At 41.8% G+C, this 144,179-nt stretch overlaps 8 protein-coding genes and 1 long non-coding RNA gene across 16 annotated transcripts; 6 read left to right on the top strand and 3 right to left on the bottom strand.

Annotated features, from left to right (window-relative positions):
* The first annotated feature begins 26,384 nt into the window (after positions 1 to 26,384).
* Positions 26,385 to 31,517, top strand: rtn4rl2a (reticulon 4 receptor-like 2 a). The gene is made up of 4 exons (XM_086120463.1): positions 26,385 to 26,525; positions 27,102 to 27,328; positions 27,417 to 27,650; positions 29,691 to 31,517. The coding sequence occupies exons 1-4, from the start codon at positions 26,465 to 26,467 to the stop codon at positions 30,543 to 30,545; spliced, it is 1,377 nt and encodes a 458-aa protein (XP_085976589.1). The 5' UTR covers positions 26,385 to 26,464; the 3' UTR covers positions 30,546 to 31,517.
* Positions 31,518 to 42,743: 11,226 nt separating this feature from the next.
* On the top strand, positions 42,744 to 55,300 carry LOC147200641 (uncharacterized). The gene is made up of 7 exons (XM_086120335.1): positions 42,744 to 42,956; positions 43,083 to 43,248; positions 46,501 to 46,599; positions 46,698 to 47,492; positions 48,806 to 48,948; positions 49,965 to 50,074; positions 52,358 to 55,300. Exons 2-7 carry the CDS (start codon positions 43,143 to 43,145, stop codon positions 52,491 to 52,493), a joined length of 1,389 nt encoding a protein of 462 aa, XP_085976461.1. The 5' UTR covers positions 42,744 to 42,956; positions 43,083 to 43,142; the 3' UTR covers positions 52,494 to 55,300.
* A 3,203-nt stretch (positions 55,301 to 58,503) lies between these two features.
* On the bottom strand, positions 58,504 to 78,032 carry cabp2a (calcium binding protein 2a). Of its 3 annotated transcripts, XM_086120473.1 has the most exons (8): positions 77,900 to 78,032; positions 77,449 to 77,631; positions 67,918 to 68,139; positions 63,709 to 63,739; positions 63,088 to 63,222; positions 62,093 to 62,202; positions 61,833 to 61,980; positions 58,504 to 59,517 (listed from the first exon to the last, which is right to left on the bottom strand). In XM_086120473.1, the coding sequence occupies exons 1-8, from the start codon at positions 77,957 to 77,959 to the stop codon at positions 59,492 to 59,494; spliced, it is 915 nt and encodes a 304-aa protein (XP_085976599.1). In that variant the 5' UTR covers positions 77,960 to 78,032; the 3' UTR covers positions 58,504 to 59,491. The 3 variants fall into 3 exon arrangements, with proteins under 3 accessions (XP_085976599.1, XP_085976598.1, XP_085976597.1); XM_086120472.1 differs by lacking the exon at positions 67,918 to 68,139; XM_086120471.1 differs by lacking the exons at positions 77,449 to 77,631; positions 77,900 to 78,032 and adding an exon at positions 68,416 to 68,967.
* Positions 78,033 to 82,366: 4,334 nt separating this feature from the next.
* LOC147200639 (prostaglandin D2 receptor 2) lies at positions 82,367 to 88,089 on the bottom strand. Of its 5 annotated transcripts, none has more exons than XM_086120789.1 (4): positions 87,983 to 88,073; positions 85,948 to 86,030; positions 85,164 to 85,232; positions 82,367 to 83,890 (listed from the first exon to the last, which is right to left on the bottom strand). In XM_086120789.1, the coding sequence occupies exons 3-4, from the start codon at positions 85,202 to 85,204 to the stop codon at positions 82,540 to 82,542; spliced, it is 1,392 nt and encodes a 463-aa protein (XP_085976915.1). In that variant the 5' UTR covers positions 85,205 to 85,232; positions 85,948 to 86,030; positions 87,983 to 88,073; the 3' UTR covers positions 82,367 to 82,539. The 5 variants fall into 5 exon arrangements, with proteins under 5 accessions (XP_085976915.1, XP_085976912.1, XP_085976916.1 ...); XM_086120786.1 differs by having other exon boundaries at positions 85,960 to 86,030; XM_086120790.1 differs by having other exon boundaries at positions 85,948 to 87,148; positions 87,983 to 88,048.
* Positions 88,090 to 90,614: 2,525 nt separating this feature from the next.
* Positions 90,615 to 101,550, top strand: vwa11 (von Willebrand factor A domain containing 11). Its single transcript, XM_086119481.1, has 18 exons — positions 90,615 to 90,672; positions 91,079 to 91,268; positions 91,689 to 91,825; positions 91,928 to 92,072; positions 92,224 to 92,317; positions 93,520 to 93,648; positions 94,202 to 94,388; positions 94,572 to 94,741; positions 94,893 to 95,005; positions 95,123 to 95,239; positions 95,328 to 95,501; positions 95,618 to 95,750; positions 95,936 to 96,088; positions 96,888 to 96,980; positions 97,854 to 98,122; positions 98,938 to 99,071; positions 100,687 to 100,846; positions 100,959 to 101,550. Exons 2-18 carry the CDS (start codon positions 91,086 to 91,088, stop codon positions 101,337 to 101,339), a joined length of 2,772 nt encoding a protein of 923 aa, XP_085975607.1. The 5' UTR covers positions 90,615 to 90,672; positions 91,079 to 91,085; the 3' UTR covers positions 101,340 to 101,550.
* A 1,842-nt stretch (positions 101,551 to 103,392) lies between these two features.
* LOC147200637 (uncharacterized) lies at positions 103,393 to 109,055 on the bottom strand. The gene is made up of 3 exons (XM_086119482.1): positions 108,577 to 109,055; positions 105,680 to 105,816; positions 103,393 to 105,321 (listed from the first exon to the last, which is right to left on the bottom strand). The coding sequence occupies exons 1-3, from the start codon at positions 108,824 to 108,826 to the stop codon at positions 103,681 to 103,683; spliced, it is 2,028 nt and encodes a 675-aa protein (XP_085975608.1). The 5' UTR covers positions 108,827 to 109,055; the 3' UTR covers positions 103,393 to 103,680.
* Positions 109,056 to 109,201: 146 nt separating this feature from the next.
* Positions 109,202 to 111,310, top strand: LOC147200636 (uncharacterized). The gene is made up of 2 exons (XR_015101784.1): positions 109,202 to 109,625; positions 109,817 to 111,310. It is a non-coding gene; the product is annotated as an uncharacterized LOC147200636 (long non-coding RNA).
* A 1,288-nt stretch (positions 111,311 to 112,598) lies between these two features.
* Positions 112,599 to 113,514, top strand: LOC147200635 (zinc finger X-chromosomal protein). The gene is given in 4 exon segments (XM_086119485.1): positions 112,599 to 112,845; positions 112,848 to 113,062; positions 113,064 to 113,262; positions 113,265 to 113,514. Coding segments are annotated over 4 exon segments (729 nt in total). The 5' UTR covers positions 112,599 to 112,754; the 3' UTR covers positions 113,489 to 113,514.
* A 148-nt stretch (positions 113,515 to 113,662) lies between these two features.
* Positions 113,663 to 118,884, top strand: LOC147200634 (uncharacterized). 2 transcript variants are annotated; one of them, XM_086119484.1, is made up of 5 exons: positions 113,663 to 114,941; positions 115,019 to 115,143; positions 116,133 to 116,184; positions 117,555 to 117,632; positions 117,702 to 118,884. In XM_086119484.1, the coding sequence occupies exons 1-5, from the start codon at positions 114,647 to 114,649 to the stop codon at positions 118,667 to 118,669; spliced, it is 1,518 nt and encodes a 505-aa protein (XP_085975610.1). In that variant the 5' UTR covers positions 113,663 to 114,646; the 3' UTR covers positions 118,670 to 118,884. The 2 variants fall into 2 exon arrangements, with proteins under 2 accessions (XP_085975610.1, XP_085975609.1); XM_086119483.1 differs by having other exon boundaries at positions 117,555 to 118,884.
* Positions 118,885 to 144,179: the final 25,295 nt, after the last annotated feature.

Below are 144,179 nucleotides of genomic sequence, written 5' to 3'. Positions count from 1 at the left end.
TGCTAAAATCTGTCTCGAAATGTCAAATTGTCATGTGTAATAAATCACGTTGAGATTGTGCAATAATTTTGTTACTCTGTTACACTCACTTGAACAAACTATTAGAATGGACTTGACTGATTTCAAAACTAGCAATCTATTAATTCAGGTGTGTCAAACAGATTGTTGTCTCGGGCCACTTCGGTAACGCCTTCCCTTGGAGGTCCATGCTATGACAGTTGAAACCACAAACACATTTTTAATCGTCTCATCACATTATTATTTGTACACAACAAATTATTGGATTACTAGTTTTGAAATCAGTCAACTATAATAGTTTGTTCAATGATTGTTCAAGTGAGTGTAAACAGGATAACAAAATTATTGCAAAATCTCCTTTCTTATTACACATGACATTTTAGCAAGAATCATGCAAGTTGACTGACATGATTTGCTTTCGCGGGCCGCATACAATTACGTGGCGGCCAGATCTGGCCCCCGGGCCTTGCGTTTGATACCTGCGTATTTGTTGTATAAAGTAATAATTTTGTGGTTTCACTGTCGCAATTGCCTTCCAATGGAAGTCGTAACCTCAAATTGGCCCGCGACTTAAATGAATTTGATATCGCTGCTTTAAAGTTATACACATTGCTGTATTTGACAAAGGACGGATGACATCAAATTTATCCGGACACATCTTATGTGTAACAACTCAATTTCTGTTGAAACCCACCTTCATAGTTATGTAACGTGTCCAAAGTTCACCTCTTTCTGGACTTTATCGTTATGTCTGCGGTCACAGGGATTGTGGTGAAACCGGACCCACTACTCATTGTTCTGGGGGTATGTAAAGCCCATAAGATTTTGTGCAAAGCCCAACAGTGCTTTGTCTCACATGGGCTCAGTCATCATAGCCATGAAACTGATTCATATATTATGAAAGAGTACAAAGGTGCCACCGGTGAAGATGTGGCAATGGATTACTGTGTCCTGTAACTGACACCCTGCATTTAGCGACAATGAGCTATACAATGAAAGGCACAAATCAAACAATGTGGAAAAATATGTCTGATTTGATGCTGACTGATCTTGTCTGTGCCTTTCCAATCTGAAAATCCTGATGCACAAAAGGGGTGACTTGTCTCTATTTTTCCTCCCCAAATGTTGCACAGAATTATCTGTGGGTTGGTCAACTCATGCAAAGAATGTAAAGTGACGGACAATGAAATCAACAAATTCGGACCCCCCCCACAACTCAATTCTGATCGGCCCTTGATGACTGTTGGCCCCTGAGCCCCAGCCCAGCCCGTCGATAAAGGTGGGCCTGACTATCGCCAAACAGCAAAGTTAAAAGGACCAAATAATGAAGCGAGTCAAGGTTTGGGCCAAGTGTCCTTATTTATGCATTTGCTCACCTTACAGTGTCTGTCCATTAGTTTATTTGATTCTAGTCAAACTCAGACTTTGAATGAGTGCGTCCTCAATTTGCGATCGTCCCAATTTACAACCTTCCATAATTACAATGTCAGACTTTTTATTCATTTGCCTTTAGATCCCCCGTTTTGCCCCTATAGAGGCAACTGGGCCAGGTGTCCATCTCTGGTTAGGTTGGCAGCATCGCAGAGTTAGGTCCTACCTTTTAAGATTCTCACTGTCTTTGTCTGGACATTAACTTCACTTCCTCTGGGGGCCATACCATGCTGATTACCAAGGATCCCTGAAATTGACAATATGTCTTGATTCAGGGACTGTATTTCCCCTGTCTATGTAAAGGTGCGAAAAAGGGGGGGGGGGCTCTTCCGTTCTGTCTCGACCATCCAGTCACGACCAGCATAATCCCCCCCCCCCCATCATATTTTTAAAACCACTGCTCTTCCACAATTTACATTTTATGTGGGTGTGCATAGTAATGGCATCATTATGTGCTCAGAGACTTACTTTTAGGTCGTTTCCCCTCACAATTCTCACCGACATGTATATACACTACATCCAGTTTAGAATGTTTCTCATTCCGGTCACTGGGACATTAATAAGGGGACATAAACACGTGACATGCTCGGACACATTCCAGTCCTATTATTGGATTAGGCTTTATTGATGGACAACTAGAAAGAGGTGAATGGGGTGATCAGTGGGTGTTTTTTCAGTGAGGTGCTTTAAAAGCCTCTGGTTCATCCTCTGACAGCTCTCGAGGAGGCGACGAGAGATGAAAGCACACAGTAACAGAGGCAAAACGTTGCCATCTTTGTTCTATCCGGTCTTACTGCCACCTCTAACGTCATGGTTGCTGTGTGTTTAACTTGTGTATTTTAATACACTGCAAAACTAAATGGATCACTTCAACAGCATGTGCTGGACCACATGAAATAAATTGGTTGAAAATATAATGAGAAACAAATAAGTTTGATTTAAAAAAATGGGACAAATTGGAAATCAAATTCATTAAGACATAGAGCTCTGGATTGAGACTCTTGTCCAAAAATGAGATCAGACAATCAAAAAACAGAGACAATGCTAAACATGCCTTAGGTTCCTATGCCATGACAATATTATCATATAATGGAAGTCTGTCCCCTGAATTAGGGTAAGGAGTCTAACTTTTTTAGTTCTTCCTATTTAACACATCAGGTTCAAAATGAACCGAATAATGTTTTTGGATTCCAAAAAGGCAGGCTCAGACAAAGTGCAATGACAAAAGTATTTATAACAGAGAAAAAAAAAATTCACCACCAAAGTATAAACTGAAATCGCAGATCACAAGGAGCCAGGAAAAACAAGGCATGCTTGCAAAGGCTCGGTACAATTTAACACAGATAATAAACAAATGAAATATCAAAAGCCCAAGAACACAAAAAAAACAATTACCGGTACCTCAAGCAAGAACAAAAATGACAAAATACAAATCAGGAGCTATGAGCAAAACGAGAGTGACTATGGGGCATATCGAGAGGTCTAGAAAACCACACTTGAAGCACAACAGTGAGCAAGGCAGCTTGGCAGTCCTGAAATCCAAAGCAAGGCGTGATGGGGAAACGTGGCACAGGTGCGCGCGCTGGAGGGAACCGCCTTTCACTCCAGCTGGAGCTGAAACCCAATCAAGGCAAACCATGACAGAACGTGTACATTTAGTTGAAGGAAATCTACTGCTGCTTTTCTTTTATTGAATAAACAAGCTCGGTGGAGCCACAAATCCCAAAACTGAGTTGATTTGTTTAAAAAATGTTCAATAAAGACATCAAAAAAAATGAAACTCAGTTGTGAACGGTGTCTCAACATGCCTATGAACAGTAGTGGTTGTTGTTGACTGTCGTCAACTCCCGACAATGTCTGGTCATGCTCCTGATGAGACAACAAATGTTCTCCTCGAGGGATCTGGATCAGGGCGCTAGTCAACTCCTACACAGTGTGGCACTAGGTGGCGTAGGTGAATGGAACCATGAGTCCCAAACCGAGTCCCAAATGATTATTTTTTTTTAAATCCCCAGCAGCACACTAGTTGATTAAAGTTCGAAAAAGTATATGCTCATCTCTGTGTGCCCTGAGATTGGCTTGCACCAGTTGAGTGTGTCCCCCACCAGCAAGCCCCACGACCCTTGTGAGGATAAAGTGGTTCAGAAACTGGATGAATCGATAACGATTACATTACATTTACCAACACAAAATAGCAAGAAAAAATAGCATATTACCAGGATATGTGCTATTTTTGGTAGAGTCATTCGATTACTGGGCATAAGCATCGGCGTGTTAAGATACTGTAAGCACTGCAGAAAAGCTTGTTAAATTGCAGTTTAGTGTCAAGAGAAATCAAATCAAATGAACAGTTTAATGCAGTGGTCTCACACTTGCGCCCAATATGAAATGTTTAAGACAGGTGGTTCCAGAATCAAAAATAATTCGATTTTTGTGGTTTGATTGTAGCTATTTAAACTGTGATTGTTTTCCAATTTTTCCATCCTTCATTTATTCTGCCAAGCATTTTGAGTTGTTCTTTTAAAATGTTGTCCTTTCATTATTTGTGAGTGAAAGTCCTGAGTAGAGAACAAAAACATTGTGACAAGATTTATTTTTTCTCACACTTCCCCTTGTTCTTTGCCTCTTCCCCTTTTGGGTTCATTCATGTGACTGACTGCCTGCTAAGGAAGTTTAGCAAACACTTGGGGTGGGGTTGGGGGTAGATGTAAGCAGAGAAGAGATCCAGTCGCACATGTCCAAGTCTCAAGTGAGTCTCAAGTCTTATCCCACAAGTCCCAAGTCATTTTGTCTTAGGCAAGTCGAGCCAGATGGTGAATTGCTTCCCTCCCAAGGCTTGTTTGTGGGCTTCAAGCGGGTGAAGCTCTGCGGAGATATGCTTATTCTTGAGAGAGGCGAGTATCCACGCTGGGATTCATGGAGCAACAATCAGAAGAAAGACGACTTCCTGTCCATTAAGGCCCATTCGACTGGACAGTAGTCGGCACTCTTTCACTGGGCAATAAGATATGGAGAAACTCCAAAGCATTTCGTAACCGACCACAATTCAACCATGACACCCAAAACTGAGATGACAACAGTTGCAACATTCATGGCGGGAAGTGAAAGCCTTCCTGCAGAATTATTTCAGCTGGGAATGCAATAGTCGATTTGAGCACGATTGAAGAAGTCTAGTAGCGAACAATGACAGTCAAAAATAATAAAATACGCTTTTTTGTTTGTTTTAACCCTTTCAGGGACAGCAGTTACGACAGTGGACAGTTTATCATGTTATCAGGTTACAGGGTGCATGAAAGGGTTAAATTGTTGAAGGCGAGTTCTGTTTTCTTACATACTATCTCGCATGACATGACACATGACCTGACATTTGCAAATAATCCAAAGCAGATTTGTTGCCTTCCAAGTGTGTTCTTGAATGAGTGTCTCCTGGCCTCTTTCCTGCATGTAATGCCCTCCCAGACAAACATTCACCCACACCAGAAAAAGACCGACGGACTTCATTTAACCGCTGCCTTCCACCGTCATAATGAGAAGATGGTTGCCGCAAACAACGTGAACCTCCAGAGGTTGAGGAACCACATTATTGCATCTCATCTCTTATTGCTTTCCACGTTAATGTTTGTCTTGGCACCTGCGAAACTACATCGCTGAAATGTGTGAAACAATTACAAGAGAAGCTTTTTATATGTGAGGCTGAGAGTAATTATTTTAAATTGCAACGGCGGGAGAAGCTTTGAAAATAATTTGCACGGCATGAGCTCACTGCATACGTAATCTCATTCGATACACTGACTGATCACAACATGATGACCCCTTAACAACCCAGCAGAAGACGTTTGTTATATTTAGACCCTCTTGTGTAGCAAAATGAGCTAAACAAAGCATGAGGAAAAAAAAAATAATGACGGAGTTCCGGTTTAGCAAAAGTGAGCCGAAAAGGTGGTTAAACATGTAGATTTTTGTGCAACAAGTCAAATACCTGTCATTAAAACGTGTACTGCTCTCTTACATTCAACACAACTATTTATGAGGGGATTGTTTAGATCGCGATCGTGTAATGGGTAGTACCCAGCGTTGTGGCTGCAGCAACCCTGGTTCGAATCCTGGTCGCGGAATGTGCAAAAACTTGTCTTCTGGGTGGCCTGGTGGCCTGGTGGTCCAGTGGTTAGTGCGTTGACCTCACAGTGCAGAGGTACATGCTCCGGTCTCCCTGTGTGAGTTTGCATGTTCTCCCCGGGCCTGCATGGGTTTTCTCCAGGTACTCCGGTTTCCTTCCACATTCCAAAAACATGGATGGCAGGCTGATTGGACACTCTAAATCAGTGGTTCTTAACCTTGTTGGAGGTACCGAACCCAACCAGTTCAAATGCACATTCACCGAACCCTTCATTAAGAATTAAAATATGATTCAAGAAGTGTTCCTTCAGTTTTGAGTTGCTCAACTCATGCAGATAGGATGCTGAGTCCCATCACGTTACGTGATGCATGTGAATCGATGTTGTACATATTCGTCTAACCACTTTCTTTATTTTTGCTCGACATAACATGTATTAAAAATATATATATAAAAAAAAAAATCCCGACGCACTATCAAGACAGTCACACATTGACGACTGAACGAACAAATTTTTTTTTCAGCAGCACTGATTGGACAAGCAATGTAATGTGATCATCTGCAGCCAGTGCTGGCCAAGCGGGCCCTGCAATTGGCTGGCAACCGGTTCAGGGTGTCCCCCGCCTACTGCCCGAAGACGGCTGGGATAGGCTCCAGCACCCCCCGCGACCCTTGTGAGGATAAGCGTATCAGAAAATGGATGAATAGATGGATGTTTAGAAAGGTAAATCAATTTATGTCTATTTAAAAACACTGCGTAATACATTGGACTTCCTTATCCATTCTCAGGTCCAAGGGTTTAAAATGATGTACAGTAATTGACATGCCACTTGTAATACTGTATGCATATGTGCAAATAATAAGTTAGGTGAGGATTCAGGTGGTGATGTCACAGCTTTGAGAGTTGGAGTGCAGAGAGACAGGAAGTAGGAGGCGGGAATAATGACTTCCCCAAAAAGATTCTGTCCATGGGATGTCGGTCTGAACGCTTAACATCCTGTGTGGTTTGCAAACTTGAGTTGACACAAAATAAGGATGTCACAGAATAAGTACAGTATGGGTTTTTATTCCAACAACTGAGTGAAATTTTGTCCACATCTCCTTGCAGCAACATGTTGATGTAAATGCTACATTTTAAAAAGATATCAATCACATGTATTGCTTTATCTTCAGATCATGATAGATCTTTGAAGGTACAGGGCAAATACATGCGCAAGCAAATCAAAACAAAAACGTCAAGGAATATGTTGCCTAGTAAAGTGTGAAGCATTTGGTCTCTCGCCACATTCGTGTACCCTCTGTCCTGATGTCTATGTTATCCAACATGCTAATCCTTATTGCTCACTGAAAGGGCCAGCCGTCAACGGCCAGGCTTCATGAATGGCTGCCGTTTGTTTGTGACTGTGGAGAAAACGAAACGATATCTCACAGTCACACCTGTCAGATATTTCCTTTTTTTATTTTTATTTTTTAAATATATTTCTACTCCTCCCGCCCATCAAGCTGTGTGTGTAGCAACAGGAGGACATCGATGGCCACTGCACTCACCGGCTAGTGTTTAGACACGATGCATGTGAATTGACAAAGTGCGCTCCCTGAGAGTTGTCAAGAGACGGTGAGTTGCAAATCAAATGGACTCACGTACACCCCCCCCCCCCCCCAACACACACACACAGACGAGCATGCATTGTAAGTAACACTTTGTGAATGTGAAACAAACATCACACTTACATTCCTCCTCACAGTTCTGAGCATTTGAATTTGGTCTCTAGCCTTTTTGTGTGGAGTTTGCATGTTCACCCAGTGCCTGTGTGGGTTTTCTGCGGGTACTCCGGTTTCCTCCCACATTCCCAAAACATGCATGCTCGGTTAATGGAACACTCAAAATCAGGGGTTCCCACCCCTTTTTGACCAAAGATCTATTTTTCGATCAACCACCCTCCCGGAATCGACCCGTTACCGCACCCGCGGGCATACGCGCGCACTTACACTCGCATTCCATGATGAGCAACAGCCATAATGGCCCCTAAGATGAACGAAACAAAAAAATAAAGTAGACACAACGAGTTTGTGGGTCTGTGGAAAGGAATTCACCACCAACCTTTGTCGAGACCTGACACGGAAGCGTGGGACGCACTTTTACAGTGTTAACTATCGTAGCTCACGTGTACCATTTTAAAATGCTTCTCTCAGCCCTCCAGATTCCCATTCTTTGCCAGAGCCAGTGGTTTTAGTGTTAAATGAAAACACCTTGCTTGGATGGGATCCTGTTCTCACTTATGTGACATCATTCTCAAAGTGCTGCAGAAATCTCTCACATGAAGTGTTAGGGGTGTAAGAGGTGGAATGAACGTCAGCATCCTGGTGTGTCGGTGCCGCGAAGTGCTGCAGGCATTATTTCATTTGTGGCGCAGGCTGCATCGCGGTTGGCTGCTCTGATGGCAAAAATCACGAGAACTCAGGTTGTTGCTATTGAGTTAAAGTGCAAACCTTGTTCCAATGAGGTAGGGACTTTGTAAAACATTAATACATGTAGAATATAATGATGTGAAAATTATTTTCAACCTGGATTCAATTCCAGACAAAATATTTAATGTTCAAGCTGATATATTTGATCATTTTCTTGGAAATATTCACCCATTTTGAATTTGATTCCCTCAACACAATTCAAGAAAAAAAAGAAAAAAAGCTGGGACACATCCGCTTTCCTTTTAACAACACTCAATAAGTATTTGGGACCTGAGGACACCAATTGTTGAAGCTCTCTTGCGCAGGGCAATTTGAAAGCTTCTGAATGATGGAAGGGAGGGCTGAGTTGGAGCTAGTCAAAAGAAGGAGTCATGCCAGTTCACCTCCCGAAATTATTTTCAACTCTGCAATTCCTTGTATTTGAAGCAATCTTTTTTCTTCCACTAACATTTCTAAACGTCAATGCACTTGCGGGCCTTTCCCAATTTTTCCAGGATGAAAACCAGCAGAGCAACCTCAAGCTCCGCCTTATCTTAAATGTGGTGGTCTTTCCTAAATTTTACACTTTGATTTGACACTAAGATTTGGAATCTTAATAGATCATGTCCATTGTATTTTCAGTCGATGCAGAAATTTAGCTACAACGCCCAGATTAATCTATTTTTTTTTCTTTGACAATCGCACCATTTTCTTTCTGGTTCATGAAACTCTAGGTGGTCCTTCAAAGTGCTGCTTTTGAATAGTTTAAAGACCAAATCCATTCAACGGTTTGTTTGTTCAAATTTTCCAACCTCTTCAGTCCCCACTTGCCTCATATTCAGATCGGTGGGATATCAATTTCCGGCGAGTGTGGCAGTCATTACCTGCTGAAGAATTGTGGCTTCAAGTATTAGATTATTTTGGTACGTGGTCCCCACAGACACAGTCCATCAGGCAGATCTGTGGATTGCAGTGGTGCCCACAAGACTGCTCTAATGTGAACTCCAATTCAGTGAGGATGAGGAAGAGAGGAATGAGAAGAAAGAAGGAGGTCAAGGGTTAGCACAGAAGAAAGCAGAAGCGTAAGCTTGAATAAGCAGAGGAAGACCAAAGTGATGTGATTTCTCCTCACTCACCTTAGGTTGTTCTCTTTGGCTGCCTAAGTGTTCCAGCTCAATAAGCTCCGACATGTCGTGGAAAAATAAAGAAGTCGTCATTTGTTGTCAAACATGTATTTTTTTTTTTCCTCACCATCTCTATACTCACTCGTAAGAAGTGAATCGCGAGTACACATTCTCCCTCTTGCTCCAGTGTCAGTTCTAGGTTCTAATTGAGTGGGGTACCATATAAGATGAGCCAAGGACCGGGGACTTTCAAGAATAGAACACTTTACTTGAAGTAAACAAAAAATAAAACACACCTGATCGCAATCGACCGGTAGTTCGCGGACTACTCCCAAGTCGATTGCGGGGGGAAAAAAAATAAAACAAACACTTGTGTGTCTCTCGGCATGTTATTTTATTTTTTGTGTTAATGCACACTGCACCCTAATCATTCTATCAGTTTCACTTTCACAAAAGCCTTGAAAAATAAATAAATAAATAAAATAAAGCACGTCACCTTGAAGCAACGATCGCCTGCATCACCGGAAGTTGTTAGCGCTCAGCAGTTTGCAATTGCAGCTTGTGATATCTTTTACTCTTCTTCTTCTTCTTAATATTATTATTATTATTATTATTCCTATCAATCTGAGTCTTGGACTGCTAGGCAGGAAGCAGAGAGGAAGAGCAAAGAGGAAGTTTATGGATGTAGTGAAAGAGGACATGAAGGTAGCTGGTGTGAGAGAAGAGGATGCACAAAACAGGGTTGGATGGAGGCAACTGATTCGCTGTGGAGAAACCTGAAGTGAAAAGCTGAAAGGAAAAGAAGAAGAAGAAGCAAGAGGTGAATTAGATCACTCAATACTGAAGGCCTCGGTCCAAAAATCACCGCCCGCCACTGTCCAAACCTCAAGAAACACAATTTGCTCTTTGAAAAGATTCTACAATATAGATCATCAAACACCTTCATGCTTCCATGTAGGTATTGATTATGTGGAACTTCACCTGTCAGATTCTCACCTTGCTCACTTCAGTCTAGAAATAGGTCTCAATGACTCCTACAAGGTGCTATGAGACCTCCCCAATGCTGTTAAATCAGGGATGGAGGAGTATTGACGTCAGCACCAAGCACGCATGCACACACAAAAACAGAGCACACTCACTTTCATATGGATGAAACATGAGTGGACTACAGCCAAAGCCACCGCGCACATGGCTACTCTTATTTTGAGCCTTCCTTCTGATGTCACTGAGAATTGGGTAAGTCTCAAGTGTTAAACAATTTGGGATAGCTCGAGGCCTCTTGACGTTTCATGCTACTAAATGAGTGGAGAGAAGGAGAGCCAAATCAATGACTGAGTGTGCGTGCGCACATACACGCACACACACACACACACACACACGCACACACACACACACACACACACACACACACACACACACACACACACACACACACACACACACACACACACACACACACACACACACACACACACACCACAGCCAATGTCCACTGCGTAACTTCCAATTCCCTTGCCACAGTGTTCCATCCATCTGGTGATATCTCTTCTCTGGCTGCATATTCGGCAGGTGGTCATTCGCCGGTGCCGGTAAAGATTTCTCAATAATATAGTGAAGAGTTATCAACATATCTTTCCTCACTCTTATTTTCTTTTCCCTGAGGGATTAGGTCACCGGAGTATTGCTTTGAGCATGGATGAAGACAAAAAAAAACAATTATCGATAATTGCTCAAGAGTGGCTCAAGAAGGAGGAGCTCAAGTCCGCAAACGGTCCGCGAGAAGCTGCAAAACAACAGCGAGTCACATAGCGCAACATATACAGTACTGTACTCCATGTACTGTATATGTAAAAAAAAAAAATATATATATATATATATATATATATATATATATATATATAAATATATATTTTAAATGTTTGAAAAAATCTGCGATGCACTGAACCCGTGATAAACAAACCGCGAAGTAGCGAGGGATATCACTGTACAATACAATACAATACCTGTATGTCTTTATAGAGCGCTTTCACAACAGCGGCAGATGTAACAAAGCGCTTTACAGAACAGTTAACATAAAATAACAATATAACACAATACATACCATAAAACACGGACAGTCATGCACAGACAGTGATTTTTGAAAGAAGTAGTTGCGGAATTTACATACATAAATAAATGTATAGCACCGACGCACCAATCGAGTTACAACCACACATACACACACACACACACAGGGCAGCCCGGTGGACGACTGGTTAGCGTGTTGGCCTCACAGTGCAGAGGTGCAGGGCTTCCTGTGTGGAGTTAGCATGTTCTCCCCGTGCCTGCGTGGGTTATCTTATCTTGTGTTAAATTGCTCCATGTACAGCACTTTGTATGCAGCGATGGCTGTTTGAAAGTGCTCTATAAATACTCTTGACTTGACTTGACTTATCTCCAGGTTCTCCGGTTTTCTCCCACATCCCATAAACATGCATGGCAGGTTAATGGAACACTTCAAATTGTCCCTAGGTGTGAGTGTGAGCGGTTGTTTGTCTGTGTGTACCCTGCGATTGGCTGGCAACCAGTTCAGGGTGTGTTGCCCGAAGACAGCTGGAATACGCTCCAGCACGCCCCTTGACCCTTGTGAGGATAATTGGATCAAAAAAAAAATGGATGGGGATGGATATATATGTCTATCTATCTATCTATCTATCTATCTATCTATCTATCTATCTATCTATCTATCTATCTATCTATCTATCTATCTATCTATCTATCTATCTATAGTCCATGTTCACCAATGTTTAAATGTCTTTTCAATATTTTGCATTCTTTTCCCATGTACTCTAATGCGTCAGTGTCTATGTTCATTTCGTGCATCTATGAAAAGTCAGAGACTGACTGATGAATGATGTAAGATTGATGTGTGTACCGCCTCGTCTCTCTGGTCACATTAGAGAGTGGGTGTGAGCATTCAGGATGATAGATTGGTTCGAGATAAAGGACGAAGACATCATATCTCATAACAAAGCAAGGGAGAACAACGGAGGCTGGCAGGTATTTGGTTGCTGTCTGACAGGTGACATTTCATGAAACGAAACATGTTTTATGTTTTATTAAGTTCACTGTCTTGCCTGCCTCTCGGATGTTTAGTTTCTTTGCTTTCTGTGTTTTCACATTACGTATTCATGTGCGTCAGTCAGGCATGAGGCATGGCTGTGGGTTAAAAATAAATGGGGGACAGAGGGCTGCAAGCAGAGGAAATGGTGATTGAGGGGTGGGAGTTTGGGGATATAGACAGCAGAGGAGGGAGGGAGAGAGCATGAGCAGGAAATATCAGCTATAGAAGTGCCTATGACATAAACATTAAAACCATCCGTAGAAAAAGGCACACACTGCACTGTGTGTAATTGTAATGGCATTATCAAAAACATTAAAGTTAGTTGTAGCAGCGATAATTCCAGGTTTTAATTTCGGAGTATTGAGTTCTACTACGGTGGTCGACGAGTGAGCGCGTCGACCTCACAGCGCAGAGGTGCAGGGTTCGATTCCTGCCCCAAGTGGTGGAGTTCAAGTTTCTCAGGGTCTTGTTCACGAGTGAGGGGAGGATCAAGTTGGAGATCGGTGCACTGTCTGCTGTGATGCATATTTTGGATCAGTCTGTGGTGGTGAGGAAGGAGCTAAGCCAAAGGGCCAAACTCTCATTTTACTGGTCAATCGACCACACCTATGGTCACAAGCAGTGAGTTGTGACTGAATGAACAAAATCTCGGATAGAAGCAGCCTCCAGAGGGTGTCCAGGCTCCCCCTTAAGAGATAGGGGTGAGAAGGTCAGTCACCTGGGCGATATTCAGAGCTCAGCAGGTGCTCCTCCACGTTGAGAGGAGCCAGATCAGGTGGTTCGGATATCTCAACTGTATTTATAGAGCTCTTTAAAACAAGCACAGTTTTTCATCAGTGCTACTGGGGAGCCACCACGTACAGTCAAAGTTTGCATTTTACAATTGATAGTTTTGCACTATTAACGCAATTTTCCCTGATTCGCCTTCAGTTTATACGGTGATCAAAAACATACACCCACTCTGACCAGAAAAGAAACTGCTTTGTCGCACCGCAGAGTCCATATAGAGACCTGAAACATATGCAGAAGTTTTAAAACATAGCTCATTAAAAACAACGTCACTCGAGCAAGCATTGTTTTGTCGACTCAGAGTCTCCATTTGCAGCATGCGGAAGTGATGACGCAAGGAGGATGACAATTGAAAGACATAAGGTGGGGGGCTTTCGAAAAACAAAGACAACATTGAGAGGAGGCGAGCAAGAAGACTGGCACGGGTGTCTTTTGTTGTTGACAATGTGACAGATGCTAAAAAGATGCTGCCATAGTGGATGTAGCAGTGTGACAGAGAGATTGCGCCAGAGTGAATTGTGCATGACTTACAGTACCTACACAAAGGGCATCACTATGCTTTAGGAACAGGGGGAGGTTTGGTGTTTGACTAATATTTTCAGTCAATGATGGAAGAATAATATGATGGTACTTTTAAATTAAATGTGACAGTATGAAAATATTGGCTCAGATTTATTGGCTCCCTCCACTTTCTAGTCACTACTCACACAATTTAACCCTGGAGAACCCAAGAACCCTTTTCCTGTTTGGAAAATGATGAATTATACATTAAATGACTGCTATATGTTCACTGAGCATAACACTGAACATTTTAATATCCATGTGTGCTGTCCGGAAAAAACGCTAGCAAAGGACTTCTTAAGACTTATTGACTCTTTTAATTTCGTGCAGTATGTGACCAGCCCGACACATGAACAAGGTCATATTTTAGACCTTGTCCTTGCTTATGGTCTACCGGTGTCAAATCTGGAAGTCCTTGAAAATGGGATTTCTGATCACATGGCAGTTTTATTTGACGTAGTCTTATCGCATGCTGCTGTGAAATCTGCCGCTCCTAGTTTTAAACGCCGAATTTTTAACCCTCGCACTGCTAGTCGTTTCTCTGATGCCTTTAATAACCTTTGCGTACCCTCGTCTAACACAGAGGAACTCACCTCTTGGTTCAACTCATCATGCCGTGCCATCCTGGATTTGGTGGCTCCTTCAAAAACTGTGCTCCCAAAACCTAAACCCGAGCCATGGTTTAACGACATTACCCGCGCAGCTAGGCAGGGGTGTCGCAAAGCCGAACGCAAGTGGAAAAATGACAAATTGCATGTCTCTTATCAAATTTGGAAAGACTGCTGGCGTAACTACCAGCTCACAGTAAAAGAGGCCAAAAGAGCATATCTGTCGGACCTTCCATCCATCCATCCATCCATCTTCTACCGCTTATCCGGGGCCGGGTCGCGGGGGCAACAGCTTTAGCAGGGAAGCCCAGACTTCCCTCTCCCTAGCTACTTCTTCCAGCTCTCCCCGGGGGATCCCGAGGCGTTCCCAGGCCAGCTGGGTGACATAGTCATTCCAGCGTGTCCTGGGTCTTCCTCGGGGTCTCCTCCCGGTGGGACATGCCCGGAACACCTCACCAGGGAGGCGTTCAGGAGGCATCCGAATCAGATGCCCAAGCCACCTCATCTGGCTCCTCTCGATGTGGAGGAGAAGCGGCTCGACTCTGAGCCCCTCCCGGATGACCGAGCTTCTCACCTTATCTCTAAGGGAGAGCCCGGACACCCTGCGGAGAAAAATCATTTCGGCCGCTTGTATCCGGGATCGCGTTCTTTCGGTCACGACCCATAGCTCGTGACCATAGATGAGGGTTGGAACGTAGATCGACCGGTAAATTGAGAGCTTCGCCCTTTGGCTCAGCTCCTTCTTCACCACGACAGACCGATACAACGTCCGCATCACAGCAGACGCCGCACCGATCCGCCTGTCGATCTCTCGCTCCCTCCTGCCCTCACTCGTGAACAAGACCCCAAGATACTTAAACTCCTCCACTTGGGACAAGATCTCTCCCCCGACCCGGAGGGGGCACTCCACCCTTTTCCGACTGAGGACCATGGTTTCAGATTTGGAGGTGCTGATTTTCATCCCAACCGCTTCACACTCGGCTGCGAAACGCTCCAGTGAGAGTTGGAGAGCCCCGTTTGAAGGAGCCAACAGCACCACATCATCTGCAAAAAGCAGGGATGCAATACTGAGGCCACCAAAACGGACGCCCTCAACGCTTCGGCTGCGCCTAGAAATTCTGTCCATAAAGATTATGAACAGAATCGGCGACAAAGGGCAGCCTTGGCGGAGTCCTACCCTCACTGGAAACGATTCCGACTTACTGCCGGCAATGCGAACCAAACTCTGACATCGGTGGTATAGTGACCGAATAGCCCGTATCAGGGGGTTCGGTACCCCATACCCACGAAGCACCCCCCACAGAACTCCCGGAGGGACACGGTCAAACGCCTTCTCCAAGTCCACAAAACACATGTAGACTGGTTGGGCGAATTCCCACATACCCTCGAGGACCCTGCTAAGGGTGTAGAGCTGGTCCACTGTTCCACGGCCGGGACGAAAACCACACTGCTCCTCCTCAATCTGAGGCTCGACTTCCTGACGGACCCTCCTCTCCAGCACCCCTGAATAGACCTTACCAGGGAGGCTGAGGAGTGTGATCCCTCTGTAGTTGGAACACACCCTCCGGTCCCCCTGTTTAAAAAGAGGGACTACCACCCCGGTCTGCCAATCCAGAGGCACTCTCCCCGTTGACCACGCGATGTTGCAGAGGCGTGTCAACCAGGACAGCCCCACAACATCCAGAGCCTTGAGGAACTCCGGGCGGATCTCATCCACCCCTGGGGCCCTGCCACCGAGGAGCTTTTTAACCACATCGGTGACTTCAACCACAGAGATAGGAGAGCCCACCTCAGGGTCCTCAGACTCTGCTTCCTCCAAGGAAGACGTGTTGGTGGAGTTGAGGAGGTCTTCGAAGTACTCTGCCCACCGGTTCACAACGTCCCGAGTCGAAGTCAGCAGTGCCCCATCCCCACTGTACACAGTGTTAGTGGTGCACTGCTTCCCCCTCCTGAGACGTCGGATGGTGGACCAGAATTTCCTCGAAGCCGTCTGGAAGTCGGCTTCCATGGCCTCACCGAACTCTTCCCACGCTCGGGTTTTTGCCTCGGCGACCACCGAAGCTGCGTTCCGCTTGGCCAGTCGATACCCGTCAGCTGCCTCTGGGGTCCCACAGGCCATAAAGGCTCGATAGGACTCCTTCTTCAGCTTGACGGCATCCCTTACTGCTGGTGTCCACCAGCGAGTATGAGGGTTGCCGCCACGACAGGCACCAACCACCTTACGGCCACAACTCAGATTGGCCGCCTCAACAATAGAGGCACGGAACATGGTCCACTCGGACTCAATGTCCCCCGTCTCCCCCGGAACATGTGAAAAGCTCTGTCGGAGGTGGGAGTTGAAACTCCTTCTGACAGGGGATTCCGCCAGACGCTCCCAACAAACCCTCACAATACGTTTGGGTCTGCCAGGACGGACCGGCATCTTCCCCCACCATCGGAGCCTACTCACCACCAGGTGGTGATCAGTTGACAGCTCCGCCCCTCTCTTCACCCGAGTGTCCAAAACATGCGGCCGCAAATCCGATGATACAACCACAAGGTCGATCATCGAACTACGGCCCAGGGTGTCCTGGTGCCAAGTGCACATATGGACACCCTTATGTTTGAACAAGGTGTTCGTTATGGACAGTCCGTGACGAGCACAGAAGTCCAATAACAAAACACCACTCGAGTTCTGATCGGGGGGGCCGTTCCTCCCAATCACGCCCCTCCAGGTCTCACTGTCATTGCCCACGTGAGCATTGAAGTCCCCCAGCAGAACAAGGGAGTCCCCAGCAGGAGTACTCTCCAGCACACGCTCCAAGGACTCCAAAAAGGGTGGGTATGCTGAGCTGCCGTTTGGTGCATATGCACAAACAACAGTCAGGACCCGTCCCCCCACCCGAAGGCGGAGGGAAGCAACCCTCTCGTCTACCGGTGTGAACCCCAATGTACAGGCACTGAGCCGGGGGGCAATGAATATGCCCACACCTGCTCTGCGCCTCTCACCATGAGCAACTCCAGAGTGGAAGAGAGTCCAACCCCTCTCGAGAGAACTAGTACCAGAACCCAGGCTGTGTGTGGAGGCAAGTCCGACTATATCCAGTCGGAACTTCTCTACCTCACACACCAGCTCGGGCTCCTTCCCTGCCAGAGAGGTGACATTCCATGTCCCAAGAGCTAGCTTCTGCAGCCGAGGATCGGACCGCCAGGGTCCCCGCCTTTGGCTGCCGCCCAGCTCGCATTGCACCCGACCCCTTTGACCCCTCCCACGGGTGGTGAGACCATGAGAAGGGGGACCCACGTTGCCTCTTCGGGCTGAGCCCGGCCGGGCCCCATGGGTGTAGGCCCGGCCACCAGGCGCTCGCCAACGAGCCCCACCTCCAGGCCTGGCTCCAGAGGGGGGCCCCGGTGACCCGCGTCCGGGCAAGGGAAACTGAGTGCCATCGATTTTATCTATCATAAGGGGCTTTGTGAGCCGTGCTTTGTCTGGTCCCTCACCTAGGACCTGTTTGCCATGGGTGACCCTGCCAGGGGCATAAAGCCCCAGACAACTTAGCTCCTAGGATCATTGGGACACACAAACCCCTCCACCACGGTAAGGTGACGGCTCACGGAGAGGTCTGTCGGACCTTATTCAAGCTAACCGTCACAACCCACGCGCACTATTTAAAACGATAGATTCTGTACTCAAACCCCCTCTGCCTACTTGCTCGGATTCTTCACCCGAGATGTGCAACAGATTCCTTCAGTTTTTCATTGATAAGGTCTCTACAGCTAGGCTCATACAGCACTTTGTATGCAGCGATGCAGAACAGTTAACATAAAATAACAAAACAATATAGTGTATTCGTGTGCATGAGGGTAAAGGGAACATTTATTGCAAGAGACTGGAAATTTTCTTTTTTAGTGTAATTTGCTGAAGGGCTAGCTTCACAAAAAATTTAATTATAAATAACAACCAAAAAAACTAAATTTGAAAATTGAACATTGGACAGTCTTCCGTAGGGAAGACTGCGCATGTGGTGCTGTAAATATGACAGAGTTGTTTTCCCCTGAGATTCCTGGCTTTTCCTCATCCACATCACAATAAAAAATCTTCACTTGTGATGAGCTATTGAACAGAAAAAAAAAGTTCATGAGTGAGTTGATAATGCTTCACTTATTTCTCTCTGTTGGAGAAAGTCAAGATTCACCTGGAATAACAAGTCTAATGGAAGAAGATAAAAATATGCCTGACATATAAATGAAAAACCTTTCCACCATTTTGCATGAAAAGACGATTAAATAATGTTGATATTCTGTGGTCGACCCCGATTTCCGATCATGGGATTTTCAGATGATTCAGTATCTGGTGAAAAATATGTTTTTCTTATTTTCAGAACATTTAAAGGTCACACGGCTACAAAACAATCACATTTTGCAAATATTTTGCCAAATAGAACATGAGTAGCTTTGTTTTATATTTCACAATTTTTTTTTCTAGCGATGCAGTTAGTGTGACAGGCAATCCACCTCCAGACACTTTGTCTTCAGCACTTGTTTGGAGGGAGAAGCAAACCAAAAGATGCTCCTAAATAAGTCTGCCTTGCCTGATATAAAGAGGTCTCCTCGCTAAACGTCATCGTCAACGTTAAAAGAGCTCAGAGTGCGACAGACACGTTTGTGGTTGTGCCACGTACCAAAGACTTCACTTCAAATAGAAGTTGAGCAAGTGTAAATTATTTGGCGATGGGGGAGCTTCTTCCCCACTGGGTTGCATTTAACAAGGTCATAAATCACTCGTGTTGTCTTTTAGATGAGAAAAGTTAAGCACATAGCCAACAATGACGTAGCTGTGTGGACTTGCCTGCACAAACCTAAAAATAAATTTGTATGTGTCGTGTTTCCAGTTGGATAAATCAAATGTCTCAAAGAAAGGGATCCTTCATTCGATGGTTGTCATGTTCTGCTCTTCCTTCTTTTGTTTTGTTTTTTTATTTCAGCACCAGCTGGAGAGTTGGGAGTAACCCTTCAGCAGTGCACTCGTCTCTCGTCATGCACTCGAGCGTCTGTATATTTGAGGACTGCCGAGATCAAGCCTCCTTGTCGGATTGTTGCTCTTGATCGCTGTGATTGCCCAAGTGCCGTTTTCTAGACTCCCTGCTCATAGTTGTTTTCTTCGTTCGAGCTTTTGTTTTTGTATTTAATCTGTCTGAGTATTGCTTACCTTTTGTTTTCTTGTTCGTGAAATTGAACTGATTTCATTTCGTTTTGTGGAATACAGTGCGTCGTCTTACTTTGCCTTTTGCAAGCGCTTTTTGTTCCTCATTTAGTTTCTCTTGGTTTTTGCTGCCAGCGATTTCTGTTGACTACTTTGTTGGCGTCTCGCTTTTATTTCAATAATTTTTTTTTGTTATCGTTCTTTACCTGAGTCTGCGTTTTTGGGATCCCATTTCCAACTAGGTCTGTGTTCAGACCATATCACTGGTAACGCTTATAGGTGCCATTCAACCAAATTGGTGCCATCTGCGTCCTCAGGCAATTATATGAAAATACTTTTTTTCAAAGCCTTCAGCACATTGATATGTATTGTGTTTAAAGTTAACATTCAATTCAATGTGCCTGTATTTGCTAGTTTTCAGGACAAAAAAAATCATGACACAATTGAGATGAACTAATGTTCAAAATGTGTATGATCAAATTTAGAATAAAATATAGAACTTTCAGTTTATTTTGAAAGTCTTACAAATAGCAATTGGCACTGATTGGGTGGAAAGGTCCATATAATATAAATATCGGATCGGTGAAGGCCCTCGTTATCGAGGAATGCGGCCCCCAGGACAAGGCGACGGCTCCTGGTGCTTGTGTCTCCGATGACTGTAGAGGCCCAGTCTTCCCCGAAAGCCCCGCCCGCAGGATTGACAGAAGTGGGTTGGGGGGCCGGGCGGTTGCCGGGCCCTCTCCTTCCGCCGCGCTCGCCGGTCCTCCTCCGCAGCGACGCGTCGAGTCTCGAGGACCTGGACCCCGCCCCGCACAGCCCCACGCCAGGCCGCCCGATCCGCGGCCAGGTCAGCCCACTGTGCCGGGGGAATCCGGCACCGCTGAAGATGACCCTTTAGCTGGTCTTTGAATCGTCTTTTCGGGCCACCGCGGGGACGGGTGCCCTCCAGCAACTCCGCGTAGAGGAGCTGCTTCGGGAGACGGTCGTCGCTCATCCGCTGCACGTGGCCGGCCCACCGCAGTTGGGCCAGGGTGATCATGGCCTCGATACTCGTGAGGCCAGCCCGGGTGAGGATCTCATTATTAGTCACTCTCTCCTCCCAGGAAACGTTGAGGAGAGATCGGAGTCGTCCTTGGTGGAACCTCTCGAGCCTCTTGATGCTGCTCCGATAGAGGGTCCAACATTCGGCGCCATAGAGAAGGGTCGGGAGGACGACAGACTTATACACCATGATCTTCGTGTTGGTGGAAATGGCGTGATTCCTGAAGACCCGACGACCGAGGCGTCCAAAGGCTGTGTGGGCTGCCTGGATACGGTAAGTGAGGTCCTCCGTGAGGCCGGCGTCCTCCTGGATAATGCTGCCCAGGTAAGGGAACGCCGAGACCTGCTCGATGGGTTCGTCGTCTATGGAGATTTGGGGTGGACGATGGTTCAGGTGGAGGGTCTTTGTCTTTTTGGTGTTGACGGAGAGGCCAAAGGTCCTGTACGCCGCGGCGAAGCCGTCCGCGATGAGCTGGAGGCCCCCGGAGGAGTTGGAGACCGCAGCATTGTCATCAGCGTACTGGAGTTCGCTGACGGTCGTGACCATGGTCCCCCGCCTGCTCCTCAAACGGCTGAAGTTGAAGAGCGACCCTTCAGTTTGGTAGCGTAGAGTGATTCCGTGCTCCTGGACAGGGGTGACGTGGTGGATGAGCGCGGCGATGTAGAGGCAGAACAACGTCGGCGCCACCGTGCAGCCCTGTTTGACTCCGGTCCGAACCGGGAATGGGGGAGTCATTTCGCCCTGAGTCAGGACGCAACCCTTCATGCCGTCGTGAAACATCCGGATGAGGGATATGAATTTGGGGGGGCAGCCTTGACGTTCCAGCACTTTCCAGAGTGCTGCTCGGGGCACAGAATCAAACGCTTTGGCCAGATCATAAATATATATATATATATATTATATATATTGCTTTATATATATTATATATATATATATATATAATATATATAAATATATATAACACCATATAACATATACACACCGCTGTATTTATATTCCTATTTTAAATTGACTTTTTTTTTTCCTGAATGCATAACAGCAGATACTCAAAACCAAAGACTCGGGTGCCAAAAAAGTGTGATCGGGCCATCCCTAAAATGATGTGAGGATTGAACAAATCACTTTGACAATTTTGACAGTTCTGATCTGAGAAATGTACCAAAGCGACTGAGGAATAAAATGTAATGATATTATGATATTTCTGAAAAGATTTTAACCAAAAAAACTCCATTTGATTCTTAAGTCGAATGCAAATCTGGGATTTATCGCAGTTTGCCGAGGCATTTTTTGTGGCACAAATAAAGTAGATGCACAGAATGGAAATAACCAGTGTGTGAAGCTGTACCAGATGAATGAGGAAAACAATAAATGAATGAGTTGCAATGGTTAATCAACTTGCCACTACTGTATCTAACACCACTTAAAGCAAGCTGCTGGAGAACGGTGTTTAATTTGTGCTGCAGGTGAAATCAAAGGATGTGTGCCGTTACCACGGTAGCGGCCCCACCTCGACTTCAATATCCCATTAGCGATATCCACCGCAACGTGCAAGCAGTGTGACCGAGCTGACGTCATTCAGAACAGCGATCCAGTGAACCCCGGGAAGCCAAATCAAAAAGTTGAAGTTGAAAGTGTGATTAATTGTGTCTCTGTCTGTCACCGCAGGGAGCAAGAGAATAACAAGCTGTTGCTTTGAGCTTCCTATGACGCACTCCTCCCTCTGACCGACAGTGGTTCAAAGCAGAACAGTGCATGCGTGCATGCGTGCGAGGGGAAGGGACAAGAACAAACAGATGGACTCGGACCAGCTGGTAGATGTGCTTGAAGGGAAAACCTCATTTCAATTCTGTGTGGGACTGACACCAACATGATGTAGCATACGACGCACTTACTGGAGGAGATGGCGCCTGCAGAGCGACTGCGTGCGTGCGTGTGTGTGTGACATGCAACCACACTGTAAGACTGACACTGTGGTGGTGGCATTTTGACAAAGTTCTTCCACAAAAGGAAGAAATTATTTTCGCAAGAAACACTTGACACACACTCGTGCAGCTGGCCATGTAGGTGTGTGTGAAGGGGATGCCTATGTCCCCGGACAGTCAGTGGGCACTAAAGGACAACACATGCTGAATTACTCATGTGTTGTTGGTCACTCAGTTTGGTTTTTATATGTCTGGTATGCTGATCTGTTAGCTGTCTGTGTGCATTTATGAATGGCAAGGCTTTTATATTACCTCAAAACAGCTCTCATCCCTCTGTATTCATTTTCAAGGCCAAACAATAAAAAAAAAAAAGCAAAAAAGCTGTATTGCCATTTTGCTCCTCTGGACAAAAAAGAGCTTGATCACATTGCAAGCTTTTCCAATGGTCAGAGGTGGAAGTAACTCACATGCAAGTCACAAGTAACTCTCAAGTCGTAACCTTCAAGTCTCAAGCAAGTCCCAAATACTGTGGAAAAACAAAACAAAACAAAACAAAACAATAAAGCACGTCAACTCGTCGCCACTGAATGTCAAGCAATCCAAGTCAAGTCATTGCTTGGTTAAAGCAAGTTGAAAGGCAAGTGAGAAAAGCTTGCTCAGACTCAACATGTATTTGAAGGATATTTTTCTCACTGATGATACGACAAATAGTACCTTATGTCTAAACAGTCAATGAACATATCCATCTCGAAGAAATTTAAGATAAGAGTATGAAATGAATGCACACACTTAAATTGTTTCGGAAAAAAATGCATGTTATTTTACCAACATTTATATAAGTGTCACACTGTTAATGTGATAATAAATATTGAAATATGCTGAATGCAGGAATAAATATGTATAATGATCAGAGTTTAAAATGACATATGTTGTTTCTGGTCCGAAACTGTTTCCCAAATCTAGTGCATGTAAATGGGTGAATGACAGTCATTTACTTTTTGCACTTTGTATATTGTCACATTTAGAAGTTACGTGAAGTTGACGTGCATTGGTTTGGGCAGCCCAGCCACATCAAATATGGTGGACACACTCGCGACAAGAAAAGTACTCCAAGTGAAGTCTGTAAATAGATGTCTCTGCTTAAATAAAGACCACTTTTGTAAATGGTATAGTTTAAAGATTACAGTCTCCATGATGTCTAGTCAATCGCCTGATTGGCCTCTCAATTAAATGCACAACCGACATGAAGCAAATATTTCACCTGCGATTTGTGAGCTAAACTGCCGAGGTAACCTAGCTAGCTTAGCTTCATAGTTTACACAGCTATCTTACCTGACAGATTAAAGTCAACATCGCAGATGATGTATCTCTCAAATTCAAGTTTCAGCAGTTGGTGCTTATGTTAAGGTGCATAGTCACTACTTTTAAAGTCCGCATTGATCCACCTCCGAAACCAGTGGCCTTTAACAACCATCCCAATGCTCGTTACATTACTTTGCCATTCTTATATGTTGACAATCACAGTTTTTACTGGTCCCATACCAATCTTTGTTTTGCTTGCACAACTGTGACGTTATCTTACTTGTCTTCTTGCATTTTGTGACCAATGTTATCGACAGAGCAATCACTTAATTCGAAGTAATGATTTTCGGAGCTGCTCCTATCGCTGTTGGTGTTTAGTTGGTGTGAACCAACAATGACATCAGCCACAAGTGACGCTGAGTGTGTTGGTGCGAGTGAAACAACCCACCCCACCCCACCAGCCCCCACCCACTGCTCTCCATTGTTATTTTGTTTCTTCCATTCATCTCGAAAAAAGGCAAACTGTTAAAATTCAGGTTTCTAGCTACAAACAAGATCACTGGTGAAGTCATGTAGTTCAAGTCTAAGCCAAGTTGAGTCTTTCTCAAATTTTTGGCAAACAAGTCTCAAGTTGTAAAAATGGCAACACGAGTCTGACTTGAATCAAGTCATACGACTGAAGTCCGCAATCTCCGCCAATGGTCCCTTGCTGTTAACCGCCACCGACAGGAACACTCTCTAATTTACTTCAACATGTTTTCCCACATATGCTCCATATCATTCTTCATTTTCTAAACAGATGCATCAGATTACCCAAAACATAAGTACATTCTGTTCGCACTTACTGCAATATGTTGAGTTCATGCCAATAGAGTCAGCAGCCCACAACAAAATAAGTGAATGTAATCTTTTTTTTCTATTGAATCAGAGATGAGATAGATATAGTCACTATGAAATTGATTTGGATCAATTCAAAACATTCATGCAAATTAAGACAAGGTCGAGGGAGGGCAGGCACACCTATTAGGTAATACAAGTATAGTACTGTACAGCGCTAAGGGCTTCGGAGGGCGGGGGAGCACTAAAGCTGGAAAAAAAATGTCAGCACCTCCAATGTACTGTAATTAAATTGAAACAGTTGACTGTATTTCTATCAAAAGCCTAAAATAGAATCAGAGAAAACTGCTCAATAAATTTTACCACAAGTAATTTTCAAGAGTGTTTGACTTTTATTTTAGAAAGAAGTACATTATAAATCAGTGCATGTCGGAAATTTGCCAACCTCGGCCACGAGTAGCCTATGCTATCATGCGTCATGAAGCAAGTATCATCGAGGGAGATCCCAAGATGTCCCAAGATGATTACATTTGAATTCAAGGTGGATGGGGTTTTTTTTGTCTTTTTGTTTGTTTTCTTTCTTTTTTTTTAAATTTTAGTCAGGAAAAATACAAATTCAAAATGTAATTCAAGGATAAGACACAACAACAAGATTCATTTCATCTGTCACCATGCAACTATTGGGACAGGTACACTCAACTGGCTTCACAGTTTAGCTCACCCATGTCTTATCTTCATGTCAGTTATGTGCTGAATTGATAAAGCATTAAAATTACATACAGACAGTAGAGTGACTGATGCTAGAAAGTATTCAAGTATGATTGTGAACGTGCCAGCAGAGCATTGGGATTTGAGGAAGGTTTTTTTTTTTTTAAGCTTTCATGGAGCTCCATTGCTTAGTTCCAATTTAACATGTGTGGCTTTTCGCGAAGTTGTCGCACCATTTATGAAAAATCAGCTACAACTTGTTACTGGTAAGGCAAAACTGTGTGGATCCCATTGGCCTCCACCCTCTGCACACCCCTACAGTTTAGCCTCACTAGTCATGTGTAATTTGTCTTACCAGTATGCCAACCTTCTCTATTGTTCATAAATATCACACAGTCGTGAAAAAAGACACAGTCGTTCTTCTCTGTCTACTCCGCTCACGTGTCTTAATGGTGAGGACCGAGGGGATACAGCCGTCCATGGACCTGAAGCCGGGTGGCAAAAGATTTCAAAATAAGTGCTTCAATTGCCTTCCACTGTGCCCTGTGAATGGAGGGTAAACTACTAAGCTAACTAAATATGAATTTGTGTTCAGTGATATGTGCCCTATGATTAACCGAGGACCAGCCCAGAATTGGCCACTTCAGACACCAAATAACCACAATTGTTTGGAGTGATTCTCTTCTGGCTTGAAGTTTTCCCTCGTGGCTGAATCATAATTCGGGGGCATCCTCCTTTCCTTGCTCACAGCCATCTGAGCTTTGTGTTACAGCTTTTGTCTGGCTTGCATTGCGCCGGAAACAGACCAAAAGAGTCTAGAAAGCCGCTGCCAGGAAACGACTTGTGTGCTTTTCTCCTCCCCGTCCTTCGCTCCTCCACAAAGCTCAGTCATCAACGTGCCTCGGCTCCCTCCCTCCTCTATTCACAATTTTTCAATTGCGCTCGCTCCCGCCTCTTCCTTTTTTCCTCCTCCCCGATCATCCAACCAGTCTTCACGCGCGTAAAGTTCCCCACGAGAGTCCCCGCCGCTGGGCCCCGCCCTTTTCCGCTTCTTCCCGCCCTCACTCAATGATGACCCCCATCGTCTGTGACGTAGGCGAGTGCACGGTGATCACCTCAGTAGGCAATAGCGGGATGCTGGGAGTATATATGGGACACGGGTGCCCAGCAGCCGGCACTCTCTCAGTCGCTCCGACTCGGGAACCAGGTCATCAGCGGAGATAGCAGGCAATACTTCGCCTCACTAGGCTAACTCGCTTTGGGCTTTGGTTAAGGATGGGAACCTTCTCGATTTCTCGGAGCCGACGATGCTCCTCCATCGTGCGCAACTGCAAAAGTAAGTGTCCTCTTTTCGGGCTCAGAATAATGCGTCCCATTGATGTGTGACGGTAAATGGTTTTGGATGTTCTGGAATGCTTATACAACGATGGATTTCAACAAAGATTGGGTAATAACCCCGCAGAATGCATTTAAAATAGCAGTAATACTGTGCGTAAAAGTCGGGTTAGCCGCAGTGTGGAGATGAAAATTTCTACTGACAAATTCTTCTCGAACAAACCTGTGATCTCATGTTCATTTAGAGTTATCTCCTTGTAATACAGAACACCTGTCTCAATAAAATGACAAGGCAGATAGATAACTCTCTTCATCCCATCAGAGCAACATTCACAAATATTACTACAACCGAAAAGGAAAACCACATGCAAGAGCAGCATTCAATATGAAAAATACATTTTATAATTTAAGTCAGAAGAAGGGGAAAAAGAGTAGATTAAAATGTTGATAGGTAGTCAGTTATTAAACAAAAGAGGGTAAATTGAAGTCAATGGTAGTAATTTGTTTCAGCACCACTGAGAGAGAACTCCCGACTCACCTCCTCCTCCTCTTTCTCCTCTCGCTCTCCACCATGCAGTCAGCATCTCCCTGTGTCTGGTGGTTTGGATGGTCCTTGGCAAGCTAAGTCTGGCATCGGGGTGCCCGCACCTGTGCGTGTGTTACCCGACTCCCATGACTGTCAGCTGCCAAGCGCAGAATTTCACCGCCGTCCCGGTCGGAGTGCCATATGAGTCGCAGCGCGTTTTCCTCCAGAACAACAGGATCGCGGAGCTCAGAGTTGGCTCTTTTGGCTTTGGGACTCAGGTTGGAAGAAGTAGTATGCAATGAGCCTAAACTTTTCACTAGCCTTAAATACCGTAACGACTTATTTGGTATTTATTTTGTCTGACAGGTTCTGTGGCTTTTTTCCAACAACATTACATGGATCGAAGCAGGGGCTTTCAGTGAGCTGAGGGACTTGGAGGAGTTGGACCTAGGGGACAACCCTAACCTTCACCGGCTGGAAGGAGGAGCCTTCCGTGGCCTAGAGAAGCTCCAGAGCCTCCATATGCACCGCTGTAAACTCACAGCCCTGCCTCACGACATCTTCCGCAAGCTTTACAGCCTGCACTATCTCTACTTACAGGTAGGGAGCACTGGAATGAAATGAACATACATGCCCTAGTAAAACATACAAATGATGGAAATAAATGCACTAAGTTAAATGGTATTGCAGGGTCATACAGTATGCAAAGCCGTTGAAGCATTTGTTCAATATGCTTTATATCTGAGCTCAGGTATTGTACTCGTCTACTCTTTGTCATCACAAGTAGGGCAATTCAGTGCCACTGCAGCATATCGCATAAATGCTCAAATGGCTTCCAAAAAAAGCATTTGAGCATTTTAAAAAATGTCTTTCTAGTGTCCTGAAATATGAAAACTAATTTGCTGTGGAAAAAATGCTGAAAGGGATTTATGGCTGGATGATTAATATAATTTTATAGCATTTCACTCGGGGCACGTAGTCTTCAACCGGTGCACAGCTTTGCCTCTCTAGTATCATGCAGTTGTCACACCAATACGCCAAAGTGATCCTACTTGTGAGTAAAGAGAGCGTAATGTATGCACCTTAAACTGGATATCAAAGGCCTTGCCATGTTAGTTTGTCACGAGTTGTAATTCATAATTCAGCCATTCAAACAACTGGAGCATTTATTCGATATTCTAAGAGCAAATAGCATACTAGTACCGTATTTTCACGACCATTCGGCGCACCGTATTGTTGGGCGCAGTCTCAGTAAGGGGTGCTATTTCTGTATTTGACACATACACAAAACGCACTGTATTATTGGGCGCAGCCAGGCATGGTAAAACATACGCCAGCTTAAACATACGGCATGCATGCACACATGCTAAAAACAGGTTTTTAAAAAGGCAATGGAAGCAAAACTGAGTTCGGTTGTACTTTATTTCGCCATTTTACAATGTACTCACGTGACTGGTACCTGCTAGGGGCGTGCCTTTAGCGTCCTCTTACACGTCCAACCTTCACTCATTGGCGACCGGTACCTGCTAGGGGCGTGCCTTTAGCGACCTCTTACGCGCCCACCCTTCACTCATTGGCAACTGGTACCTGCTAGGGACGTGCCTTTAGCATCCTCTTACACGCCCACCCTTCACTCATTGGCGGACTTCCGCATGCCTGTCGTCACTCACTCCACCTTTTCTCTATATAAACAGCGTGTCGGCCAGAGGTGCTCTCAGTCAGGCTTTGGAACTCGGCGCATACACTAGACGCTCCGCATTATAAGGCGTCCTGTCCATTTTGGAGAAAATTTAAGACTTTTAATGGCGCCTTATAGTCGTGAAAATACGGTACATGTACATCCATCTTCTACCGCTTATACGGGCCGGGTGGCGGGGGCAGCAGCTTTAGCAGGGAAGCCCAGACTTCCCTCTCCCCAGCTACTTCTTCCAGCTCTCCCCGGGGGATCCCGAGGCGTTCCCAGGCCAGCTGGGTGACATAGTCTCTCCAGCATGTCCTGGGTCGTCCTCGGGGTCTCCTCCCGGTGGGACATGCCCGGAACACCTCACCAGGGAGGCGTTCAGGAGGCATCCGAATCAGTTGCCCAAGCCACCTCATCTGGCTCCTCTCGATGTGGAGGAGAAGTGGCTCGACTCTGAGCCCCTCCCGGATGACCGAGCTTCTCACCTTATGTGCGGGATCTCATTCTTAGTACATGTACAGCCATGTACTAATGCATTACATTGAATATCAAGTATATCGAATTGCTCAAACAGCTCTCCAAAGTGTCATCTAAACACTGACTGTATGTAAAATTTGTACTGTATCTTGCAGGTAGCTGTTCACCTATCAAAGAAAGACATAGTTACAAATATACTTGTATCCCGATGGCAAGTATTTGATTCACAGTAATTTGAGACTTTTGTGTTTGTGTGTGCAGAACGCAGGTCACGGCTTAATATGGAGTCTCAACATTGGGCCCCCCCAAAAAATCTTTTTATTTGTCAAATTTGTCACAAATTGATGACACATATTAGAATGCATGAGAAAATCCAGAGGATGCCAGATGGGATACATTCTGGTCCTCTATTTAGAGTACACTGAATGAAATTACATCTAATGGCAATCAATATATTTTGCTTTTGATATTTTGCCCTGCAGGAAAACAATCTACACTTCCTACAGGATGACATCTTTTCCGACCTCATCAACCTGAGTCAGCTTTTCCTGCACGGAAACCGTATACGCACGATCTCAGATAATGTATTTCGTGGCTTGGTGAACCTTGACCGCTTGCTCCTTCACGACAACCGCATCAGGCAGGTGAACCGTCGGGCCTTTCGCGACCTTGGTCGTCTGACCATGCTATTCCTCTTCAACAATTCTATGCCCGAGCTGCCCAGTCAGACTCTGAGGGACACTCAGGGCATAGAGTTCCTCCGCCTCAATGCCAACCCCTGGTCGTGCGGCTGCGAAGCCCGCGCCCTGTGGGAGTGGTTCCGCGAGGCCCGCGTCTCTTCATCTGAGGTGATCTGCGCGTCTCCTTCCATTCGTCGCGGTCAAGACCTTCGCTTTCTTCGAGAAATGGACTTTGCCCTCTGCCCACTGCCTGATCCAGGCTCCATCGCCGGGTCCACCACCACCACCTTCAGTACCAAAACCAGATGGTGGTTCCACAAAAACAAGCCTCAGTCCTCAACGAAAGGTCTCTTTAAGAAATCTTCAGAGACCGTCAAAGCCGGCTTGTATGGGAAAGGCCCATCTACAACCACATCACTGGTCAAGTATGAGCTGGGGGAGGAAGAACTGGCGCTGCCTAAACTTGACCAGGAAGAGTACTGGGCAAACTATGGCAACGAGGACTCTGGGGTCACGATGCGATGCTTTGAGCTCGAATGCCCTCCTGAGTTTGACCTGCCTCCATTTTCCTCCTCGACCTCACTATCCTTGCCCTCTTCCCTCTCGGCACTAGCCGTCTCCGTGTTCACACTCAATCTCCACTTGCTATTTGGCTGAATCCAACTTCAAGTGCCCCGCCCCGTACCTTACAGCCTGTTTTAAAGGCTGCGAGGATCCGTCTTTAAGACTCTCTATATCCCCTATGGCAGCTCTGTTGTATGCTAATCCTCAAGGCACACCGACCGAGATAGGGAGATTGTACCACCTTACAGGGCTAACCACTTTTCAAGGCTGCTAGGAGGTCTTGAGATACAGCAGACTACAGGCAAGGTATCATGCTTGACGCCTGAATGATGTCATGATTTTCCTGAAATCAGGGCTGTGAGGGCTAAGTCCATCATTAACTTCAGCAAGATTTGAAAGCAGTTGTCAATGATGTCATTCTTTTCCTCAACTCAACTGAGTCAAAACTAATAGTGCTATTATTGCACGCAGGTAACTGACTTGTACTAATTACTGTTAGAACACAGTGCGTAGTAACAACAGTATTGTAACCACTTACAGTGTCATGTAAATACCAATGTACCGTATGCTTGTTGTGGGTGCTCAAATTGGTGTCGTCCAGCTCGTCATGATCCAGGGAAACTGAAGGCCACCAGGCAGTGAGGAGACATGAGATGAGACAAACATAGAATCAGAAAGGAGAGAGAGTAAGAGTGAGAAAAGTGAACGACAGCGAGAAAGCGAGAGTGAGAGGGTTGTTGGGTTGACAGCTCCCTCACAGAAAGAGGAGAAGACAGCATTGTACCACATATTGGCAGCCACATGGTGGTGGTGGTGGTGGGGGGAGGGGGGAATCCGCTCTTTAGCAGCTATACTTATTTGTATCTCAATGTTTTTGCATTTTATTCCCATTTGAATATTTTCTGTAAACATGGTGTCGTTTTCGACAAACACAGGGAAAGAATTCTTCCTTTCGGGAAGCCTGAGATTGGATGTTGGATGTCTTTCTGTGACATATTGATACTCTGTAAAAAGGCTTGACTGGATGCAGATGAACGTCTTTATAAAGAGAGAAGGTGAATATTTCTTGGGTTGTACTTGTGCTTTTCTTTCAAAAGATGGAAAACCTTTAATTGAGGATGCTGAGCATGAAAGTTTTTGAGACCCCCCCAAAAAAGAGCTCATTTTAAAAACAACAACAACAACTAAAAACTAATATCCAGTACAAAGTAGCAGGTTGTTGTCGTGTGACTAAATCTTGAGTACATCTGAGTCAAGTGTCCCAAAAGGGCACACCAATCATTCATACAGTATTAGTCTGGTCTGGAATGGCTCTGACTGTGAACGACATCTGCCACAGTGTGGACAAATAAGGTTGAATGGATTCACAAGCTGGTGGCGCTGCGAAAGGCAATTACGTCAGTAAGTTTCTCACTCCTGTGAGTCATCGGCTTCAGATGCCAGATGGACCGAGGAGGTGCAAATTGGCCGATTTGCAAAGAAACTAAGAGAGCAATGAGAGTCAAATGATTGGCTAAGTGCAGCGAGCATAAAAGGAAATAAGACCAACCCCCCCACCCCCTACCCACCAGAAAAGTCGCACACATGTAGACATAAGGTTGGAACATGAATTTTAATTTAAAGTAGGCATCATGGCATTTCTTTAGTTGACTTAAGTCCATCAAAAACTGCGCCATTTTTCACCTTTCACACCAATCATGAGGGACATGCTTTCATGCCGCACTTCCCGTACAACCTGCAGCTCCCTCCCGTTCTCAGATGTTGATATGGAAACAAAGCAAAAGTGAGATGGAAAGCAAAGGAAAGGTGTCAAGGTTGACATCGAGTAGGAGTTGAAGAGTGGGTGTGCACACACACTCTCACCAAGCAAGTTAGCAAAAACAGGCAAGCCGAGGGTGATGCCACATGTCGATAATATTCAATGTTAACATCATCGTGAAGGAGTTTCACTGGAAGGCAAGCGGCATCAGTTGTCAGAGATCGGGACAATATCATGAAATGAACCATTGTGAACTGTCACCTTTTGTTTTCTTGTTGAATGAGAAAGAAATACAAGCGTGCCTATTTGTAGTTGTCAGCGGCTTCTTTGTCATTTTTACAGTGGAAGGAAAACTTCATTAAAAGATGCACAATTAGAATAAATTCGTACTTGTTTTAACCTGATGTCGTTGAGTGGGCGGATCTTTTGTGTCTTGACTCATGTTCAGTCAACGACTCACATGTGCACGCACGCACCTACACACCTACACACACATACACACACACACACACACACAAAAACAACCAAAAAAAAAACCTGTTGTGTAACTCCTCCAAGCAGTTGTCAGTTGTCCAGCCTCAGCAAACCCACTGAACACAACAGAGAAAAGGAAGTGTTAAGATGAATAACTGCACTCCAATTCGATTGCTATTCATGCATTTCTCAGGCACAGTGAGCACATATGATACATATAATAGGTTTTAGCATTTTGCTAAGTATACAAAATACATAAAAAAGACATAAAGATACTGTAAGTTCGAATACAGTTTTGATATTTGACAAAAAAATAATGCACTGAAAGGCGCACCTAATAGCCTTTTCCTAAAAGCTCACAGCATGCCTTAAAATCTGATGTGCCTTGTGTATGATGATTATGGTAATATTTCAACCCCAAAATGGCTCCTTGCTTAAGACATGCTGACAACGCAGAGTTCAAACTGAAGGCGATCATTTTCACAGTTGAACGCAGAAATAGAGCAGCGGCAAGAGAGTTCAAAGTTCACGAGTCAATGTAATAACTTGCTGTTGGTTCAGTGAACTGTGTCGCTGCTTTATTAAATAAGTTTTACTGATATCTGATCGTCGCTATATAAATCAGGGTGTAGTGTAGTGTTCTGTTGGCATTTCGTTGAGCGTAGCTCCATCTAGTGGATGCATTGTAGATTGCGTCTTATAACGCAGTGCGCCCAATGTATGAAAAAAAAATACAAAATAGGCTATTCATTGAAGGTGCGCCTCATAATCCAGTGTGCCTTTTAGTGTGGAAAATACGGTACAGTTTGTAGGAAGCCCACATGTGTTTGGGTAACATTCACAAATCAGTCAGAGGTGTCAGGAGTCACTATTGTTTGGTTGGAATCAAGTATAACATTTTCTTAGATATAAGAATAAGAACTACGCTGCTGTGATGAATATTGACTACACACAATTATTCACTAAGAAATTGTTTTTATCTTGCCGCTTCGCAGTCCTTTTAAGTGGTAATAAGGCTGCCGTGGCTGCCTGTTAATCTGACACGAAACATTGATTCATGATGGAATAGTTTTAAACAATGTTGTTAGAGCTATCAATTTACTGCATTTCCAGCAGTTTTTGGAAATGCAGATGAACAGAGTTCTTTCGAGTTCCTGATATTCAACTATAAAAGGATATCAGAGCCAACTTGGAAATTCTCCCCAGTATCATTGGAAGCTTGTAATTCCTACTGAAGGATGTAACACGTGCACCAGACAGCTCATCCTTCACATTCCGACTGGTCCTGGTAAAACAGATTCCTGTTACGCATCCTATAGTTCATTTGTGTGGGTTTGGCCGGACGTCATTTAATATCAGCTACTCAGCGCACAGTTGCACAAGGTTTCTGTGATGACGAATGGCGAGATAACGGATACGAATGGAGAGATGGACTATGTTGAAAACTATGCACAAAAAATGCACTGCATGCAGGTTTTAATGCTGTGACACCAGTACTTGGAATTTAACTACCGGTACTTGTCTGCTAGGCCTAAGTTGCATTATTCTGAAGGTTTCTCTACCTGTCATGTCGACAGAAGCATTACGTACATGTGCATTTATTTCTATGTTCACAAAAGGCAAAAAGAAAAGAAAAGAGAGAATGGATCCGTTCCTGGATGGTGGGGAGAGGGCGATATGGACTTTCTCCATCCATTCATCCATTTTCCGAACCGCTTGATCCTCACTAGGGTCGCAGGGGGTGCTGGAGCCTATCCCAGCTGTATTCGAGCAGTAGGCAGGGGACACCCTAAATCGGTTGCCAGACAATCGCAGGGCACACAGAGACAAACAACCATCCACGCTCACATTCACACCTAGGGACAATTTTAGAGAGTTCAATCAGCCTGCATCGCATGTTTTTGGAATGTGGGAGGAAACCGGAGTACCCGGAGAAAACCCACGCAGGCCCGGGGAGAACATGCAAACTCCACACAGGGAGGCCGGAGCTGGAATTGAACCCGGTACCTCTGCACTGTGAAGTCGACGTGCTAACCACTGGATTACCGGGCCGCTATGGACTTTCTACTTCTCCAAAAAGAACTTCAGGAACCGAATCTGTTCAATGACGCCACGTTTGCTCATCAGCTACTAGCTTTGCGGTTAGCAAACAGAGCATGAGTTGAAAGGCTACAAATGGTTTCCAGCATTTCCCTTTTTGTTCAAGTCACTTTTTAAAGACTGGACACCACATTGTGATTGTGTGCGTCTCATCCAGTCTGCAGAAGAACCGATCAAAGGACGACGTAGGCCATGTCACACTATGCGGCGAGACGTACAAAAATTCTGACATGCCAGACTTTCCTCGTTGAGGTTGTGAAGCGTGCCAGACGCCTCACGACCAATCGTTGGGTATGTCAATGACTATCTGAATATTTTTAACGAGAAACACACCTTCACAAACATATAGTATGCGGCTGTATGATGTAAACACAATTAAAATACATTCTATGGAAAAGAAAACATGCTGCGAGTGAAACAGCACTTGTGTGTTTAAACTCGATAGAACTCAGTGCACGAAGTGTATGAACACAGCCTTAGTTTCAGTCCCATTTTAAACCTTACTATAAGTTTTGGGACATTTCTGATGCTAATTGAAAATGGCCATTGTCATAACCCTCTACATGTGGTACATGTGGATTTAAGGAGTCACGTGACGCAGGCAGCAGTTTTGGCTTAGCTGGCAGCTCATTCTATACAAATTCATGGTTACACATGCAGCACTTTGTTTTGACGCCTGAGTCACATACTCTTTGCTGGAATACTTTCGGACTATGTGTGCATATTTGCACAACCGAAGGTAATAATGATGTGGAAAGTCTGTCTTTTTTTAAAAAAATTTTTTAATTAGAACTTACTGACATGAACAGCGGACCAGCTCTACACGCCTTGGCAAAGTCCCGGAGGGTGCATGGGAGTTCGCCCAACCAGTCTTCATGTATTTTGTGGACTTGGAGAAGGCATTTGACCGTGTCCCTCAGGGAGTTCTGTGGGGGTTGCTATGGGAGTATGGGGTACCAAACTCCCTGATATTGGCTGTTTGTTCCCTGTACGACCGGTGTCAGAGTTTTTACCACATTGCCGTCAGGAAATCTGAGTCATTTCCTGTGACAGTTGGACTCCACCAAGGCTGCCCTTTATCACCGATTCTGTTCATAATCTTCATGGACAGAATTTGTAGGCCAGCCGAGGCTTTGAGGTGGTCCAGTTTGTTGGCCTCAGTATTGCATCGCTGCTTTTTGCAGATGATGTGGTGCTGTTGGCTTCTCCAGGCCGCGATCTCCAACTCTCACTTAGGCGGTTCGCAGCCAAGTGTGAAGTGGATGAAAAGCAATGGTCCTCAGTCAGAAAAGAGTGGAGTGTTCTGTCCTGGTTGGGAATTGGATCTTCCCCCAAGTGGGGGAGTTTCAGTATCCTGGGGTCTTGTTCACGAGTGAGGGCAAGAGGGAACGGGAGATTGACAGGCAGATCGGTGCAGCATCTGCTGTGATGGAAGGATAGATGGATGTTATATTCACTTGACCCTAAAAGTTGGGTCAAAACTGAATGATCCAATTTCTTTGGCACAAATTGACCGGGGGCCACCCTCAACTGGTTGCCAGCCAATCGCAGGGCAGACGGAGACGAACAACCATCCACGCTCACACTCGCACCTGGGGACAATTTAGAGTGTTCAATCAGCCTGCCATGGATGTTTTTGGAATGTGGGAGGAAACCGGAGTACCAGGAGAAAACCCATGCATGCACGGGGAGAACATGCAAACTCCACACAGGAAGGCCAGAGCTGGAATCGAACTCTGCACAGTGAGGCCGACGCGCTAACCTGTCGACCACCGGACACTTTACATACAGAGCTACAATACTATATAGTATCAACATTTCCAACTCACTGGAATTGATCCTGAAAATATTATTGCATTGTTAGTTTGCATGACACAAGTGTAAGTATTTTATTTCATTGACACTGTAAACTGGATTGGAAGAGAATACATACAGGGTCTGGTACGGTGGCCCTGAAGTGAAGAATCACAAAAAACGAAACACAACAGCAAATCAAAAATGACAAAACTAACAAAAAAGGTAATGACAAACACCAAAAACAAAATAAAACACAACAGCAAATAACAGATAAAACAAAAACAAAAGAGGTAATTACAAGCAAAAATCATAAAAAATGTTAAAACAAACAACAAGACAGCCAATCACAAAAATTCTTAATTCTTAATTATGAATTATACTTTCGTAAAAAAATAAATAAACAAGCAAACAAGGTCATTTCAAACTCAAATATAAAAATGAAACAAAACAGCAAGTCAAGTCAAAGAAAAGGCAAGAATTTTAGGACTTTCTGTATAAGGCTAGGTTTCATTACTAATTGACTCTTGGGTGTAACTGCTACTTTCTGCAACATTTTCTTTTGTACATGCACGTAATATTCATTGAAGTCTTGAATTTCCGTTTCTTTCCATCTTGTTTGCTGCTCGTGTTGAAGCAAAGTCGCCCTTTCTCCATTCTCACATTTTTTTCCTGGATCTTTTTCCATGCATCACGGCTAACCCGCGTCATCACGGCTAAATATAGAATCCAACGTATCCCACCCTCATGTCACAGGCGTGTGCAGGCTGTGCCAATGTGGATTATTATTTTATCTCGCCAGACTTTTATGGAGTTTTCCCATCTGAGTCACTCTATATACCATCTTTCCTGCTCCCCTCACCCATACCCCCTTCCCTCACTGCCACACACACACACACACACACACACACACACACACACACACACACACACACACACACACACACACACACACACACAAACACACACACACACACACTCTGTCATCACAGTGTATAAATGATCATGCATTGGCTCCTTTCCATTGTACCACTGATGGATATGGATGATGCGGCTGAGCCCCGAAGTCTTGAGCTAACAGAGAAACTGTTAATGTTCAGTGCTCATATGTGGCGTCTTCATTCAAAGCATGGCAACAAGCAAAGAAACATTCTTAGATTGCAGGATATCCCCATAATACAAAATGTTTGAATTACAATTGAACACAATGGATCCGAAAAGTTACACAACCCTGTTCTAATGCCAGGTTTTTCTGATTTTGAAGAAAAAAAAAATGATACCAAGATGATTTGTAATTTCATCATCATTTTACACCTGTAATGGAGTGAGCGGCTCTATCACTAAGGGCTGGGGAACATTACTGTGGTTTGAAACATACATTAGCACACATACACACGCTCACACTAGTGACGAGACGCTGCAGGTGAACATGATACACCATCTACAGGGACATAAGCTTACGAGCCACATAAACAAGGCTCTTTAACATGTGCTTCAGCGGTGAGGTGACTGAAATGTTTTTTTTCCCCATGACTTTTCCGTGAACAAAGTGGAAACATTTTTCTATGAATTTATTGTAAGAACTAAATGGGGTTAAAATGCTTCTGTGTTAAAATACATGTATCGTAAATAAAGATCTAATTGGACCAGTTGATGTCTGAGGGGAGGAACTAAGCATAGGAAAGAGACTTTTTGAAATGTTTAGGTGTGTGTGGAGAGTGTGCTGAGTTGGAAAAGTTTGCACATTGAACATGGTAGTAGAATTGAATCCACACACACACACACACACACACACACACACACACACACACACACACACACACACACACACACACACACACACATCTATGCATTTTCTAATTTGCTTATCTTCACAAGGGTCAGCTGCCTTCAGGCAGTACACCCTGAACTGGTTGCCAGGACGCACATAAGGGGTGTTCACACGGCAAGATTTGGTCCGGTGCTACGCCGGGGCTGCCCCAGTAGAGCGTTCACACGTGCAAATTAGCTCCGGCGTAGCCCCGGAAAACAGCTTACACCGGACCAAATTTGATCCACCTCAGGGAAGTGGTTTAAAAATTTGCTCCGGAGCAAATGCTCCTTTGCGAAGCAGCACCAATGTAAATTTGCACGTGTGAACGCAACTGGGTTAAATTTGCTCCAGAGCAAATGCTTGTGAAGAGTTTACGTACGGCAAGAATGCGTTGCTTTCGTGCTCTGTCGGACTTCCGTCATGTGTTTGTTTAATAACGACACAAGACTTGGCTGGTAACATCTTTCCTTTTGTAGGAGACTGGACTGTCTCGGAGTTGTTTGTGTAGTTTCTTCCTTTGTTGTGTGTTCACCGGGGGCGGTCACTCTCGAGCAGAAGGCACGGAGACCGAGAAGGAGAAGGACGTGCCTGTCCAGTAGTCGCTTGAGTTGTGTATACGTTTTAAAAAGAACCAACACGACAGCTCATTTGTTTTCTGTCGTTTTGCTCCGCTGCAGAAACTGCCGTGTGAACGCAAGTGGAGCTGCACCGACGCTGTGCCAGTGCTGACACGCTCAGTGGCTTTGTACGTGTGAACGCTCCACACAATTTGCTGCGGTGCAAAATATATCGCAACAAAATACATCGGGGCAGCGCCGGAGCAAATGTGTGCCGTGTGAACACCCCTATAGACCAACGACCACTCGCACTCACAATCATACCTAGAGACCATTCCATTACACTGCCATGCATGTTTTTGCAATGTGGGAGGAAACCGGAGTACCCGGAGAAAACCCACTCAGTCACGGGGAGAACACGGAAACAGGAAGGCCGGTGCCAGTATGGAACACTGAACCTGTGCACTGTGAGGTGGACGTGCTAACCAGTTTCCCACTGTGCCGCCCAGATATTATTTGGTAATGCAAATGAGAATGTAAAAATGCAGTTTTGAACCAAATCATTCGCGAAGGTGCTCAAGAATGTTTAGGGCACGGGCGGCCCGCAGACCCACTAAAATAGGCATAACAATGCCACTGCCGCATGCCTATCTCAGCAGGCTTTGTCCCAGCGGTTTGTGGAGTGATTTGAAATAGCCTGATGGAGGAGTGTTGATTGGAAGGAAATCGCTCAGGGTTTCAGGAAGCGATGAAACTTCCCCTTTTGTTTGGGAGCCTTGGATGGCAAATACTTTGTCATCCAGGCACGAGCAAAATCCTTTTTTTTCAACTACAAGGGGCACTTACTCCATCGTCCTCCTGTCCATTGTAGATGTAAGCTATCATTTCAGGGTGATGAACATGGAGGCATATGAGTCCGGCAGCAATGGGGCATTTTTGCAGCATCGGCTTGTGGCATACTTTGCGGCAGGGCACTCTTACGCTGTCAGAAAATGCACTTCTCTTTCTCTCACACCCTCTCTCACTCACTTTATCTCTGTTTTACTTGAATTAACAACAACAACAACAAAAATAAATCAGTGCGTACAAAGTATATTTTGATTCTTAGAGATGGATTGATGGAATGTTCTAATAGCTATCTAGCTTGCTTTACAGGCACTTTCGTATATTCTTCTCATAGAAAACAATCCTTAAAAACTTCTCATTTCTACTTTGTAGATTTAGTTTTGCTCCCCAGCAACGTTGACCTGCAAGCCCCCAAGCTAACTAAGTGAGTAGGGTGATAACTTAATATGAAGAGGGTATTTTGCTCCGAGATGATACACCACCAAAATATGATTTTTCAATTTGTCTTTGCAAAGTGCACAACATATTTTAGATTCTCTCAACTTTGTAAAAGTCCATCCATCAGTTCATGGAGGTCAGGAGCCAAGCTCAGCAAAAAAAAAGTTCCGCCACATCATGTTCCTTACCAACTCCATCAACATTATCGCTTCCTCCCTTTGCTGGCCCCTTTTCCTCTCACGCAGTATGTTGTACGTACCTAAAAAAATTCAGGCTCTGAACTGCTGTTCTTTCCTTTTAATCCCCTCCTCTCCTTCGTGCATGGTCACAAAGGTTTTTCCACCTTTTCCTCATGTCTTAAAAAAACCTGTATATACACACACATATACATACATATGCCCAAAAAAATTAATATCAAGGGTAAGTCCTTTTATTTCAATAATTTGTTTCAAAAAGGGAAATTTGTTTGTTATATGATTTTACGACAGACAAGATGAAATATTGCAAGCCTTTATTTGTTTCACTTTTGATGATTATGGCAGAAACATACAAAAAAAATCCAGTGTTTCACAAAATTTCATGTGACCAACATGAGAGGATCTTAAACACAGAAATGTTCTTCTGAAAATGTGTCTTGAGGAAATATGACCACAGTACATGTTGGGCCTCCTTTTGCGTTCATGACAGCACTAAGGTGACATGGCAAGGACGTGATCAGCATTTGGCATTGTTCGGGTGTTATTGCAGCCCAAGATGCTTTGAGATTGGCCTTCAGATCATTAGCATTTGTATCAATACTTCGAATGGTGAAGTGAGTTGAGTTTGCTGCCACCATCCACTTATACCTCAAGTTTGCGCTTGCAAGTCAAAGCAAAAATATCGGCCGAAGGATGGCTTGTATCTCGAAAATACCCATAAGTGAGATCACTCTTATCTCAAGGCAGCGCTGGATAACGCATTTACAAACAAGTCTCCGAATTCATTTTCAAGGGTTTTTATTTTCTCTATAAATCAGCAAACTTACATATTCAGCAGTGGATAAAAAAATAATTTCCCCAACTGTTCATGTTAAAAAAATTGGAAGTGCACATGATGATGTTCCAAACAGATGAATAAAATACATATAATAGTCGTACCAAATGCCCCGCATAACACCATTATGCCCTGCACTCCGTTCTTTGTGTGAAAAATACAAGTTGGAAAAAGCTGACCAAGTGATTCACACTTTTTTTTTGTCCAACTGCATATTCAGCATCTCTGGTTTGTAAACCCGCTTCTTCCTGCCAGTGTTTCATAATGTGAAACAGTGACTAAGTTGCTGTTGTGCAAATGTTTTTTCTATCAGAAACTGGTTTATTTCTCACATTCACAAACATGGGATGGATTAATGGAGGAAGTGTGCCAAAGAGATTTGTTCCAGTGCTATGGAGCTCTTTAACACCAATTTAACGGTCCTAATGCCCCGCGGCCCCAAGTGTTGAGAGAGCAGCTTCTGAGTATTTATTGAAGCACTGCAAGGAGTATGCCTGTCACAATAATAAAAAATAATAATTCTGATTCGGATCATGGGGGAAAGCAGGTAAGATACAGTACACCAAATCAATGACTTCATTTTGATAACAATATTTATTTTAAACAGAGATATGGCTGAGCACCATCACCTTTACTTGATGCATCTCCTTCCAGCTACAACTGCACATTTGGAAACAGGGCAAGAAATAAGAGAGGAGGTGTCGCAGCTATTTTAAAAGTTTCACTTCATTTTAGAGAGGTCATGTTTCCTGCATTCTCAAATTTTGTGTTAGGCTCACACAGAACCGTAGAATGTCTTAGGATTCCATATACGACAAAAATATTTATTAAAGAAAACCGCACCGACAAATTGTAGACTGAAATCACTGGTCACCATGAACCAGGAGAAGCTGTAATTTGACATTTTTGCCAGTGTGTCAGGTAACTAATGAGGTGTTTTGTGGACTTGGAAAAGGCATTTGACCATCTCCTTCGGGGAGTTCTGTGGAGATTGCTTCGGGAGTATGGGGTACCGAATCCCCGAATATGATATGTTCAGTCCCTGTACAACCAATGTCAGAGTTTGGGACTCATTGCAGGCATTAAGTTTTGTACAGCTAAAGTGTCCAGGTTACAGATGACATCAAAGATATTGAAAATGTTTAAATGATTTATCTTGGTGTCATCGCAAAATCATGGCTTTTGAAAAGGGATTCATATATATTTTTTTTGAAATATGCATTTTTGCTAGGTATACCTACTTTGTAGAATTCAATCTAGATTTTTTTTTTAATTCTTGGAATTTTGCATAATATCAGGATATACATGTTGAAATTGATGTCCATCCAACCAGCAATCTCAGAAATATTGTAACACAGATTGCAAAAAGTTAACCAACGGACTGATTTTTTTTTTCCTCTAAGTATGATGCGATAAAAGCTGCACGTTCAGCATCTCTGTGGTTTGTTGAACCTCTTCTTCCTGATATTGTTTCATATTGTGAAACAGTGCCCGAGTTGTTGTGCAGTTGCATCTATTTCTTCTGCATGAAACTGGTTTATTTCTCACAGACACAGGATAGATCAGCGGATGAAGTGTGGTTATGATTCGTATTGACAACACTGCTAAGGAACGATTTGACAAACTGCTCTAATTTCACTTAGTGTGGCCAAATCTACTTTAGAGAATTTCTATAAACACTCCAAGGGGTGGTAAGTCTTCTTATTTTATATCTTACATGCAATTGAAAGTGCTAAAGATCAAATGCTAATGCTTATATCTCAACTCAACTGTATTTATATAGCACTTTAAAACAGTCATCATATATATTCATACAGCAAAAACTTGGACCTGGATCAACTATTTACTTCAACAATAAGGAGGAAGCAGAGGCAAAAATGACTGTGAAGTACCAAACGTCTACGGAGACAGCAATGGACATCGATGATGGGAATGGCGGCTACAAGCACCTGATCATGAATGGCAGCAAGCTTAAATATTCAGGTAACAGAATTCTAGGTCATTGCTACGCTTGATAAATAAAATGCTCATCAAATTTTACGTATTATGTACATTTAAGATTTTTTTTTTTCCATATATGAGTTGTGAAATAAGGTTTTCCTCACCTTAAAACTCCCGCCCTCTGGTTCACCTTTTTAGGGTTGTTATCATGTATTGTAAAGATAAAGCCAACGGAGACAAATTTTGATTGCAGTGACAGCAGTTTTCAGGAGAACATTTTTCATACTTTCTTTATATTGTTGCTTTTGATAATGGATTTTTATACAAACAAATAAATTAATCTCCACAGGACAGTTTTAAAATACCAATTGCAAGTAAAGCAGAAAATTGATTTTTGAAATTCCGAATAAAGGTTGATATATATTTTAGGTTCATCCTGCAATAATGTCCGAAAGCAGAATAACAGAATACAGTATCCCAAACTTTTTGTGACAAGTCTGTATTGACCACAGGTTTTTGCGAGAATGAAACCTTCAAATCATACATTACGGTGCACTTGTGTCTCCGTCCAGCCAATTTTCACATTTGTATGCGCTATTATTGCTGGATTGCTGAACCTGGATTTTCCAACTCTGAACCCATTAGACATTAGGGGTGTTCACACGGCACACATTTGCTCCGGCGCTGCACCGATGTATTTTGTTGCGATACATTTTGCACCGCAGCAAATTGTGTGGAGCGTTCACACGTATAAAGCCGCTGAGCGTGTCTGCACCGGCACAGCGTCGGTGCAGCCCCACTTGCGTTCACACGGCAGTTTCTGCAGCGGAGCAAAACGACATAAAACAAATGAGCTGTCGTGTTGGTTCTTTTTAAAACGTATTCACTACTCAAGCGACTACTGGACAGGCACGTCCTTCTCCTTCTCGGTCTCCGTGTCTTCTGCTCGAGAGTGACCGCCCCCGAAAACGTAAATCAACGATGACTTCAATGACACTTAGAAAAGCAAACACATCATGCGCCAAACAGAAAATCAAGAGAGGAAATCACAAAATAAATTATATGGGGGCGGGGGGTTGTGAACACACAACAAAGGAACAAACTACACTAACAACTCCGAGACAGTCCAGTCTCCTACAAAAGGAAAGATGCTACCAGCCAAGTCTTGTGTCGTTATTAAACAAACACATGACGGAAGTCCGACAGAGCACGAAAGCAACACATTTTCGTCGTACGTACGCTTCACAAGCATTTGCTCTGGAGCAAATTTACCCCAGTTGCGTTCACACGTGCAAATTTACATCGGTGCTGCTTCGCAAACGAGCATTTGCTCCGGAGCAAATTTTTAAACCACCTCCCTGAGGTGGATCAAATTTGGTCCGGTGTAAGCCTTTTTCCGGGGCTACGCCGGAGCTAATTTGCACGTGTGAACGCTCTACTGGGGCAACCCCGGCATAGCACCGGACCAAATCTTGCCGTGTGAACACCCCTATAGAACACTGCCTTCTAACAGCAAAGTCCAAAACTTCAAGTCAAATCAGGAACAGTGGAAAATTCTAAAATGCAATGCAGGTATGGCAACAGCCATGAAACAAGAACTAAAACTCTGATCTAGCCCTGTGAGTTTCTTTCGCGCCACTCAGTGGCAAGATGGGGTGGGGCACCTATCGCTCAATCAATTATGAAGCAACGCGAGACGTATCAAGAATCAAGTACAACTTTATTGTCAAATGTGCTGCTTGTGCAACATACAGCACAGATGAAATGTCTTCCCTCTCAAGACAACATACAACAAGAGGAGCCGCTGCGGGTGCCCGCGGTGCCATCAAAAGAAAAGTTAACATAAAATGACAAAATAATACAAGACAACACGTTCCAAGTGTTGATGATCAATGTGTCCTCAAATTCACATTAGTTCTCTCCGTATTTATTTTTTATTTTTTAAATCAGGATTACCATGCAGCCGTTACTCGGTTAAAGCCATCCCACATTCACATTCACATTCAATGCAGCAATTTAGTCACATGGGCCAGTTAGTGTACTTCTTGTGATGTGTCACATGAATAATGTATCCAAATGGGGTCTATGTATACTGTCACAAGGAAGCAGAGACACGGCTGTAGCAGCCATGCTAAGTAGAGGTAAGATCGGGCCAAAAAAATCCAGCCTGACCCGACCCGGCCCGAGCCCGACCAATTGACTTGATTTGCAGGCCCGAGTCCGAAGCAAACCTGAAATTTCATATTTTATTTGTGAGGACTTGGGAGGAAGAGGTGTGATTTCTGATAACAAAGCCTGTCTTTTGTAACAAAATCTAAGTTAAACAAGACTATGTTAACATTTATATCGTTTATATTTCTGTTTCTGCAGAGGGTACATTAACCGACAATTTTCCATCAGTGACGGATTTTTTAAAGAGTTGACAGGAAAATTTTAAGGCCATCCGTCATTTTGAGGGGTTGAAAATTGGGCCATAAACCACAGCAGCAGTACGTCCTTAAGAATGTAGCGCAGCACTTTAAGTCTTAAAATGTCTGAGTCTGCGGCTCCTGTTTAGTGGTTAAATAGCAATTACATTACAGCGCCTTCTCTGATCCATCCAAATTATTTATTTTAAAACAAGTATTGCTTAGTTTAGTATTCACACATCGTTTTCGCATACTTTTTAAAAACATATATTTATTTTAAAAAAGTCAGCGAGAGAGAAGCCCGGCCCGAAGCAATGATTGACATTTTCGGCCCGACCCGACCCGAAATGCGGGTCCGGCTCGAGCTTAAGATCTTACCTCTAATGCTAAGTGACGTACTTATCCAAAACAATATGTATGTATATATGTATGTATACACACCCACACACACACTCACGCACACACAATTATATAGATATTTCTCATTGATACAATTGTAATGTGCAAGTGGTCGCAATGTTTTAGCCCATCAGAGGCGTGAATACACTGATGTCAAACTAAAGGCCTGGGGGCCAGATTTGGCCCGCCACATCATTTTCTATGGCCTGCGAAAGCAAATCAAAGATGTCAACTTTCATGATGATTCCTAAAATCGCATGCAAAATGTCAAATAACCCTCATTACAGTAACTTAAACAATAGGTGAATAAACCGTTATTCATTACCTCTTTATATGGTTTCAGTCATAACGGCCCTCCCAGGGAAAGTAACTGAAATCTGGCCCCTGACAAAAATGAGTTTGACACCCCTGCATTAATACCTGACTCTATGGACAAATTATAAATGTCACATAACAAATCCAGTGTCATGTGCTTTTTCTCCACCAGTTTATGCATTGAGAAACAGCCCTTTTAGGGCTGCCACGCTTATCCTTGGGTTGATGTGTGTGGCCCTAGTGACTGGGGTCATCGGTCAATCTGTCCACTGTGAGTCTACCTTATTGTTAAACATGCAACAGATGTGAAAAGTTCGCCAACAGTGTAAGACTGCTTAACTTTGATACGTCTTCTGTTTTCCGTGGCAGACTGGAAAGTGGGCAAAGACAATCAGAGGAAGTTGGAAGTTGTTGGAGGGGAGAAAGACAAACTACAGTCCCAACTCAAAACCGTACAAAACGAGAAGAAGAATCTAGAAGTCAGCCATGAGCATTTACAACAAAGTTACAACTTCATATCTAAAAGGACAAATCAAATCCAAACTAACAACAACTTACTGAAATCGGAGGCAAACCAACTGAAAGACAGTCAAGGCAAATTGCAAGCCAGTAATGCTGCTCTAAAAAAAGATCTTGACCAGCTGAAGAGCAGTCAGGAGCAGTTGCAGACTAATAATGATGCCTTGTCGACTGCCAAAGACTTACTCCAAACAAAATACGAATCGATGGGCCAGAGCAAAAATGTCTTACAGGCCAACTACGATTCTGTGATTAAAGAGAGAGACAATTTGCAGAACAAATTCAACAATGTCACAAGGTCAAAAGAGAAGCTGCAAATGAGTTATAACGTTCTGATCAAGGATATTGAGCATCTACAGGAGCGATACACCTCCTCCTCCAATGAGAGAGACACCATTGCGAGCAGTCACCAAAACCTAACGTTGGAAAAAGAAACTCTGCAGGCCATTTACACCACACTGGCCAAAGCTACGGACGAATTGATGGCCTCCTACAATTCCACAGTTGAAGAGAAAAAGTTTCTTGAAAGCCGCTTGAAAAATGTGACGGCAGAGAGAGACCTGCAGAGGGTGGAAATCAGCAACATGAGTGCCGAGGTTGACCAGCTGCGTGCAACCGTCACAAGATTGAACGCAACGATAAAAGGTAACGTTGAAACATGCTTATCGTATCGAGCGACTTTTATGAAGGAAAAGGAAACCTTTGCACTTTCTATCCCTTTTCAGACATTGTGAAAAGGACATATGTGTATTAATACGTGTGCGGATACATTGCATGTAAAGAGTATGGATATATAGATATGGTGCACACCCTGGGAAAATATTTGTTTTTGAAAATATGCATTCACAGAAAGAGAAATGAAATGGGGGTGGAAAAATGCTGAAAATGTGTTGCGTGTACAGTCCATGATAAAAGCAACACGCCACCCAAAAAAAAAGAAAAACATTGTCCATCATTCGATTAGGCAGTGTGTACAAACAAAAAAAGTGCAAATATCAATGCTAATTCCTGGAAAAAGGTTTAAAATGACCCACACTTAACCAGTTTTGGGCAGGCCTGTGATCACAATGATGTGGTGCAGCATGCCACTGTTCATTTTGGACTTGTTTTCTCATCCATTTTGTTATCAAAATGCCATATGGCACCACTAAGTATTGCCATTTTTCAGATAACACTCTTAACCATGTTAGGTTTCATGTTATTCCTTTGAGAAAGGAAATAAAGAAGGACATTTACAGTGGCAGTGGCTGTCAAATGCAGGCAGCCGATCGATCACGTTTATCAGACATAACGCTTTTCATAGACTGTGCTTTTTGGAGGCGCACATATTTTCCTCCTAGCCACTCGCAGTCTATGGACCCCTGGGGTACCCAACAACAGTATTTAAAGTAAGTGGAGTTTAAAAGATTGTTAAAAACGCATAGGATGGTTTCTACACACTGCCTAATGGAGTGATGGACAATAAATTGTCAGTGGTGTGATGCTACGTACACACACGAATGTGTATGAATGAGAAGGTATGTGTACATTTTAATACACTTATATGAAGGTACGTTTGTATGTGTATGGAATCGAGTTTGTTCACGATACGTGTCGATATAAAGTCCAACGATACATCACTTTTTTGAATGATACAATTCGATATGATGAAGCCGATTTTGATACGATATTTTAAACCCATTCTACTTAATGGTAACCCCAAATAAACCCGTTTGAATGCGGTTTGATCGGATTTAATTTTTAAAACTTTGCTGATTCCAAAACGTCAAAAAACATCTGCGTCATTTGCAAAACTGTCCTTGTCGTGTAATGACCACACTACTGGTCACTTTCTCATTGTTTGATAAATCTCTGGATTCATTGTTTACACAGTAATTACTGGTAAGTTATAGGCAATGTTTACAATATTTCCATTACTTGTCATATTTTTTTCTATCAATCTAAATATTCTATGACAGACAAGGTGTGCCAAAGCGGCTGGAAGAAGTTTGAGAACAGCTGCTACTTTATTTCTACTTCCAAGAAGACATGGTACCTGAGCAGAAACTACTGTCAAGGAAAGGGAGCCGACCTGGTCATCATAAACAGCAAAGCAGAAATGGTGGGTTCATTCTCTACTCTCGAACACTTTTCTTTCTTTCTCAGTGAATCGCATGGTTAAACAGTTGTGTTTTACTGGAAACTTGTGTGAAAAGTGTTTGGAAAAAAAGTACAGCAAGCAAGCAACAAGGGTCACAATACACTGCATAGTTGGGAGAAGAAGAAAAATAAAATGCCCAAAACCTTTTTACATAAAAAGACAATATGTGCGCTAAAATGAAAATTAAATCCATAAAATCTCAGTGCCAATATAACTGTGATTCAGACATACAGCTCAGACACACACTTGTCTGAAGAGGTCATTTTTTAGAAATTAAGACAGGGGTTGAGTGATGAGAGTAGAGTGAAAAGTAACAAATAAACTTTACGAAATAAAGAAACAAAGTAAGACTGGGCGTGGCAACGGCTGAGATCTAGACATTTGAGGCTGTAAAAAGACCAAAGAGGAAATGAGTGCAAACGTAAAGCGCAAGGAATAAGCTCTCAAAAATACAACGTTATTAAAAGAAAATCCAGAGTACACACTTGATATGATGTACAACAAAGGATTGGGGGAAAAAAAGAAAACTCAGAATGATGAAAAGACTGGAGGATACTGGTTAGCCATAAGGTGCATGTATACACTCCGTACATGAGATGTGACATTGAGTGAGGTGGAAGTCTGCCGGGAACCTCAATACTGGGTGTAATAAGTATTGGGGAACAGCTGTGCGAGGAGCTCAGTACACCTGAGCACGGTCAGCTCTGAAAACAAAGACAAAGACCAGCACAGGAAACAAAACTACAACCATTTCAAAATAAGAGCTAATAGCAAAGCACTCACAACAGGTTGCATTTGTCAGATGAAAACGCAGGATGTTCTATAACCTGGAAACCAAAGACTCACCCTCCACCATGTGTCAGATTTGATTTGGTTTCCATCATTTCACAAAGAATTGGCAGGCCTTTTGTTGGACAGTGCTATATGATGTATAAACAAATTATATTTGTTTATATAATTTGCCTTTCTTTTTCTAGGTATTTATTAATGGCTTGTTTTCAAGTAACAAAGAGGTCTGGATTGGATTGACCGACGAGGGAGTAGAGGGTCAATGGAAGTGGGTGGATGGGACCGCACTGACCCTAGAGTAAGTTTAAAAAAAAATTTCATTTTGCTTGTCAAACACAATGATCAAGGCTTATTGGTGGTGTCGATGGTCTACAACCCAAGGTTAGCAATTGGACAAATGGTGCCGAGGCTCGGACCCGTGTGTCGAGGGATGTAATTTCTGAAATACTTGGTTCACAGGTTCACAGGAATGCGCGGATCCATCCAAATGTCGATATTACCGAGTCAGTCGCAGTATTAGTAAAATATTCGCGATTTGAGATTGATAGAGCAGTTTCAGTTTCGCTCTTGTCAAACAGGGGATAGCCCGATTGCCAGACTCATCGCTTCTGTCTCAGCACTGAGCAGGCATACTTTGCCCCTCCTCCCATGTTGTTCCACTATGTGATTCAACACCACAAACAAGCCGCCGGTTCTGGTCAGCAGACCCACCAAGCACACACAACACACACATTCATAGAAATACGAAGCACCTCGCTGGACTGCTGGGAGTTGTGTCGTATGGTTTTTGTATTGCATTCCCTAAACCCCAATTGAATTCGGGACAAAAATGGTTGATTACATTTTTTTTCCTTTTTGATTGTGGCGTAACAATTCTGAACAACTTAACCTTCTAAGTTCAAAAATAAAAATAGAGAAAATGGCAGTTTCTGAACAGTATCACATATATACTGTATATATATATATATATATATATTTATATAGTGAAACTACTCTACAACGAAATCATGTTTGCAGCAAGAAATTTTTCACAACAGGGGTTTTTTCACTGTAGCAAATTTGATCTAAGATGTAAACACACACACAAACGTATGTGTACTCTTTATTTTTATTCCAATAGCGCATAAGTATGAGCACACACTTATTTGACACTTTCATATAGTCAGTGTAGAAGGAAAAAAAGGGAAAGAAATTGCGAAATGTATGATCAGCATTCACTTTCACTTACATCAATTTCTTGGATAATGTATTTTATTTTCTTCCTCCGTCTTTCATTTTGATCACTTTTACCCTCTCTTCCCAGCGTCAGAGCGCTTCTTGTCTTAGCTGCTTGACATCCAAAGGTCCGTTTTGTAGCCATTTTAGCAATGCAACGTTCATGCTGCGTCTGAATCTAACAATAACAAATACTTCCTGGACCTGGTGGCTTTTCTTTCCACCATCTTACTGTCTCTAACTCGACCTCCGCTCGATCGCTACCGAAGACAGCGTTGCTCAGCTGATGTCATGCAATGAACTTTTAAAGCCAGCCACGGGATGCTTCGTAGTCCTAGATGGCCATAGTTAGCGGGATGGAACTCGCCGTCTCTCTAATTAGCGCTCCAGTTAGCGTAAGGTTTTTAGCATGAAAACAAGTAAAGCATTCCAGGAAACGTTTGTTTATTTGACTGTTTGTCGAGCCACAAGCAATTTACTCAGAGTGGAATGCATCCGATGAGCTGCTCAATCTTCAACGGATCTAGCTACAGTATCGACACACATAGATAGTGAGGTCCCGCGTGGCCAATCGGAGGCCAGGATGATGCTCGGTAAGCCAATGGCAGAGCAGCTGTGAGTGTGTTTCGTTCAGGAAACTCGGAGCTGTGTAAACCAGTGTGGTGGTTGCTGTTGCCGTTTCCGAATGAAGCAGTTGAGGTTGCTGTTGGATTAGGCTTCGTTGTAGTGAATCTCTTCGAGCAGAGAAAAAGATTTTGTATAACGCAACAGGACGTTTTTTGGTTGTATGGGGGGCAGGAGAGTGGGAATGATGTTAATGCATGAAGCTTTTTTCACATTAGAGGGTATTTTCGCCCATGTAGGTTTCACAGTGTATATATATATATATATATATATATATATACACAGTATGTATTTTTTCTCTGATCCGCTTATTCTCACAAGCGTATCCCAGCTGTCATCGGGCTAGTCCATGACCAGCCAATCGCAGGGCACACAGAGACGAACAACCATTCGTGCTCACAATCACACCTAGGGTTGATTTGGAGTGCCCAATCAACCTGCCATGCAAGTGTTTGGAATGTGGGAGGACACCGGAGTACCCGGAGAAAACACATGCAGGGATGCGGAGAACATGCCAAACTCCACACAGGAAGTCCAGAGCTGTCATTGAACCCTGCACCTCTGCACTTGAGGCCAATGCGCTAACCAGTCGACCACCGGGCCGCCCATACACACTCTCTGTCTCTATCTGTCTGTCTCTCTGTCTCTCGCGCGATCTGTCTATCTCTCTCCGTCTCTCTGTGTGTGTTTCTCTCTCTGTTTAAATATTTACATGTATTTTTTGTTTCTCTCAACATTGCAGGTATTGGGCCGATGGACAACCAAACAGTTACAATGGCAACCAGGACTGCGGAGAGTTTTGGTATCGTAGTTCAGGAAACGCTGAATGGAATGATGAAAAATGTAGTTCACAGAGATATTGGGTTTGTGAAATGTAGATCCTTTGGGGCATGTTCTCCCATGTGCGGAAGACAGAAAAGGCACGCGGCTGCAACACTTTTGGCTGCACAGCTCATCCCATCGACTTAAGCGTGTCACTTTGGTACCTTCATGGACAGTACACAGTCAGGGTGGAGCAACTAGAAATGACGTTGTTCCCTGTTTATACTATATCTTGCCTGGACCGCATTTTCCCAAAGACTTAAGCAGATGTCCTGTTGCACACACCAGAGTGTGGAGTAAGTCTAACATTCTGCAAAAGTCAAACATCATAATCACCTGCGTCCGTGACAGTGCAGTTACTGACTTGGAGTTTGATGTAATAATAATAATGTAATGATGATGGGTTGGATTTTGAATCATTTGTTTGTATTTGACAATCGGTTGGGTATCACGAGCCCGGCGTGTGGCATGACACATTGCTGGGCACCACCTGTGGCTGCTTTACTCTCTTCTCTACTATTGCAACAGCTCCAAACATGTGTTTATTCATGAGCACATTATTTTGATCAAATTAGTTTTTGCTCGATTTATTAAATACATCATGCAAAAACACATGATCCTCTAAAGTAGCCTGTTAGATGACTGGCAGACACGTAATTGGGAATGATTAATATACAGTCACTTCCAGATCTGCTATGCAAGTTAATGTCACATTTATTGGTGAAGTCAACTCCAAAAATATCTTTATGATATTGTATGCAGCCCCACTAGTCTAAACATTAATATTGTGTCTGTGTAATATTAATTAAGTAGCAAAATACACCTGTTTTTATCCATCTGGAGCGAACATTTTGCCACTTAAGATTGACTGAAAATGTGATTGACTGAAAATGACATCACAGTTTCTCAGGGTTCAAGTAATGACCAATCAAAGCTTACCTGTTTTCTGAAACTGAGCCGTGATTGGCAAGTGGAAAAATGCATGCCCCCCCCCCCCCGAATGGGATAAAATTGGTGGATTTTACATCTTAATTCATATTCCAAAAACACATTATCAATCAGAATATAGATTTTAGACTAGATATAATAATATCATATTAATAATAGCATAAACCATTATATTGTAAAGAACATTTTTTGGGTTGACTTCCCCTTGAATGATCAAAATATTTTACAAATGCATTTCTATAAAATTCACTTTTCTCCGAAAAACTCCACCATCTGGCAACTAGGAATACTCTCAGAATACAATGAGTCAACACGTTTGGTGGTTGCGCACAAATAATTACATTACACAAGTTTGAACGGGAGAATTGGCGGACCTTTAAAATTCGCATTTCAGGCAAAAAAAACTCGTGGGCCCTCAGGAGAATATTGCCCTTAATGTCTAATAGATTCCCGGTGATATTTGAATGATTGAATTTGAGTTTGGAAAACATTGAACAAAAAAAGGGGATCTTAAAAGGGGACCTTAAGAAGAATGTAACCTTCATATATGGACACTATTCACAACAGTAAAAAGAAATGCCATGTGATTTACATACTACACACTCATGGAGAATGCAGTAATTAATGTCCTCCTACATTACCTGCATGAACATTAGAGGGATGCTTTTGGTCTAGTGCAGTGGTCTTAACCTTGTTAAAGGTACCGAACCCAACCAGGTCATATGTACATTCCCCGAAACCTTCATTGGTGAAAAATAAAAATATGATTTTTTAAAACAATTTCAAGACATAAAAAATACATTGAATTAAAAACAGTAAAAAACTACCAGTAAATACAATTTCAAGACATACGTTTTTTTTTTTTAAATTGTGCACAAAATGAACCAGCCAGTGCTGGCCAAGCGGGTGTGTCATAACTAATTGACATGTTGAGTTGGGTGTGCCTTAACCTCCATGGCAGAGGCTCCGTCGAGCCCCTGAGACCAATTCACCGAACCCAGGTTAAGAGCCGCTGGTCTAGTGTCTCAGTGGCTTAATTTGCAAGACATAACGCCCACAACACCTGCGTTCGCCAGAGATTGCATAGGGTAGAAAACAGATTCTCCCTCCAGCAATCGAGCTCTTCTCCCACTTCGTGCATGTTAAAAATATTCAGCATGGCATTTGTTTTTAAAGTTACCTTTGAAGCGTGTCTCCTCTCCAACTGTAAATATTGTATATCTTTTTGTCCCGGAAGTGTTCAGCGCAAACACATGCGTGCCTGCCTGTTCTTATACAGATAATGTCTTGACAAAACTTGCCCAAGTACACCTTTTGTGGAATGACATGCGAGTGTGTAACTTGCTTACTGTTTCTGGTCGAAGTTTTTGCTATGCATTATAGCATTGTTTTGTTTTGTTTTTTGCGGTGAGTTTCCTCCTCATCCAATATTTGTCTCCTGTCCAGCAGTAAATTATACACATTATGTCTCGTTGGGAGGCGGCACAGTGGGCGACTGCTTAGCATGTCTGCCTCACAGAGCAGACATGTGGGGTTCGATTCCAGCTCCGGCCTGCCTGTGTGAAGTTGGCATATTCTCACCATGGCTGCGTGGTTTTTTTCAGATACTTCGCTTTCCTCCCACATTCCAAAAACATGCATAGCAGATTAATGGAACACTCTAAATTGTCCCTTGGTATAATTGCTAGCGTGAATGGTTGTTCGTCTATGTGTGCCCTGCGATTGGCTGGCAACCAATTGAGGGTGTACCCCGCCTACTGCCCAAAGACGCCTGGGATAGGCTCCAGCAACCCCTGTGACCCTTGTGAGGATAAAGCGGCTCGGAAAATGGATGGATGGATGTCTCATTGGACCCATCATGCACCTCCCCATGTGTTGAAAATGTGAAATATATCAATACTGTATTGAAGTTTAATGTATTTGTCAGCTCTTATGCGTTTTTCCAAGCTGAACTAATTGATTACTCTCAAACATGTATTTAAAATTAATGAAGCCTTCCTCTAAAGACTGAACTATGGTTCATATCCGCAGCTTAATTCACAAAGGATACTAAATGTTATGGAGGTACATTTCAATGCTCTGCTGTTGTTTTCTATTTTCAGATTTTTGCTTCCTTATGTTAATCATGCATGTATACATTTGCAATTATTTGAGTCTACATACATGAAAATGCATAATGTGAAATCTGCCTCAACAAATAAATACCACAAGAATAATCAGTAAAGGTAGGTGATAAAGCGTCAACTTCAAGCCAGACACAACTTAAATGCAAATACATGTCAAATATAAATGTGCTTTCAACCAGGATTATTCACACTGAAATAGATAAGATAAGATAAGATAAGATAAGATAACCTTTATTTGTCCCACACTGGGGAAATTTTGCAGTCGACAGCAGCAAGATTGGGGGGGCGGGGGGGAATAAAGTGTTTCATTGAACAAAATAAATGTTTCAGAAAAGAACTGTACACAGTTCAATATAAGTGCAATATAAAATAAAGCATTAGCAATATAATTGTAGAATAAATATAATAAATAATAAATAGCAATAGCATAGAAAACACAGCGTAAGGTGGCTGTGCTATTTACAATGGTTACAGGTTTTCACGCATGTTTATTCAGCAGCCTGACAGCAGTCGGTAGGAATGAGCGACGGTATCTCTCCTTCTTGCAGCGCGGGTGTAACAGTCTCTGGCTGAAGGACCTACCCAGTGCTGTCAGGGCGGGCTGGAAGGGGTGGGAGGGACTGTCCATCATAACTTATAGTTTAGCGCTCCTGCTGCCCACCTACTCCAGAGTGTCCAATGAGGAGCCCAGGACAGAACTGGCCCTCCTGACCAGTCGCTCCAGTCTCTTTGTGTCCCAGGCAGAGATGCTGCCTTACCAGCAGACAATGCCGTAATGGATGGCCGACGCCACCACCGAGTTATAGAAGGTCTTAAGGAGTGACCCCTGAACCCCAAAAGACATCAGTTTCCTGAGTAGGACAAGTCGGCTCCGTCCCTTCCTAATCAGGGCGTCCGTGTTGGTGGACCACTCCAGTTTATTGTTTAGAAGAACACCCAGGTACTTGTAGGAGGTCACCCTCGCTATGTCCGTACCCTGGATGTTCATCAGTAGACATGACAAATCACGCACACTCATTTCTGTTAGATATTGTTTATTAAACCCAGTGGTAAAACCACCAGACAACACGGTTGTTGACTGGTTAGCACGTCTGCATCACAGTGCAGAGGTTGAGGGTTTGAATCTGGCTCCGGCATTTTTGTGTGTTGTTTTCATGTTCTCTCTGTACTTCCTTGGCTTTTCTCCAGGTACTCTGGTTTCCTCCCACATTCCAAAAACATGCATGGTAGGTTGATTGAATGCTCTAAATGTCCATTTTTGTCACTTTTAACGTTAATGGGGTGATCTCGTTAAAAGGAGACATCCATGGAAGAGAATTATTGGGTAATTCAAACAATGACCATGCACACCCGGTTGTGTTTTGCAAAAGGATACTTCATCAGGGCCAAGGCAACTGAGAAACAAACCTGTAACCAATGCACATTGTACCACCTGTGCCAAGTTGCGCAATGTTGCATTGCTCCCTGAGTCTGCACTAAGACAACTTTACATGTATTCATTTATCGCTAGCATCTCAACTGTTGACATACTTTGGGTTTGGGTGCACCGATAGATTCTTGTTAAAAGCGTGAAATGCGCAGTGGGTCCTCAGGCCATTCCCTATTAATACTGTATCTCACCTAAGACTTAAACATGTTTGCTGTTGCACACTCCATAGGCTGTGGGAAGAAAAAGTCCCTTAATTAGTAATACTTATCGGGTGATATATGAATGATTGAATTGTGTTTGTTGAAGAGGGGACTCTCTTGACTTTTGAGGCTACGTGCTAACTACTACCCTATTTATAATTAAGATAGTAAACATTATTGAAGGTGTACCTAATGCATTTTCCAGTTAGTCTTTTTCAGCCTTAAGTACTGGACAAAAGCAACAATGATTTTCATAGTGTCACTGTTAAGTGTTTAAAAAAAAAAGAATACATACACAAAAAATAGTGGCATTGCTACCACAATTATATATTCAGCTAAGGCATAAAGAAAATAATATTCATATAATTTATTGATTTGTTGAAAACAAATCAATAAATTTATCATGAAGTTGTCTATTGTAAGCGAAATGATTGCGATTCCAATTCAGTGTTATTGTGCAGTTAAACAAAAAAAACCCAATGAAATCTAGCATTCACTCAGAAGTGCAAAATTAAAAAAAAAAGAAAAAAGAAATGATTATGATAAACTGAGAATCGTGTGTATGTTTCTGTTAACCTCGGTGCGAATACTGTCACCATAGCAATATTTGATGTGTGCAAAGACTGATTGTTGACGTCCAATATAAATCCTGAAAGACGTCACCTCAATGTATCCTGAACTTGTTCTTTGCTCATGTTGTTTTTGGTTTTCATCTTCTCCGGGGTAATTTAATAATAATATAAGTAATACAAGTGGTGTCCGCCATATTTAATGTTTTTGATGTAAAAACGGTTTATATTTTTTCTCTTACATGTAGGTGCGGCTTATTCAACAGAGGGCATTCATGTTTTTGATTGAGCAAGCCGTGATTTGTTTAGCCTTGTTCTTGCCAGTAGTGCCCTCTCCTGGTAAGCATACGCATGAGCAGAATGCTGTGTTGTACGTTTTGGGTATTGCCCACTTTCTACCTTCTCTGCCTACTTTATTGAACAAATCTTAATTAAAATGCCAGGTTCTTCAAGTGCTTTAAGAGGAAATGAATTCCTGAAACGTTAGATCTGTTCTGGAAGATTTATATGTGCACAACACTCATCGACAGTGAAGTCGGGATTAAGGAAGTTTTAAAGTTGCTATTCATTAAGCGAGAGCGAGGGTCAGAGGTTACAGCAACGACAATAAAATGACGTGAGACATTCAGGATCGATTCCTAGGCAAGCGTATGAAGAAAACAAGCTGCCGTGTGCCTTCATAACGTTTATAAGTTTGTTGCTTTGCTGTTTGTTGAGTTATAAGGATCAATGGTCAATTCATGTCATGCATCTACTCAAAATGAGGCAACAAAATGGTGGACAGCCAATACAAATCAGTTGGACAAAGTGTTTTATTTGTATTCACATTTGAAAATGCATATATGACTAAGGTATTAAACACTGTAAAAAATAGAGCATTCGTTTCTTGAAACACTTAAAAAAATAATTACTTGAGACAACGCGATCTGACAGTGTCACTAAAAATCATTAAATTATGTGAAATGGATCGCAGGATCATACAAGCAGTCATTTGTCATAACAAGCTTCTATTTTATTTAATATTTTAATTTGTAACTTTTTTCAACAATTAGATCATCCCCCTAATAAGAAACTACCGTATTTTCATTTAAAGTAAAATGTTGAGTGAAACCAATTGTCACAGTCAATAATAGTGATCTATTTTAGAATTTAGATGTTTTTGGTTTGCTTGACTTTCTACCGTGAAGACATTTCATCTCAGGGCCCCTTGTAGTACATTAAATTATACATTTCATAAATATTTTATAACATTGTCAACCTAAAAAGAAAATCAGGCAGTTCAATGCAGTTTTATTTTAACTGGGGTTCAGTAAAGTATTGGATTGGAAACACACATTACCACATTTACTTTGTGTCAAAATCCAGATTGTGTTGTGTCAACAAGGGATTATTATTCTTATTAAAAACACAAATAATAATCATCATGAGAAAGATGTTTGTAAGCAGCATGTTCGTTTTATGAAAATATATTTTGCTTTTATTGTGTTTTGAACAAAATCATTTCATTCGGTTGCATTTTACTTTGAAGACTTGACCCGAGGCTGAGGGTTTGAGCGATTGTCGTACCTCTTCTTGTTCAACCGCGTTTCTATTTGACATCATCCATTTACCTGTCTCAACAGTTACATTACGTCACAGAATAGTAACACATGTAGAGGGTTCTCGTACAGTTGTTACAGAATGAAAGGATGGACACAAACATTATAATATAACAAGAAGAAGTACAATTACAAGAAACAGTGTGTAGTCCGGTCCCCATTCATTGCAGCAAAGATGGTTTGGTCAGCGAGACATCATTCGCACAAATTCTGAGGGAAAAAAATATTTGGATCAAGAGTGAGGCTCGTTTTCATTTGATCTCAAACTGAATTTTGAAAAGCTTACGGATTTTAACCACGGATTGAAATTTATTGCGATAAAATTCCAACTGCTCGCTGAATCTAACCCTAAATTCATAAATATTACTAAATATATTACTATATTACTTATTATATATTATATGTATTATATGTGGGCGGCCCGGTGGTCCAGTGGTTAGCGCGTTGACCTCACAGTACAGAGGTACCGGGTTCAATTCCAGGTCCGGCCTCCCTGTGTGGAGTTTGCATGTTCTCCGCGGCGCGGGCCTGCATGGGATTTCTCCGGGTACTCCGGTTTCCTCCCAGATTCCAAAAGCATGCATGGCGGGCTGATTGAACACTCTAAATTGTCCCGAGGTGTGAGTGTGAGCACGGATGGTTGTTGGTCTCTGTGTGCCCTGCGATGGGCTGGACACCGGTTCAAGGTGTCCCCCGCCTACTGCCCGGAGACGGCTGGGATAGGCTCCAGCACCCCCCGCGACCCTTGTGAGGATAAGCAGATGGGAAAATGGATGGATGGATGTATCATATGTTCTTATATTATCATTATTATTGTTTATATATACAGGTATATAAAAAAAAAATCCTCGTCTCACCCCTCGGGTGGTGTCCGTCCCTCATTCAGCTCGGGTCCTCTACCAGAGGCCAGGAAGCTTGAGGGTTCTGCGCAGTATCCTTGCTGTTCCCAGCACTGCACATTTCTGGACTGAGATGTCCGATGTTGTTCCCGGGATCTGTTGCAACCACTCATCTAGTTTGGGGGTCACTGCCCCGAGTGCTCCGACCACCACAGGCACGACTGTCACCTTTACCTTGCAGGCTCTCTCCAGCTCCTCTCTGAGCCCTTGGTATTTCTCCAGTTTCTCGTGTTCCTTCATTCTGATGTTTCCATCACTTGGGACCGCTACATCCACTACAACGGCTTTCCTCTGCCCTTTATCTATGATCACGATATCTGGTTGGTTCGCCATTACCATCTTGTCAGTCTGGATCTGGAAGTCCCACAGGATCTTCGCTCTGTCATTCTCCACCACCTTCGGAGGGGTTTCCCATTTTGACCTTGGGGTTTCCAGTCCATACTCCGCACAGATGTTTCGGTAGACTATGCCAGCCACCTGGTTATGGCGTTCCATGTAGGCTTTCCCTGCCAGCATCTTACACCCTGCAGTTATGTGTTGGATCGTCTCGGGTGCCTCTTTGCACAACCTACACCTTGGGTCTTGTCTGGTGTGGTATATCTGGGCCTCAATGGCCCTGGTGCTCAGGGCCTGCTCCTGAGCAGCCAGGATGAGTGCCTCTGTGCTGTCCTTCAGGCCAGCCCTCTCTAGCCACTGATAGGACTTCTTGAGATCAGCCACTTGAGTTATGGTCCGGTGGTACATCCCGTGTAGGGGCTTGTCCTCCCATGATGGTCCCTCTTCCAGCACCTCATCCTCTGTTCCCCATTTTCTGAGACATTCTCTGAGTACGTCATCCATTGGAGCCTTCTCCTTGATGTATTCATGGAGCTTGGATGTTTCATCCTGGACAGTGGCTCTCAAATTATTGTATCTATCTATCTATCTATATCTATATATATATGAACATTAATTTCTTAAAGAGAGCATATTTAATAGGGGTGGCTAAACTTTTTGAACCGAAGATCGACTTTTCGCTCAACCAACCTCCTGCGATCGACCCGCTACCGCGCACACGTACGCACATACACACGCACACGCCATGATGAGCAACAGCCTGACACAGAGGCATGCAACACACTTTTGCATCCCGTTAACTATCGTAGCTCACACGTACCATTTTAAAATGCTTACCTCGGCCCTCTAGATTCCTGTTCCCGTGCCTTTGGTGAATTGTACACGAAACAAACTCTGAATGAGAATAATGATAAAAGATACAGCGCAACAGCTCTGATCACAAGCTGCAATTGCAGACAACTGAGCGCTAACAACTTCCGGTGACGCAGGTCTTGCGCCACCGTTGATTAAAGATTTACCTGCTTTATTTTATTTATTTTTTTAAATACTTTTTGTGAAAATGAAACTGATAGGATGATTAGGGTGCAGTGTACATTTACACAAAAAATTATGAGGAATATGCACAGACACACAAATGGTTGTTTGTTTTTTTCTCCTCTACACCCCTCGCGATCGACTTGGGACCAGTCCGCGATTTATCAGTCGATCGCGATCGACCGGTTGAACGCAATCAATGTAATGCGCACCCGCGAAGCATGTCTAATAGAGTGGGTATATGGACACACTCACCCTCAAAGTCCACTTCTCCATCCCCGTTGAGGTCGACATCACGCAGGATCTCATCAATCTCACGGTGGTTGAGTTGCTCTCCCATCAACTTCTTCATGGCTTCTCTCAGCTCCCCGAGACTGATCTGACCATCCCCATCAGAGTCAAACTGGGACCATGACAAAAAAAAAAGAATGCCAAATGGCAAGAATCCCACCAATGATGATGATATCAGAGACAAATAATGGACGGCTTGTGGAAGCGGCATCCGGAATGCTTACCTCTTTAAAGGCATCCCTTAGCTCTTTGACCCCAATCATGTCTGCTGTCTCAGCCAGCATTTTTGGACCCATCAACTCCACAAAGTCTTCAAAGTCTACTCTGCCGCCACCTGGAGGCCAACAATAGGAAACTCCGGTACATATGTTCCAGCATGTTTATCCAGTAACAGTTCAGCCTCAAACAAGAACATAAATGTACATAAATGACAGCTTAACCATGTTGTTAAAATAGTTATTTAACATTTTTAACTTGTTTTGACTTGATAGAACTTATAGAACCTAAACGGAGGCGCTGAAGATGGAATACTGTCGTATTGTCGTGTGTACAATGGTAATATTTCTTTTAAAAAAATGTTTGGGCAACATTTCCATGCATTGAAAAATAAAACAGCAATCAAGTACGGTCATCAAAACACTCCAAATATCAAGTGAATCAATATGTCCATGAAACTTTCAGTTGTGTTTTTCTTTAAAAAGTAACTTTTTTCTTTCTGTTTTCTGTGATTAGCCCTTTTTTTTTTTTTTTTTTTTTTTTAACCATCAAGTGACATCTCAACAAATTGGTAGAGGCTCATATTGTAATTTTATAAATCTACCAAAGGGGAACTTATAAAAACTCCCAAAGCGAAATACAAAATGCAAAGATTTATGTAAAGTCAGTTTTAAAAAAAAAAAATTGTCAAGCAAAAGCCAGATCAATTTATACATTTCAATAAAATGAGCACCTTTTGTTGTCAAATGTGTAAGGCCGACATTATTGCCGGATAACATTTGAGCATTTTTTGATTGTTTCATAAAATAATGTGTGTGTGTGGGGTGGGGGGCGGGGGGGGGGGGGGGGGGTACGGTCATCCACTTAATTATGAAGTCACAAATAACATATTAGACATGATATATTTTATTCCCCGTTGAATTACTATTGGGCAATAGAGGACTTTTGTATCATTTCTGAATTCAATCTTCACTTTTTCAATGAGCAGTTTTTCTGGACTTACAGATCTGCTGGCTGAGCTCGATCAGTTCCATTTCTGTTGGCATGTATCCCATAGTCCTCATGCATTCGCCAAGGTCCTTACAGCTGATGAAGCCATCCTTGTCCTTGTCAAACTCTCTGAATGCCTCACGCAACTCTGTGGGAATCATGCATTTTTTAATGTATATTTTGCTTCTTGGAAAAGTATCAACCTCTCTGCACCTCTCTCGCGAAAACATTTACAGATTCAGTTTAGAAATCACTTTGGAATCCCATTTGCTACTGCACCACTAACATGCAACTGCAATTGCATTTTTACGTCTTTACAACCATGATTGTTGTGTTGGCATGCGGAGTATGCTGTACATCTATTTTGCAAACACAATGTGAAAATAATCACAGGGAAAATGCCATCCTCACCATCTTTTACACATTATTTTTTACAATAATGTTTATTATAAAAATAGTGCAATACTCTTCCATTTATGCATCCATACATGAAAACACATCTCATTGCACACAATGGGATATGTGAAAGTGAGGGCAAAGTCAGAAAAGCTCTCCTGCTCCAATCAATTGATTAAATCAAAAGGAGAGAGAGGCTGAGGGAAGAGATGCAATGATTCTACGAGAGCAATTATACCTTCCATTTCTTCAGGCCGCAGGTCTCGATCCTACAGGGTGTAGATTGAGGTCAAATCATGCATGAAAACAAGGGGAAAGAGAGGACAGTTACATTAGACTAAACATTACATTAAACAAGACATGGACAATACTGACACTAAACTGGTAGAACAGTTTAGCAATCTTATATGCATATAGAGTACATGTGGAGTGGTTGATTGACCACAAAACTCTATCTGAATGTGTGCTTCCAAGGAACCGTAAGAAGAGTGCCACTTGCTGATAATGTAAAGATGACCGCTGTGAAGTGGGTATTTGTACAGCACCCCTGATAGTGTGTTCATGTGTAACAACCCTCTGTCCCGGCCCCCAACCCGACCCATAGTTTTCCAATATATGATGATGATGATAATACTACTACTACTAATAATAATACTAATAAATATGAGTTGAATGAATTTAAGTGTGCAGTGATTCGGAGGGTTCTATGCACCTTGTTGTCATATTTATGAATGAAATAAAATGACATCCACCACACATTTCAGCGGAGTGCAGAATTTGTCTGCATGAATGTCTTCCAAAACCACCACGATCGTGGTACATCCCCAGCACCACAACTTAGACTTGCTTTTTACTGGTTTTCAGATGAGCCTACTTTCTGCCATCAAATTGACAGGTGTGCCTCGTGGAAAAGAATGCCCAGTGTGGCTCAGCACCATCTGGTAAATTCCCAAACTTGGTAAACTCGACTCAACTCACCACAAAAATCAAGATGCGGCTGTTTTTGCCAAAATAGAGCCATATTTCGTTGAAAACATCAGCTGACTGACACATACGCCATATTCCAAATTATTGTGCTGTGTTTGTTCATTTGTTCAACCAGTCCCTAAACCAGGCAATTGTCAGTTCTTGCCTGAAGCCTTCCACCAGCATCCCCCTCCCTAAGAAAATGAGAATCAGTGGACTGAATGATGATCATCTATTGACACCGACACCCATAGCCATAAAGTGTTTTGAAAAACCGGTCCAGGCCCACACCAGTTCATGTCTCTCCCGTGGGTTTGACCCTCACCAGTTTGCTTATCAAGACAACAAGTCCATGGAAGATGCTGTAGCTACATCCCTCTACTTTGCTCTGTCCTGCCTGGTGCACCAAGGGAGCTCTGCCCGTCTGCTCTTTGTTGACCAGCTCTGCACCCTTCCCAGCAGATTGGCGAATAAGCTGTTGGGCGTGGGTGATTTGAATTTGATCTGCCTCTGGATTTTGGATTGCCTGGCGAACTGCTCCCGGAAGGTGAAAGTAGGCCCCCCCCCTCTCCTAAACCATCAACCTCAGCACCGGCTTCCGCCAGGGGTGTGTACTGAGTCCCCTGCATTTCACATACATATCATCTCTATACTCATGACTGTGCACCATCCACCACAATAACATCACTGTGGTACGGCTCATCTTTTGAGGGCGGTGGGGGGTTGAAACAGTGTAGTGGTCAGTGTGGTATCAACAGAAAAACTTCATCCTGAATGAGAGACAAAGGAGATGATTGTGGACTACAGGGGGAAGGAGAAGGACATTTGTCCACTGCTCATCCATGAACGAGTCACTACATCTGTTCATCCTACATCAAATTCGAATGCAAATGCACATAATGCATGATGATTTTCTTGAAATATCCACTGTTTACATTTCGTTTACAAGGCATTTGACTATTCTGTGCTTTTCATTACACTCACCTGGGAAAGTAATTATCAAAGCTGTCTGAAAAGTTATCAATGACCTAAATGGGCAAGGGATACAGCATATCAAAAAATTCTCCGCGAAAAAAACCCTCACACGTTTATTGTGCTTAAATCTTAAATAGATGTGTGTAACGGGGTGTTGAGGTGACACAAGGATACATCTGTTCACGATATGTTTTGCAAGGCCGTGCCATCATCAACAGGAATAATACAGAGTTGGATTAGAGGTTGTTGAGGGGACAACACAAGGAGATTACAGCCCTAAATTGTATTACAAATCACGAAAGCTTATCGCTTTTTTCATTTTTCCATCCCAAACCAATTTTGTCAGCTGCAGCGTCATTAAACGGATATGAATTCACCTGCACACTGGACACGGATTCACATGTATGGTTCTAGATTGAATGGTGATCAATAAATATGAAAATTGGCACGGATTACATTTTGTATCTTGTTTTATTGATTTGTGTTCTTTCATGCTCAGCCTAGCAGGTACAATACGAATCGGGCTTGTCCTGAACTAAGCATCAATACAATTAGGCCACTACAGAACGACCATATATTTCATTAAAACCCATGCATGGCATGGATTTTTTTTGTCACACAATGCATGTCAAGTGTACATGATGTGTACCTGCAGGGCACGAGAGTTTTAATACAGTGTGGTAGTCTTGTAAAGTAATGGAGTGTAAATATTTGGGATTTTCACTCATCTTTACTTGCCATGAAATGTAATTACCGGTATAATTAAATATCATGGCAAATTTTACTTGTGTGCCTTTACATTTTCAAAATAAAATGTATAGCCTATTGTTCCTGCTATCCATTGCCCGTAAGATTTTGATACTTATTCCTCCAAAATTAAAATCAGAAAAAATTAACACGCATAAACCACTGCGCACAAAGGGGAAGAATTGTCCTGCCTGCCCCAAGTGAGGCAAAAACATTTCCCGCACCCATGAAAAAAAGTAATAGAAAATAAACTAAATAAAAAAATCAAACATCGGATTTCATTTAGTGCCCTGTGATTGACTGACAACTTGTTCAAGGTGTCCCCTGCCTACAGCCCGAAGACAGCTGGGATAGGCTCCAGCACGCCCCGCGATCCTTGAAAATGAATGGATGGATACATTTCAGTAAGTTTCAGAGAGGATTTTTATTCATGTGTGAACCTTGTGAAATTGTTTCATTTTGGTTAGGTTTTTATGAGTGATTGTTTTAGTCCTCATTTTCCAATTTATGGAGTATTTGAAAGATGAAACAATAAGTATGTAATAAAGTGAACTACATTTACCAAACAACTCGTCGACCTTTCTTCCTCTGTACATACATTTGAAATAAACCCTGAAAGCTAATGAATGATACAATTTTCATGATTATTTTCTTACTTTTGTGAAATTATAATAACCTTGGCAAACACATGGAGAACTTGTCAATGGATTGGAACTCTCAAATTTAGCAGTTTGGTGTGCCGTGGTTGTGGAAGCTTCATTTGTAATGCACTACTTTACAAAATCACAATGTATACAAACAAAGCAGAAGGAAGATGCACTGTGTGTTTGTTTAGGGATTAGGGGTGTGGCGAGAACACACAATTACATTTGTATTTCTTGTTAATATGTCTGTGTAGGAATTCCAATGACCGAGCCATCATATTTCATAACTGCATTTTGTGAAATGTATTGCTAATTTTAACCAAAATTCAAGGAAAAGTTGTGATACGTTTTCCTGGGCCACTTAAAAGTGCCAGTGGGCAGGATCTGGCCCGAGGGCTTTGAGTTTAATAACTGTACAGTGGTGTTTTAATGACAAGCTAGAAGCTGATGGTAACGTGCCCCTGGATGGGATCGGCGGCGGAGTAATGGAGGCGTTCGCATATCTGCCACACAGTTCTGAGACTGGCAGCTTGAATGCACACTCTGATCTGTCCTTTACATATTCTCTGTGTGCTGGTATTTTTTTAGGTTCATTGAAGATTCTAAATTGTCCTTACTGTAGGTGTGAGTGTGAATGCTTGTTTTCAGTATGGAGTGTGGGATAGGCTATAAACTGTGACTCTAGTGAGGCATTGTTCTACTTTTCAGCAGTGTAATTAGTTCTGTCCCATGGTTTGAAAGTTGCCTTTCACGGTAAATTTGAACCTGCCACATAAACAACGTGTAATAAAATGTGAAATGATAGACAGGGTCGGATATTGCCAAGATATTATATTTAAGCCCAGTGGTAAAAAGTCTTCCCTACATTCAAGGTCATTTCATGTCCCTGTGGACTATAACTCAGGAAATCAGCCATAATCTCTCACTACACTTACTTCTTAATGCCTTTTTTCAATTAGTGCTGCTAGCCCGCTATTGATTGCTACATAATACATATTAAGATTGCATGACATAAATCTGGATGAGAAGATCATTTTGATGTTTCCAGGGTAAGGGATGTTTCTGTCTTTTGTTTCTGTCTTTCTTCTGAGTGTGTGTGCAGCAGTCATACATACGAGCTGGCTCTGTGCGAAGCCCTGTTTGAGGAAGACACACGCAGGCCCCACTATGTTGTGCAACATGTTGCAGTTCTTAACCAGAGCACAGAGCGGCTCATCGAACTCCGGTTCACTCCCTCTTTCTTCGTCTTCTTCTGTGTCCATCTCACCTGCATCTCTCAAGCCCCCAAGCATGGCGGGTGCCAGTGGGGACCCACTTCGTTCCACAGGAGACAACCCCTTAGAAGAGGGGATCCAATTAAAATGATCAATGGCAGCAGTGCAGGCTCACTTTTGTGAACACAAGTATGCATTTAAAATCTTACATTCATTTGACTCAACACAACACTACAATGCAATTTGGAGAATCTAATATAGACTCCTGATGAGTGGTTGCCATTTTTATTTAAACACAAGATATTAAAAAACTTGAGAATGCTAGATAAATATTCTTTTGAAGGTATAAAATATACACTGGAGCACATTTTCCAGTAAAAAGCAGTCCTTCATCCTTACCTTACTCTTTGTACTGTTTTTTCTAGATGTCTTATTGATATTTCCCATCACCACCCTCTTTTCCTCTTTTTTTGTCCAGTCAGCACTGCTCCCGTCTGCCGCTTTTGTTTGTCCTCAATAGCCACATTCAAGTCTGAAATCCAGCAGCATGCTACATCCTGCGCATACCACTGGGCTTTGGGGCTGAACACCCGCAACCAAAATTTCCTCTTGGGCAAAAAAGCTACAATCCAACTTTATACTGGTCCAGGTAGAGCCAATCCATCCACATGGTGCCGTGTCCAATCCGAATCCGCAATAGGTTATCGGAGGCTGGTAAAGGGAATTTTAAGACATGAAGGGTAATATTATCAACAGTTGCTGAAGAGTGACAGGTCAGTATTGGAGAGCCTGAATATATCTGGGGCTGAAACAACCCGCAATCTCTGATCACATGACTTGAACATTTTTTTTCTCTCTCTCTCTCTCTCACTCTCTCTCTCTCTTTTGCTCACACAAACACATTTTGTCTGTCACCCTGACTGCAGAGTGATCGCTTGAAATTGGAACAACTTAATCTAATCCATCCCACCGACTTTCCTCTTTCTGCCCCTCGAGCATCATGTTTATGGTCTCAAAATGACGAGCCTGGCACAACTCCGCATGTGCATGAGAGAGCACGGAAGGGGGAGGTGTACGGGCAGAATTACGGATGGGGAGTTGGCTGTCTGTTTAATCCCTGGCATTTCAGATTAGAGCAAAGAGTGATGTTGGACATGAGAGTAAAGGCTTGAATTGGGTTCCTATTCTCAGCAAGGGTCATGCAATTGTATGACATTGCGGAGATTTAATTCTGCAACATTCAAAAATGAAAGGATATATAGATAATTAATTGAGTTTTTTAAAAACAAGTCATATGTGTTGAACATATATTCCCATACCATTAGGTTTTGAAGTACAGTATGTCATTGATATAGGGCACTTACTCAAACAGTTCCACCAAAATATAGGACAGTAATACTTCCGTTAGTCATGAAGCACAACATACAACATAATGTCCATCCATCCATTTTCTATCCCACACCAACATGTTCAGTCTCACAGTGAGCTGGAGCGTATCTATAATAAATTCGGCAAAAAGCAGACTGCACCCTGAACTCATGTTCACCAGTCACAGGTGCAAAATGAGTGAGAACTGAACCCATGCTGGCTGCACAGAAGTCAGTAACCTTTTTAGGATGATGTATATTAGTATATTACCTTTTTTATTTGATATTAAACTGCATTCTACAGTAGCTGCACAAGTCAAGTAATGGGCTCGTGGGTGGTACATAATATAATAAACAGCAAGTAATGTTCCTTAAGACTAACTTTGAGAAATGTGCTCAGGGGAGACATCTTCTTGGCCAGTGAGCCAATAAACAACCACTGGAGATTACTGAGATCCACGAGTCGTGGAGAGGAGAGAATAGCTTTTCACATGTTACATTTTCAAAAAGTCGCCAACAGAGTGCAGCAGACCACATCTTTTTGGCTGTTGGGAAGCGAAAGCTGCATCCAAACTGCACCACTGAATGGCCAATGGCAGAGGTCATACACAGAGAGATGCAGCACAAGACATCAAGATGCTAAAAGGCGAAAGCCCTTTCATTTTCTTAGAACACTCTAAGGTTGTTTTTTTTTTTTTTACTTACATATATGAATTACCTTTCCTTAACTTTGAAATGGGATGCACAATGTGAATCTCTATTATGTTGTACAAGGTGACAACGAGATGACAAACATCAAGAATTGAATCCACCATGTCTCAGTTATATAATAATATGCGCCTTAGCTCACTGATCCAGCTGGACAGCCCTCAGATTAGCAAACCTCAGTCCTGCAGTGGGATTCCCCCGCATTGTACATTTTCATATAAAATCACATGAGAATTCATCTTAAGTAGAGTAGTGGCCTACATGTGTAGTTATATTAATGCAGAAGATAATTTCGAAAAGGAAAAGAGTAACATCCAAATGGTGGAAATAACTAAAGAAAATCTTGAAAACAATAGTTGTGGTTTGAAGAAATGTCAGTGACAAAATTCTAAACAGCACTTTGTTGACAATTTATCAGTGTTCCCTGAAGAGACGCAAGCACAGAAGTCGGGTCAGAAAATCCCGTGCTGGGGCAGTAAACAAAAAGATGGACAGACTCCAAAAGTTGGGAATTTGGACCAGTCAAACTTGATGTGGGCAGACTCCCAAAAAAATAGTCAGCAGTTGGTGTGCTGTTGTGTGTGTGTGACAAAGACACTCTTCAAACATAAGGGTGTGTTATCTATCACTGATTCTGTTCATCGCTTTTATGGACAATATTTTATTTCCAGGCGAAACCAAGATGTTGAAGGGGTCCGGTTTGGTGGCCTCAGTATTGCATCTCAGTTTTTTTTTCTAGATAATGTAGGTCTTTTAGCTTCACCAAGCTACAATTTTCAATTCCCATAGGAGCGAATTGCACCACGGTGTGAGGCAATTGGGATGAGAATCGTCCATCCATCCATTATCCGAGACGCTTATCCTCACTAGGGTTGCAGGCATGCTGGAGCTTATCCCAACTGTCATTGTGCAGTAGGCAGGGTACAAACGAAGCTGGTTTCCACATAGACAAACAACCATTCTCACTCACAATCACACCTAAGGACAAATTAGAGTGATCAATTAACTTTCCATGCATGTATTTGGAATGTGGGAGGAAACCAGAGGACCCAGATAAAACCAACACAGACACGGGGAGAACATGTACACTCCACACAGGAAGGCCGGAGCCCGAAATGAAACCCACAACCTCTGTACTGTGAGGCGAACACGCGAATCAAACGTCCACCATGCCAGTTCGTGTCGGCAGCAACACCTCCAGCACCATCATGATGAACACAGGTGCCCCACAAGGATGTGTGCTGAGCCCCCTCCTCTTTTCACTGCTGACCCACGACTGCACTCCTTCATCCAGCTCCAATCTCTTCGTTAAGTTTGCGGATGACATGACTGTAGTGGGTCTCATCAACAACGACGATGAGAAAATCTACAGGAGTGAGGTGAGCAGGCTGGCCTAGTGGTGTAAAGATAACAATCTCCACCTGAATGTGGAGAAGACAACGGAGATTGTTGTGGACTTCAGAAAGACGCACTCCCAGCATGCTCCACTGGCCATTAGAGGTGCCACAGTGGAGAGAGTGAGCAACACCAAGTTCCTGGGAGTGCACATCTCTGAAGACCTGTCCTGGAGCCACAATACCTCATCACTGGCCAAAAAATCCAACCAGCGCCTGTACTTCCTCCTCGAACTGAGGAGAGCAAGAGCCCCACCCCCCATCATGCAGACATTTTATACAGGCACCATTGAGAGCATCCTGTCCAGCTGCATCACTGTGTGGTATGGTGCGTGCACTGTGTCCTGCCAAAAGACTTTGCAGCGCACCGTGAGAGCAGCTGAGAAGATTATTGGTCTCTCTCTCCCCCCACTTGTGGACATTTACTACTCCCGTCTGACCCGCCAAGCCATCCGGATCGCAGGTGACCCCACCCACCCATCTCACAGCCTCTTCGGCCTGCTGCCTCAAACAGATCATGCAGAAGCCAAGCGTCCGTGCCAGCCCACTGCCCCGTAGACCACAGAGACGTTTGAGCGTCCAATGGGCGCGATAAATCCCATCATTTATCCATTGACCGCTCAGTTTCGCGCAGTGGAACAACCAACTCTCAGAAACAGTAGACCCTCAGTGTCCGACTGCGAAAAGAAGGAAGTCGTGTCAGTTGCCTGTGATCAATCGCTGATTCTGGACAAAAGATGAAGGTATTCCAGTACTTTTTTTTTTCCGTTTGTGGGGTGGGGCATATAGGGGAAGCTGAGCTTCCCCTGCAGTCTCAGAGCACTCACCACTGCTCATTATAGTGTACTTGTTGAGCGAGAGTCAAAATGATCAGAATGGATCATTTTCTTTTACTAATAATCAATGTGAGTGTGAACGAGTGTTTGTATATGGTGTATGTATGTATGAATGAATGAATTTCTAGTAGACATTTAATATGTATCTAGTTCATTTGAAGAGAATTGGAAAAGTGGAGAAAAAAATGTGTGTTGAAAAAAACAAAAAAAAACCGAAGTTTAATCAGTCTGCTTATTATATCTGCCGTACAGTAGCCCATTTGAAAATAATCCCAAATGTTGCCAATTAAGCGCCGATATACTCTTAATTTCTGTTGGAGTCAGTGAAAATGATTCCCTTGCTCCATTTGTCCACTTGACCTGTGACTCGATTCAATCTCATAAACTCCTGAGATGACTTGTTTGCCAGTTTTCACAGGGCATGGCGGTGCTAGAACACCGCAAGGTCGCATTTCCAGCATTCATGGCGGAATGCCGGGTTACATTCACACTGCACAATCTTCTGAGCATGATATTGCTTCTACATTAAAATCTTCTGCTTCTCAGCAACAAGTGGAGATGGAAAACAAGATACACATTTTCTTAAATCCTCCTTGTATCACAGCGGAAAGTGGTCGGTAGGTTGTACCCTTTGCGTGACTTTGGACACCCTTATCTTGACAGGAAACTTTGTTGGGAAACTTTTTTAAAACAATTCAGTAAAAGATGCCTTCCCGTACTTTCTCTGCAGCCTACATCATATTTTCATCATGCAACTCTGACTCAAAGTCAGCTAGGCTAGGCTGATCCTGACAAAAAAATTGGATTAATGGATGACCAAATTGACACGCTGTATCATATCTGTCAAATCTGTGTGTCCAGACTACGTGCCATGTTTCGAGTTCCCTCTGTCTATTTTGTGAGAAAAAAAAAAGCGGTGGGAATGATGTGCATCTGGCTGGCTTGTCTTCTCGCTCGTTACAGCTCGACTTTAATCCCTGTCAAATCCCAATCAGTCTCTTCTGCCTTTCTTTCTAAATGACATCCATCAACCTCTGGCCCTCATCCGAGAGCCCCCACCTCCTTCATCATCTGCTGCATTTGGTGTTGAGAGCATTGATGATTTATTTCAACAATGAGAACAGCTGTATATTGCAAAATAATCACAAATTTGTCTTTTCTTTCTTCTCCCTGACTGAGTAATGATTTCTGTCCGGATTGGACTTTCAAAGAAAGTATCCACAATTAACTTCTAACTCAAAGCAGACAAATGTCCTTAAAGCCCCACCTTTACTGAAATAAATCATTTATTTTGGGGGGAGGTAGAAAGTGGGTAGAAAAGTGATGCACATGGATTTTGCTGGAGAGACATCGTTTCCCTTTTTGGCAACTGCCTATTTTTGCCCCAAAGCATGACACACGGAATGCAATTTAATGAAGGATGCTAATCATCCAACATTCCCTATCGGTAATAAATAGTGTTGAGCATCCTTTGAATTAGAATGGTTCCGGTTCCGGTTCCGATTCGATTCCGGTTCCCTAAAGATTCTCAATTCCAATTCTTAAACAATAATTATAATAATTTAAAAACGAAGTATCCTAACTGTCAGGTTTTGCGTGATGGTAGTTGGAGGATCCCAAAAAACAGGGAGGAGCAGGGTGGACTGTCCAAGATGTATGTAACAAAAATGCAAACAGGAGTACACTCGGGGGGTGGGGGAACCTAACTGAAGTACTCAAACAAAGTCCTGAAAATCACAAGGAACCATAGTAACAACAACAACAAAAATCTATGACAGAAAACAAAACATGATAGGAGCACCCTGACACTCACACTCACAATGACCCAACAAAGACTGCCAGAACCCAGGGAACTAAATACAAGCAAAGCGACGAGACAACGAGAAACACCTGGACAAGACGCAAAGGGTTGATGGAGCTGATTGGTTAAACACAAGGAACACGGATGACGAGAACAGCAGAAGACAAAAAGGGCACAAAACCAAATGTAACCTAAAAAAACCCCATAACATTAACCAGTGATTTTGGGGGGGATGAAATTGGATAAACTCTGTTTTTTAAATTTCATAACTTTTTACCTGTACATTTATATCAAACTTAGTGACCTAGTGTAGGTACCAGGCTGAACGTTCAGTCAGACCCGAAGCAGCACACGAATGTCTAGACGGGACATTTGCAAGTGCTTTCTCAAATTTGAAGTGCAACTTCCTTTGATAATATTTAAGAACATGTGTTGCACTAAACTGATGTCATTTATGATGGTTGTTTATGAAGTTCAGCCATACTTTTGACCTCCGATAAGAAGTAGCCTGTCCATTATGGCAACTAGCAAGCATCAAGCACACAATTCCTACTTGTTTTATCGTCTGCTGTGTGGCGTGCCATTTGTATTCAACAGTCAGATTCCCCTGCTCTGCACCAGTTCTGAATATCTGTATGGCTCCGGCCCATGTCCAGCACACTGCGGCTCCGGCGGAGGGGAGGTGTGACATGCCAGTTGCACTTATTTCCTACTGGTCCTTCCTCATTCGTGTTCTTCTTTCGTACAGCAAACTAAAGATCAAAATTTTGCACCAATAAAAGTATGTGCCAATTGGCAAAAGAAACTAGAAGAAGAAATGAAAGAACAAGTACCGTAATAGTCTGGCATTACTGCTCGTAGCCATCATCATTATGGCATGCTAAAAAAGGTGGTGGTATATGCACCAGAAGTATTTGCTAACTGCCCTAAAAGAGCTGAAGGAGTAATAGTAGTCGTCATGACAACAAATGTGTGATGTATTTAATGTGTGACGGGTTTAGCAGACAGCTTCCTAATGCCACATCAAGGATTTACAGCACCAAAAGGCTCAATAACTGACCAGGATTCTACCTTTGGCCTTAATGTGACACAAATATTAGTTTACTTTTTAATTTGAAATGGCGTCAGTTAAAATTTTCGATAGTTAGAAGCGGAGGTTTCGTCCAACTGGAACTCCTTTGCTGCCGCCGTGTTTGGAAATTCACTCTGACACCACTCTGAGAGTGTATGCATTCCGAACGCAGCCTATATTCTAAACCAATAAGCATATCGCGCTTGATTTTTTTTCCCATGTGTACTGCCTGATGCACTGGGATCTGGCACTACTTTTTTGGGGCACTTATAACCAAAGGGCATATTTGAACACCATTGTGAGTTCTGAAGAGTCAGAGTGAAGCATTGCACTGGAAGTGTAACTGACACTACCATATGTCACTCCATAAGCAACTATAGTGAACCTCAGCCTCAGATTATTGAACATCAAGGCACCCAATAGGCTTTTGGTAGCATTGCACATCAAATTTGAGGTCTCCCGAATGTTAAGTACTTTGTTAATTTACTCTGTGCCAGCTACAGCTAGCACAGTGGTTCTTAACCTTGCTTGAGGTACCGAACCCAACCAGTTCATATGCACATTCACCGAACCCTTCATTAGTGAAAAATAAATGTGATTTTTATTTTTATTTTTTACAAATTCAAGACCAGAAAAACCCGCATTTATTAAAAACAGAAAAAAGTAAACACAATTAGTATAAGTAAAAAGTATACGTTTTTAAATTGTGCACAAAATGAACCAGCCAGTGATGGCCAAGCGGGCATGTCATAACTAATTGACATGTTGAGTCGGGTGTGTCTTAACCTCCATGGCAGAGGCTCTGTCGAACCCCTAAGACTGATACACCAAACGTTTAGGTTTCGATCGAACCCAGGTTAAGAACCACTGAGCTAGCATCTTAAGTCGAACCTTTCATTGCGTTGAGCCGCAATTCGAAACTTCAAATCCATCACAATAAATGAACATGTAATTATTATTGCTCAAGGAGATGGGGTAACTAAACCATGGTAATCGAGCAGCCGTGAGAGAATTCAAAATCAACTAATAGATGCCGCGTGGTGCTTTCGTGTTATGAAACGATGCCATCTATCCATCCGGTAAGGACGACCGTGGTGCAGCAATATCCGGTAGGTAACAAGGAAAAGCTGGCCATCTTCCGCTACGACTGCAGTAAAAGGTGTCATGTACTGCATTGAATTTAAAGAAGACACTTTCTTGGGAATTTCAATCTTTTACTTTGCCGTTCAGCCAGCCAGCTTCCATTACCCTCTGTTCTCTCAACCAATCCCTACATTCCGAGCTTACCCGCTTGGGCTATGGCAAGTGATGAGGGACAATTACACTTTGCATTTTGAAAAACACCAAAAAGATTGCCGACAACTCCATCCATCTAGCCCAACCACATAACCAAGATGGACGAAGTGCCATTCACTTTCGACATCCCGGTGAACGACACTGTAAAGAAGAGAGCACGAGAGGTCGGCTTTTACTGTTGTGCTTGGTTACCATGGTAATGGACAGAAACTGCCCAATGCGCTGCCTAAAAGAAAAGTTTCCAGCTTGAGTCATCGTTAAGTCCAATCAAAAGGGCTGGGTGGACAAAGAGAAAATGACAGCGTGGCTGAGTGAGGTGTACGTAAGGAGACAGGATTTTTTGGGGGGTTTCCACGCATCACTGTCCCTGCTGATCTGTGACTCCATGCACGGCCATCTCACAACAGCTGTGAAAAACCAAGTGCAGCAAATGAACTCGGAGCTTGCCATCATACCGGGAGGTTTGACGCAGGAACTCCACCCGCTGGACATCAGTGAAAACAGGTTGCATGCAACCGTATTTCTTAAGCTAGCGTCCAATTATGCAGTTCATCTTGTGTATGTGTTAAATACAGAAATAGAACCCGTAACTGACACCGCGCCTCTTAATACAGTTGATGTGAAAATACGGTACTATAAGATGTAGACATGCCATTGACAAAAATCTATATTTTTTCACAGATTCACTATTTTTGGGCGATTGCGAAAGGATAATTTTGCTGCTTTGCAACTGATAGCCAAATACACTGGCAGCTGTTATGTGCGTCCAAAACTCACAATTTATTGTATGTCAAAGCCATGTTGACTGACAAACTTAATGCGTACCGCATGCATTCATGTAGGAGCGTGAATATCTTACCCCAACCCTTCCACAGATTCCTTGGCATCATTTCTGAACTCAGGTTGAACGATGAATGAAACAATTCACACGAAAATATTGCCCGGTTAAGAATCCTACCTGCCCAAACACAGAGTCAACAATGGGCCGCAGTTTCCCCCTGTCTCCCTCTTGCAGCCAAAGGTCATCACGGTCTCCCACAGGGGATGACAGGCTTAAGGTTTTGGCCTTTGGTTTTGGAGGCCTTTTTATACTAGCTGAACTCCAACGCCTCAGAGACTCAATCTTCTTTTTGAAAGAACCCTGTAGAGAATGCAATACCCATTTTTTTTTAGAAGAGAAGGGAAAATAATGTATCCTGCAAGTCTACTTGGTTCAACAACAGAAAGCACGTATGACATAAACATACAGACGGTTGTGGATCTAAAGGAGTTAGCATGTTTAGGCAAGTTAGGCTTCAAATGGGGAAGGAAAACTGAGATTAAAAAATATATATATATTAAAAATAATAATAGCAGGATGCATGTCACCACCAAGTCAAAGACATTATGAGAGATGCAAATCAACTGACCTTCTTCAACAACTTCCCCTCTGGCACCTCCATGGATGACATGTTCTTCACGTCTGTCATCTTTTCTGCCAAACGTGCATGCACCGAAATATCTGCTGTCTCCTTTTGTCCTCTTTATCTGTTTGTAGAGCATCTGACACCGGTTAGTAATCTGTGGCACATCTCTTACTGTGGTTGCTCCTCCTTCCCTCATCCCTGCCTCCCTTTCAACCCTGCTGCTCTATGCATCATATTTTCAATTGTCTGGTAGTATCACTTGCATCTTTTAATTTAACGACCACAGTATGTTGCCACAGGCACAGAACACAACATTATTTGCTTTCATGGCAATATGTATGCATATGCACACGTTTAAAATATTATAAAATCGAAAATTGATTCGTGCACCCTTGAAAAAGTATGTCAGGGGAATTGTAGACACATTTTTCTCCACTGTCCAGTAATGCCAATTTATCGCTCTCCTTCCCTGGCTCGCTGATGGTGTGAATTGCTGTTGTGTGCCCCGTGATTGACTGGGACGAACTCCAATGTGTAGTGTGCATCTCACCCAAAGTCAAGCGGGGTAGGTACCGTATTTTCCGCACTATAAGGCACACCTAAAAGCATTCAATTTTCTCAAAAGCTGACAGTGCACCTTATAATCAAACACGACTTATATATGGATCAATATTCAGATTTCTTGGACAGAGTATTTTAAATGCTTTGTTACAGTTGCAGCGGTTGTGAAAGCACTATATAAATAAAGCTGAATTGCATTGTATTTAGCGGAGCTCCATCTAGTGGCTGCATAACGCAACCCCAGCCAATACTGCAGCTTCTATTCTATGCGCCTTATAATTTTGTGCGCCCTATATATGAAAACAATTTTAAAATAGGCCATTCATTGAAGGTGTTCCTTATACTCTGAAGCACCTTATAGTGCTGAAAATACGGTACCAGTGATGCAGACCAGGAGAAGTGGCACAGAAATTGATTAAATGCAGCACTGCTGTTGAAAGCTTTAAAAAAATCTTTCAGTTCCAATGAGGTATACCTTACATCTTATCAAGCCATATTTTCAACAGAATTATTGATATGTGTTTTTACCAATGCACGCTGAAACTCATTTAGGAGAATAAAGAACATGATTCACAAAGAGTATTACAATGTAGTGATAGCAACCAAAACAAACCACACTTACATACATGCATGGACAACCATCTGTCTTTTCAAGCTGCACTACTTCATTTGATGTTATGTTTACATGAACGTGAAGCACACACAAGGCCAACCGTATTTCGTTTGGGGAAAGCAACAAGCCATCAACATGTTGAATTCAAGTAAATGGAAGAGAATATAGATTATAGCATTAGTCCCTGATGGCCGAAAGGAAATCACAAACATGCAACACAGATTTAACGCTCTCCCCGGCATCTGTCAACTATAAGCACTGCTTTAGCCCATTAAACCCTTTCAAGCAATTCTTTCAGCCTCCTGCTACCTTCCCACGTTTATTCTTATCTTATCTCACATCGTCCTGATTAGAACTGTACTCCATAGGCATAGATTTTAACATACCGAGTGAAACATCCAATGATCAATTTCATGAACTGATTTTATTGCGAGTCGCTGGCGGTGTGGTGGCGCACTCGGCTGAGTTGTGTGCGGGTAGCGTGGCATCGGTTCCCACTCCTTGACCATGTGGATGTGGGTGTGAATAGTTGCTTGTACTGACCGGCAACAAGTTCACGGTGTAGTCAATCTTCTGCCCAAAGTCAGCTGGGATAGGCGTCAGAAGGAGGAGGTTCAGAATAAGTGGTGTTAAAAATGGATGGATGGATTTTATTATGTTGGTACCAAGATTGAGCCACGCATTCTCTGAATGTACTCGATTTGCTTCATCTGGTCAAGTGATATACTTATAAAGAAGTTCTAGAGAAGGTAAGAATGGAACACAAATGTCCTAACTGCTGATAGAGAGATTATCTGTTGAATGGCTGAGATCAAAAGGGAGCTGTGTATGTAGGTCTGACTCTTTGGTTTTAATCCTGTTCTGTTTTTATATTCATGATCTTCTCTCTTTAATATTCTCTCCAAATTACAACTACCTCCACAGTAATCCTACATTGGTTTGACCCACATTACGCCCAGCACCCAGTGTCGGTCTAAAAGTGTGACGGAAACAGACAATGTCGATGGCAGTGGTGAGACATTCAATCAAAATTCTGTCTGATATGATCAAATCCAATCTTCCAGAAAGGTGTTCAAATGTTCAGCAACGCAGATTTATAATGATCCTGGATTAGGGGTCCTGAACAGCATAATCCGACTCTAACATGTTTCCTGTTCAAGGATGGGATGACAGACTGCCCTCTAGTGATTAAATATTTAAAAATTCCTCATCGTCATCATCATTAGCTTGTAGCAGACGTGTGCACATTTTCAGCATGACGTCTGATCCACTGGTGAAAGGACACTTTGATCCTCTCCTCTTTCATCTATAACTGCTTCAGACAACAAAATGTATGCAGAAAAGTGGTGAAGATTGCACGACTGTCTGTGTCCTATGTGTTGTGTTGTGTTATTTGTGTTATTTTGACTTCAAAATGGCGCCGCGAGAGTGGCTGCCTTTCCAGCAGCTCCTATATTTTGTTGTTCTACTTCTTCCTTTCATAACTTTGCTGCTGTGAATTGGGAATTTCTCCGTTGCGAGACTAATAAAGGTTTTCTTATCTTATCTTATTACTGTCATTCAAGACCTCTTTTGTAAAATGCAAGACTATACGTTTTCCTTTATTTGGAATTCACTGAAAGCCTGCAAAAATGTCCCTTTTAAACCTAGACATTAATTGGATAGTTTATTTTAACATGTTTTTTTTCATAGATTGTCACAGTATTTTACAAAACCCAATTCCAATGAAGTTGGGATTTTGTGTAAAATGTAACTAATAGCAGAATGCAACATTTTGCAAATCCTTTTCAGACTATATTCAATTGACTACACGACAAAGCCAAAATGTGTGTTCAAACAGTTAAACTTTATCGATGTTGTTTTTCCAAATATTCGCTCATTTTGAATTTGATGCCTGCAACAAGTTCCCAAAACACTGAGACGGGCGCATTTTTACCACTTGTTACATCACCTTTCCTTTTAACAACAATCAATAAGCACGTGGATACAAATATGACTGATTGTTGAAGCTTTTTGTCAGTGGAATTTTAACATTGCTATTCTTTCTTCATGTACATCTTCAGATGCTTAACAGTCCAGGGTCTCCGTCTTGCACTCTTTCACTATTGAAGCCTCACCGTTGAAACGCATGCAACATGCCGCCTGGCATTATCTGGTTGAAATAAGCAGGGGCGTCCATCAAAAATACGTTGTTTGGATGGCAGCACATGGGCTCGAAAACCTCACTGTTGCAATTCATGGTGCCTTCATAGATATGCAAGTGACCTTAAACATGCTGGCTTTTGAACTTTGTGCCGATAACTACGGTTCAAAATTAACACCTGCCAAATGCGGGTTACGATTCATTTTGGCGTGTATTAATAAACATTCAGCAGCCAGTTTGGCCGGTAATGCATGAGAAAATTGTGTCAGTCAGATATTTTTCAAGATTTTGGCATGCCGTTGGCCCTATCAAATGATGGTTGAAAACAAGGAAGTGAGAGATGAGAACAAACTTCTGTTCTCCTCCCTGTAGAATGTCAGTACAGTAGTAAAAATGCAGCCACGTGACATGGGCAGCGTCTGTGGTGCCAGCCACTAAAAATGAATGCCTGTAGGTTGGGCACTCCGAAAAGAATGGAAATTGAGAATTGTTTGGAACCGCAATCAAAACAAGGACCCCGAATCTGAACTGGAATCGTTCAAACTCAAATTATTTCTACCCTACTCCACGCAATGTTTATTGTCCGTCATTTGAACCCGTGGCAGTGACTTCTACATTTCCAATAAATACTATGTCGTAATCCTGTATAATGACGTTTAATATGCCCATTGGCAGCGAATTGCATGTATTTCACACTACAGTCTTAAGTGCAACCAGCTGGAGATCGTGTGAGAGAGAAATATCTTGTCTTTGTCGTGTGTTCAATTGAATACAGGTTGAAAAGGATTTGTAAATACTTGTATTTTCTTTTCACTTACTCTTTGCACAACAATTCCAGCTTCATTGCATTGGGGATTTGTAATTCTTTATAGTTGCATTTATATAGCACATTTATAATTATTATATCTTTTTTCCATTGGCTCCAGGAAGATCACACAGTTCTCGTGTCTAGTATGGAAGTCTGATTAAAAAAAAATATACAAAGGTCCCGTTTTCTAATGTCTCTCCCACTTTAAAAGAACAATTTTACATAATTGGATAAAGGATGAATTTCATGAAATTTTCGGAACATTTAATAATTCACTCGACATTTGCAAATCAATGAAAGCGGATCAATATCTGTCAAAATGCAAACAGATTTTGGTTGGAATACTCATGTGTTAACCATGTTTATTATTTATGCTGTACATGCAAAACAGATGTGTCAACGTGGATGACGATCATTCATAAAACAGACAACGAAAGTCTTTCACCAAACCGGACATCAAGTAAGTTGCATTGTTTGATTCACAGTGTGAATGCTTTGTGGACATCCTTGAGGCCCTATTAATCGTCGGTAGCAGGAAAGAATGCCGAGGGGCCAGGCAACGTCTGAGGGGATTGTGGAGTCTCTGGTGATCCAGATGAAGCAAAGCAGCGACCTCGACTCCTTTTGGGCCTCTCATTAGCTCGTGTACTGAATGCCGGAGCCAATCGTTTTCCTCCTCCCTCCTCTACGAGTCCATCAAAGACAACTCCCAAGCTTTGTCTTATCCTCTTGCAAAAATGTGGGCAGCTAAAGGCGTACAGAATGGGATTCAACACTGGATTTAAGAATGCAAATGTCGTGGCGAGATGCAGTCCCACCTCCACCACTTTGAGGTTTTCCCGATAGTACAGGGCGGACACCTCAATCATGCAGAAGATGTGATAAGGAGCCCAGCATAAGGCAAACACCGCAATCACAAATGTCACCATCTTGGTGAAGCTCTGGGAAAGCTGGTTGTGATTGTTCAGACTAAACGAGTTGGTTGGGGACAAGGGTGCAGCTGTCAGGGACAGCGAGCGGCCAAAAGCAAGAGACTTTAGAGAGATATTAGTCATACTTGGAGCACTTGATGCCTCATCATGATTTGATCCAATTAATGTGCCATTTAACTTGATGCTCTGCCGCATCCTCTTTCGACTCCTGTTCCTCAGGCTGAGACTAATTTGGATGTAGCTTCCCGCAATCATCATGAGGGGAACCAGGAATGCCAGCAACAGTTTCGAGACAGCTGTGGCTGTTTGCCTCACTTCACAGTCTCTCTCGAGTGTGCCTTCCGATGTTTGATGCAGGGCAAAATTATGGTAGCACAGTTTTCTTTTATCCCTGGTCTCAGTCACTGAGCGAAACAGGAAGTAAGGAAATGTATTCATTGCTGCCCACAGCCACGCCAGTAAACACACCTTCCACGCTCCTGCCACGGATCGATGATTCTGGCACCACACCGGTTTGGTGACCAGAATGCAGCGGTCCAGTGAAATGGCTGCCAGCAGGAAGGCAGACACAAACATGTTCAAGAAAAAGATGGACGCTTGTATTTTGCAGAGGATATTGCCGAGCTCCCAACTGTGGGAGGAGGCAAGGTAGAGCGTGAAGAGAGGAAGTGTCAGAGTGGCCAGGAAGTCAGACATCGCCAGATTGAGCACCCAGACGGAGGCCACGGTACGACGCTGCAGACGGAATCCCACGACCCAAAGGATCAGGGCATTCTCCAAAATCCCAAAACAGGAGAGCAGGCCATGGAAGCAAACGACTATCCAGTTGGTCTTGGTGTGGTTGTTCAGGGAATGCTCATGCATGAGCTGCAGCAGGGGACAAAAATGTTGTTGCCCCGAGGCATTGGAGGTGAAGGTTGTGTTGGACATTAGTGCTCTGAAAGAAAGAAGAAGAGTGAAAACCAAGACAAAGTAGTAGTCGTCACTCACAGTGACTTGTCTACTTGCACTGAATTACGTTTGACGGGCTAATTGGTCCATAGGTTCTCCTACACTGGGCATTGGAAGTAGACAAACAAAGTGTCTGTCCTTGGGTTGCACAACTTTTTTTGTCACATCATCTTTAAAAAAAAATTCCATATTCATATATATATATATATATATATATATATATATATATATATATAAGTGCCCCGTTTCTGTTCTGATTCAAATGTGTCAAAGCCTGTTTCTGTGTTGACAAACCACATACCTGAATTGGTATGTGGTGACTCAGATTATTTGAACAGTGCACTTAGAGAATGCACACAACACAACACTCGCGACTCAATTTACTCGGTTATCAAAAGCAAAAGTAATAATGGGCGGCTGACTGTGAAATACAACTACAGGATGATATTTTTTCACAGAAAATAATGATCAAACAAAATAATGATTCCACCAGGGGTGTCAAACTCATTTTTGTCGCGGGCCACATTGTAGTTGCTGTTTCCCTGGGAGGGCCTTTATGACTGAAACTATGTCATGAAGTCGAGAATCACGGGTTATTCAATTATTGTTTAACTGTAATGAGGGGGTTTGGTCACAAGAAAATGCTTACAAAATCTCTCTTTCTTATGACATATGAGATTTTAAAATTACAGATTTGACGTGTTTGATTTGCTTTTGCAGGCCACGTAAAATAAAAAAGCCAGATCTGGCCCCCAGGCCTTGCGTTTGGCACCTATGGTCTTGACCAGTGGTTCTTAACCTGGGTTCGATCGAACCCCAGGAGTTTGGTGAATTGGTCTCAGGGGTGCGACAGAGCCTCTGTCATGGAGGTTAAGACACACCCGACTCAACATGTCAATTCGTTATGGCATACCCTCTTGGCAATCACTGGCTGGAGATGATCACATGACATTGGTTGTCCAATCAGTGCTGGGGGCAATTTAGTTCGCTTCGTAGTCAACGTGTTACTGTCGTGATTTTTATTTAAAAAAAAAAAAAAAGTATATTTATCTCTTGAAATTTAATTTAGTTTTTTCTGTTAAATGTGCTTTTTTTTAATGTCTTGAATTTGTAAATAATCATTTTTATTTTTCAAGAATGAAGGGTTCGGTGAACGTGCATATGGACTGGTTGGGTTCGGTAGCTCTAACACGGTGAAGAACCACTGGTCTCGACTAATGAATTATATATTACGATGGTAGGTAAAGGAATTGACTTGCCTGGCAAATTGATTAGCTTTGTGTTGTGTCAATAATGACATACCGCTTGCAGAGAAACATCATCATCAACTGTAAAGAAAAAAGAATCAAATGTGGACCGATGTTCCAGGGTCAACGTTATGAAGTCATTGCAAATTAGTGAGGTGAGATAACAGCATGCTCAACCAGCTACAGTACTTACAGTGGCTTAGTATGAAGATGCACTGTCTGCACCTTCAACTGTCATAAATTGTCGTAGCAACCACAGATTTAGGATCTGCTTTGAAATTATGCACAGTGTGATTAGGACAGTTTTGTTCAATTTTTATAAACATGATGAGCCATACGGTGTGCGTGGGGAGAAAGCCATTTTAGCATTATTACTACATTTTCTTTTACATTAGATCAGGGATGTTATGCGTTTGTTTAGGTTACATTTGGTTTTGTGACATTTTGCGAAGTGGTTGGAGTACCCCAGGGAGGCAGGGAGGAGCAGGATGGACTGAACAAAATGTATTCACAAAAGACAAAAAAAATCCAAAAAAAAAACCCCACTTGCAGGGTACAAAGGAGAAAACACACTCAAATACTTGAACAAAGTCCTGAAAAACCACAAGGAACGAAAGTAGAAAAAAAACAGAGAAAAAAAACTTGATAGGAGCACACAAGGCGCAACAAAAACTAACTGAAGTACTCAAACAAAGTCCTGAAAATCACAAGGAACCATAGTAACAAAAAACAACAACAACAACAACAAAAAAACATAACTTTGACAGAAAACAAAACGTGACAGGGGCACACTGACATTCACACTCACAATGATCCAGCGAAGACCGTCAGAACCCAGGGAACTAAATACAAGCAAGGTGACGAGACAACGAGAAACACCTGGAAAAGACACAAAGGGTTGAGGGAGCTGATTGGTTAAACACAAGGGACACTAGATGACGAGAACAGGTGGAGCCAAAAAGGGCACATGAGAAAACAAAACCAAATGTAACCGAAACAAAAACATCGGGGTGGGCAACTTCGGTCCTCAAGGGCTGCTGTCTTGCCAGTTTTAGATGTCTCCCTCCTCCAACACACCTGATTCAAATGACCAAGTCATCAGCAAGTGCTGCAGAAGCTGCATAACAATCCCAATCATTTGGTGAAGGAAAGAGACCTCTAAAACAAGCAGGACCCGAGTCCACAACGACCAGAGTGGCCCACCCATGCATTAAATTATCCCAGACCAACTGCTTTCTTGTTGAGATGTTTTTGCAATTTAGGATAAATGTCTAATGTGGTAAATCAAGCAAAGGTCAAAATACAATACAAATAAATAAAGGTTTTGAATAAATACTTATATTAAACACACACACACACAAAGTATTTATTATATAAATCTGTCTGAAACAGGGGTCTCAAACTCCAGTCTCTCAACTCTCAACTCAACTCAACTGTATATATAGCACTTTAAAACAGCCATTGCCATATACTAAGTGCTGTACCTGGAGCAAGTATCATATATATACAACAATAAAGCAATAAATCAGTAACAAAGATGGTCGAAAGCACCAAACAGTAAAACTGAAAAGATCAAGTCTGGGTCATGCCGAGTCAAATGCCAAAGAATACAAGTGAGTTTTGAGGCAGGTTTTAAAGTCCTCGAGGGCCGCGTTCCGCTTGTTTTCCGTCTTTCCCGGCTGCAACATCCAAATAATCAGGGCCATTAAGATATCCTTTATTTGTCCCGCAATGGGGAAATTTACAGTCAGAGTTCAGAAAGGAAACCACAAGGTAGGGAGAGGGAAAAAAAAACATGCTTGAACTATCCTCTTCTGAGGATAATTTAAGTCCAGGATAAAAAAAAAAAAGACCCTAGCACATAAATAAGCATATGACAGTCACAACAAGTCACAAGACATAACATGTAATGAGGGGCAGGGGAGGGTGACCAGGCTTCTGCAGAGCTTGGTGATGAACTGATCATTTGAATCAGGTGTATTGGAGGAGGGAGACATCTAAAACAGGCAAGACAACAGCCCTTGATGAGTTTGAGACCCCTGCCCAGTGAAAGCCAGGCGCAAGGTACAGCTTAAATGGTGGCAGGCTACATCGTTTTCTTATTTTTCGCAAACCCTTGCAAGCGGGTGCGGTGTGGCACATTTTTTAAAAATTGGTGCACCGTTTTTTAGCGTGAACACGACCAACTTTAAATGCGGCACACTGAGAGTCCTTGAAATGGTGGAAAGTGATCTGCTCAATGAATTGATTCTTGCAGTGATTCTGAGTGCTCAGTGGTGCGATATTGAGGAATGAAATGCAATGAAATCTACCCCCACGTACCCGCGGAGCTCAGAATTTGTCTTCCTGTGCCCTGATCACATCCACCAAAACTTCATTAGAATACCTGCTCCAAAACTTAGACATGCTTCCAGCAGGCGGACACTTTAGTTTACTTTCAGCCACCAAATTGTCAGATGAGCGAGGCGCAAATAAAAGGAAACGCCGGAAACTTCAGCATGGTGCAGAGAGTTGAACCAAATGCCCGAACAAGAGTGACGAGGTTTACGTCAGCATGAAAATCAGGCTATGCCAGTTTTACACTTGAGCGCACTTATACTGCCTCTGGTTTTTGAGCCCACAATGTTCACGACAGCATCTAACTTGAAATGAGGTTTGAAATGCATCACTTAGTTTTCATTTTGTTTCATCAGACGACATAGAGCATATGTTCCTAATAGCATTCCTTGTCCAAAAATAAAGGTCTTGAATCTTATTTGAATAGGAATTCAAATAAGATGCAGGTGACTTCACAGTTACAATTTGTGAAGCCAAATGTTTGTCATACTCACCTAGACTTTACACATCAGTCTGGCGTCCATTTGCTCCCTTCCCACTACCTGTTTTCTGATTGCCTTACTGTCACAAGTGCTCATCTCATCCTGTTCTGTCACTTCAGCCCACGTAACCGAACCTTGCTTGCCCCTCCCTGAATGCTGATGGTCATGAAGTGAAGCAGGGCGTTAACATAAATGCCAATTTTAGTTCTTATCTTTATTTATTAAGGTTCTAAGAAAAGAAAGGTTGCTGGCAACTACCAAGATTTGGACAGGGGGAAAAAAAGATACTTGCAATTTGTCGTTGATTGTCTCATTTAATCATTACGCCGACATAAGACTTGTGTCAAATTGTCATGAAGTCATGAAATAAGCAACACTGGGCACATGAACCATCTGGTTTACATCGCCATCTAGTGGTAGACATTGAAGACTCAAATATTCACCATGTTCACCCTTTTGCAATCATTTTTCACTGTTCAGGGTGGCAGGCAGGGGAGGCTATCCATACTTCAGGCAAAAGGCCAACTACACACTCAATCGGTCGCCAATCAATACCAGGGCACCAGATGTACAAAACAAAACAAAAAGGAATGTCTTGGGCACTTGCCTGCGGCAAAAATCATCACTGTGGGGGGTGACAGACTCTGCATTTGTTGTCCCTGAATCATAATCATGAGATTTCTAAGACATTTAAAAAAAAAAAAACCTAATGAGAATAGAGCTTGTGAGCCAGGCTTGCCCAACATGTGTGACCTATGACCTCACAAATGTCCTTCTTGATGAACAAACAGACACGATTCAAAACCTCGTAGGAGGTTCTCCCGGATAAGGGGAGACTCTTATCGCTCCAATTTGGAGGTAGCTATCTCTCTCTATCTATGTATATCTATATCTATCTATATCTATCTATATCTATATATCTATATCTATCTATCTATCTATATATATCTATGTATATCTATATATATCTATATCTATCTATATATATATATATATATACATATATATACTGTATACACACACACACATACACACATACTTTTGTACATGTAAAAAGTAGAATGCTATATTTGTTTTGTTTGTTGTTGTTTATTGAACATAAAACATATACAGTAATAATTTGACAGAAAATAAGGTAGATAAAATAGTAAAAAGAAAGAAATCAGTCTTCATTCAACACAGTTATTATGTTCAAGGGAGTAGGAGGAAGTAAAAAACTATTGTTATCAGTAACAGAGTCGAGTGGTGTTGAGAATCCAAAGCATTTTTTTATTTTAAAAAAGTGGGTCTAGTATGCGCAACAACCAAGTTGTGAGAATGAAACTATACTCACAGTGGATGATTCAAGGTGATAACGTTGACCTACAAGTAAGTTATTACAGTGACAATACCGAATATTCTCTCTGTCATTTTATTGAGAAATAAATGAATGATGTGTATGGATGTCTTCAATGAAGTTTTGAAGCAATACACAGGAAAGGAAATTTTCTCGTTTGGGCTGTTCTATTTTTGAGACCACTAATTATAGGGCAACAGATCACACCCACTCTTGTCAGATGATATCAAAGAGATGTTTCATGACATCATCTCAGACGTGAACGTTGATTACTGTCAACAACGGATTTACGGCTAATGCTTTTAGGAATCTGGGAAACCAGTTCACCTTTTATAAAAAGTGCAGATTGTGTTTTAATTCTTCCTCCAAAAATAGTGGAGAAAAATATTTTGTCGCTATTAATGTCCATGTTGTGTTCAACTATTTATAGTACAAACCCAATTCCAGTGAAGTTGGGATGTTGTGTAAAACATAAATAAAAATGGAATACTGTACACTAGACAAGATATCTAATATTCAAACTGATCAAATTGATTGTTTTTAGTGAATAATCATGAACTTTGAATCCCATGGTTGCAACACGTTCCAAAAAAACGCTGTAACAGGTGACAACAACAAAAAAAAACTGAGGAAGGTTCATCAAACACCCGTTTCTTTGGACAGGTGAACTGGGAACAGGTGGGTGTCATGACCGGGTAGAAAAGGAGCTTTCCCGAAAGGCTCACAAGCACGGTTGGGGTGAGGTTCGCCTCTTTGTGAACAAGTGAATGATCATTTGCTCAAAACAATCACATTTATCAGTTTGATCGTCTCGTCTTTGTCTTCAGTGATGTGTAGGTTGAGCACGATTTCCAAATCGTTGTGTTCTGTTTTTTATTTATGTTCAACACAACGTCCCAAGTTAATTGGAAATGGGTTTGGAAGTAAGTCGCTATTTTGCTTGAAATGGTTGCCGTCAGGAGCTGACAGGTTTGACGTGTACCATGTTCAAGGAAGTAATAAATTGTTTATTGTTCAAATGGTAACCCTGATAAGGAGTCAAATTATGATAATGTATACTTCCTGGCGAGAGCATTAAATACCCCAACATGTTCTTGAGATCCGGCACAAGCACTGCCTTTTGCAACAATAAAATGCTTTGTCTTGACAATATTTATCATTGTGGTCGCACTTTGTTCGTTCATTCATTCAACCGCTTTTGGTCATTTATAAATTGTTGTATTGTTAATTATTGACAATGATTCACATATTCATACCTAGCTTTCAACATGAAGCTCCACCTTCGCTCCATATAATAGACATTTGATGGTGGTGTTGTAACCTAAACGTCTTGAGTCGTTCAAGCCAGCAGAGGTTACCTGGCAAGGTACAGTACGTTTTTGCCTTGTTCACTTTAAACTGACAATGAAACAATCTACAGTTTATACAAACGCAATTATTGACAGGTGATTTAATTCATGTATAGTTTCCCGAATTAATATCTCTGCTACCGTAGAGACCATTGCACAGTGTTGCGAATATCTGTTTTAATTTTCAGTCGAGATTACTGTTATGTTTCTTGATTGTGTCATTTTACCATAAATAACGAGTAAAATCCCAATGTACGAGTATTGTACGAATCACTTGGGGCTTTCGGTCAAAAACAATACCGCAAACTGCAGTGTTTTGGTGGGATGTGTCACTTGAGAAAAATGAGGTGTGTATGTGCGTCTTGACCTCTGAGCACTTTCATTTCAGCCCCCGCGGAATTCACCTTTTGTTTCCTTTTCCAGAGAGAGCATGACATCGGGGTTGGGCTTTTCCCTTCTGGCATTGATCCTATCAGGGCCGACTGCGGCCTTTGTCCCCATTGGGGGTGGTGCGTCCACTCATGTCAGTATTACAGGAACGGCCCTGTTGCAAAAAGTGACGGAAACGTGTCGAGCCGTGGCCGAGGCCGCTGGTCATGAATTCAAACCCACGGTAGGATGCAAGTTGAACTTGGCACACAGCACACGTGATGCAAAGAATCCCACAGCTCCAAGGTCTTTCATTTGTTCGTTTGCTCTGCATCTCAAAGGGGAAGTCAAGTCCAACATTTTTTTCACAATACATGGCCTTCTGATTCATATTGCATTCGTGGAATATGAATTAAGCAGCAAAATCTTTGTTGTTTCAATTTTTATCTTTTTATTTTGCCACTTGCTGTCGACTAATATTGACATAACAGTTTGAAAACGGTATCACAACTTGCAAACGTCATTTGACCGAACCCAGAAAACAAGTGAGCCGTCAACGGTCCTCACCTGCGCCCCTGAGCTAACTGAAAATAGAAAGAACTGATACTCGTATTATCGCTGCCTTTCTATTCTGTGACAACCAGCCATTTACCTTTGAGTACAGGGTTCCTCTCCCGGGGAGCTGGTCCAGGCCTGTCTTGGCCCAACAGCTACAGGTGAAGTATCAGGGGTGAAGTTTTACTCTGCTCTACAAGAGATTTACACCCAAAATGGACTCGTCGATCGGAATTTTGCCAACAGGTGGGTTTGAATTGATAGAAACAATTGCCATTCATGATCCGTGTCAAGAATAAATGCTCTTCTGCTCTGAAACTGATTAACATGAGGTCCACGTGCTTTCAGTGCGCCACATCATTTCAATTCGGAGGCCTTTTTGGAGGGACGTAGTCTCATTACCAAGGGTATGGCCTCCATTAAGGCTAATATTCGCACTGAGAACTTCAAGGCTGCCAGAGAAACAATGGGTAGAGTTCTTCATACGCTACAGGTGGGTGGAGTACAAAAGGCCGTTTATGTGTGCGTTTCACAGGCGCTTGAAAAGTTGGAGTAAACATTTTAGAATGCTGTACAAAAGTAGAGAATAACGAAAGGGTTATCTAACACTTCAAATGAATCAGAACTTTTCCATGTTGTGACAGGACTTCTATAGCCACAGTAACTGGGTGGAGTTGGGCAACACAGAACCATATGTCGCTCTGATACGCCCTGACCTTCCTTTGGAAAACCTGGCAGGTAGGTGTGTGTGTGTGCACGCGCGTGTGTGCACGTGTACATTTTATAACTGCTGTCATCATTGCATAATTACTTTAAAGTGTCTTGACTCAATACTGGGTTGGGCACAAGGTCATCATGATTACATCAAGCAAACAAGTTGAGTAATATATCTGCCTGGAGGAGAAAAGAATATGTGTTGGCCTTAGGTTGTGGGATATGTTAAATGAATATGTGCGGAATTTCGTCATGTTAAATGACATGCATGTAAAGATTAATTATCACATTACAATGAAATATTTGTCAGAATAACCAGGGTTGAAAAAACCTTTAATTTTTTTGGTTTTCTTGCTATTGATTTGAATGATTGCGATCATACACATGTACAATACGCCTGCGTGCGCTAAAATGCAGACTGTCAAAAATCGTGTTCTAAAGTAATACTTTATTAAGCTACAAATTTCATAAACAATGAAATGCAGGCATGGCACCAGGATTTTTTTGTCTCCTGGGGCTAAGTGGGGGCGTGGGGGGGTGGGGGGAGTTTCATGATATCCCTTACTTGAGATGTTATTTTGTTTTAAGTACGATACACACCACAAGCGTGTTCGACATAAAAATAATTTTCAGTGAATTTTGCCAAAGAATATTTTACAAACTAGTTAAGCCTAGCGGCCAGAAAGCAATGGTAAAAATGTTCCGCGTGCAATGGTGACAGCAGCCATTCGCTTGCGAGTAATCAAGACATCCCAAATCCAAAGTGTATTTATGCAATATGAATAATTAATAACAATAAACAACGATGCATAGGAAGTATTTTTCCGTATCACAACGTGACGAGAAATTAATAAAAGTAAAGTAAATCAGATGGGACACAAAGCGGCATTGCCGCAATGAAAAGTGCAAATAGCTTGCGTCACTTCAAAAATCAGTCAACATGGGCTTTAGTTCGCATACCGTTTACGACGTAAGTAGCGATCCTGCTGTCTAACCTTTGTTATGACATCATGACAATTTATCCATTTTTTACGGTGGGGATCAAACCAATAACCAGGCTGATGGCATCTCTCTATCCATGTGGAAATTGCAATCCTGCAAAATAATCCCCACTTTATTAATAAATACACATGTAATCTAAGTGTATGATTTTTTTACTGCAATTTATACGCTGTCCGAAAACATATTTCTAAAGTACACAATCTGTTCCTCTTCTGCCTCTGTAGATGTTGATACTGCCACCTGCCGTGACTGTGCCACAGGAACGTGTCCAAACCCAATCCTTCAAAACATCCTGAATGAAAGGATGCTAACTTCTGGCTACATGGGCATCTTTTCTGATAGCAAGCCTCAAGGTATTACCATCAATTGTTCATTTTTAATACCGAACCATATTTAACCCACACTGTACAATGTTAGTTGCTTTGCATAACACTACCATATGTGGGGGGAAATATATATAATATATATATATATATATAATCAAAAGGCAACTACACAGTGAACCAACAATTGCAGTGTTTTGCATTAATACTGTAACAGGTGGTGTAGAAATTTGATGGATGGATGGATGTCTATTTTTCAATTACTTAAAAAAAAGATGTCTGCAGTACATTCAAGCACTCACTCAAGGCTCTGGTCAGACTAAGATTCTAAATGAGATGCATAAATTGTGGGAATGCTGGCGTATTGGCAATTGTGACGACTAAATTAAGTATTAATTGCCGTGTTCTTTGCATATACCCCTTGCATATACCCCAAACACAAAGATTTCAGTTCATCAAACTCATTTTAATATAACACAGAGACAACCCCGGTCAAGAAACAAGACGGCAGTATGCGGCATCACAACAAGCCGTTGGCATTGTGGTGCAGTTCAACTTGTCTCTTGTCCTTTACCTCTGCCAGGCAAATGTAGCCACGGAGGTGAAGCTGATCTCTCGAGCGCAACTCTTCCTCGAGGAGGAATCCACAAGGATGAGCTTCGCCCTGACAATGCGGCCTTCCACAATGCTGCTGTAAATGCAGCCACAGCTGCCAGCCTCCAGCTGCTGGAGGACGTCCGTTTGACTGTGGGCAACAATGACTTCTTAAGGTGAAAGAATCACATAAAAAAAATTAACCTTTTAAAAACAGTACTTCTTCTTTGTGTTACCAACAACTCGAGATTTGTGGCATTGTATGTTTTTGCGTGTCAAATATTTTGACAGTTGTAGTTGGTTTTTTTGTTGTTGCTGTTGCTTTGTTCACCTTACGATTTTCTATTTCGATATCACAGATTGATGGGGATCACCCGTTCTGCTGTGGTGTGTTTTGTCATCGATAATACGGGCAGTATGTCGGATGACATTGAAGAAGCCAGAAAAGCTGTGTATAAAATCATTGACAGCAAAAAAGGAACACAAGATGAGCCATCAGAGTACATTTTGGTCACCTTCAATGACCCACGTAAGAGGGCCTCACATTGTTTAAACACTGACAACTGTTACCTGCAATCACTATGGAAGAACAGCCTGTCATCACAAATACATTTATAAATGGGGCTTCCGCGAGAACGAGAAGTTGGTTTCGATGATACGTTCTTGTGCTTTTTATAAAGATTTCGGACCTTTATTCAGGACAACGGACCCTAATAAAATGAAAACAGAAATTTCAAAGATAAAAGCGTCAGGAGGTGGTGACTTCCCTGAGATGTGCTTCTCAGGACTTCAGGTACTAAAGAAGAACTGCAGGTTAAGACTTGCAGTGTATGAAATGCATTCAGCAGTCTGCGATGATTCTGCATAATTTAACCTGTCCTTTTTTTTTTTTTTTTAAATCTCTCACCAGTTGGCTCTCACTGGTGCTCCTGCCTCCTCCCACATATATGTTTTCACAGACGCTACGCCTAAAGACATCCACCTGAAAAACACCATTGTGGCCCTCATCAAAAGCACCAAGTCTACGGTTAATGCTGATGATCAATTGGACTTCATGAACATTTCCTCTTCTCGGAGGTAAACCTATTTTACCGGTATACTCCTAATCTTGACAGGTGTCATTCTACATCACCGCGTCGGGTCGGAGACGCCGCCGTTCTGTCAGGGCTGCTTCCTTCAATGACTACAAGGACCTGGCTCTGGCCTCAGGAGGTCAGGCCATACAGGTGTCCAAGAGTCAGTTGGCTCAAGCCACCAACGTCATCCTAGATACCTCCACTTCAGCTTTGGTAAGGCTATATGAAGACTTGAAGTGAACATTTGCTATCTGATTGTTTTTCGAGAATCAGGGTGAAATCAGTCAAACACATCCAGTTTCGGCCTCTTTTTGCTCTGCTTACCTCAGGTGACAGTCTTTCAGAGTGCGAGGGATCCTGGGAAGCCAGAGACCTTCCCTTTTATGCTGGATGAATCCCTACAAAATGTCACCATCTACATCACAGGACAAACACTCGCTTTTACACTGACCAACCCTGCAGGTACATCAAGCGCAGTCACGACTTTGCTTTATGCACAGTGCCAGACGAGATCATGCATATGACACACATTTTCTGTCTTTCAATTTTTGGATTGACTTTATTTTTAGTTTTTTTTTTTTTTTTTTGCTGATGCATGACATCATCTCACAATTTATCGAAAAATATTGCATTCTTGCATACTTCAGGTGTGAACCAAAGTAATATCGAGCTCATTGGCGCACTGGCACACATACAGACAGTCGGCAACCTGAGAAGAATTCTTCTGAATTCAGACCATCAGTCAGGCTCCTGGAAAATCAACATCAACTCTAAACAACCATACACAATTAAAGTTACAGGTAAGTAACATTATATATAACACATACTGTATATTTTACATGTCAACGTTACATACTTGTTAGATTTTGTACATGTCTCTACACACACACAGACACATTAATACGCATTATTATTATATTATTATAATCAGACCATAACTAAATCATCCAAACGTGTCTGGGAAAATGTGTTATGGTTAGAAGAAACAAAGGTCGAATTGTTTGTCCGCAATTCCAAAAGTATACTGTCTGCTTGGGTCAAACACAACATTGCTCACCACGCAAAAACTCTGCTTTTTTGAGATAGTTTCATTTTTTGTTTTTAAATGATAGCTAGTTAGCTAGCTAGCTAGATAAATACACAGATAGATAGATAGATAGATAGATAGATAGATAGATAGATAGAACCTAATATCATCGTTTCAAGTGTTTGCAGCTCCCAGTTTTGCTGATGTGCTGCTCTAGTGGTTCTGTATTTCCTGTAATGCTGCACTTCTTGCATTGTGCCAATGGAACACAGTACTGCCACCTGCAACAGCAGCACAATACTTTGACCGTGCACTTTCAGTCAGTAATCTGGACGATCAGAAAGATCAGAAAATATGTCACATGCCGTAGATTCATGAAATATAATAGGCAGACTGTTGAACATCAGCATGTGTGAGAAAACATGTACAATATAAAGACAAAAACAGCCAAATCTCTTGTGCAGAATACGATATTCAACTATGAGTTTATTAGAAAATACAAAGATGCTTTCAAACAGAAACTTATTTTGGTGTGTATCCGAACTTATTGACGGTCTGTTGTTGTGTTTCAGGCCAAAGTACTATTACCTTTATCTATGACTTTGTGGAGAGCTTCAAGGGACCTCACCCAGGTTATGCAGTGCTGAGTGGGCTTCCACAAGCTGGTACAGTACATACAGGCAATCATATCACTGCAGTGATAAAGAGGCATGAACATCATCATCATACATAACAACCATATCGACATTCAAGATTATTTTTCTAAAATGTGTGATAGCTAAAACAGCGTAATATACCGTGTTGAAATAATTTCTGAGTTTCTTAAATAGTTTTCACACAAATACTGTACAGTATAAGCACAAAGCATGCAAATCGTAATTGCCGAATGACTCTGCCCAAGGTCATAGTCCAAGTGGTCACCAAATAAGTCAAAGCAGCTTATCATGTTATCAGGTTACAGGGTGCACGGAAGGGTTAAATGAACAAAAACAACAGCAATAAATAAATACATTGATGTTAAATATTACAACTGAATGGAATAATATCACTAAGTGTGACCTTTCAGCGTAAATGCATACCTGTCAACTTTTTGGAGCGCCAACCTGTATAAACTACCAAAGAAATCCTTATAAAGAGCAAAAAATCCTTATAACATACCAAAGCATTTTATATGTCAAAATAACGGCAGAAAAAAACACGACATTTTCAATGATATTTATTGTAGATCTCCATAATACAATGTCTGGGTAATGTCTAATCATCATTCTACTTAGTGGCATTACTGTGTTCAGAGTTGTATTCCTGCGTTACTTTTTTCACCAACTCCAAATCATTTGGAGTTGGTGAAAAAAAACCCCGGAAATGTTCAGAATCCGTATGATTTGTGCGATACGGCCATATACGTAAGATTCACCACAAAATCCGTATGAACTATGGCTAAACCGTATGAGTTGACAGGTATGTAAATGATCCAAATAGAGGTTGTATAAATTTGAATTTAGCCATCAAAAGTCCTTTTTTGTTTTCTTCTCTCCCAGGGCAACCAGCCACCTTGATGCTCTCTGTAATGGGGAGAAGAGGTACATCTTCCATCAGAGTGGAAAATGTTGCCCTGGTAGTGTCTGACACAGGAGTTGAAAGTAACGGTACAACAACTGACATGGGCAATGGAGACATCTTGGTGACAGTGGATGAAGTGCCGGCAGGGGAATTTGTTGTCATTCTGAAAGGAACTGAGGAGATGTCAAGCAGTTCATTTCAGAGGCAATCCACCACTCAGTTGTCCGTCTCCAAAGTGAACATCCAGGTTTGCAACTAATCAACAAACTCCAACTCAAATGAAGTTGGCACATTGTGTAAAATGTAAATAAGCATAGAATATAAAGATTTGCAAATCCTATTTGACCGATAGTTAAATGAATGCACTACAAAGATAAGATATGTAATGTTAAAACTGATCAATGGTATGTGTATTCATTTATTTATTTATTTTTCAAATATTCTCTCATTTTGAACTGGATGCTTGAATGATGTTCCAAAAAAGGTGGGGCAGTGGCGATAAAAGACTGGGAAAGTTAAGAAATGCTTTAAAAAAAGTTTCGCATCACAGTGTGGCTTCGAAGTAAAAGAGGAAGAGTACTAGACTGCCCTGCCTGCAGTCCAGGCCTGTATCCTATTGAAAATGTGGGGCACGTCATGAAGGTCAAAATATGGCAGTGGAGACGTCAAACTCTTGAGCAAGTGAAGCATCAGGCAAGAATGGGAAAGAATTCACTTATAAAGCTTCGATTCGTGTTCTCAAGTTCCCAAACACTTACTGGGTGTTGTTCAAAGAAAACGTGATATAACGCGGTGTAGGCATGCTCCTGTCCCAGCTTTTTTGGAATGTGTTACAGGCACCAAATTAAAAATAAAAATAAGTGAATATGCCCCCCCCCCCCCCCCAAATATCTTCTGTTTGCAGTGTATTCAATTGAATATACAGTGAAACATTTTGGCAAAATCATTATTCTCTGTTTTTATGTACGTTTTGCACATCCTAACTTTGTTGGTATTGGGGTTGTACTAGATAACTGTATACAAATATTGTTCGTACACAAAGTGTTGACTCTAAAATTTTAGGCCATGGTGGACACGAGTGTGGAGCCTGGGAAAGACTTCAACCTCTCTTTCAGCGTTATGACGCAGGGTCCAGGTGGTAAATTTATTATCAGTGGAAGCAATGACAGAGACTTCCCAATGTCATATCCAAAGAGGTGAGCTTGTGAACGCAGATGTTACTCAAATTTAAATGCTGTGGTCCGAGTTCCTTATCAATATTGGTATATCAGAAAAGCTAAGGAGTTCATCGCTGATGCGTTCATGTACACCATGGATGGGAAACTTTAATGATGTAGAAAACCACCATTTTTCATCAGCGCTACCATCGGGTCACATAGGACCCTTACCAGATGTATGATAAATATGCAATTTTTAACGTGGACAATATTTTTTTATCGAATCAACATAGACCGCAGTAACTTAATATACAGTATATCCATTATTCAACAAAGGATTTGTATAATGAAAAAGTAACCATATTCTGTGAGGTCAGTCAGGCCACATGTGAAAATGCTGTAGTATACAAAACAAAAACAAATCAAATTAAAATAAACAGGTACTGTGTATGGGAGTAAGGCCACAATTTACTTTTTAAATGCAAAAATAAAGAAGCACTAGAAAATAAGTGTATTCCTGTCTTCAGGTGAATCAAGCAACTCGAGAATTTCAAAAATAACATCCAGTCGCTACATGCTAAAATCAAATCAAATGTTCAGTCGTTTATTTCTGCATCTGAGAATGGCTTCACGTGTTCACCCAAAATCTAAGCCACGCTGAAGTGAACAAGCACTCTGCTGCGTTTTGTTGCAGTGTTGTAGCCGCGTAGATGCGACAAGAATCCTGCTTGCAGTGTTATATGACAATTCCAGTGCTTTTATGTGTGTTGTTCGTTCCTTTGAATTTTGACAGAACTTCTCTTCAAAATTCCTTTGTTTCCTCTGAAAATGTGTCAAATTGGAAGTCTTCAATACAGCTATTATCTCTGGAACATCAAGGAACCTTTGTTTATGAGCTAACTTTAAGTTACATACAACATCTTAGTTGTTATGGACTAAATTAAAAAGTTTGTAACTTGAACTGTTCATAAATTGATGTCATATTTGCCATTGAAGTGAATGTAAATGCAATTAATGCATTCCAGTCCCCAAATTAAGTTGTTTACTTTTTTTTAATCCAAAAAAATCAACATAATGCAATACTGAAATAAGTAATGCAATGGTCTTTAAGATGCGGAAAAAATTTCAGATCACAGCAATGCGTTATGCACATTGTCAATGATGGTTACACATGAAGAATTACAACAGACATCCATGCACTCGCCCATGCCAAGATTGTTTGTATATTGAAAATAGTATTGAAATAGAGGTCATTTTTTTCGACCAAGATGTTGTATGTAACTTAAATTCTACGTAAAAAGGGTGAATTTGTAACTCGAAGTTCCACTGCAGTTTATTTTAATGGACCGTATGCACGGCAGCTCATGACTTATATTCGATAGAAACATTCAGAGGCATACAAGGTTATGATTTACGCTTATTCCAGCACTGGTGCTACGAAGGAGATAGAATGTTTCTAGATTCGGCGAGGCAATTTTAGCATTGCAACATTGAATGGACGAAGGTAGTCTGTTCGTCTTTGTTTCTCCTTGCTCGGCTCCCCAGGGAGTCTCAAAGCTAAAAAAATGTACAAAAATCCCTGACATGAAAGACTAAATTCTCATTATTCGTACTGTGTTGATTTTAAGTGACATTTTCCATCACTTCTTGACAGTCTCATCTTGACAACTGGAACATACACCAATGGAACTCTGACCATTAGCCCGCCTTCCAACACACCATCAGGAACTGATGTCACTTTGACTTTAGAAGCCAAATCATCCAATGGTGTTGATTCCAATTATGCCGTTCTGAGATTGTCTGTTGTTACTAAGGTAATCAAACATTATTTTTTTCATGACACACAATGGCTTTCATTATTTGTTAGGTATCTAAAGAAACATGAAATACAAAACAGTACACTTACCATTTCTCCTTTGTCCTCAGATTACAGATTTTGTTCAGCCTGTGTGTGACGTGGTCAGCGTATGGGCTGATGACTGCCCCCGAGATATGTCTCAGTGTGTGTTTTTCGAGTGGGGGCTGTCTGCCAACCTGACTGATGGAAATGGAACGGGGATAGAGCGCGTTTCCCTCCGCCAAGGGGACGGGATTCTATCATACACCTCCCTGAATGTTTCGAGTGTACACGCGAGCTACAATGCCTCCTGCTGCTCACAAATTGTTGAGTTTGTAGCTATCGACAAAGTTGGCAATGTTGGCAAGTGTTATCACTCAATTGTACGATCTGCTGGCCATGCTGCTTTTAGTCTGTCAACGCCTTTGTGGTTGTGCCTCTTGATGTCCGCTTGGATTCTGAAAACCTGAAGCACATTGCTCTGGTTACTCCAAAGTTTTTCTCATCATCACTGGACAAAAAGGCTGCACTGGTTCATACACAATTTTAAATTGATAAATACAGCAAGAATGTTTTTTTTAAATTTATTAGTAACTGCGTGGCTGCTGACGTACCTTTTAAATACCCATGTGCAATATTAATCATAATAAATAAATCTTGCTTTATGTGCAATTAATGCTCCTCAAAGGCTATTTTCAGTGAGACAATGATTGTTAATATTTGCAACCGATTCGGTGAGTTGAGTTAAATACAAGCTTGTGTGCACGAAGAAAAACATGCAACCAAAAAAAACCCAAAACAACAACACACAAACGTTTCACCTTCAAGTGATTCCCTTCATTAGTCATACAGCTCACAAAGTAACTTTCCCGTCTAATGCGATGAGAGAATAGTTTACAAGCATTTTATGTGAAGGGACTCAATATTGTGTCTTGTGCTTATAATTGATTCACCAACAGCAGTCTTTCAACTATCATTCCTCTTTTTTTCCTTTTGGCTTTTCCCCTCAGGGGTCACCACTCATAGTCCTGTACAAACAGTCAGGCCCATGATTTTTGATGACTCATTTGTCTCATTAGAGCAGGGGTGGGCAAACTTTTTGCCTCGGGGGCCGCATTGACTTTTAAAATTTGACAGAAGGGCCAGGTCAGCACGAGCTATGGTACATAAAAAAAAAAAAAACTGCATTTGTTGACGGTCCATATCAAACATCAACAGAACAAAAGCATGAAAGTACTGTATTAATATACTTTTTTAAATGACAACAGTGTTGTTGATTACCTATTTTAGCCTGTGCATTGCTGCAGATGGGTTGTGATCAGACCAGTAGAAGTAGAGCGATACAGAGGTCCTAGGTGGTCGAAAAGATCCCTCCCCGTGTTCTGCAACTTCAAGTCAATGCGCCACCTGGCGGTGAAATGACGGTCATTACAAGTCCAATTGAAATGAATGCAATCATTCACATCGAACCTTAATTGTGGACCAACCTTCGGCGGGCCGGATTAAAAAGACCAACGGGCCAGATTCGGCCCGCGGGCCGTAGTTTGCCCACCTCTGCATTAGAGGGAAGCATCCTACAAATTGTTGTTCTTCCTTCCAAATTCATTTTAATGTAAATATTCTCAAAATACCACTGAATGTCTTCAGGTAAAGTTTCATTTCAAATCCATTGTGGTGGTGTTGGGAGCCAAAAAGATTGTGTCAATGCCCTGATATTCATGGGCATAACTATCAATACATAATTATCTGCAAATTGATCATTTGTGTGCCCTTAAAAAAACAAAAATAACCCTACACGTACTTGACTTACATCCAGCAATCATCTGATCCGCTTTATCCTCACTCGGGGTGCGGGTGTGATGGAGCCTATCCCAGCTGTTTTCGGGTAGTACGTGGGGTACACCCTGAACTGGTTGTCACTCGCAGGGCACCCATAGACGAACAACCATCCGCGCTCACTCTCACACCTCGGGACAATTTGGAGTTTTCCATTAATCTACCATGAATGTTGGAGGAAACCGGAGTACCCGGTGAAAACCCACGCAGGCACGGAGAACATTCAAGCTCCACACAGGAAGGCCGGAGCCAGATACGAACGCTGCACCTCTGCACTGTGAGGCGGATGTGCTCACCTGTAGACCACCATGCTGCCCTGACTAAAACATGTCCTATATTTATTGTGATTTTGCTGCCAGAGCAGAATACTCTATATCTACATCTAAAACTTCAACTTGTCAACATATAAACCACCACTCATCATAAACTTCCTATCGGCGTACGTTTTTTTAAACATGTTGTATTGATATAATTGACTTGAATATGTTACATTACTGCATGTTCAGTGCAAGTTCCTCATTGATTTCGATGCAGGAAAACACTTTAAAGTGTGACAAATGTTATGTGAAATAAATTGCACTGAACTCCGGTACTGAATGCTTTTGTTTGTTTTGTTTTTTTAAATTAATGTAAAAACGTTTTTTGCAAAACTACTTACTACTGGTTCAATTAGTTATACAAGGAGAATGTCAGGGGAAAAGTTTTTAATGCAACCTTTTACAAGCAGAAGGCTTCAGAAACTAAAATGTCAACAAGGAACTAGATGCAATGCGTAATTCATCTAGTTGCACGTACGGGTAGATACTATACAAATGGGGCCAAAAACAAGTATATTAACATCAGAATGTGCAAGTACAAACAAGATCAAGTTACTTAAAAGTATATTAAAACACAAGACTTAAAAAAAAAAAATTATTTTAGACGTCAAATGTTACAATAAAAACTTGAGATTTCAAAAAAGCATTTGACTCTCTTTCATTTGACTTTATGTACATTTTTAACATGCTTTTTTAGGTGTCCAGACTGCGTAAAATGTTTGGGGCAATGTGGGCAAGAATGTGGTTTCTCTCCTGTATGGATATACTTGTGTCTTTTCAGGTTGTTGTAGTCTAAAAATCCTTTCCCACAATATGGGCACCAGTGTCTTTTCTCCCCGTTGTGCCACCGCAGATGCACATTGAGTTCAACTCTCCTGACAAACTTTTTTTCACATAGATGGCAGTGGAATGGCTTCTCCCCCGTATGGATCCGTATGTGGGTCTCCACATCTCGCTTTGTGAAGAATGCCTTGTTGCAGAGCTGACAGACGAACGGCTTAATTTTGCCATGCACCATCTGGACATGTTTCGTGAGGCCAAAACCGTAGACAAAACCCTTCCCACATTCCTGGCAGATGTGGATCCTCCCATTGCCATGCACTCTGCCATGTCGTTTTAGACCCTTGGAGTCAGGGAAGCTCTTTCCGCAGAGTGTACAAGAGAAGGGTCTGTGACCGGTGTGGAGACTGACGTGGCTCTCGAGAGCAGCGCTGCTACTAAGAACGCGACCGCATTCCCCGCACTGGTTTTTGAGCAGCTGCTCACCCGGGACCGTTAGAAGCTGCGGTGGGGATACAATAGGTGAGGCTTTCACATGTGTCAGGTGGTGAGAAAGACTTTGGGGAGAGACTGCAGAATGGTCCGGAGATCTTGGGATGCTTGTCCGTCTCTGGAAAAGTGACGTCCTCGTTTCTCTTAATAAGGCTGCTTCTCTAGCTCGAGTCCACATGAGTTGAGAAGGACATTTGGTTGCCGTTTCATCGGTGCTATAATCGTTCACTGCTTGATTAAGTTTCTTCAATTTTGTTTGCTTACTTTTGTCTACAGTCTTAGACTTTGCCGCTTTGGCTAATTTCTTTGCATTTTGTAACTTTACATCATGGTCTGGAACAGTCACAGTTTGATTTAGTCTAGATTTCTTAGCGGTGCTTCCTTTAGTATCACTTGCAGTTGCACTCTCAGGTGGGAATTTAGTCTTTTGAGTGGCGGTGGTATCTTTTGTTGTACTGGACCTGAGACACAAAGTAGTGGCTTTTGATTTGTTTGGGCTATCTTCCAGTTTAATGGCACTCGGCTTTTTGGTGATCACAGCAGGCGGCGGCGTTTGTGTTTGTTTTTCTTGAGTTGAACCTGACTCAAGAGTCTGGTTACAATCTCCTAACTTTTTAGAGGCAGCATTATTGATACACGGGTTGCCCGTACAATCGCTCAGCGGGGATAATTTTGTCTCTGTCATGTCAGTTGCACCTGTGGTTGATTTTGACCTCGGGTGTAGAGGAGATTCAAATGTTTTACTTGCACAATCTTCAGCTATAAAGGGCTTTTCGGAGCTTTTTGGAATTTGTTCAATAGCAGTCTCTGGTTCAGTAGCAGTGCCTTTCTCCAATGTAGGTTTCTTGGAGCTCATATTCTGTTTGTTTAATGTTTCCGGAGTTGTTTTTGTTCTTTCAGCTTGAGAGCGCATTTTGAGGTCACACCGGAGATGGGCGACAATGGATTTTGTCGGTGACTTTCTGCTGCCATCAGTACTGGTCCCTTCAGACACATACCGGACATGCGTAGACTCATCTATTAATACCTACAACAGAAGGAAAAACAACATTTTATGCAGGTTTTGTGTCGGAGAGAAACATAATCAATCAATTACAGCAGTAGCATTAATGATTTACCTTTAAGTAAGGCTGCAACAACAAATCGGTACCATCAATAATTATCAGTGTTGGCAACAAATTTGTTGTGCCACGCGATATTTACATCAGTCACCCCATGCATCGCACAGTTATTATGTCAGTCGTCCGATACACCTTAGCCGTAAAATGTCCCAGGAGAAAAGCAGAGTGGTGGAAGTATACCCGTGTGGATCGTGTGGAGCCAGTGTGTTTATTCAGCATAACTGGGGCTGAGTGCCATCAAAAGGGGTTTAAACATTTCACTACCGTCTGCTTTGAATGCACATCCTTTGTAATCTCATAGTCGTGGTCCTTCAGTGAGGTGCACGCCGAGTACTCTTCATCACTTTGTTTGTTTTGTAATTCCATGCTTTGCACTTCCAGCATAGGGCAGCGAGGAAGGTCTGGAAATGAAAAAGCAAAGTCAAATTATGTCATTTCAATGTTTACAATAAAATACAATTCAGTGCAAGAAAGATGAAATACAACTAAATACCACTGACGTGATTTGATGCAATGCAAAGAAAAACGAGGTGACATTGGCACTGGGTCATTCCATGCCAAATCAGCCAGTGGGTTTAACCGAGCAGATTTAGATTTTAATGATGTTGATTGTGATGGCACTCACTAAATCTCAATGTTTGGATCAATTGGAGCAGGGGTTTGAGAGCTACAGCTTGCTGAATGTTGATATTTTCAGCAAATAGGTGCATGGCATTGGTTTCTTTTTCAAGTACAATTCAGGTACCAAGGCAAAAGCCCACAAATGATACCCGTGCCACCATTTACTCAATGAGTGTTTGTTTATCTTCAAGGAAGGATGTCAATCAGAATCAAAAACCACACGAGAAGGAATTAGATTTTCTCGTGTGTTTCTTTCAAGCACTGGAGTTCATTCATTACAATTCAGGCCTGGGCTGCTTCACCTCACGACCAGAGAAAAAGAAGAGCAGCTAAGATGCGGCCTTCACACTTTATAGAGTCCCTAACATCAAGGATGGCCCCCGAAGGGAGTGTAGGGTTGAGGTCATCCGGCTATCCGGCTTGGTCTGTGGACAAAAGTGTATGTGTAACTACGCAGCTACGCCTACAGCTAAGATTGTGTCGCTTGTTCAATGTCATGCTTAAGTCGCTGTTAACAATGTAGTAAATAGTACGGCTATATAATGTACTAGTTATTGTAGTTGGATAACAGTTAACCTACACATATTGGTTAACAGTCTGTCACTCGAGTTAAATGGCTCAGTCAGTCGCCGTTTTTTGAACCCCTTTTATATGAGAAGATAGTTGCATTTTTAGTAACGTAACCTTTTGAGCTATAATTTGACCCCTTAGATCACGTGAACATTTTTCATGAAATGTAAAGTGTACTGGAACGCCACTCAAACTGGGAGGTCCAAGTTGAGAAGACGGAGAAGAAAATATCTACCCCAGCTTCACCAAGTTGCTTCAATCTGACGTCCCTCGACAATCCCCATGGAGAAACAGACCGTGAATGGTAAAACACAATTCAAAGCAATATAAAAGCATGTACTGATTACTACATAAATATAGTTACGTGACATAATTTCACATAATACAATGGTGATTTGTACTGGTCATGATTCTTCGCCTGTTTTTAGAAAATATTCAATAATTATAAGCTCAATTACGTCCATTCCTGGTTGTATAGATTTATATCTACAATAAACAGGATATCCCTGACACTTTTCAAAGCGTTTATGCCTTTTCAGCTGGCTTTCATTTGTACCCAACAAGGTATGGTTGCAATTTCCATTTACCCTTTTGTCTGACATCTTGCCATCAGTTTAATATTGCATTGAGAGGCCCTAAACTTTGGAATAACTCAAGATGTATCCTCTATCCTCCTATCCAGCCTTTAAAGTCACTGAACGTATAGCTAAAACTACAGTGATCCCCCCCCCCCTCCCCCCCATCACTAACATTGTTTTCAATTTCAATTAAGAAATGTCAATTCTGCTTTTATGTCATTGTTATGTCAACTTTATTGCCATTTTATTGTGTCATTTCATTTGTACTGCTTATCCAGGAATGTTTCATTTGATATGATATGAATCGGAGTAGGATCTTGTACAAATCCTTCTGGCTTCATTCCCTCCTTGCACTGTTGCAAATTGTGCTAAATTACATCAACTACTGAACTGACTGCGTGATTATATTCCACTATCTTCCAGCATGTAGTTATTCAATGAAATATATGAAATCAAGCTTATAAGATAAAGCAAATTATGAAAATACAAAAGCCATCTCTGTTATTTGCATTCGCCTGGAACACTTTGAATTCACGACTGGTGCAATCCAAGTAGGATAAATCCGACTTCATTTTTTCGAAACGCAACACTAATATGGCCGTCATTTCCATAATGTAACATGTCCACACGCCCTACTGCAGTGAAAGTATATCATGCAGTGGCGGATGCTGGTCTGTCAAAGAGGGGAAGCTCAATTTTGGCCGACATCATAAAATGTGTCCGTTTATTTATACGTAAATTCTACTCTCCCTTCCTTTTCAAGAAAATGATCTGTGACCCTGTCATACCAACAAGGCGTCTTTTCCAGGGACTTAATTAGTGTCCGACAACTACAGGAACTACAAAGCCCATCAGGGGGAAAACCACTTAGAAATCTAAACCTGAACTCCGTAAGTCACGATTCATAATGCTGTGATAATATACAGTACTCTGAATGGCCGATGCAAACTGTGAAGTTTGTTCTTTGAGAGGCTCTCATTACAACATCCGGGATCCTCATCTAAAACATGCACTGACGTGTACCATGTTTTCAGAAGAGAAAAAAATGTTCTCAATCATAGTGGCAACGTAACATGGCTGTCCTCTTGCTACCGGAAATGCAACGGCATCGTCTAACGTACAACCACACAAACACAAACCAGCCTTGAGGGAATTCTTATAAGGGTTAAGGGTCGCGCAAATGTGTTCGGGTGAACTTTCACATATTTATGACGTAATACAAGGGCATCATCATAAGGGTTGCCTCCTATGACACGCGGCAAGCAAGTGCAAATCTACTGAGCGCGTGGGATGGATGAATGGAGCACATACATCTAATAAAATACGTATTTGTGCATCATTTTAATTTAATAAACGCAATCCCAATTATATATTAAGACTCACATAACTCACCACATTGAACGGCTGTATCGTGCATCTTCAGACGGCCACTTTGGATGGACTCACTGATCGCCAGGGTTTTCGCATCCTGTATTTGTCTGCATGTTGTTTTGAGAGCTTCGTTCTCCGTCTTGACCTCTGACAATTCAGCCTTTAATTCTTCAACCAAAGTTTCAAAAAGTTTGGTCGTTTCTACGACTGTGCTCTTCACTACACTCTCCATAAAGGAGGTGAACTTGTTTTGAAAATCGTCCGTTGACATCGTATTGTTGTTCTTTCGCTTGAGTCACGAATTACAGGTCTACTTTTACACCATTTACAAGGTTAGTCAATACATGGCATGGCGTGACTGCCGTTGTCAACATGTCCTCCCGCAACTGTTTCCGCTAATCGTGTTGGAACTGCAAAATGTGTGACGCACGTCTGCTGCAGTTGTCTATTGTGACAAGAAACGCGCATGCGCGGCCCTCAAGATCGTAGGACGAATTGTACTTTGATCCGGATTTTCCTAATGTCGACCACTGGTACCTTTTATATGCCCTCCATAATCAGAGATTATTGCGTTTATATGTGTAATGCTGTCACCGTATTCACAACAGCGCAATTCTTTGAAGGAGATTTACGGGGTTTGGTTAAACAGTGACGCAATTTTGTTAAATTTGTTCTAATTTCATTGCCGTAGTTAAAAACTCGGAAGTACGTGTGTTTGTATCCGGAAGACAGAAGAAAAACATTAACGGGTGACTTTTGAAGCTATGTTGGGATTAAATTTTTTTTGCATGGTCGACCGCGAATATTATAACCGTATGCATCAGCACGGAAGTCATGATTAGTTTCAAACAATTGAAATTGTTTTAAAACACATCAAGCAAACGTTTGTTAATTCCACTAACTGCAATCGAGAATATTTTTCCAAGGCGTGAGTTGTTGCACCAGATCCTCTTCACTTTTCAAGTAGCTGGGTGATGACAGACCCACTGGGAACCTTCCAGTCCCAACTTTCCAGGGTGATGGAAACTGTGTTCAAGGCTGCCATGTATGAGATCACTAGACTTGTGGAGGTGAGTTTTTGGGTGGAAGTTAAACGTTGCAGGAAGCAGGTTGAGTCCTTAGAGTGAACGCTGGCGCGTTTTGGCTGCCGCTGCTCAACCCGTATTGTTTTGTGTTTTATGTTATTGTAAAGTGTCCTTGGGTGTCTTGGAAGGCGCTTGTAAATGAAATCCATTATTATTATTATTATTATTATTATTAGAGAGTAGATTTAAGTGGTCGGAAAGTAGACGCAAAGAAATGTTCGACGATGGACTACTGAAGTTGCCTGACTTCGAAAGACTCGAGATGTCCAACGAGGAGAAACCGGAAGTGTGTCATTCAGGTAATCTTCAGCGCTTTTGAGTCACAATTTGCCTTCCATTGTATATTTTTTCGTTACCATGGTCATTTGCTATTTGGTAGAAGAATTTTACAAATCAGTAAAGACCTCAGGAGGGAAGCATGCTGGGCTCAAGTCATTATTTTGTTATTATTATTATTATTATTACTACTACTAGTAGTAGTAGTAGTATTAGTGCAGTGGTCTCCAACCACTGGTCTGCGGACCATTATCGGGCCGCACAGCGATAGACCAAGATGTTTTTTGTTTGTTTTTGCTGTGCGTCAGTCAAACCCACAATCCCCTCCAACATTACTTTCCAAAGGGCAATATAAATAGGGCTGGGTGATTATATGATCGAGATTCGTGATATTAAGCGACCAGCAGTGAGCTGTGAGCATATTTATGCTATTATGGCCATTTACGCTGGAAATGTGAGTGACTCTAGCTAATTGAGCATATTTATGCTATTATGGCCATTTACGCTGGAAATGTGAGTGACTCTAGCTAATCGGACTCCCCATTCTAACATTGGTTTACAAGTGGAAATAAACACAATCCATCAATAAATGAAAGAAGAAAGAACCTAAGAGTAAGTAAGAGTAACAAATTGACCTCACATTTGCAAGTAGCAATGATGCTAATGCCGTATGTTGATCATACCTTTAAAATTATGTCTACATTATAAGGTGTATTTATTTTTCCTGATTGCTCTATTTCCTATTAATAATACTGTGTGATTTTATAACAGTCTATATTTGTTGTACTATTGAATACAATTGTTTGAAAGGAATGAAAAAAAGTGAATAAAATGTTGAATCACTCGATAATAATCTTTGTTTTAAGTACCATCGCTTTAAAACTGGCAATTTAAAATTGATGAAAAAAAATGGTTGCCGGTCTGCGAACAAACAGCATGTACTTGTCTCAACTGGTCTGTAACACAAAAAATGGTTGGGGGCACCTGTATACACTACCAGTGTAACCATTTCAATCAGGTATGTGATGAAATATGTTGCTCTTGGTAGAGCATGACATCTTGAACCATTGACATTTACTGTAAGGACTTTTCAGCGGTGTCACCGATCAATGTTGTTCCCAACTGCAACAGGTTGCTGATGAGACACTCTCACATCATGACCCACAAATATACACATTTCTTCATCAATCAGAAGTTTGACCACAGTCATTAGATCCTCCTGTGTACATGTATTCATTCTTCATCTTACAAAGGCCTCTTGGGCAATTGTATGCTTCCAACTTAGTGGGAATAACTCAGTGAGGTTGTTTTCTGTTCCTCTGTGACCATATTACAAATCAAAAAGGAAGACATGCTTGGTGAAGTTGGTGCCAATAAAAAAGTGTGGGACTAAATTACAACACATGCCTTCCATTTTGATATTCGTACTATAGCTTGGAGTATTTTTGTCGAAGTAGACATTATCAAATACCTGCTCTGTCCTACATGTTGCATGCAAAACATTCATTTCCAACCAAAGAACCCTTTCCAGACCATGGCCACTCCAACCATCCTGCAAAGTAAATCCAATCCATTTTTGCTTTGCAACAGACCTAAATCTTAAACAAGAGATTGGACTCCAGGAAGATATAAATACGCACAAGGATATGGACAAACATCTTCTTGTACTACAAATACTGCCACTGGTTACTCTAAAATGGTTCAATGATTTGTTGTTTACGATGATACTAATGCAGCGTGTTATACCGGAGACAAATTCCTTGTGTGTTCTACATACTTGGCCAATAAAGATGATTCTGATTCTGATCTACTTCTAAAGTGGAGGCAGCACAGGTAGGGTTAGAGAACATCTTACTGCCTTTTCAAAATGATTAATGCCTCCCTCCATCATTTTTCGAACACTGTATTTTCCACACTAAAAGCCGCACCTAAAAGCCTTCCATTTTCCTAAAAGTTCACAGCGCCTTAAAATCCGATGCGTCTTGTGTATGGTCATTACGGTAATATGTCAACCCCAAAATGGCTCCTTGCTAGAGACATGCTTACAACGCAGAGTTCAAACATAAGGTGATTGGTTTAGCAGTTGAACATGGAAATAGAGCAGCGGCAAGAGAGTTCAACGTTAACGTGTCAATGTTATAACTTGCTGTTGGTCAATTGAACTGTGTCGCTGCTTTATTAAATATGTTTTACTGACATCTGATGTATAAATCAGGGTGTAGTGTAGCGTTCTCTTGGCATTTCCTTGAGCGTAGCTCTATCTCGTCACTAGATAGATGCATTTTAGATTGCGTCTTATAAAGCGGTGCGTCCAATACTGTATGAAAAAAATTACAAAATAGGCCATTCATTGAAGGTGCGCCTCATAATCCAGTGCGCTTTTTAGTGTGGAAAATACGGTAACTGCTGTTTGATTTATAAATCTCAGAAACTATGTAATGACAGCATTTTGTTTCTTGATATTTCCGTGGCTGTTATTAGATTACAGTGTTTATGCAATCACTTCCCATGTCTCTCATTTTGTTTTTGGTAGCCCTCTAATATGCGATATATAGACCGACTACTCAAGGAAGAAGCCATTAACGTGACACCGCAAGCAAAGGATTCTGAGGATTTTGATGGTTCGTGCCTTCTATATTTATTCGGCAAAACATTGAATCAGATGACCGACTTGTAGAGATGTCACTACTCAGCATTACAAACAAACATTTTTTTCCATTGTGCACAGATATTTATTCGTTATTTTCTCCTGTTATTTGTGAGAAACCAAGTGCTCTCATCTTCTGGGACCAAGTAAACACTCTAGGTTCTAGAGATTTCCCAAGTCCTACATAAACTATGAAGCTGGCTTTGACCAGAGGCCGGAATCAACTCATGTCCCCTGCGCAGGCTTCAAACAATTCAAATGGCAGATTGAGCTTCCAAGACCAATTCACATTGACAAATCTTTGGACAGTCCAGGACAAATGTATGGAGGATCCTCATATGTATCCAATGCTTGTGATACTCCGCGATTTGGAGAGCGATTCCAGGTTCAGTCTGCAAGAAAAGAAAATAGGAGGCACATTTGTGATCAGTGCTCTCTACCCTTTCCTGATTCTGCCACTCTCGAGGCCCACAGGCAAGCACACAGACGTATTGAGCAGGGGGGCACCATACGCCTGTGAGCATTGTGGAAAAACGTCCACTCAATCTTGCAACCTTAAAATTCACCGAAAGATTCATTCCGGGCAAGGGCTTCACATCTGCCGCCAATGCTGTAGAGGTTTCCCCTCAATGAAAGACGTGAAAAATCACAGGTGCGGCCTGACCGGGAACAAACCATTTGATTGCACCTTTGTTGCAAATTAAGCCGTCTTTGGAATTTAAAGTTGCACCACAGAATCCACACACAGGACAAACTTCACCAGTGCAGCACATGCAAAAAGTGCTTCACACGTGCTGACATATTAAAAGTGCACCACCGTACCCACACAGGAGAAAGACCATACAATTGCACCGTGTGTGACCTTACTTTTAAACGCCTGGATCATCTGAAATCGCATCAATGCACACATGTAATTGATCTGTGAAGTAAACTAACAGGAAGTAGAGGCTCCTTGTGTTGTTGTCTTTTCTTGAATGAACACCTGCATGTTATCAGGTTTTGAATGACATTTGTGCATATCACAAATGATTTGGAAAAAAAATACATATACCAATTATATACTCAGTGATTCTATACAAATAGACAACACACCATGACTGCTTACCCTTATTGACTTTAATATGACTTATATGAATAAACAGAACAGTATCAATGAGAAATGCAACCGGTTGTGCTGCTTTATAAAATGATCCGTATGTAAACAGAAGTAAAGTAGCCAACATATTTTTGCACAAATGTAGATTAGTATTTAGTATTTGAAACTTATTATGATAGTCTTTTATTAACTCCAGTTGAAATGATGTAAACTTATTGTGGCTTTGAAATTAATTTGACGCCTGTGCCTCATGTATTTGTCACACAGTTGTCTCATTGTCTTCTGTAAATACAGCATTAGGGTTCATGGTGAAAATAAGTTGCATACGTGCCTGTGTGAGGTTAACATACTTTATATTACAACAAGATAGCAGTGATCGACAAACGTCAGGTGTACCAAAACAGGTTGATGTTACAGTTAATAGATTTGAATTAGGTGAATCCATAGTGGTCTGGACAAATTAGATCCTTGATCTTTTTTTATCAGTAGCAGCACTACCGTGGAAATTTGAGTTGTATTTAACAAAACTCAGTCTCACAAACCCTGTAGTGTGGTAGGGCAGCATTTGGGTTTCTCTATGGGAAACGCGTTTTTTTCAGGGCCTTAAGCGGCCACCGTATTACGTCACTGTCTAGCAACAAGAAGCTCGTCTGATTACCAAACATGTGTTTATGTATTGCAGTTTGATTTCTTGCATTGTGCTTGCTTAGGTGGGGATACCTTACAAGCATGCACTATTACGATAATATAAACCGCACGAATACTGCAGTTTATTGGTCAATGGGATCATTATTTAGCATAAGCTTGCTAAGATAAGGCAGGCAAGTATTCGCTGCTACGTTGACAACAAGCGGTATTCAGTCAGCAAGAAGAATCTAATAGTGGTGACTACGAATAGAAATCGTATGTGTCACATCGATCGTATGTGCCAATATTTATTTTCATTTTGGAACGACTTTTCTACGAAACGCACGCGGAGGTCCCGTCATGTCAGACTTGGATACCCTCGTTGTCACCTTCCAGACGCAGCTACTGGACTTGATGGAGACTGTGGTGAAAACGACGATGTATAAGGTCACGCAGCTGGTAGAGAATTGCTTTTTAGATGAAGTGAAGCGCAAGAGCCAGGAGTTGGAGACCCTCAGGATAAGGTTGGAATGCGCTGAGGTGAAATTAAAAAATCGTGGTGTGAAAGAAGGAAAAAAAGATGGCACCTTTGTTAAGATTACAAGTGATGCTGATGACAACACCTCAGAAGAAAGACTTGGAGAACTGCATGGTGGTGAGAGCTGACACAAAACAAGTACTTGGAAGTACTGATTTAAAAAAAACATGATTAATGAATGCTTTTATTTTCAGATGTTTTGATGTCTTGTGCTGGGAAAAATGAAAGTGACACGAGATGGACGGACAGCCCGATCTGTGATATAGAATCAGAGGCGGATGAACCGCTTGCCATTCTCACCCCAGAGGAGGGGACACATGTGATTATCTCACAGCAGACATGTAAAATCTAATGACACACAGGTTCACACGCTTCCTTTTTTTTCTGGTTCAACTCAGGTATTTTTCAGACAGACGTAAATCAGTCAGCATTTGGCAGCTTGGGGTTTGTAGTTGTTAAGCAAATTCCCTTGCCCATGACTTGCCAGTTGACATTGGACAAGCTTTGAAAAAAGAAAAAAGTTTTCTGTCACTGACTGCATTTCAGCGCCAGTTTGAGAAGCTGTATGACCGTACACTTCTCTTAAGCGAAATACAAGGTACACTAAAATACAAGGTACGCTATCCATGGAAAGTTTTTTGAAACAAGATCTGATTTGAACAAACCATGCAACAGGAGGCCTGCTTCTACCACCACTGTTGAAAACACTCTATTCATTGAGGAGACTCAACAACCTCGTTGAGCATCATAATATGCCCGGAGCCTTTAAACAGCCTGGAGTTGGTATGGATAAAACTTAATCACTCTCAGAAGTATGCACCAAAACATGCTTTTGTGGATGCTTACTTGTAGTGCAGCCCCACAGATAGACATTCCTTGGCTTTACGTTAATTTTGTCAGTGGTGATAGAAACAGGCCTTCCATTGTGCTCTTTGTTAAGAACATATCCTGTTGATAGAAACTTGCCATGCACAAAGTAAATTTTACTCCACGTCAGAGCAATGTGACGACCATAAAGCAGTGGCAGAAAAAAAATTCTTGCCAGGCATCAATTTTGCAATACTGCTTCAGCGTCAATTAGAGAGCCATGGCCAAAATGCTTACAAAAACTGCTAAATTCATCTCCTTAAGTCTGTGCAAATTAAACCCAAAACGAAATTTAAAAAAAGGAAGCCTATATTTCCTCTTGGGGAACCCTGTATACCAATTATAGATCAAACCACTTGTTTTTCTAAGGCGCGTTATGGTTATTGAAATGAAGAGAACGGTCAAGTGAAAGAATAATTTTGTGTTTGACCTTTTTTTCAGAAAATTGAACATGCTGATGTGATGCCAGCTATTGATGTGAAGGAAGAAGTCAGTAAGTTCTAACTTTCTTCTGCACATGGAAGAATGAAGTGTTACCCCAAATGGAGAGTGATGTACAGTTATTCAGCACTTCAAATTTAAAGTTTGTGGGGCCCGGCCTCTGCGGGCCCCTGTGCAAATGCGAGTGACTCACTAAACACACAGATCAGACGTATCCCATTAGTGACGACTTGCCATCAAAATACAGTGATTGGTGACATATAATCAAACAACTGTGTTTTCTCAAGCAAAACAATATATTAAAAACACTCACTGTAGAGACATTTCTAGCCCAAATAACAAAAAAAAGAAAAAGAAAAGCACTTCAGGTAACATTTTTTTTTGGGGGGGCGGCGTAGCTTGATGGTTAACGGCACGTTGTAGTGGTAGAAATAGGCCAAATTACTATAAATAAGGGTATGGCAATTGTGCCAAATTGCTACCGTTGAAATGAGGGCAGTTAAATACCAGGGAGGGGCGACGTGTTGTTCCTTGGTTGCATCAGCTCTTCCTCATTTTAGCCCTGACCCCCAAAAAATGGTGCAACGAAGCAAGTGAAAAAGAGTTTTCCGCTACTGTACCGTATATCTCAGCACTTCAGTACGACCGTATTTTCCGGACTATAAGCCCTACTTTTTTTCCCCCCAAATTTTGAACCTTGCAGCTTTTTATGTGATACGATTTATTTGTGGATTTTTACTTACACGCGTCAAGCCGTCCATAGATTTACCTTCCAACTAGACAACGATCTTAAACATAAAGCAAAACATATGATGAAATGGTGAAAAAGCAAATATGGTGTTAGAATGGGCAAGTCAAAGTCCACATCTGAACCCATTGAAAATCTGGAAAGATCTGAAAACTGCTGCTCATAAATGCTCTCCATCTAATCTGCCTGATTTGGAGCTGTTTTACAAGGAGGAATGAGCAAAAAATTCAGTCTCTGGACATGCAAAACTGCTAGATACATGCCCCAAATGACTTGCAGGAGGAATAGCAACAAAAGGCGGTCCTACAAATATGAACTAAGAGAAGCCGAATAATTTTACACACTCCACTTTTGAATTTTTCATTTCTAAAAAAAGTTGAAAATCAAATTTCACTTAATGATTGTTGATTCTTCACCTTTTTTATAAATTTATGTTTGAATATTTAAATGTGGCAAATGGTTAAAAAAAAAATCTAAATCAAGTGGCCGAATACTTTCGCCAGCCGTTGTTTTAAGCAATTTTGCCATCTGTGTGTGTGGTTATTTTCATATGTCTGATATGTGTCACTTGAAATGTACATGTAAATAGAAAGAAATCATATCCAATTTTTGTTCATGAAAATAATATTTATTCTTGGTACACTTGTAATTGAAACTCATTTTCTAATCCACAGATGAGGGAGGTTCTGATTCTGACAGTGCAAGTGTGAGGATACATGCTTATCCAGGTGACAGCCAGGAAACCGGCAAAGGTGATGTGTTTTTGAAGACTGACAAAGCAAAAGACCTCCAAATATCAAATGTATACAACATTCCCGAAGGCCTGGAGAGCTCCGACATGACCACACATCTGTCAGTGGAAATGCACACCGGCTGGACAGGCTTCACGCTTCATCGTCACAGAGTTAGACCTGACTGGAAGTGTCATCCAGCCAAAAGCAATTGTTCTTTACAGCAAGCAAAGGAAGAGCTAATAGACTCTGTTATAGAAGCTGACAGGAGGCATGTTAATACAAGCAGAGACCAGCTTTCTGCTTCCGAGTCTTCCTCCATGCAAAATCCCAACTCGCCAAGCGTTCCAATTAAGCAGGAGGATTTTGATGGTGGTGGTGCTGACTCTGGGCATGTGAGTAACAAGGCATCAACAAAGGCAGGAATTGCATCCTTCTCGTGTGCGGAAACGAAAAAGCCAATCCAGGAAGGAATAAAGCTGCATTCGAAAGATTCTACATGTGACAGACTGCAGGCTTCTGTGAAACAGGTCAGCCGAGCCTTGAAAAAGCCTCCTCCCATACCATCCGGTAGCACTGCAGCATTGTCTCAAATTCACTCTCAGACATTCAACGTAGATTCGCTGAACAAAATTCCCTCCACATCTAAAGCTGCGCCCCCTACCGCACTCTCAGTCCAGCGAGATCACCTTGCAAACAAATTACCTGCCACGCTATGGGTTAACAATAGAGCACAGCCTCCATCTGCAAACTCCCATCATGGATATCTTATATCCCATCCAGACTCTCATCCCGTTTTCAGGCACTCTCTGCGCTGTGGCCAGTGTGGGAAATGTTTCCTCCACCCTAGCAACCTTAAGGCCCACCTGCAGACCCACACAGGTGAGAGGCCTTTCTGCTGCTCTTTGTGCGGTCGCAGCTTCACCAAGCTGAGCAATCTGAAAGCCCATCGGAGAGTCCACACCGGAGAACGGCCATACTGTTGCTTGGCGTGTGGCAAGCGGTTCACACAAAAATGTAACCTGAAACGCCATCAGAGGATACATGTTGATGTATGATGGACAGGCAACGGTCTCCAAGCAACAGATTTTGTCTGCAGAGTATACTTAATTTGTGTTGAAAAGACAGGACATGTGAGGTTTCCTGAACAATGTCATGAACAAATATGCATTCTGTGAATATACGAATTCTGCCATTTCCATAGTCTGTACTGTACAGTGCTAAACACATTTATCTTATCCTCTTGTCATAAAGAGTCCATCCCGCATCATGATGTTTAAATGTGTGGACTCTTAATTTCAGAAGTGGCGTGTAGGCCGGCCTTCAATTTCGCCGACTTAAGCCAACTCTTCACTCATTCACTCCCAAAGACGTTTTTAAACGTCTTTTCAGACTTGGTCTAGACTTGGCTGGTACTGAATGAGTTTGACACTATCATGGCACCATTACAGAGACCACTCAATACAAGTGCAAACAACTGTACCACAGAAATTGTCTAGAGCATTTCAGAAACAATATGTAGCTAATAACATGGCATGAAAAAAATAAGGTTTGAAATCAAAGTCTGAGTGTCCCCCGCCTACTGCCCGAAGACAGCTGGGGTAGGTTCCAAGCACGCCCCGCGACCCTCGTGAGGATAAGCGGATGGATGGAGGAATCTAAGTCCGTGCTCCTGATAGTGCTGGGACCAGCAGCGCAGGCCTTTCTGGCACTGACCGCTCACACACTAAATTTCATTGTGCTCTTGCCATTTTTGCAGGAATACGAATGTCCAAACTGATTTCCATCCTTTTATTGCCACATTTGGTGCACTGGATTTCTTCGTTAGAAATTCATCGACCCAGGGCACGCTGGAGAGACTGTCTTCCAGTTGTCCTGGGAACGCCTTGGGATCCACCGGGAAGAGCTGGAACACGTGGCTGGGGAGAGCGAAGTCTGGGCTTCCCTGCTAAAGCTGTTGCCCCCGCGACCCGCCCCAGGATAAGCGTTAGAAAATGGATGGATGGAAATTCATCTGTCTAACATAACATGCCATTACAAAAACCTTTTTTCCTTTCCAGATATGCAAAAAAACAGGCCCGTACATGTGTCGTGAATCTGATTTTGCGTATACTTGGGCGCAGATTATAAACATTTCTACGCATTTATTAATGAATGAGGCCCAATATGCCAAAAAGAATCACTGAAATTATCGCTGCAAATTGCACTCCTGGGCTTCTTTTATTTTGTTTATTTTGCTTTATTCTTCTAGCTCAATAAAAATTGACACCCGGCAAATAAGTAAACATTAAGATAAGATAAGAAAACATTTATTAGTCTCGCAATGGAGAAATTCCCGATTCACAGCAGCAAAGTTATGAAAGGAAGAAGTAGAACAACAAAATATAGGAGCTGCTGGAAAGGCAGCAACTCACGCGGCGCCATTTTGAAGTCAAAATAATTAGCATTAGGCTAGCTTCGATCCCACATCAACATCACAAGTTTGGCACTATTTTTCATTCGGAATAAGGAATTAAGGCTGCGAGAGTGGTTTTTTTTGTTTTTACTGCAATTTTCTGGACAGAATTATAAAATAAGTGCCAATTTTTTTATTTTTACATCATTCCTGGGTTCTGATAACTTTTCAGCCTAATAATCTACGCATTTGATAGATAGCGTTCCTCCTAAATCCACAATAAGCAGTTATGTTACGTGCGAGTGTGTGTGTGTATGTATGTACGTGTAGATATGCGCATATGTTATATTCTTGATTATGATGCACCCCTCTGTTACTTGGCTCGTGCTGGTTTAAACCAGATATGTCTATGGTAAAGTTGCAGCCACAAATTGCATGTGGTGCAGGTGGTAACATTTTAATCTTGTTTTTAAAGGACAGAAATAGCTAGCAGAAGCTGTGACATGTTGTGTGTGTGTGTGTGTGTGTGTGTAAGAGAGAGAGCGCGAGCGAGACAGAGAGAGTATAGGAAGATAAATGTGTTTTCAAACAGTTCCTTTGTTGTAGATACGATCACCTCCAAAGAGAGATTTATGTTAGTTCCAAGGAGAAATCCATTACCTGAAGGGAGTGAGTGGGAAATACCTACACAACATACCCTTTATTTTCCCCACATTTTCTCTCCTTTTTTAATTGTTTATTTATTTATTTATTTTAGGTGCTTCAATACAGGCCTGTTTTGTATGGGGTATTAGGGTCACTGATAAGAAAACAAAAAAAAAAAAGACACAACTGGGAAATTGTTTGTGTGTGTGTGTGTGTTTTTTTTATCATCTCATGAACATGCCCGTTTCTCTCTCAGGCCAACACGGAAGAGCTGATGCATGCTTTTATTTCCTGTCGCTTGGATTACCCGAATGCTCTGCTCTCTGGTCTACATGAATGCTGGGCCATGTGCACCTCTCCGATCAGGGTAAATGGACATTTACTGTTGCAGAGAGCGCACATAATACAGAGACCGCTTGGGATATCTGGGGTCAACTGAGGAGAAGCCACATAGAGCTTGGAAATATGTCATGACACATCAGGGCCAGCAGTCCGAGACACAGAGCGACCATACATGACTCATTTTCTCCTTGTGAACGTGAATGTGTCCACTCTGTGCAGACAAGCGGGCGGGGAAGATGACCTCATTATGAACCTCACTTTATTTTTTTCTTTTTCCGGCATGAAAGGCAAGTACCACAGCTTCTCCAGTAATGAGCTTGTCACTCAGCCAGAATGGACATATTGGACACCAGAGCAAGGCCATGTCTCTACATTATTGGAATTCCTCTTTATTTTCTAGACTGGTTTCCTGCAACTAATGTGTGCGTGGTCAATGGAGGTTCGATGGTCAAATGCCTCTCTTTACCTCATGTCCATCACATTTGAACAGGAAAAACTCATTCAGCTTTAAATGTTGAAATCAAGGATAATTATTGGATTGAAGAGATTATCAATGTGAAGCATGCGCGCACACACACACACACTTATGTATGTTTATCAAGTTAATAAAATTTTAATTTACATCTGGCCGCTGACCAATGACAGACTGGCAAATTGTACATATAAAGAGAGAGGGGGAGAGGGACGGAAAGTGCGTGAGAGAGAATATGTATGTTTATATACTGTGCCTAAAGCATGAACCAGGCCATGGTGGATAAAAGGTTGGGGAACATTGAACGAGAACATTTAAAAACTATCAAAAATATCTATAAAAATATGTATTTTTTTTATTTGGAACACGTATTAAATGTTCACGTATTTTATGATGAATTGTGAGTTAATTACAGAAATCCTGCAATTATCTATGATTTAAAATTCATTTTATTCAAAATCCTCTCTCACTTAGCCCCATCTGCTGTTCAATCTCTGTCATTTTAGCAAACCTGTCTCCCTGTTTGACTGGGGCTATTGCACAGGCAGTCCTCAAAGAAAAAAACTGAATGGCATTAGCAGTTCAGTCAGCTGAAAAATTGCCGCCAAATCCCAAACAGCCATTTGAAAATGTCGACAGTGCTCGATGAGTGAAATGCAAGGCATACAGCAGCACATATGGTTTTATTTACTCAGACTTTTAAGGGATCAAGGACAGGGACCATTTCAAGTTTAATCATTGAAATCATTATTTTTTTAAATGTCCTTTAACAGTTTGGACAGGGGAAAGGAGAGAATAGTGAAAAAACAAATGGCAAGAGGAGTTTCATGTTACAGACAGACAAGAACCAAGCAACTTTAATTTGGTTTGTACTGACTATGACTTTTCCTGTGGGGGCTGGAGGCAGTGATGTGCACTGACTGGTGAGGCACTTTTCTGGTGTCAGCAATAGAAATATTAACTCAAAATAGAAGAATAGCCATTTTTCAATTTTGACCTTCATTCAAACATATCTTCGAAATGAGGTCAAAATAGATTTTTTTTTTAACCCAGCGGGCACGTGGCATCGAATTGACATTATTCGATGTTGATAATTGGATTTTGATGTCATCTTGTAGTTGAGTTGACACCAGATGCCCACTGGGAATATTTGTTTTTGAAACGTTTCATTATGTTTCTGTCAATACCAATACCTGTTCAACAATGTGGTGAGGAAAACAAAAGAATAAAGAATTCACTGCACAGTTTATATGCTTTCAAAACCCCTCAAATGTTGGAGTAGAGATGTTTTTGCTAAATTATGTTTTTCTTTTGGCCATTTCTACGCAATGTGTTCTGCCATTCTGAACAGCCTTTCTTAAATTTAAATACAGCACTGATCACAAATGTAACCTCCTCTTCTTTTCACGCATAACTGTCTTCATTAAATTCATCATTGATTTCCTTTCAGAAGGCTCTTTATGAACTCATCCCGTGCTTCGTGCCCCCATTATGGTTTTTATTAACCGAATTGACTGGGGAAAAAAGAAAGATACGGTCAGTAGGGGTCAGTGTTGTCCCATAAAACTAATTGAGCCCTCAATCCAACTTCAATTGTCATTGAGCTGCTGCTTTCACTTCTGATAAATGGTGTGCAAATCACACACACAAGATTTGACAGATGAGGTTTTTATTCTTGATTTTAATGTATTATTTTTAGCCCTTTGTCTGTTTCATTTCATTAGTTTTTCCGACCACGTAAATGCACACCAAATATCCAAATGAAAACACATTTGAGGCAAAGACAAACTAAAAGAAGACCGTGACTACAAAAAAATCGTCACTTTGGTTTGTGCTTTCCGCATTTCTGTTCTGTTTCTGTCACCTCGTGCACCTCGTGGAATGAACATTTTCGTTGATGAAGTGTTTTGTGTTTTATTGTGCGCATTTTGAGCATATATGCATGGGGGGCAAGGACCAATAAATCATGTGAATGCAAATGTATGTATGTGTTATCAGAGCGGACCGGCCAGGATGACTTAGACAGCTTTCGCAGCGTAATGTTCAATTTCTGTCTATTAAAGGTGCCCCCCCCCCCCTCTCGCTATATGGAATGGGATGCCATTGAAGTCATGAAAGGGGGAGGTGGAGTGGAGGGGGGTAAATCCGAGGCTAAATTTCCTCTGCCCGGCTAAGCCTGCTGCCACTTTCTGTACCAACTATTGACAGCCTCCTAGCCAGCAGACAGGAGCACGTCTTGCAATGCACTGACAGAGTGTGATACAGAGATGAAGGAGACTGAGGTTAGGGATAGAAAAATAGGCAACGGATTAGCTGAGCTCACATTTATTCCATTACCCGGAAATATAAACCGGAAATACCCGCATGATGGTGTTTGGCAAGATAGCCCAAATGCTTCTTGTTACACATAAATAAAACAGAAAAAAAACATGTCCAGAAAATTGACTGAGGAAGCATTTTATTAATTGTCTCTTGCTAGAAGCTCTGTGAATCGCTGTGAATCCACAGCACTGGAATTAAAAGTATCCGGGGGTATCTTTCGAGGAGCTTATTGCAGCATAATAATTAATCACCCCTGAGTAAACACTGCGAGGAATTGCTAAATAAATAATTGGGGAGAAATGTATAAATAATTTCCCTTCTTAATCTACGCCAGTGCACTTCCAGGTCTCCAAAGTGATGCTCATCCCAATGGAAAGACAGAGGTTGGCTGACTTGCCTGTTGGGGGCGCTCTTGGCATTCCGAAAAAAGCAGCTTGTTGGCTTGCAAACGGGAAAGGGCACGTTTGAGGGAGCGTTAAAAATAGTACATACATCTGCAAAACGGGCCTTAACTCTATTAAAAAGCATTTTGGAAAAGAATACATTCCTCATCAATGTAATCTACAAATCTGGGCACTTTCAAGAAATGAGATTTTTTTTGCTGCTTGAGCAATTGCTCAACATCCTGCTCTCAGGCTAATGTAACATGCCAGAGAGGCCACTGAGGCATGCACATTTGACTTTGGATGAGTTGGTTCTTACTATTCTACACATCATAAGAAATATACATCTCGTGATTCTCTATCGTCTCATCTCTCTCGTGCCTCATAGATTGTTTTCTCATAATTGTCTTCTTTTCTCTTGCTTCCTCGCCTCTCTGTCTCTCCCATTCCTTCCTGCCTCTGCCTCATATACAAACGACAACAGTTTGCTAATGAGAGTGAGCCGGGGCTCATTATTCAGTATATCATTAGCATTTAATTGCTCTCTGTTAATCCCAATAACTATCTCCCACAGTTTAATCGTTTTGCACTTTCTGGTCAGACCACAACTTTACGGTCTCTCCCATAAAGCGTCTCAGAAAGGATTTGAGGCAACAGTATTTGGTTAAATAGTCACATGTGAGCAACAATGTATCACTTTAGTTCCTCATTACTCACTATTAGTGGACTTTGGAGTCAGTGGCGGGCCAAGCTTGAACGACGCTCTGGGACAGACCTCTTACATCCGCCGATTATTTTTAAATGTCATTATGCAGATGAAAAAAAATAGAACTTTCACCGAGCATTTATTTTTTAGGGCTGCCTCTGTGGGACCGCACACATACCAGAAACCACCACTTTTTGGAGTGCCTGTGGTGTTCTACTCATTTTGTCACTTGTCACGCTATCACTGATTTCTTTTCTTCAGGCTTTTCAGTGCATATCTGTTTGGGTGTGCCTCCACCTTTCCATCCTTATCTTCCACACAGGGGTTCTATAAATTGTACGGGTCTAATACAACGAAGACGAGAGAGATGCTGACAATCTAGCAGGCAGATCTACCCCTATCATTCATCAGCTTAAACAAGGAGGCAGATTTGCACAAACATATGAGGGAATGAAAGCAGAGGAGAGAGAGAGAGAGAGAGAGAGGGATGGGAATACGTGAGATGAAAAAAGAGGGGGTGAGCAGTCACCCAACACAGTCATCAACTCCCTTCCATCCATCATCTGTCTCAGTTCAAAAACGGTTGCTGCTTGATCAGCATCAGTTCCACGTGCATGACACAGCGATGTTCTTAAATATAGGTGTGCTGGGGTTACAACTTTTGTATTTTTCATGGTAATTTTTATTTCGTTTTGACTTGGAAAAAATCAAGGTCGTTTTATAAGATTTGAGTGTGGTTCTGTTTGAATATTTTAGATTTTTAAAGCTTTGTTTTGGGTTAGTTTTTATTATTTATTTATTTTAATATAGGGCACATTTGTGGAGTGCGGCATAAAAGAAAAAGGTCACGAAGTATTGTGCAATCAAGTATCTTTTTGACCTTCCGTCTCTTGTGCGGGCATACAGCAATGCCGAAATGTACGTTTAAAATGAAGCCTGAAGGCTCACGTAAGATATCAACTGACCAAGGCGAAAACAAAGTTCGCAATCGAGTTAATTTCATAAGCATCAGATTCAGTTTGTTGTTTTCATAAATTTTTTTAAACCATTCATTTTCACTTTCTTTTGTTGAAGTGTGCAGAATTACGTGCGACTGTGTGCTTGATTAAGCACCTTCTTTTGTGAATATAGCTTTAGTTTGAGGTCACACTAGTCAGGAAAACAAAGACTATTGTTTCTGCACGCGCTTAAAAATTATTTGAGTGTTCATAATTGGGGGATAAACAGACATTTTCATTTTGTATTGGTAGCAAAACTAAAGAAAAGTTGGCATATGAAAAAAACAGTGAATCCATCCATTATCACGGGTTATTCACTTGAGGAGCACATGCGTGCTGGAGCCTAGCTGTCTTCGGGCAGTAGTCGGAGTACACAGTTGCCAGCCAATCGCAGGGCACACATAGACGAGCAACCATTCGTGCTCACAGTCACACCACGGGACAATTTAGAGTGTTCCATTAACCTGCCACGCATGTCTTTGGAATGTAGGAGGAGACCGGAGTACCCGGAAAAAACCCACACTGGCACTGGGAAAACGTGCAAACTCCACACAGGAAGGATTAGAACCCTGGACTGCTGGAGGCGGACATGCTAACTAGTCAACCACTAGTAAAAAAAGAGATTTGAGTGAAGAGTTTTGAGGAAAGTGTTATCATTCTGCAAAGTATGCATTCGTCATTGTACAACATGATCTGTCATCATATAGCACTCCATGTTTGTTTGATAGGTAGCTGAACATAAAATGATCATATTCACCATACATATAACTCGTTTAACAAGTGTGAGGAAAAAATACTTGAAAACACGGAATGTTACCATCATCTATGGCAAGGGTGCCCAAACGTTTTTGACCGAAGATCTACTTTTCGATCAACCAACCTCCCGGGATCGATCTGTTACCGCGCATACGCACGCACGTACACACGCACGCCATGATGAGCAACAGCCTGACACGGAGGCATGCGGCGCACTTTTGCAGCCTGTTAACGATCGTAGCTCACGCGTACCGTTTTAAAATGCTTCTCTCGGCCCTCCAGATTCCCATTCTTTGCCCGTCCCCTCAGTGAACTGTACAAAGCAAACTCTGAATGAGAATAATGATAACGATAAAAGATGTAGCGCAACAACTCTGATCACAAGCTGCAATTGCAGACTGCCAAGTGCTAACAACTTCCGGTGACGCAGTCACACGCCACCGTAGGTTAAAGATGACCCGCTTTATTTTAATTTATTTTGTAATACTTTTTGTGAAAGTGAGACTGATAGAATGATTAGGGTACAGTGTGCATTGACACAAAAAATATATATTACTAACATGCACAGGGACACAAATGTTTTGGGGTTTTTTTCCTCTACACCCCTCGGATCGATTTGGGACCAGTCCCTGATCGACTGGTCGATCACGATCGACATAATGGGAACCCCTGGTCTATGATGACAGTGAGGCAACATTTGATAGAGCACCCTTCACTGCTTTTGCAAAAACACATTGACATTCTTGTGCTTGATTGGCCTTGACCTTTCCGATTGTATTTATCGCTTCCACAAATATTGTCTTCCCCGCTTCAATGAGGGTGAATACCTCATTGCTAATCATGCCGGTATAGTTGGTCTAAGCATGCAAGAATGCAAGGTAAAGTGCGTGCTATTCGTACAGACTGTTTATAACTTCAATGACGCTAATGTGTGTTAACGGGATCGAATCAGTTTTAACTGTGGTTTCCTATGCAAGGGGTCTGGTTGCTATTCAGCGTTAATGTCCTGTCCAATGTCCTTTATCTGCTCGCATATCTTCTCCAAAATACCACATAAACCTTCCAAAAGTTTCTCAAACTCCTTTCCTGCCTCCTCTGGAGGAAGGGCACATGAACGATGCTTACTGCATTGACACTTAACTTTTTTTCCTCCTTCTCCTCACTGCTTTCCACCCAATATCGCTAATGAGCAACACTAGCTCTATTGACCCATTTGTGGATTTCGACAAAATCTGATCAAAAAATGCCTCAGGTTGCTTTCTTACCGCTCTTGGAGATGAAAAAGATTCAAATCCCCCTGTCCATCCACAAGCATCATTACCATTCCTCCTTGGTCTTTTTATGTCTCTGCTCAGATGTCATCCGACATAACCGCCTCAGCTTACTTATGCTTTGCCATCCCTCTCTGCTGGTTGTTTTTCCTTTTCCAGGCACAATGAAAATTGGGAACACACCTGTGCAGATCATTATCAGCAGGACAAAGCTGTTCCTGGAGCAAGGAGATGTTGAATGAGCAAAGGTCTGTTCCGCCACAGGATGATGAATCATTGCCAGTTTCCCTGATGTTGTTGTTTGATACATGGAACTATTTATTCCACTTTAAAGTCAAAAAGTGAGATTTTGTATTTCATTCCGTGGGCTGAAAGTAAAACAATGTAGACATCTAAATCAAATGAAAAAATGAAGTGTAAACGTTACATATTCACGGTATGGAGAGGGAGTGGGACAACGTCACTCGGTGTTTAAGAGTATTGCTGATTGTTTGGTATTTGTGTTTTGTCATTGTTGGCTCTTTGGGTGGGTTTTGGATCATGTCTATCTGGATTTATAATGATGGTATATAGCCGTTAGAGTATTTATTATTTTAGATTAGCACTATATCCTGCTTCATTATCATTATTAGTATTATTATTATCTTTGTATTATTTTTACCATGGATGAAGAATAGAGATAGGAATTAAGAAAAGATGAAGAAGGGATGGGATCTATAAGTCAAGACTTCTTCCCACTCTCTTTTGAGCACGGCAAACTTTTGTTTGGTTGAATTTGGCTAATTTTGCTTGTTTGTTGTTGTTGTTTTTTGTTATCGTTTTTCTTTTCATTATTTTATATGTTTTTGTTTTTCCTCATGTTTTCTTTGTGTTCAAATAAACATTCATTCAAATGCTAGGGGTCACTTGAAAAACAATTTTGACATTGCTTCCACAAAAGATAGTCTGAAGTCAGACTACATGGTGACATATTTTAAATTCAAACCCACTTTTAATTATTTCATTAAATAATTCTCAATTCTTGCTTTACTGCCTTGTGGAATTTTTGGGGGGAAGTTCTCACTGTCAGCAGTTTGAGGTAAACATGAATATTGACTCCATGCACCATCCTCAGGCTGAATTTGTTTCATTAGCAGTCCCAACATAGATGATTTTCATTTTCCTCTATTTTGTGGTTACTGTCACTCTCTGGGAACTTTGCTTTGAAGCGAGCAGTTCACAACACAGCATGATGCCATTTTTATGGGGGGGGGGGGGGGTGGTGGCTGACAGGTTTCATAAATTATTTTTAATGGCCGTTTTGACACTTTAATAAAATCTGCAAATATTGATGGCCCAGTCACTCATCACATCTACGTGAGGCCTTATTTAGCACAAATGTTGACATGATGATGCAACGTGTCTCTAATTAGATCAAACATCATGCCATCTGGGCCAAATGTGTAAATGTGATTGAATAGTTTCCCTGATAGATATTTGATAGAGCTTTAAATAGGTGAACTCTGACACCCCCTATGATTCTAATTGCTCCAGACCCCATACTGGGCCTCACATGCTGCAGGGGGCATAGCTACTGTTTGCTTTGTGTGGTGTTTGGCTTCATGGATGCTGTGCACTAATAGAACATTGAAACTCAAGGGGGTCCGGTAACACAAACGTACAACTGACAACAATATAGCTATCTCCCTGTGAAGTAAATGTCATTTTCAGAAAATGAACATGTCTTGAAGTTATTTCTCTCATTTCAACCAAACAGGCTTTTCCTCTTTAGCAAGGAAGTGCCCATTAAAAACAGAATCTACTGTAGTTTCTTTGAACAGGCTGACATTTGTGGTGATTATACTATATTAAATTTTGGGTAACTATGGCAACAATACTTCAAGCCACATTCGCTCTTTGGCAAAATTACAATATTGACTTATGAGTGAGTGGAGGAAAAAAAACTCATATACTGATCCAATTTTGTTTAGCATCTGGATCTATATCAAAAATCCCATTTAAAGCAAAAAATACTTTGTATCTGCGTACAATACGTCTGTTTGTTTAACGTACAGAAGGTATGGAAGGGTATGTTAACATACAGTATTTCAAGACTCAAATGTGAATAAAACACCCACTCCTCAATTACAAAGACCGCGAAGCAAACAAAAATAACCACAAACTGTGATTCCCCCCGCCCCCCTCCTTTGGAAAGGGCTCTCCGGCATAAACTTCAAATTCAAAGATGGCCACGGTACAGGGAGTAAAGTTTCTCCGGTCAACATTGCTGGTGTGCCAGCCATCTGTCATCATAACCGCTTGTCCAATTAAGTCACCAGATGCGTTTGTAATACTGCATTGAATATAAAGAATACATGGGTTTGAAGTACCTGTAGATATATTTAGTAACTCCTCATGCAATTTTAACGAATTGTCAATGGTTCATATGAAAAAAAAACATGAAAAAGAAACGCTGTTTATGTAATTTTAATATCGGTGTTGTAATGGAAACTTAGGTTGAAAGCTTTCGTGGATGATACCATCTCAAAAACAAACTATCCAGCTTGGTTTGCGTGTAAATTGAATGAACAAATAATCTGCTTCCTATGTTACCTGAAGGACACCATTTTCTTGTGGCCTATAAAATAATGCTCACAGTCCGCTGGATTGTTTGGTATGTCGCAGCATGGTCTGTGAAATTCCCAAGCACGCTAAACGAGCCTTGCGCCGGCCTTAAAATTAGGATGCACACCAGTTTTTACACCCTAGCGCATGTACAACGTATATGAATATAGAACCCAACAGAATTTGGTCCTTGCTTGTTGCCAGACATTTTCTCTCCTTTTCTGGTGGAATACAATCTTAGAGTTGAAAGCGTAATTAATCGATGTCTGCCATCTAGTGGGAAACACTGTAATTATAACTTTAAACAGCTCCACCAAAGAAATTATTTTTATTTTCAAAAATTAATCGAGGGCCACTCGGAAGATGAGCCGCCAGTTAGCCATCCCTACTCTTTCTTGTCCAAAGGTGTGAATATGAGTGTTCCCTGCCTCTCACTCAAAATCAGCTCGGATAGGATCCAGCTCACTTGCAACCATAGTGAGAATAAGCGATATAGAAAATAGATGGATGAAAGCATTATCGGTTTTATATGAATAAATATATAATATAATACAATATAATAATTGTCTTCATGCAAAGTGACAATTCAATCACTGTGCTAATGTGAATGGGGAAACAATGTCAAAGTGTTTCCCTTAGAAAGAGCGAAATCTGATCTGGTATGTCTTTTGGTAATGCAATTTTGGTTGGTTTTTTTTTCTTTCCTAATGGCATCTGTGTGTTTCTTAGCAAATATAGATGTGAGTGAACAGGCATTGAAGGTTGTTTTTTTTAAGGATACTGAAACTTGAGCATCTTGTTTGAAACTAACATCATCATTGATTCATGTGCACTCAACACCCATTTCAGGAATTGAACCTCTCCGGGAACAACTTGCTTATCCTACAAATGCTGTTTAAAATCTTCTGGGGATAGAAGAAAACAAAACAAAACAATATGCTGGGAACAGGCGGTGGTCACACTGTTCCTAATCTTAAAACAGTTGGGACCCTGTGGACTAGGGTCACCGACACGGTGCTGAAATCTGGTGATATTTTGGAGGTGGAGGAAGGCGGACTTGGTGATGGAATCATTTGATGACCCCGAGTTCATTCAACTCACTGAATGAGCAGAAGGTACAGCCCACAATGATAAAGATGATACAGGTATATACATGCAGTTGAAATCTTTCTTGTATGAACATAACGTCTTGGAGGTCTTCCAGTCAGGTTTCAAGACGATGCATAGCACGGAGTCAGCCCTGTTACGTGTTTCTAATGATATCCTCTTGGCAAATGATGCTGGAGACCACGTGTGTCTAGTTTTATTGGACTTAACTGCAGTATTTGATACAGTGGATCACAGTATTCTGCTGACTCGTTTGCAGCACTTGGTGGGCATTGGCGGCAGTGCTCTTGAGTGGTTTAGGTCCTATTTAGCTGACAGAACCTTTTGTCAGCCTTGGCTGATCTGAGTCACGCACTGCTCCCCTGTCATGTGGTGTTCCACAGGGCTCAATTCTGGGGCCTCTGCTGTTCTCGCTGTATCTGCTCCCATTGGGTTCCATCTTAAGGAAACATGGTATTCCCTTCCACTGCTATGCAGATGACTGCCAGATCTATGTCCCACTGAGCAAGAAAGACACCTTCTCATTAAGGCCACTCCTATCCTGTCTGGAAGAAATCAAAACCTGGATGGCACAAAATTTCTTGAAATTCAATGAAAAGAAGACAGAGGTGATATTGTTTGGTCCCAGTGGCCCTTGTACATCCCATCCTGTAGACGTGGGCCCCCTGTCTCTTTATCTTAAGTCAACAGTCTCAAACTTGGGCCTTAAACTGGACAGTGATTTCAAACTTGATCGGCAAATTGGTGCCGTTGTTAAATCCAGCTTCTTTCACCTTAGACAGCTGGCCAAAATAAAACCTCTCCTCTCACATGAACACTTTGAGACAGTAATTCATGCCTTTGTCACATCCCGGCTCGATTACTGCAATGCCCTTTACTTTGGAGTCAGCCAGTCCTCCATTAAGCACCTTCAGCTGGTCCAGAATGTCGCTGCTCGCCTCTTGACTGGTACTCGTAAGAGGGAGCACATAACTCCTACTCTGGCATCCCTTCACTGGCTCCCCATACATTTTAGAGTCATTTTCAAGATCCTCTTATTTGTTTTCAAATCTCTGAATAATCTCGCGCCACCTTACCTCTCTGAGCTCATCCGCCTCTACACACCTGTCCGGCGCCTCAGGTCTGTGGACCAGACATTATTAGAAGTACCAAGAACTAAACTGAGGCTCAGAAGGGATCGAGCCTTTTCTGTTGCTGGTCCCTCTCTCTGGAATGACCTCCCACTGAACATTCGGCAAGCCTCCTCGCTGCCCATCTTCAAAACCCTCCTCAAAACTCACTTGTATTCTTTGGCATTCGACTCAGCATGACTTAGATTTGTTCTTGGTTTTACTGTTTGGTGCTTTCTACCGCCTTTATTACCGATTTGTCTTACTGTTTATTGTGCATGTTAAATTGATCCATGTACAGCACTTTGTATGCAGCGATGGCTATTTGAAAGTGCTCTATAAATACAGTTGACTTGACTTGACTTGACTGCTAAATACATACATACATTCTGTACACACAGCACATACATACATACCGGCAGCAAATGCAGCCGTACATAATACATACATACATACATCACGTTAAGTATCAGAAAATTGAAACACTGAGCACTGTTGATCTACTTGTCCAAACCCCTGAAAAATAGCAACAGTCCAACACTTGCGTTGTGCCTGCGACTAATGAAGTACATGAACTATATTTGCAAAAATCATTGTCCAGTTTAAGACCCATGTTTAAGACTGTTGGCTTAAGATAAGGAGCTTGGGGGGCCCAAGTCCGCAGGGTGGGGTGTACAAGGGCCCCTGAGACCAAACCCCATCGCTTCTGTCTTCCTTTCATTGAAATTCAACAAATTCAGTGCCATACAGGTCTTGATTTCCTCCAGAGAGGATAAATGTGGCCTCAATGAGAAAAACTATAAGTCGCTACTTTTCTTTCCAAAATTGTTAACGCCGCGGCTTTTAATGTGAATCTCGTGAATTTTTATTGACGAGCTTCAAGCCATCATTAGATTTACCCATAGTCTTGGCATATATAACCAGTAAAATTACCGAATACATCACAGTGGACCAATAAAACTGTCAGAGTTTGCCCACATACTGAATATTTATCAGTGATTTTCGGTTGGAGTGCACACTTGTTTGTGAGGGCGGAACCGGCTGCCTGAAGAGAGAAATGCCAAAGTTTATAAGTTTTGCGATGTGCGGTTGTTTTAGGAGCATTTGAGAACAAAAGAGCAATCTTGAGTTGAGTTTAACGAGCATCGGGAGTGAGTGCCATAAATACAGCCATCTTTACAGTGCAACCTCCATCTCTCCGTTGTTTGTTTGGTGACTTGACTCCCAACATCGCGGGCGACAGACAGGTCAGCAAGTCCGGCTATGGCGCGACATCCCCTCCCGGACTAAATAAATCTGTGCATCTTCTATGTTTCTCCAACACAGAACAAACTGGTTTCCAAAGGCCACACTGCTGTGCAGGGAATCTTTTCGGCAAATTTGTCTCATGTGACAATGAGAGTCTGAGAAAGGTTAAGGGACGCTGCTGTGTAACTCTCTGCATTCGGCATTGTTTGGGGAAAAATAGCGTCTTACTGGCGCTTAAGGTGAATGAAAGGTTTTTTTTTTTTTTTTTTTCAAAATCCAACTGCGTGACCTTTCTTTGCAAATATCCCATGCTATCACGTGGAGACCCGTGGCTGTTAATACGAAGTGGTCAACGTATGCACACATTTGTTTTTATGGGTAAATTTAGCTTTTGCGGCCTTTAATCGGGTGCATTTGAAGACAGTATATTCACTGTGTGCGTGTCTTCTATCTTTGTGAAAAAGCTTAGCTCTTTATGAACAGACGTGGTTGTAAATGTGCCTCATTTGGCTGATACAGTACATCGACGTTTATGAGTCCGTATTTTCTCTTTCATTCCTTTTCATTCCTAAGTATATACAGTTCTGTAATTATCACTTCATGTTTTCTGCTTGATGTGCTTATATTCAAAGAAGGTTTTTGAAATGTTTCTAACTCAACTTGTGATACCTCTGGTGCCCAATTAGGTGGCTTTTTATGTAACTCCTTTCACATACAGTCGATGGCACATATTTCACTTTGTTCCTTCATCTGCTCATTCTGCTGGTTGACCATAAATATGAAAAACTAATGAACTGGTACTATAGCATTGGAAAAAAAAAACCTTTCTAGTCTTGAATGCTCTGGATTGGCATAGACGAGAGTGTGTTGCAGTTCCTGTCGATGTCCAGCAACTTCGCACAAGCATTGAAAGAGGGGTGGGCCAACATCCACAGGCCACAACAAACAACTGGATTCAAGTCAATTTATTTGTATAGCCCTTAAATACAGAAATGTCTCAAAGGGCTTCACAAGTCCACAGTTGACAAATATTAGCAAGATCCCCTGATCGAAAGGAGGGCAAGGAAAAACTAAACCATACAGGGGAAAAAAAAGAAGGCACCCGATTAATTCAATGCATAAGAGAAGTGCTACACTGAGTGAGCCAAACGGGGGTCACACTAGATTGCCTGACCCCCCTGCCCCCCATACTTCAAATACTGTAACACTACACATTTTAGAGTGGCCTTTTACGGTGAGCAGCCTAAGGCACACCTGTACAATAATCCTGCTGTCAGATCAGCTTCTTGACATGCCGGACGTGTGAGGTGGATAGCTTATTTATCAAAGCAGAGGTTTGCACTAACGTAAATGTAGACAGATACGTGAACATATGGGGAGTAATTTGGCCTTTGGTGTAAAAAGTCTAAATCTTGCAGTTAAAAAAAAGAAAAATGAGAATTAAAACAAAAGTTTGTGTTTGTATTTTTTGGGGTGGGTATTCAAATAGGTGAGAGGAATGAAAAAAGAGAGAGTGTGATGAAAAGAGTGTGTTTCCTGCCAAACAGATGTTCATCAGTATTTCAGAATGTTCCTGTGAAACCATTAGACTACATTAGCGAGCGCTCACTAATTACGGAGGTGCATGGGGAAATGAACGTAGGCACAGCCAAAAAAAACCACCACACACGTTCTACTAAGTAATTATGTGAAATGTAAATACCCCTATTTAAACGAGTAAACATTCTCAAACAGAAAAACTTTTACAAAGCTATAAGCGCGTGATGTTACAGTCGCAGAATTGGTCCTCTGCATCAAGCAATTTTGAAAAATAAAAACATTTGAGATTGAACCATATCTGACCTAAATCATTGCTTTCAAACACATCTGCAACAGTGTCCATTGAGATATCACACAAGAATTTCAGCTTGCATTTATTTCCTGAGGGATTGTGCTAACCTTAAACATCACCCCAATTAAGAGGAAAAAAAACCCCTCTTACATGGGGCTCAGTGCAAAAGGAATGAAAACAAATTTGGACAGCTTGATGTGCTGTTAGACAAGTTGTCCCCAGTAAACTTGTGATGCCCTGACCGTATTCCCAAACATAGCCTTTGACAGGGATGCTTTCAAAGTACTCACATTCTGATGTCCAATACCCCGCAGGAATTGAGTGAGTGAAGACGAAACAGCAAAGGTCTGCTGTGCCATTCTCATGAAATGATCAGAGAAAACCGTCACTGATTCTGCTCAACTTATTCTTTTTCCTCCTGCCCCCAACCCCCTTAAAACCATGATTCCCGACCTTTCTTGAGCCATGACACGCAAAAAGAAAGAATTCTGAAAGAATGACCTCATCTGAATTGCCACACCAATTTAATCAAAGCAGTTTGAAATATGGTCCGGTTTCATTGACCAGTCCAGTAAGAAGCAATGACTTGCAGCAGGTGGACACACAGGTTGGCTGTACCTTTCAGAGTTCTGCTCGTCACTTTTCCGTCGGTGGCAATGATAGATGCACATATATATTTATAATTAATAAAGCAATCCTTTTCAGGCCTATTAAATGAAACTGCTACAAAATACACATCCCACTTACATACTTGAATGCTATTTTCTCTCCTTTCTATCCCTCTTCAGCTTCTTGTGCACTTTTCATTTTGTCAGGCCTTGTCCTTGCTCAGCACTTTCAGTGCACTGACCCCCACCCCCCCTTCTTCCATTTTCTTCCTTTTTCGTTTCGCCCAGCACCTGTCAAATTCGGTGGTCAGGCATGTGGTTAGCAGCAGTAGGGTTTTTATTATCATCTGCTGAGTACACACCGACCTTCGACATTATTCACACACAATGGATGGAGCTGTCCACACAGAGGAGGTCAGCAACTACAGAGGACTGCGGGAAAGTATTTGTGTAAGGAAAAAGAGGCACCGAGTTATGGGGGGGGGGGGGGGGGTTGGCAGAAAGAGTAAATATACAAATTTCATGTATGTGAGCATAAGTGTGAATATTAGATTTGGCAAAATTAATCCGTTGGAGGTAGATGATTAAGAATTTTCTGATATTTATATTTGAGTACTGAGCTCAGATTAAATAGATTTTGGAATTGGTGTAACAAATTAGTGTGTAACATCTCAAAGCCCGTTGGTGTCTGATATGTAAAATTGTGGTGGCCCACAAGGGAGAGACATTGACCAGGCCAATGTACATTGAAAGGAGGGGAGGGAGTTATTCGGGTCAAAGGAAGTGTCTCATAGACATGAAAGGATTCAAAGGGCGTGGCTGAGTCAATGTCCACCTATGACTGTACCTATTGACTTTGTCCCTCTCTCTCTCTCCAGCTATCTTTCTGCTTTTTCAAAAAGAGTCATGCTAAGTATTAGCAATGCGTCCAAGCTACATTCCACTGGTCCTAAAATCAGTGTGTATAACTGATTTTAATTTAGATAATCAATTGAAAGCAAAGACCCTCTCCTGTAAATTTTTGTCATACTAGCTTTTCAGATTTTTTTTCTTTTTGTATTTGAATATATAGTCTGAGAAATAATGAATAATACATTTAATAAAGGGATTCGACTTTGGCAATGTATTTTATATCCATCCATCCATCCCTTTTCTGATCCACTTTATCCTCACAAGGGTCGCGGGGGGGGGTGGGGGGGGTGCTGGAGCCGATCCCAGCCGTCTTCGGGCAATAGGCCAGGGACACCCTGAACCGGTTGCCAGCCAATGACAGGGCACACATTGACGAACAACCATCCGCGCCCACACTTAGACCTAGGGACAATTTAGACTGTTCCATTAGCTTGCCATGCATGTTTTTGGACTGTGGGAGGTTACCGGAGTACCTGGAGAAAACCCACGCTGGCATGGGGAAAACATGCAAACTCTACACGGGAAGGCCAGAGTCGGAATCAAACCCTGCACCTGCGCACTGTGAGGCCGATGCGCCAGTCAACCACCGGGCCGCCCGCAATTTATTTTATATTTCATTATTTCTTAATTGCCAAACTGTATGTGGAAAAAAAATAACAATTAAGAAACAAAAAAATCAGTCAGCCAAATAGGACAATAACATCCGCTTGCTACGCTACGATGCACATACTATCATGTTGACATTATTTTGCAGTTAGTAAACAACTCCAGGTGTATTATGATCCCTCAATAGACCTTTGTTTGCTTGTAGCACAGGGAAAAGAGAGACAGAAACAATTAGATTTCTAATCTGGATGCAAACAAAAATTTAATAAATGAGATTTTCTCTACCCTAGAGACGCTCAAATGGAAAGGATAGCGCCAAACAGTCTTGAGTGATAACAAGAAAAAAAAAAGTGTAGAATTTCATTCCCGAAACAACAAGGTTATATCCAGTGCGCCCGCACACGCACACACACACACACACACACACACACATAAACTGGACTCTAACGTTTGACTATGCATCTGGAGGCCACATTTGAATATTCTGTGCTTTTTAAGGGGTTTGAAAGAATTGGTGTTGTGTGACAGTGGCAGGTAGGCAGCTGTGCATCAGACGTGTGAAATCCAGATTCAGTCAAGTAATAATGTATATGCTGCTCAAAAGGACATCAAAACAAGCGATGGGACGAAATGTGCCGAGGCTCCGAGGCGAAACGTGTGTCAAGGCGCACTTCATTTGGGCAAAATCCGGAAATGATGACATGTGGTGCCTTGCTGGCTGGCTGGACCATGTACTGTTTCAGGAAGAACATGCAAACTCCATACAGGAAGGCCGGAGCCCGAATCGAACCCTGCACCTCTGCACTGTGATGATGGCGTGCTAACCAGTAGACCATCGTACCATATTAATTCAGAGAAATGCAAGTGATTTATCAATGAGTGCGTGAAAAATTACTCTCACCCTACCCTGAGATCCGGGGTCCCAAACTGATCCACCTTTGAAATACCCAACACACGCTCAAATCAGGATTGGATGTCCACATCTGGATTTGAATCTTCAAGATTCAATGTGGTTTGAAATACCCATTTTTGGATCCGATCTGGGTTTGATCCAATCCAGGATTAATGCTATTGGATTATATTTGAATGACTTCAACATTTTTCTTTATATCCCAAGAGGCAATTTGCCGACCACACTCGGGACTGACATTTTGCGACTCTATAATATTTAGACACAGGTCACTGCAATAACTCGAAACTGACAAAAGTAACACGATGAAAATATGCTGCAAGTAAAAATAAATAAATAAATAAAAGATTTAAAACAGGCATTGATAGTTAGGTAATGTTTCAACAAATTGTTTACATTGTTTTTAAGTTCCTGAAAACTGGTTCATACAAATGTAACATATCATGACAAGTTTAACGAAATATTTTGTTGCGCAATTTTTTGGAGTTAATCTGCAATCAAACAATTCTGTATGTCAATGAGACTTGAACCCTATTTTCTTTTTTTTTTTTTTGGTCCCACTCATTGTGTGCGCAAACTTCTCCGTCTTACACAGCTTTGAAAGGTGACTTCTTCACACTGCATGTTTCAATTCCTTGTACAGATGTTACTTTGTGTTGACTTCTATCTTTGTGGAGGTTCAGTACCTTGCTGAAGGGCAAATTATTTCCTCTGCTAACTATTCACACTTTCTTTCCCCACATTGAATACTAAATGATCTCACAGTATGTCTTTTCAGCGAACTTCTAACTTGTGAACAGTCATGTACCCTTTGCCAGAGGTTGGCTACTCGAAAGTACAGTATGTGTCTCATTAGAAAGAAATGGTAGTCTCAAGTCATCAGTGAACTTGCTCTCCAATTAGGGTTGCAGTCCTGTACAATAATTTGACCTGGAGGGGCAAAGAAAAAAAAAACTTTCTGAGCTTCAGTTAATGTAACAAAGGTTGCTCCTGTTGAAGGGTCAAAGTGAAATCTCCCCGATAACCAGGAATAGCAGTGAAATAACTCAGCCTTCAATTTGATGTGTTCACAAACATCTTGGGAGTTGATGGGCAGAGATATACCAAAAGAATAGAAAGACAGACACTGCGTATGGCCTCTGTGGAGGATTTGATGGAATAAAAGCAAAAACCTTCTCTTGCCGATCTATCTTTTAAATTGTTCCCAGGGTATGAGCGCAGGAGTGTTGAAGGAAGATCAAAAATTGACCAAAGCAATGCTGTTCTTATTGTGACAAGTTGTATGGTCAGGAGACATAATACAGTACTTCTGCTTCTGCTATTGTTGTCAGAGTGGATGGTGGTTTGTATTAGGCCGAACATTTTAACACATTTTCAAGGAAACCGGATTAACTGTGATGCACTCCTCCTATAATAGAGACTGCAGAACTGTGAATAGAGAAGGAGCGGGGGTGGGGGATGACCCTTGCCCCAGTGTGGTGTTTCAAGGTAGTTTGGGCAACAAAAGTGAAACAGCGTTCTCTTTGTCATGTGCTTCATAATTTCAGTTAGTAGGCTGAGGAAACCTCTCAGTTCAGCTATTGTTGTAGTTCCAGAAACAGACACAAAATTACAAAATGCAAAGGCCAAGTCATGCAACATATTTCATTCGATAGACGTGCATGTGGTGGCAACTTCATGTTGCGATTAGAAATTATGAGGATGCCGCTGTGACCGCAGTAAATTTAGACTGAGGAGAATGAAGTCTATTTATTCTTCAATTGTTACAATTGACAAGATGCAATAGCCTACGGAGCGTCGACTTAACCATTCTGTTTTTGGGGGCTACTTTCCCAAGTTTGTTTCGTATTTATTCACTCCTTTTCCTCAACTTTGAACATGTTTTATCAACAAGGAAATTCCAAGAGAATCTTTTGAGTGTCTGTTATTCGTGCAAACAATTTCTATGCTACTATTCCTCTGAAGCGCATGCAAATTAAAATGGTTCATATCCAGCTACTTCTGGTTACGCAATAACCTTTGCTGAAAAACAGTCGTTCTGAGCACAAAAAGCCACAACAAACGTGTCAGTTGCTGAAAATCATAAATGAGACAACACACCAATGTAGACAACACAGAAATAGGCAAAGAACAAAGAGTAGCAGGCGCAAAAGCAGTGGCTCAGATGGGATTTTGGAACTCCAGGGACAGGTTCCAAACATCGATGCAGTATATATATATATATGGATATACATACACACTCTGGTTTCCTTCCACATTCAGCAAGTACCCCGCTACTGCCCGAAGACAGCTGGGATAGGCTCCATCTCGCCCCGCGACCCTCGTGAGGACAAGCAGCTCGGATAATGGATGGAGGAATGGATGGTTTGAGTGTGGTACTCCTATTTTGGTTCTCGACTCACCTATGCCCCCCCACAAGGCTTCACGTGGTACTGCACATGTTTTTCTGATGACTTTCTACAAAGTATCCACCAAGTGACTCTCTTCAAACTCTAAGTTGCGCGCACATGTGTGCGTGCAAGTATCTGCGATTCTACTGAACAGTACAGTCATTCTCTGCATGACAGCCCCGTGTTGTTCCGAACATCAGTATTCTGGCTGATCAGTAGCACAACTACGTTTGAGGCCTGACAGAGATAAAGCTCAGGCATGTGTCCATTTCTCTCATTTTAAACCATGTCGTCTGTAGACAGCTCAGTCACTCCCTGCTGATGTTGACTCTTATGATTTGTTCTCTAACAATCATAAACCGCAGTCAACGTTGACAAAAACATTGTTTTCCTTTTGTACACACAAGGGTGTCAAAATTTATGTGTAACCCAAACAAACCCCATGTTTGTTTGTGAACTTTCAGAGACCAGGCCACAAGGCTATGTCTTTTTAGTTTCCCCCCCTCTCTTTTACAATACTCCCTGTTTTCCTGCTGGCAAGAAGTCATAAATTGTTATCATTTGAGAAAATGTAGTCGGGTTTGTGAAGAAAAAGATCAATAAATAAGATCCTCAATAGCAAAACTATTTAGTAACTATTGTGAAAACATCTTCTCAAGGGTAATGACAGTGTAACATGTTTTCCTGCTCTAGACACATTACATATTATATGCCAAGCAGAAAAGAAAAGGTATGGGGTTCCGTTTGGAAAGAGAAATAAATACATAAACAGCAACATTTTGTCACATTCAGCTTGAAACAGTTTCTGCACATACACTATATTTGTCACCTAAGAGTGAAACCCAAATATTCAATGATTCACCGACCAAATGTTCAGTTCAAATGTTAGACACACACGATGGAGTCAAAGTACAAAGTAGGCTGAAGAATAAGTACTAAACTATTGATGTCCCCAAATTTCTACTTCAATAAGATAAGTATTTTTGCTTCTTGACTTGATATCTCTGCTATGTGGCGTTGCTGGTAAGTCACATTTTGCGTGTTGGTGGGTAGAGGACCCCAAAAATCAGGGAGGCAAGAGGAGCAGGGTGGGCTGAAGAAAATGTATTAACAAAAACATTTGCAGGGATACACTGGAAAATCGTAATCAAAAACACAAACAAAGTCATGAAAACCACAAGGAACCAAAGTAACAAACAAACAAACAAACAAAAAAAAAAACGATGACAGGAACAGAAACATGACAAGAGCACACAGACACTCACTATGACCTGACAAAGACTGCCAGAATCCAGGGAACTAAATACAAGCAAAGTGATGAGACAACGAGAAACACCTGGACAAGATGCAAAGGGTTGAAGAAGCTGATTGGTTAAACACGAGGGTCATGGATGACGAGAACAGGTGGCGACAAAAAGGGCACAAAACCAAATGATATGTGATATGATATATGATGAAAAAACCAAATAACCTAAACAAAAACATAACATAGTTAGACTTGTTTACAGCTGTTGAACCAAAATAGCAAACGTTTTAGCAAAAGCCCTGGCCACCCCACCTCAATAACTCGCGATGTTCATGATTTTTCGAATTAATGTCAGAGATGTTCTAACCATGTAAACATTGTACGTTAGATTTGATGCTCATCAGCTTTTTTGAAGAATTTGGGGGGGGTTACATTATTTTTTCGAAATTGAGCATGTTGGCACAACAGAAAACAGGTAATCACATTCTTACCAAACAAAAACATTATCATTGATAAATAAAATAAATAAAACATAGAAGCCTGTCAAATACTGACAACCAAAAAACAAAGGGACAAAAACGTTTTTCTTGCCATCATCATCCGTTTTGACAACAGAAAACAGAAAAATAAAAAAGACAGATTGCCAATCAAGCATGACAGAAAATGGGCAAATCCAAGCCACATTGTTGGTCAACTAACTGTAGGGTTTTTCTTAAACGAAATGTCCACAGCTCAGCTCAGCCCTTGCTTTCCCTCCCTCTCGTTCCTTGTCTGACTCACCTGTCTGCTCCACCATAATTCGAGTCCCCGTCGTCACAGTAAGTGCATGGATCAGTGAGACAGTGGCTGTCACACGTAATTGAAAAGAGAGTTACACCTCCGTGGTGTGGGTGTGTGTTTGAAAGTACCATGAAACAAATCTTCTAACACGGCACCTTCCGTGCTGCATTCTCCACTTATAATTTCTTTCTTCATTCTTCCGTAGTCCATCTGTCATGTCTACCCCATCTCAACCTAAACCAATTTTTATTTCATAGTTAAAACTCAGGCTTGTCTTTCTCTTATGATGTATTATTCCTCTTTCTATACTGCAATCTGACATCCTCACTTTGCACTATTACGAAACTGCTCACACACTTTAACCCTTTCAGGGACAGCGGTTATTACAGTGGACAGCTTATCATGTTATCAGGTTACAGCGTGCATGAAAGGTTTGAACTCTTAATTTTAACACAAGGGTCGGCAACCCAAAATGTTGAAAGAGCCACATAGGACAAAAAAAACCAAATATGTGTGGAGCGGCAAAAAAAAAAAAAAAAAAAGCCTTCTATAAAACTTACAATGAAGGAAACACATGCTGTATGTATGAAGGAGACTGGACTGTCTCAGAATTGTTTATGTTATTCATTCCTTTGTTGTGTGTTCACAAACGCCCCCATATAATTTATTTGGCAATTTCCTCGCTTGATTTTTTGTTTTGGTGCATTATTTTCGCTTTTCTTAGTGTCGGTGAAGTGATCATTAATTTCCGTTTTTCTGAGGCTGTCTTTGAGCGCCTCTCGAGTCGAACGAGAAGAGAGAAGGCACGGAGTCGGACGCAGACGTGTCTGTGTTTGTTGAGACTGTTAAAAGCATAAATAAAGTGTACGTTTTAAAAAAACCAACACCACAGCTCTCCTTTTTTGGAGCTGCAACATGTATCTATAT

The sequence above is a fragment of the Hippocampus guttulatus genome, chromosome 9 (genome assembly GCF_054856545.1).
Source record: "Hippocampus guttulatus isolate MCC_2025c chromosome 9, RoL_Hgut_1.0, whole genome shotgun sequence".
NCBI classification, from domain to species: Eukaryota; Metazoa; Chordata; class Actinopteri; order Syngnathiformes; family Syngnathidae; genus Hippocampus; species Hippocampus guttulatus.
This window is presented reverse-complemented; position numbering and strand designations above follow the sequence as displayed.

Bases quoted from the DNA above. Each gene is read 5' to 3' on its own strand.
- LOC147200637 (XM_086119482.1), bottom strand. From the start codon at position 108,826: ATGTCAACGGACGATTTTCAAAACAAGTTCACCTCCTTTATGGAGAGT. The intron at 105,817-108,576 runs GTGAGTTATGTG...TTTCATTTCCAG, and splicing joins CGATACAGCCGTTCAATGTG to ACCTTCCTCGCTGCCCTATG. The intron at 105,322-105,679 runs GTAGTGAAATGT...CTTCTGTTGTAG, and splicing joins ATGTGCATTCAAAGCAGACG to GTATTAATAGATGAGTCTAC.
- vwa11 (XM_086119481.1), top strand. From the start codon at position 91,086: ATGACATCGGGGTTGGGCTTTTCCCTTCTGGCATTGATCCTATCAGGG. The intron at 95,502-95,617 runs GTAAGGCTATAT...TGCTTACCTCAG, and splicing joins ATACCTCCACTTCAGCTTTG to GTGACAGTCTTTCAGAGTGC. The intron at 99,072-100,686 runs GTGAGCTTGTGA...ACTTCTTGACAG, and splicing joins CCAATGTCATATCCAAAGAG to TCTCATCTTGACAACTGGAA.
- rtn4rl2a (XM_086120463.1), top strand. From the start codon at position 26,465: ATGGGAACCTTCTCGATTTCTCGGAGCCGACGATGCTCCTCCATCGTG. The intron at 27,329-27,416 runs GTTGGAAGAAGT...TTTGTCTGACAG, and splicing joins CTTTTGGCTTTGGGACTCAG to GTTCTGTGGCTTTTTTCCAA. The intron at 27,651-29,690 runs GTAGGGAGCACT...TTTGCCCTGCAG, and splicing joins TGCACTATCTCTACTTACAG to GAAAACAATCTACACTTCCT.
- LOC147200639 (XM_086120787.1), bottom strand. From the start codon at position 85,204: ATGTCATTATTGACACAACACAAAGCTAATCAATTTGCCAG. The intron at 83,891-85,163 runs GCAAGTCAATTC...TCTTTCTTTCAG, and splicing joins AAAGCTAATCAATTTGCCAG to AGCACTAATGTCCAACACAA.
- LOC147200641 (XM_086120335.1), top strand. From the start codon at position 43,143: ATGACTGTGAAGTACCAAACGTCTACGGAGACAGCAATGGACATCGAT. The intron at 43,249-46,500 runs GTAACAGAATTC...TTTCTCCACCAG, and splicing joins CAGCAAGCTTAAATATTCAG to TTTATGCATTGAGAAACAGC. The intron at 46,600-46,697 runs GTGAGTCTACCT...TTTCCGTGGCAG, and splicing joins CATCGGTCAATCTGTCCACT to ACTGGAAAGTGGGCAAAGAC.
- LOC147200634 (XM_086119483.1), top strand. From the start codon at position 114,647: ATGTCAGACTTGGATACCCTCGTTGTCACCTTCCAGACGCAGCTACTG. The intron at 115,144-116,132 runs GTGATTATCTCA...CCTTTTTTTCAG, and splicing joins CCCCAGAGGAGGGGACACAT to AAAATTGAACATGCTGATGT. The intron at 116,185-117,554 runs GTAAGTTCTAAC...TCTAATCCACAG, and splicing joins TGATGTGAAGGAAGAAGTCA to ATGAGGGAGGTTCTGATTCT.
- cabp2a (XM_086120473.1), bottom strand. From the start codon at position 77,959: ATGACAGACGTGAAGAACATGTCATCCATGGAGGTGCCAGAGGGGAAG. The intron at 68,140-77,448 runs GTAGGATTCTTA...CCCTCTTCTAAG, and splicing joins TTGACTCTGTGTTTGGGCAG to GGGTTGTCTCCTGTGGAACG. The intron at 63,223-63,708 runs GTATAATTGCTC...TGATTCCCACAG, and splicing joins GCGGCCTGAAGAAATGGAAG to AGTTGCGTGAGGCATTCAGA.